We start from the raw sequence: 144,179 nt of genomic DNA on the forward strand, positions 1-144,179 counted from the left end.
AGACCAAAAAGTTCGAAGTACAGAAAAAAAGTTAAAGAAAAAACATAAGATTAAGGAACAAGAAGGTGATGTTCATATAAGTGATGACCATGAAAACTGTTTATCTAAGTCAAAAAAGAAAAAGAAAAGAAAACATTTTGATTTAGAAAAGACTGAAAGCAGTGATGAACCAAAACACAAAAAGGTCAAGGAAACAAGTGATGATGGAAAGAAGTCAAAGAAAGAAAGTAAACTTGAGGTAGTACACTCAGATCATTCTGATTCAACAAACTGTAAAAAGCATAAGAAAAAGAAACATAAAGAATACTCAGAAGAAGACAATCATTTGACTTCAGGAAACTCTGATGATGAAATAGTTGCAAAAAAGAAGAAAAAGGACAAAAAGAATAAAAATAAAGATAAACCATTTGAATGTAATTATGAAGAGACAGAAATTCTTGATGATGTAACAAATGATAAGAAATCCAAGAAAAAAAAGAAAATTGAAATGAAGGAAAACAAAAATGACAAAAAAATGAAAGAAGAGAGTAGTCAAAAGTTAAACAGTGAGGAAGTCAGAAGGAAATCAAAGAAAAAGAAGAAAAAGAATAAAGATTATTCCAATTCTGATTCAGATAGCAGCCAAAACAGTATCAAAGCTGATTTAAATAAAAAAGCCAAGAAAAAATTAAAACATAAAGACAATGAACTATCAGATCATATTAGACAAAAGGAAGAAAACAGTAGAAAGAATGATACCAAAGTAGAGACACATCAGACAGGAGTCACAGGACAGTGGGGAACTGCATTCAATGAAAACAAAGACAAACAAAGCAAATTTCTTCGACTGTTAGGAGGTTTTAAAAAGGGTGGAGAGGATCAGGATACAAAAACACAAAAATTTACATCAAAATTTGCTAATCATGCTATGGACAAATCTTCTGAGGAAAATTATCAGAAAAAGTTAGAACATCAGTATGAGAAGGCAATAACCTCAAACTTCCAGAGAGGTATAGGGCTGGGATTCCAACCTCCTCCAGAGGCTGGCAAAAAGTTTTATATTGACAAAGGAAGCTCAAAATCAATAAAATTTGATAACTAGTATACTACAGTATATATCATCATTTGAAATTTTAGATTACCTCTCTGAAAGGACTACTGTTCTGATAGCAATTGTAATAGCTTGGTTTGTTTGTTTAGTCCCATGTTGAGTTTTGTTTTTATGTATGCCCATGTATTATGCCCATTTATGTGTATTATGTTTTCAGGTCTGTGTGTTCTTTCATTCATCTGTCCTGCTTCAGGTTAAAGTTTTTGGTTGAGGAAGTTTTTGATGAAGTTGAAGTCCAATCAACTTGAAACTTAGTACACATGTTCCCTATGACATGATCTTTCTAATTTTAATGCCACATTAGAGATTTTACCCCAATTTCACGGTCCACTGGACATAGAAAATGATAGTGTGGATGGGGCATTCATGTACTATGGACACATTCATGTCTGTCATGTTGTTGTTAGTTGTCTTTGGTATTTATGTTTCATCCCTGTTTTGTAACTGTCAGTCATAGGTGATACTTTTAACAGCCATGTTTATTTACTTGAAGATGTAAGTAATATTAACTTATACTTATATAAGTAAATTTGTCTGATTTGAATTTTATTTTCAAGGTTTGAATAGTCTCCCCTTGATCTTCTCCAAAATTTACAGTAACTATAAATACAAATATTTTTGTTTACAACCCCTCAAATTCTCAAGTTTTGGGAAGTCAAAATATGCCCAATCAAATTTAAACTGGTTTGCTAATTATTTCTCACTTAAGAGTTCAACTTTTTATTAGCTCACCTGGCCCAAAGGGCCAAGTGAGCTTTATCATCACTTTGCGTCCTGCGTCGTCCTGCGTTAACTTTTACAAAAATCTTCTCCTCTGAAACTACTGGGCCAAATTAAACCAAACTTGGCCACAATCATCATTGGGGTATCTAGTTTAAAAAATGTGTCCGGTGACCTGGCCAACTAACCAAGATGGCCGCCATGGCTAAAAATAGAACGTAGGGGTAAAATGCAGTTTTTGGCTTACAACTCAAAAACCAAAGCATTTAGAGCAATCTGACATTAGGTAAAATTGGTTATCAGGTCAAGATCTATCTTCCCTGAAATTTTCAGATGAATTGGACAACCCCTTGTTGGGTTGCTGCCCCGAAATTGGTAATTTTAAGGAAATTTTACTGTTTTTGGTTATTATCTTGAATATTATTATAGATAGAGATAAACTGTAAACAGCAATAATGTTTAGCAAAGTTTATATTAACAAATAAGTCAACATGACCCAAATGGTCAGTTGACCCCTTTAGGAGTTATTGCCCTTTATAGTAAATTTTTAACCATTTTTCGTAAATCTTAGTAATCTTTTACAAAAATCTTCTCCTCTGAAACTGCTGGGCCAAATTAATCCAAACTTGGTCACAATCATCTTTGGGGTATCTAGTTTCAAAAATGTGTCCGGTGACCCGGCCATCCAACCAAGATGGCCGCCAAGGCTAAAAATAGAACATAGGGGTAAAATGCAGTTTTTGGCTTATAACTCAAAAACCAAAGCATTTAGAGTAATCTGACATGGGATAAAATTGTTTATCAGGTCAAGATCTATCTGCTCTGAAATTATCAGATGAATCGGACAACCCTTTGTTAGTTTGCTGCCCCTGAATTGGTAATTTTAAGGAAATTTTGCCGTTTTTGGTTATTATCTTGAATATTATTATAGATAAAGATAAACTGTAAACAGCAATAATGTTCAGAAAAGTAAGATTTACAAATAAGTCAACATGACAGAAATGGTCAATTGACTCCCTAAGGAGTTATTGCCCTTTATAGTCAATTTTTAACAATGTTCATAAAATTTGTAAATTTTCACTAACATTTTCCACTGAAACTACCAGGCCAAGTTTATTATAGATAGAGATAATTGTAAGCAGCAAGAATGCTTAGTAAAGTAAGATCTACAAACACATCACCATCACCAAAACACAATTTTGTCATGAATCCATCTTTTGCTTTGTTTAATATTCACATAGACCAAGGTGAGCGACACTGCAGGCTCTTTAGAGCCTCTAGTTTGAAAATTAGACCGAGAATCTAAGGCTCACAGATGTTTAGTAACTGTGCAAGGCCTTCAAAATCTGTCTCTGGAGGTTTGTAAATGATCAGTATTTTGAAGATAACAGCAAGGTGCTTTTCATTGTCAATGAAATTATAGTTTATGAATAGTAAAGAAACTGTTAATGACAGACAATAGACCACTCTTTTATGTCAAAGTACATGTTGTCAAGAGAAATTCGAGAAAAGAAGAGGAAAGGACGTTTTTACCCATTAAAGTTGAAACAAAAAACAAAAAAAAACTGAATGTTTAAAGGATGAGACTGTACCTTTTTTTGCAGCTCACCTGGCCCGAAGGGCCAAGTGAGCTTTTCTCATCACTTGGCGTCTGTCATCCGTCGTCGTCGTTAACATTTTACATTTTGAACTTCTTCTAGAGAACCACTGAATGGAATGAAACCAAACATGACATGAATGTTCCTTATGAGGTGCTGACCAAGTGTTGTTACTTTGTAGCCGATCCATCATCCAAGATGGCCGCCAGCGGGGGGACTTAGTTTAACATAGGACCCTATGGGAAATGCATACAAATGACTTCTTTTAGAGAACCACTGAATGGAATGAAACCAAACATAGCATGAATGTTCCTTATGAGGTGCTGACCGAGTGTTGTTACTTGGTAGTCGATCCATCATCCAAGATGGCCGTCAGGGGGGGACTTAGTTTAACATAGGACCTTATGGGAAATGCATACAAATGACTTCTTTTAGAGAACAACTGAATGGAATGAAACCAAACATAGCATGAATGTTCCTTATGAAGTGCTGACCAAGTGTTGTTACTTTGTAGCCGATCCATCATCCAAGATGGCCGCCAACGGGGGACTTAGTTTAACATAGGACCCTATGGGAAATGCATACAAATGACTTCTTTTAGAGAACCACTGAATGGAATACAGCCAAACATAGCATGAATGTTCCTTATGAGGATCTGACCAAGTGTTGTTACTTTGTAACCGATTCATCATCCAAGATGGCAGCCAGCGGGGGACTTAGTTTAACATAGGACCCTATGGGAAATGCATACAAAAGTCTTCTTCTAGAGAACCACTGAATTGAATGAAACCAAACATAGCATGAATGTTCCTTTCCTTTATGAGTTGCTGGCCAAGTGTTGTTACTTTGTAGCCAAATTTGATCTTTTTTTTTATATGATTTCAAAAACACAAATAGAGTCAGGTGAGCGATACAGGCTCTTGAGAGCCTCTAGTTTTCTGTACTCCTAAATATAAAAAAAACACTTGCATAAGTGTTACCTATAACTGACTGTATGTTCCCCCGATCCATTCCTTAATCATTTCTCTGGTACCAGTGTGACAAATAATACCAGAGAGTTCCCATTGAAACACTAAGGGGAAGGGAGATTTTTTATCTCCAAGTCTGAAATTACATGGCTAATTTTGACCAAACATGGCAGAGATGATAATTGGATGATCCACGTTTCTTGCAATATATATCTAGAACCTGTGCTAATGAAGCCATGTCATATGTGTCTGCGAGCACCTGTTCGAAAATATCTTCCTCCTCGTCATCCAACATTGAAAAATGCTAAATGATTTTCAACTGGCAGAAAAATTTGACCTGTAATAGAAGGATTTAATAGGCTATTATTTTAGCTTTCTTTTGATCTTGTAGCTCTTCGCGTATTTTGTTACATATACATCTTTGACTTTTTTATATTTGGCTTTGATTGTTCCTGATGATGGTAAATCAACACGCTAGTAATGTTTTCTTTAATTTGTTATTTCCGTGGAACAACTAATGAGTCATGTGATTTTCCCAAGAAGTGCCATGAAATTTTAACAAGCAGGACAGTTTCCTAACTCATTGACAACCACCAAATTCAAACTTTGCTATCTATATTGTACAAGCATTTTGCAATTCTGCAGTATTTACAGTTTCAATAATTGAAGAGGGGCGACAGATACCAGAGGCACAATCAAACTCATAGATCGAAAATAAACTGACAACGCAATGGCTTAAAAAAAGGACAAACAGACAAATAATAGTACACAAGACACAACATAGAAAACAAAAGACTATATGCAACAATTATTCAACTAAAATTGGGGGTGATCTCAGTTGCTCCAGAAGGGTAAGCAGATTCTGCTCCACATGTGACACCCGTCGTGTTGCTCATGTTATTACAAATCCTGTAAAAAATCTAATTCATTAGGTCACATTCGTGAAAAGGAAAGGGTTTTGTAGTTATGATATAAGGAACATATTCGATATCATCTGTGAAACAGTTGTCTCATATATAACGGTCAACCAACTTCTGATAGCGTCCGTAAAATTTACGAAGGGATGATTTCAACTTCACCATTTGGAACTTTAGGTTTAATAGCTTCCTAGTGAGCAGCAACCTTCTATCAAGGAAATCATGATGGCAGACTTAAATATATCTGTTGGAGCTTTACCGGACATTATGGAACAATTATCGTATTCTGGTTCTATTGCCTCAAATCGAACCGAACCCTCAATGACGAAGATTTGCCAACAAACTGTTCCAAATTGTTTTTGCATCTGATCGCACAAGACCAACGAATCTACAGACATCTGCTGTTGCTTATTAAATTTTCTGAACTTCTCTTTCTGAAAATAAATCGAACATAAACATAAAGCTGATATTATGTACTATAGTAAAACAATCGGCCATAACATTGAAAAATTTTAATTTTTTATTTGACCTCCTTCTCACAACAAAATAGAAAATCATTCTGTGATGTACCGTAGGTGATTCGTGTTTCATTAAAAATATGCCTTTCTATCTAACGTCAAACGTTGTTTTCCATTTTACATAATAAGTAAAAAATACAATTACCGAACTCCAAGTTATCGTCATCTGCTTAGGCTTCTTTGGTCCAGTTACCTTGAATGCAGAGTTTCTTTTAGAAACAGTTATGCTAATATATCAATTATAAAGAATCCGAAAGCAAGCGTTCTGAATATACACCGTGAATATACGGCCCTCTTATGTCATTCCAATCTAATTAAGGTAGTGATTTCTGATTTCGTTATACTCATATGACTCAGAAATCAATATTTTGATTAGATTGATGTCATTCAACCTTCTTTTCATTTGCTTAACTCATACTTTGACGTAAAGACGTTTTGTTCAAATTCAAAATCGATAGAAATTTTCTCTCGTTGGTAAGACCTTTAGATGTTTCTCATTTTGAGCATGGATTTCCAATTGCTCTTTGACAAATGAAGATTTCTGCTTCCCGTCGGATCAAATTTAATTCCTGAAAAGCAATACAATACCACAGCACATTATGCTATATATGTGTTCCGGACCATATGAGTATTTGGACCATATAGGTATATTTTTCAATAATATGCATGAGAAAACTTTATAAATAACAATGATTGCTACATGCAATTGTATTATTTACAATTCAAATAACATTAAATACTGATGCCAAAGTTAGTTTTCATCGCTAATTGTATTCTTGTATGGATGCGTAGGGTGACATTTACGCCCACACGGTACCATAGCTTTTCTTGGGTCCTGGGTCATTCCGATGTGTCTACGGTGAAAAAGTTCTAGATCTCCAATATCGTAACATGACTGAAGTACATCATATCACCAGAGAATTTTAAAAAATAAACTAGTGTCCTTTGCCGGTGACGTCATTCATTTTTTTTTAAAAACAAAACACGTATAAGTATAAAACATTATGAATATTGCACTGCTAATGCTAATTATATTAAGTTTCAAAAGTAAGCGATTAGACTCTTTACTCCTGTCGAGTTTTACGTCAGGTTATATATAGTAAAACGGTTGACTTCTTGTGTAACAGTTCACTAAGATAAGTTATCTTCCCAGGTCGACATTTTGCCATTCACTCGTAATAACATATCCTTTACAGTAGCCCAGGATGAATTGTATAAAAAGGCTCTAAAAGCCTATTTTAAGTTATCTAAAGATTTTTTATCCTTGCATCCTTCAGTCAAAACAAGCATGCATGTTTTTGATCATACCATCAAACCCATCTTGCTATACAGCTGTGAGATATGGGGTGCCTTTAATCCTATGTCGTCTAAATATAGAAATGGAATTTTTTCATTTGACCATATTTATTCTAAATTACCTGCTGAAAAACTTCATACTAAATTCTGTAAATTTATTCTTGGAGCTCCAAAAAAAAGCACCAATTTTGCAGTATTAACTGAGTTGGGAAGACTACCAATATATTTTAACATGATTAAAGCAATGACTAAATACTATTACAGATTAGAAAAGTCAGACACTAACTTTCCATTGTTATATAATGCATTTATAGAATCAAAGAAATTGTATGAGTCAAAGAAACCATCATGGTATATGTCATCTGAAAAACTTCTTTCACTGATTAATAATTATCAAATATCCTCAGACATGGCTAAACCAATTGACAACAGAAAACTAAGAATTGCCATGTTAAAAAATTGGGAAAAGAATCTCAAAACTCACTCAGAAGGAAAACTTTGCACATATGTTACGTTTAAAGCAAATTTTGGTTGTGAAAAATATCTTGATATTGTTAAAAAATTTGAAGATAGACGGAGTCTAACAAGATTTCGCATATCTGCTCACCATTTACTTATAGAGAGAGGTAGATATAGTAATACTCCCCGACACAATAGAGTATGTAAGAGATGTTGTAGTAATGAGGTCGAAGATGAAACACATTTTCTTTTTAACTGTGATAGTTTATCAGATCAAAGGAAAGACATGATAACAATGATAAATAATTGCTGCAAGAATTTTCAATATCTTGACCCTAAACAAAAACTGATATGGTTAATGAATAATGAAGATGAGAATTTATTATCAGAATTATGCATGTTCATTAAGAAATATGAAAAGTTTTAATGGGATTTATTTCCCTCTACTACTTGTAATTTGAACTTTATATTTTCTCCATAGTGAGTTCTAGAGCACCGTCCCTTGATGAATATTGTCCAGTAGCAATGTTAACCCTTGCTATTGTGCATTAGTCATGAGGAGAATCACTATTGGAGTAATCTCATGTATCTGTAGCTAGTTCTGAAGGATCCCCCCTTGATGACCTTTGCATTGTTGTGATGAAGTCCCTCACTACTGTGCACTGGTCATGAGGAGAACTACTGCAGATTGAGATACTATATTCCCGGTTCTATTTTTGCTATTTTTTAGTTTCCGTATTTTAAAATAAACTTAATATCATATCCTTTTAATATTAAATCGGCCTCATTGCACTCAATGTCTCTTACTATAATTATATCCTACATTACTCATATTATCAATTTATTATTTGTGTATTACTTAGTGTTTCACTAATGTTTATATAATCATTGTATTATGATGTTTTTGTATCTTGCCTGACAAGGGCCCATGATTGGAAAAATAAAATAATGTCTAGAGAAAAAAATGTCTAGGTAATGAAAAAAAAATGTGTGTTTATTATAGTTTTGACTAGTGATGAAATTTACTGTTTATTTTATTTTGTTAATCTTGTTATTACTAATTTTTAATGAAAAAAAAAATGACCTTTGGTAACTGTCTTTTTAATGACGTGACAACTAGACGGTTTATATAAAGAGGTAAGCATAAATGTACCTCTTAATAACCCCGACCATACGCGTACGGTCCGACCATACGCGTATGGTCGGACCATATGAGTATATACCCATATGGTCATGACCATACGCGTATGGTCCAAATACTCATATGGTCCGGAACATATACATGATAAGTTTCTGTCTCTGAGAACTTAGCTAAGATTTCAATACTTCATTGTACACTCTGACAGTTTAAACTGTTACAAGAGGCAGATATACATAGTATACAGCTTGACAGAAGTGATATAATTACAGAACAAAATTGAAATAAACATATATACAGGTCAATTTGATATAAGCCATCAAACACACCGTCACATACGGAAATGTATCTCCCAATGACCTTTTTAATCAACTCTCTAGCATGTTATCATTGCTTAGGGATTTCTTTGGTGTTTTTTTTTTTATGACATTAAGCAAAAATGGTACTTTCCGATATGGTTGATGAAAAGATTTTTGTATCTTCTTGGGTATGAAATTTCAATCTCCGGCGCAGAGATCACATATCCGTTCCGTTCAATACTACGTAACACTACACTGCCTGGTATTGCGGAGCATGAATGGAACGGATATGATCTCTGCGCCGGAGATTGATGAAATTTCACATATATAGTATTTACCTGATAAGAAAACTTTAATCTGCCAACCCCTTTAAACTCATGTTGTCAATTTCAATTTTTTTTTATCGTAGAACCCGGTGTCAAAAGTCGGTAATATGAAAAAAAGTGTATTATTTGTTAGGTCTCTGTAACTGTTCGCTAGGTCGGAAAACGTGATTGCCTATGTGAAATTTTTATAGCGGATAACCGTGAGGGCATTCCGGTGTATTGCTATCGCATAGATTACCATTACGTAATATTCATTTTGGGTTTTTAACCGATCTATAAACATAATGAATACGTAGATAGCATCAAGTGTAAACTAACATTCCTTATCGCTTGTTCATAAAATCTATTTCTTCAATGAATACTCATCAAATACTTTGTAAAGAAGATAAATAAATAATATTAAAATGTTTTTTTATTTATATATCCATATTTAATAGCGCAGTTCCACTACGCCACGATAGCAATACGATCTGTGAAAAAATGCAAAAAAATTTGATGATCATGTAGATCGCAGTAAGGTCGTATCACGGTCGTGGTAAGGTCTTCAAGATCGTGATGAGCGTGGCCAACTTTGAACATGTTCAAACGAACATGTTCAAAACAATCGTGGTGCGGTCATGGTGAAATCAGGTCGTAGTAGAAGCGTAGTGAAAGCGCACTAAGATCGTAGTAAGATCGCAAAGGTCGCTGTATCATCGTAGCAAGAGCGTAGCGAAAGCGTGATTCTATTCGGAGAGACTGCGCTACGATCTCACAACCAGGGGCGGATCCAGAAATTTTGAAAAGGGGGGGGGGGGCGAAGTTTTTAAAGATCGACGAGCGCTGCGAGGCCAAAAAAGTTTAAGACTTTTTTTTTGGACTAAAAAACATAAAATAAGTGTAAAATGCACTTTTTAAACGGTTCCTGGCCAGTGGCGTAGCTGGGTCATTTTTACGTGTACGCCCGAACCTTGGCGAGGGATATGAGGGGTGCCAACCGCTCAATGTCAAAGCACCTGTTGGTAGTGGGTTCGAAAGGGACGAAGCCCCCGAAAGCTATCGAGAATGAGATACCATAATGATTCCTGTCAGTAAAAAATCATTGATAACAACATACTTTTGAATCTAAATGGTTTATTTTTTTTTTTGGTTAAATTTTGTAATATGTTAACTTATTCATCGTGTTAAACTGGAAGCTAGCCTTATGGTCATTGGTTTTAGAGAAAACGTCCAAACCAATATTACTTTTAAATAAGTTTAAATGGTGCCGTGAGTGAGCATATAATCAACAAAAGCACCTTTTAATGAACACGAAAAAAAAATATTTCTAAGCGGTGCAATATAAAAAAATTCTGGAACACCTAGGATTTCTTCCACAAAAAGTGAATCAATGTATCATTCCTTTACAGGGATTTAAAAAAAAATCAAAATTTTCTTTTGATATTTTTTTCTTGATCTGGAATTTTTCACGACAATCTATGAAGGTTTATAAATTGATCATGTAATTGCGTAAAGAAGAGTCCAGCTATCTGTCTATCAGAAAAGAACCGAAAAATGAACGAAAACAAATGCTTTTAAAATTTTAGCTTTAGACATTAGTCATAGAAAAAGCTTCTTCGACATTTTCATAAATTTCGATGAAGGTTCGACAAGTAGAAGAAATAACAAAATGTAAGCCCAAACTGCGACTCCTTATTAATTCTGAGACACATGTTTATAGTAGTCTCAGATTAATTGCAGAAAGAAATACATTTTATCCTTAAAATGCGGGAAAATTGAAGATATAATTGCATTATTATATTGCTCTGAATACTCTTTTGATCACAAACAGTTTCTGTACAACTTTCGTAAAATTTCACGGTCGGAGAGTCATTTAAAAGAATTTATTCACATTCGGAAACCTAAATATTGACACCACTTTGTCTCGCTTTTGGGACATAAAATACAGGCTCGACAAAAATACAAACAGCATATCGAATCTGAGCAGATAGTGAATTGCTTTAAATATAAGAAAAGAAGGTAGAATTTAAAGTGGATTCAGACTTTTACAAAAGATTCGAACAAATATATTAAATGATCTATTTGAGTAAATTTAGTCCCAATTTTTATTCAAAATTACAATCCATTAAAAAAAGAAGCACAAGATGTGCTTTTGACCAAATTTTCTTATTCTATGTCGATTATTTGTTCTATTTTCAAAATTCAAGTGTACGCCCGGGCGTTTTGACGTAAACGTAGCTACGCGCATGCTGGCGTGGGGCATGTATATTCTATAGTTGCTGTAAAGTGTAAGGGTTGGACATTTGTTATGCTGTATTTTCCCTATGGATTGTCTATCATAAAATGAAAGTATGGATCACAAGCTACAAATGTATGTACTGATATATTTGATGTGGGACTTGTCAGTAAAAAACAGACATGAAAAATTCTCGTTTGTTAAGTAAGCATAACCTCACATATTTCTTGTTGTAAACGCCGGGCTATTCGATGATTTACAATACGACCGATACGAGTTAAAAAAAGTCAAACAAGCAATTTTTATCCAAATGTTTGGTTGGTATGTTTCACCCAACAAAATTAAGAGAGGTGAGGGGTTCCAAATGAACCAAAGGCTACGAATGAGTCTGAAATGACAACGAATTTGTGAATGACGGTCGACAAATGGAGACATAAAGGCCACACTCAGCAGTCAGGTTGCAGTCTTGTCTTGATAAAAGTATTCAATATATCAGCTCGGCGAAAGAGACATTCCGGTCAGACATGCAAACCCCGGCCTCAAAATAATACGCCCGTTTTTTATTCATCATGTTCATTTAATGCTTAATAATTTTGTTGGAAATTTTCGTTTCTAATAGCAAAAAAAGTGGACAAGATTATTGTTTTCAAACCAGATACGGCCAGAATTTTTATTTAATGCAAAAATCAGAGTCAGATTTTAGTCTCTCAAATACCTTAGACTGCCTCCTCAAATCAAATGGTTCGTACCTTATAGACTTCAAATCTAATCTAGAGCTTATACTGACTGGGGATTATTATTCAGCTATCATTTTATTTTAAAATGGGCTAGGGCGTTTGGGGTTCAACCCGTTTTTGGAGGTAAATAATATTGCTGTGGATTTCTTTTCATGATAGTAATAGAGTATTACTTTCTGTTTGGTTGAATTGTGAAAAGAAGTCACTTCGTTCTTGCTCAATCCTATTTCGCTTTGAAGGTATCATAGTTGACATCCTCAGCCTAAGCAATGTGTTACTGTAATTTGAATTTTCAAAATGACTGAGTGACGTTTTTCTAACGCACTGGTCAACTCCACCATATCACCAAAATCACATGACTTTGGCATAATCAGTAAATATCTTTAAAAGTAAAGAATTGTCGCATAAAATTAAATACACGGGAAATGGCAAAGTTCACGAAGTCTAGTCTGATTAGTTATTTTACAAAAAAAAAAAAAAAAAAAAAGTCCAAGCAAAGGGGGGCGTACGCCCTCTACGCCCCCTCTGAATCCGCCACTGACAACGACGTTATTACGACTTTAAGCCCCAGTCCCACTAGACCACGATTGCACCACGCTCATCGCGATCTAAAATAAATTTAGATCGTGGTGAGGTCGCGGTATGAGCGGCATGAAAATGTAAATTTTCGTTGCTTTCACGATTCTTCTACGTCCTCTCTACGCTTCTACAAAGATCCCGCTACGATTATACCACGTTCTCACCGCGCTTATTCTGCGACCTCACTACGCTCATCAAGATCTTTCTACGCTCTTCACGTTCTCACTACAACCATGCCACGAGTTATCCGATTGCAACACGATCTTACTGCGATAATAACACGTTCTTACCACGATTATACTACGTTCATACCGCGATCTTACTACGTTCTCAGCAATAACGTCAACATCGTGTTCCATATCAATACAGTTCAATTCCTTCTATTTCTGATTAAATCGTAGATTTCTCGGAAACAATACAGTCATGCCACCAAATTCTACCAGAACACGTGGGCATGGTGGTAGGAGTTGATGTAGAGGCAGAGGGAGCAAAGTAACGAATCCTGATCAAGCAGAGATGTCGGACCGACCAATCCAACCTAAATTACAACCTATTGCTGGTCCATAAAGCTCAATGACGATATTTTAGTGAACGATAGCAGAGATTACATAGATGTATCAATATATATAGGAAGATGTGGTATGAGTGCCAATGAGACAACTCTCCATCCAAGTAACAATTTATAAAAGTAAACCATTATAGGCCAAGGTACGGCCTTCAACACGGAGCCTTGGCTCACATCAATCAGCACGATATAAAGGACCCAAAATATTACTAGTGTTAAACCATTTAAACGGGAAAACCAACGGTCTAATCTATATAAAAACGAGAAGCATGGCTGAGCCGTTAGAGCAAATGGATAATTACATTCAAACAAACAAAATCTAGGGAGCTTTTTTATATATTTTATGTGAAAATGACAATGAGAATGATGGTCGTAGTGTGAACGTAGTCAGGTCGTAAGAAGAGCGGGATGAGGACGGCAAGGGCGTGCTAGAATCGTACTATGGTCGTGAACAGCGTGGTATAGTCGTAGTGGAAGCGTAGTTGGGTCGCAGTGAGAACGTGATGGTCGTAGTGAGGTCGTGAAAACGTCGCTGTGCGATCGTAAAGCAGTCTCTCCGAATAGAATCACGCTTTCGCTACGCTCTCGTTACGATTGTGCAGCGACCTTTGCGTCCTTACTACGATTTTAGTGCGCTCTCACTACGCTTCTACTACGACCTGATTTCGCCACGACCGCACCACGATTGTTTTGAACATGTTCAAAGTTGGCCACGCTCTTCACGATCTTGAAGACCTCACCACGACCGTGATACGACCTTACTGCGATCTACACGATCGCATTACGATCATCAAAATTTGCATTTTTTTTCACAGATCGTAGTGCGATCGTGGCCTAGTGGGACTGGGGTATTACTACGACCATCACGTTCTCCACTACGCTTCCACTACGACTATACCACGCTGTTCACAACCATAGTACGATTCTAGCACGCCCTTGCCGTCCTCATCACGCTCTTCTTACGACCTGACTACGTTCATACTACGACCATCATTCTCATGGTGATTTTCACATAATATATATTAAATCTCTCCAGGTTTTGTTTGTCTGTATGTAATTAGGACTTCTTGTCCATTTTCTCTAACGGCTCAACCATGCTTCTCGTTTTTATATAGATTAGACCGTTGGTTTTACCGTTTGAATGGTTTAACACTAGTACTTTTTGGACCTTTATAGCGTGCAATTCGTTGGGAGCCAAGGCTCCGTATTGAAGGCCATACCTTGGCCTATAATTGTTTACTTTTATCATAGTAAATTGTTACATGGATGGAGAGTTGTCTCATTGGTACTTATACTACATCTTCCTATATTTATTGACACATATGTGTCATCCCTGCTATCGTTCACTAAATATCGGGCTACTTATTATTTTTCCACTAGCTTTTCATAATTTCTCCAATATCTTATTTTTCCTCTTTTTATAGTAGTGATGCAATTAATTGCTAAGCTAATTACAAGTGGAGAATTGACATTAAGATTTGTTATAGTATCGTTAGACTCTGACATGTGCATATATGCCTCTGAGTAGTCGCAAGTAATCTCTGAAAAACTTCTCTGTTTAATCAATCTTTATTTATCAGAGAGTTGGAAAAGGAAACCGCATGTTCCATCTGAATGTAATATACGGTTATAAATTAACTTTTTTTTTAAATGAATTAGATCTTCATAAAATTTTATTCTTTAGCTCGGATTCTTTACACTTTCATTCCGTCATTGTCCTAGCAAAAATTCCAAGGACATGCGCACTTCAGCCTGCGCCATAGATTGATAGTCGAAACTTCTTTTTTCTGCACATTTACCATGCTGCGACTGTCTGTTTAATATTTTCAACACAAAGATTTAATTTTTAAATGTATTGGGATGTGCTTTCACTTTGACATTCAGAATGGCATGCCTAACCAAACTTAAACAAGACATAAAACTTCTCGAAAGAGCCTTCCCCAAAGAAAGTGACAGATCTTTTAGAATTTTGTCAGCTTCAGTAGACGAAATAAATTGTGTATTTATTGATGAAAGTGGAGGCAAACATCGAATAAATGCTAATATAACGGTACGAAACTATTTTAAATTGAAAGTAAACTCAAAATGTATTGATTTTTGTTATAATGAAAATGTAAACAAAGGATGTTTTGTTTTGATTTTGATGCTGACCAATAACTTCCTGGTTTTAATTTCCTTAGTGTCAGAAAATATTTCATGATGCCATTATTGATTACTTTAGATCATTATATATGTTTAGCGGCATGGTAATGAAACGTGTGGCAAGTTACAAACCTTGTCAATGATGATGATGATGATGGTGGTTTATTTTTATATCTTTACTGCTTGTTGTTCATTTAGGAATTTTTCTGTAACAAAAAAAATCAATTAAGAATAGGACATTTGGTTTCAACACTTGTCTATAATTTAATGATCATGTTGTAAATATTACATTCGAATTCACGACAGGTTACAATACAGGACAGAATGGACGTAATTACACCTGTATGTAAATTTGTCTGCCAATACGTAAGATCACACAAGTTCCCTTAAACTTTGACAGCACAATTTAAAAAATTGACATCACAAATTATAAGTTATTGTTGCTTGACAGCAAAAATTTATTTGGAGCAAATCTAAGGTCATTCAGCATTGTTCAGAGACAAAATTCATCTAAATACCAAAAGTATAATTTATAGGTTTATCATGTTAATGTGATATGAAAATGTACCCTCAAATGTATTAGACATAAATTTTTATTGTGCTTGTTAACAGGATTACCATGATTACAGTCCAAACCCTACTTGGACACACTATTCTTACACTGAGCCAAACTTTGTTCTTATTCCTTAGTGACTAATATAACATGTATAATGATGCTTGCTTAACGGAGAAGCAGCAAATACCAATTTTCAAGTCTTTTGGTTTGAACATTGCCTTTTATACATTGATAAGGACACATGTAGTACATTGTACTACTTCAAAAAATGATAAAAGTAGTACATGTATAATGCATGCCTTATGTATTGTCATCTGATTTTGGTCTGTTTAGTTTATACAGACAGGTTTTTATGTAGGTACATGCAAGTAATAAAGTAGTGGTATTGTCAATGAAGATAAAACTTGAAGAGTGAGTTTTGATGGTAACCCTACAACTCGGGTCTATTGAGAAGAACCATCTTTGTTTCAGCATGTATGCTTCCTGCAAATTTCATGTGTATGTTGATCAAATTGAATGAAGTATTGTCTGTCCAGTGGCAAATATTATATTAAGTTTTGAATTCATAACAGGACAGAATAGACGTAATTACACTTGTATGCATATTTGTCTGCCATTAGGTAAGATCACACTAGTTCCCTTAAACTTTGACAGCACAAAAAATCTCAAATTGTACAATGTAGAAAAACTGACAACTTTTACTGTAGTCAGAATTTTAGGTTATATTTTGATAATGTATTTCATATGCAGTATTTTTTTAGGAGACTTATCCACAATCACCTCCAATATGGTTCAGTGAAGATGAAGATCAGAATATCAGCTCAACGATTGAAAGCATAAGTGAAACAACATCCAATAACTATGGAGTAAGTATAAAGGTTTCAAGTACCTAAGGACATTATTACAAAGGTACAGTAGACCTAAACAAAATCGATTATTGAAAAAGTCTTATATTTCAGAACATTAGAATCTTATTAATTTTTATTACATCCATGTAAGTAAAAAAAGTAATAGATTATTATTGAGAAAGTTTATGGTTTCAGTTACGATACATAAAAACTTAATTACATCACATTAATATTAATCATCAACTAACATACATGACATACCCATCATGCTCATATGAGTTATATATGTCAACAGCACAACACAAGAAAAGTGATAAAACAGAAAAGTCTTTTTTTGTGTTTTTTTCTTAAAAGAAACGATATGTCAAAATAACTTTTATACTGCAGTCAGGTGAAGAGGACTATTTACTCCATGAGAAAATTATTCATTTAGCAGTTTTATACATACAAAAATGTAGTTTTTGCAAATAATACCAATATATTTTTTGTTACAAAAATCACTTATTATGCACTAAAATACTTGTAAATTGCAAACTTTTTGTAAGAGCACTAAATTCAACACGTTCACTCTAAGTCACGTGTATTTACCTCCACTGTTTCACTAAAAATATATTAAGATCATTACAGGTATTCAATTGTTTTTTTGTAGTTTCATAGTATATAATATACATACCTTGTAGAGAATATACGTTATACATGTATGACAAAAGTCATAGTATTTTAAGACCCAGTTTACACTGGCAACGAAATTGAATCGATCTTTAAAAGACCAGTTCGCGTTTACATTGCACAAGCAAGATTGATCTTATTTAATCCAGTGCGATTACACTACGACATAAAAAGAACCGTCTGACCTTTATTTTCCTATCTGAATATAATAAACACATGAAAAAAGATTGATCTAAGCATCTAACCAAAAAAAAGATCGATTCAAATAAGATTGATCTTTTTAAAACCACCTCAACATGCTCTAGAGGTAGACTTTTTGAATCCAATTGAAGATCGATCTTACCCGTTTACACTGGACCAAAGATAGATTTTTTTGTCAGTGTAAACGGGGTCTTACTCCTAATAGAATGAAATTAAAATTTAATGCAGGCAGTTGCTTAATAATGTCAATCATTTCAGATAATTAATCAGGTAAAGATATTGATACAGGAACTATGTACAGTCCATCATATTCCATTGCCCGATTCTCTTGGCATGCTTGGTGGACCAGTCTTAGAAAAGGTTTGTCATTATCACTTAGCAATGATATGTCTTTTGCAGATCGTAACAGATTTACTTTTAAACATGTACTACACATGCTGAAGAAATAGGGAAATTATCTTAAATTAAAATACATTTTTTGGGGCATTTTATTTATTGTCGAGCCTGTGACTTATGTAGCAGAAAGCTTGACATAGGGATAGTGATCCGACGGCTACGGCGAAGGCAGCGTCAGCTAACTTCTTAAAAGCTTTATATTTTAGAAGGTGGCAGACCTGGATGCTAAATTGCTTTATACTTTGTATATGGATGCCTCATGTTACGAAGTTTCCGTCAGTCACATGTCCAATGTCCTTGACCTCATTTTCATGGTTCAGTGCATGACGTGACAACTTGAAAAAAAGTTAAGATTTTTTGTAATGTTAAATTCTCCCTTATTATAAGTAATAGGATAACTACATTGTGTACCTTGCAAGGTCCTCATGCCCTGTCATACAGTTTTCACTTGACCTCAACCATATTTCATGGATCAGTGAACAAGGTTAAGTTTTGGTGGTCAAGTCCATATCTCAGATACTATAAGCAATAGGTTTACTATATTCAGTGTATGGAAGGACTGTAAGGTGTACATGTCCAACTGGCAGGTGTCATTTGACCTTGACCTCATTTTCATGGTTCAGTGGTTATAGTTTAGTTTTTGTGTTTTAGTCTGTTTTTCTTAAACTATAATGAATAGGTCAACTATATTTTTTATGGTAATATTCTTTATAAAGCACAAAGGTGTCAGTATTCACCTCAGAAACTTACAAAACCTTTGAATAGACTTATTAAGAAGGGATATAATTACGATACTGTTGTCAAGTCATTAAAGATTGCATATTTTGGCGTTAATATTGAGTCACTGATAAGGTCTTTGCATCGGAACTAAACACATTATTTTTTTTAAAAACAGTTGTCATGGTTGTTGGCATGACACGGGTTATGTTCTTCTCATATATGTTATGATGGTATGATACTAAACCCCTAACGGGAAGGATTGTGCCTGATGTTCATATGATGAAATCATAATCTTTCAGTCAGTTTAATTGAAGTCTGGAGCTGGCATGTCAGTTAACTGCTAGTAGTCTGTTGTTATTTATGTATTATTGTCATTTTGTTTATTTTCTTTGGTTACATCTTCTGACATCAGACTCGGATTTCTCTTGAACTGAATTTTAATGTGCTTATTGTTATGCATTTACTTTACTACATTGGTTAGAGGTATAGGGGGAGGGTTGAAATCTCACAAACATGTTTAACCCCGCCGCATTTTTGCGCCTGTCCCAAGTCAGGAGCCTCTGGCCTTTGTTGGTCTTGTATTATTTTAATTTTAGTTTCTTGTGTACAATTTGGAAATTAGTATGGCGTTCATTATCACTGGACTAGTATATATTTGTTTAGGGGCCAGCTGAAGGACGCCTCCGGGTGCGGGAATTTCTCGCTACATTGAAGACCTGTTGGTGACCCTCTGCTGTTGTTTTTTATTTGGTCGGGTTGTTGTCTCTTTGACACATTCCCCATTTCCATTCTCAATTTTATATTTATTGTATGGAAGAATTGTTAGCTGTACATGCCTGCCTTGTATGGTTCATCTGACCTTGGCCTCATTTTCATGGTTCATTGGTCAATGTTTAGCTTTCTTGGTTAATGTTGATTTTATGTGACAGTTGTAATAAAGCTTTATGTTTAGGACTACCAACATAATATCAATAATTAGTAAAGAAGGTGAGACATATCAGCGTGTGCACTTTCGTAAGATTTTTATGGGTTCTGTATTTTGAAATGTTAAAAAAGAAATACTTTATGGAAAATGAATTTCTTTAAAAGTTCTTTCTCTTTATATAACACTGGAAATGAGGTAAATTTACATGTATAATCTAATTGTATTTTGCAGGAACCTGTTGGTGTTAAGCCTCACGAAAGTTCTGATGAAGATGACGATGAGGATTTTATGGCCATGGAAGATGACACACATCAGTAAGAATTATTACAGAAGTCTTTGATAGATGGACAGACACTTTAAACAGCTTGCTTGATCGGCAACACACAGATTTACAAATTAGTCATATTGTTCTTTAATTAAGATTTTGTTACCTGATATCTTGGTAACTGAAAAAGATAGACAGAAACTGTATACAGCAAAAATTATCAACACTATAAGATTATGAGGGTCGGTTGAAAACAAAACTTTACGACAAAAGAGATGATTTCAGCTTTCCAATTGTGAACTTTCCATTTCTAAGTAGCAACATTCCAGCAGCACCTGCATACGGGGTATATATCTCCCAATTGATACGATATTCCCGTGCTTGCATTTCCTATCATGATTTTCTTGATAGAGGGTTGCTGCTCACAAGGAAGCTATTAAACCAAGAGTTCCAAATGGTGAAGTTGAAATCATCCCTTCGTAAATTTTACGGACGCCATCATGAGTTGGTTGACCGTTATGGAATAACCGTTTCACAAATGATATCGGATATGTTCCTTACGTCGTAACTACAATCCCCTTCCCTTTCATGAATGTGACCTACCGATTTAGACCATTTACCGGATTTGTTCTCACATAAGCAACACGACGGGTGCCGCATGTGGAGCAGGATCAGCTTACCCTTCCGGAGCACCTGAGATCACCCCTAGTTTTTTGGTGGGGTTCGTGTTGTTTATTCTTTAGTTTTCTATGTTGTGTCGTGTGTGCTGTTGTTTGTTTGTCTTTTTCATTTTTTAGCCATGGCGTTGTCAGTTTGTTTTAGATTTATGAGTTTGACTGTCCCTTTGGTATCTTTCGTCCCTCTTTTACAAATAGGTCAAATGAATGAGATCCTCAATTGACACCTTATATGAGTAATTAATAAATTACCCTTAGATTACATATTTTAGCCTTTTTATGTCTGTATTATCAAATGTGTATTGACTACTGATAAAAGTTATTGCCCTTTAATGACAAATTTTTTACTAATTTCAGCAAATTTATTTAAAAATATAATATATAGTCAGAAACTTAAAACATCAACAATTATTAGCAATTGAAGATCTAAAAAATGTATGTAACAGAAATCTTCAATGGATTATATATTGTGGTTGTATGTATAAACAAATCTTCAATGGATTATATATTGTGGTTGTTTTGCTTTCAGGTTTTGGCTATTATCTTGAAAATTAAAATTTAACTTTAAATTCTGTAAATTCTCAGGTGTGCAGATTAGGGTTCCTTTATTATAAGCCTCTAGCTACATATTGGTTCAATCCACATAGGAAAAAAATAGACAAATAAGAATACATATGTATTCACTCGAAAAAAACCATTTACATCTAATAATTGTTATTCATGTCTTCATAACATAAGGTATTCATACATTTTATTTGTTGGTAAACAATCATGGTATATTTCTGATGTTTGAATTTCCATAATCTTTAAACACATAAGGCAAGCAAACATTAATCAATCAATCATCTTCACTGTCATTGTTGTATTTTTTCAAGTGAGAGCAAATTTAAAGAAAATGTTGATGGTATAGATACAGAGAACATTGTCATCCTAGAGAAGTTAAAGCAGAATCAACGAAAAGATTATTTACAGGTAATCAACGGTTCAAACAAAGTTTATATAAAAAAGGAGATGTGGTATGATTGCCAATAAGACAACTATACTCTGTCACAAGAAACCATATGACAGAAATAAAAACTATAGGTCACCAAACAGCCTTTAACAATGAGCAAAGCTTCTACGGCATAGTTAGCTATCAGTGGCCTGGAAATGACAGTGTTAAACAATATAAACAACAAAACTAAAGGCCTTATTTATGTTTAAAATAATAAACGAAAAATAAACAAATATTTAACATATTTATTTTTCTTTCTTTAACTTATTTTGGTTGCTGTTCTGTTTTACCAACAGATGGCTTACTATTTTGACCATAAAGTAGTACTAACATGTGTCATGTGACATTCACGTGGTATACACTATTACATAATTAAAAGATTACGGTCACAAAGATCTTTAACAATAAAGAACTTTAAAGAAGTTTAGCTAGAAAAAAAAAACTTATAGCCAGCAAATATTTCTGTACAAAGAAATACAAAAATATTCTGAACTGTGAGCTGGGAACATAATTGCACAGACAAGTTAAACATTTAATTGATCCAAGATTCCAAGTCTGCAACTGTTTGAAACAAAGGAACTGCCATTAATTTGATTCCATTCTTCATCTTAAGAATAAAATTGTGAGTCATTGAAACAATTGAGATGACAGAAACTGCACCAGCACTGAGTATACAAATGTATAGAGAAGCCTGAAGTTTCAAAGTCGGTCAAACATTGTAATAAACACAAAGCCTGCAAAAGTATAGATAGAAAGCCAATTTTACGCAGTTCATGATTAAGTAAAAGTTGATACATACAATGGGCATAATGTACATACCAAATTGTTTCCTCAAGTCAAAATAGTGTTAAAATCTTATTTTAGCGTTTTGGTAAAAATTATAAATTCTGAGATTCATATTTTTTGTTCTAATTTCTATTATGTAATAATTCTCTGCATTAAAATCACTGCTTGCTCACCATTTGCGAAAATGTCTACCTTAATACATATACGGCTTGGATTTTAACAAAACATACATTAATCATATTAATCAAGATGACTTCATTAATTTCTGTTGTCAAAATTTATGAAAATTTACAAATTATGATATTTTACTTTAAATTCATCAGTCTCTTTGCTTCACATAAAATGTGTAAGCACCTTGCCCTTGCTGGCATGTCAGTTTTCTAGTTTCTTTTATTTTTTTTGTTGTTGTTGTTGTTGTTTTACCAACAGTTGCGTTTATATTTTCAGGGATCAGTGAGTGGTTCAGTTTTAGCTACAGACAGACTTATGAAAGAACTAAGAGATATATATAGGTCTGATAGTTATAAAAAAGGTAACATATCAATGCAAAATAGAAGATGTACACATGTCAATGTCTTGATAATTATTAGAAAGGTCTTTTTATCAACTCGGAATTATGAGTCAATATTGTAATAGTGAACTACAGTAGATCCCATCATATGCACCCTCTCACCAACAAATCTAACAATTTGGTTTATAAGGGAGCAAATGACTAATGGCAATGGAAACATTGAAAATTTTAATTTTAAAATATGACCTTGTTTTAACTGGAATAAAATAACCAAATATTAATACACAATCCATGCTTAAATGCAAACAATCTAGCAAGAAGCAAATACAAATACAAATGTCTAACCTATGGTTAAATGAAAACAAATCTATGATTGTCATAAATTATTTCTGAAATAATATTCTATCACATATTTCTCCAGTACTTCATATCTGGTCTGCAGCATCACTGTGATATGTTGTATGGTGTCTTTTTCTTATGTTTTTATTTGAACAATTTAGAACATAAAAATTTAATTCTTCCAACAGGTATTTATTCCGTAGATCTAGTCAACGACAGCCTCTATGAATGGAGTATTAAACTAAGAAAGTAAGTAAAATGTTGATAATTTGACATTTATTAAGATTATTTTTTTTGTTGTTTTTTTTCTGTTCATAAATCTATTTTCATTCATCAATTTTATTAAGGAAGGAATTTGTAACCATATTATTTTTATATGACTGTCTTAAAAAGTCAACACACATGTTGTAATACAACCGCAAAAATTAAAAAAAATTTGGTCGTATATTGGTATCATGTCGTCTTCGTCAGCGTTGTCCAAAGACAGATTGTTTCCGAATACTAACTTTTGAATAAGTCAAAAGAAATCAATAAAATTTTAACTCAATGTTAATAACCACAAAAGGAAGCTTGGGATTGATTTTGGGGGTTATGGTCCCAAAGGTTTAGGAATTAGGGGCCCAAAACAGCATTTATCTAGTTTCCGGACAATAAGTTGTGTATTTGTATTTCAATTGTTCTGAAATTGTACCACAATGTTTAATACCATAAGTAGAAGGTTGGGATTTATTTTAAGGGGATATTGGGCAAACAGTCTAGGAATATTAAAAGGGCCAAAAACAAGCATTTTTTTAATTTCCGGACAATAACTTGTGTGTAACTGTATGGATCTCTCTGACATTGTAACACAAGGTTCCATATAACATTGGGAAGGCTGTGATTCTGTTTGGGGTTTTCTTAAATATGTAGGAATAAGGGGCAAAAAAGAAGCATTTTCTAGTTTACAGACAATAACTTGTGTTTAAGTGTATGGATCTCTATAAATTTTTGCCAGAAGATTCAATACCACTAAAGAAAGGTTGGGATTGATTTTGGGGGTTATGTAGTTTTCAAACAATAACATGAATAACTTGTGTTTTAGTGTATGAATCTCTCTGAATTTAAACCACAAGTTTCCATACCATGAAGGGACAGTTAGAATTGACTTGGGGGGGGGGGGGGTTTAAATGCTAAATGGCTCAAAATATTTCGGAATTAGGTGCAAAAAAGGGGAGAAACTAGGTATTTCTGGTCAATGGACAATTAAGAAAATTTAAAAGCAGTGAAAAGGAGATAATTCTAAAACATTTAACAGACAATGTTGAGTATGTTCAGATTTACCCCCTTTACACTACTTGTATATTATGTATAAAGAATTGTCAGGTTTCGGACAAATTGCCAAAAAAAAAGAAGGGGGGTGGTAGTAGTTTCAATTTTTTTTTTCTTTAAATTTCTCATATTTTTAAAAAGTTAAAAGAAGAAATCTTTAATTGCACAATATTGTGCAATAGATATGTAAGATCTTGACATTTGTTTTGTGTCAGAAACTCATATTATGTCAAAAATTTGATTGCAATCCAAATTCAGAGCTGTATCAAGCTTGAATGTTGTTTTTATACTTGCCCAAAATGTGCAGGGTTAGACTTCTGCGGTCGTATAAAGCTGCGCCCTGCAGAGCACATGTTATTTTTAATAATTATAAAAGATTTTAAAAAAGTAGCTCTGTAAATAGTTCATTCTATTAAATTAACATTTTGTTTTGAAAGTTTTATAAATCGATGAAAACAATAGCCATTGAATATAACCATTTTGATAAATAAATCTTTGATTTTGCCATATTAAAAGTTTTATATATTTACAACAGGGTTGATCCTGATAGCACACTTCATGGAGATCTTGAAAGTTATAAAGAAAAGATGGGAAGAGATCATATATTATTGAACTTTACATATAAAGTAAGTATTGAAACTGAGTAGCAGATTATGGAAACCATATTCAGTGCATATTTAGATATGAAAAAAACCCTGCATAGTGTATTTTTAATAATCATGCTACTTTAATTTTGATACAGTACATGTATTTACAAAACTTACCCAAAATAATTGGAAATAAATTATTATCTTTTATAGATAGTCCCGTACAGTATATTTGATATGGGTACCAATGCACAAACAAACAGATGGAAACCAACTTAATGTCGAGAGCCGTTGTGTAGTGGTTAGTTTCTGGTTTGATCCCCATTCTGTGGGGGAAATTTCAGGGACTGAATTTTCGACTCTCTTTTGGCACCATTTGCGAGTATGGTCTTAAGAAACAATGAGTCCGTCAGAAGGGTTGATAAATGACTGACCTGTGTTAAGAAAAAGCCATATCTCTTGCATGTAAAAGACACCCTTGTAGATTTCGAAAAAGAACAGGCTAATGAAGCTACAAGGCAGCACTCCCACCCACAAAGTGGAAAGGGATTAATATAATATGCAATAACTTGATTAAATAAATATGTTTAACTAAACCAACTTAGAAACATTGGTTTCTATTTATAACTCCACAAGCCTTAACCAAGTATCAAAGAATATGTTATGAAAAGAATGTATATTTAAGTTTTGATTCATTGATTATTACTTGCTAAGCTTCAAATGGTAATTTATGTTTTAATCAATTTTTCCTTCTTTTCAGGATAATTTCCCCTGTGAGCCACCCTTTGTAAGGGTTGTCACCCCTGTTTTACAAGGTGGTTATGTCCTTGGTGGTGGAGCTATATGTATGGAGCTTCTCACTAGACAGGTATGATGATTATTCTTGTGAACCACTCTTTATAAGAGTGTATTATAAGGTTGTTGTATCCTTTTTTTTTCTTTTTTTTTGATTTATTTTTCAATAGTCAGGATTTTACAATACCCTTACAATCACCACCTGACTATGGTTTTTTGGGTAAACATTGAAAGTTATATACAAGACTATCCATTTTTAAAAAAAAATTATATTCATAATACAAGAATATAGTTATTAAAGAAAAAAAAAGAATAAAGCTGCTCACACTCATGCTTTCTCTCACTACTAACACATAGTCACTGCAATCCTACCATTAGTATGCATGCATGTCTATATATAAAGTAAAAATCAAAAATACCACTGCTCACTATAGTATAATTTTAAGTATAAAAGATAATGAATCATGAAAAAATTGTATTTAGTGGAGACCGGAATATTTCATAAGATGCTGCTCTATTATTTTTCTTTGCAATATAAAATTCATTTGATTGGTATTGTTTTATTCTGGATTTAAGTCCTATAACACTAGGAGCTATATTTCTTAGCTTACATCTAAAGATGTAGTTTTTTGCTATAATAATTAACAGATTTATAAACAAACTCTGAGTAATAAATCCCAGTAAAATTTTTGTCTTACTGATGCTGAATTGCTCATCAAATAATTTAATTTTCTGTAAAAATGACAACCAAAAATTGTATGTAACATTACAATCATAAAATAAATGTTCTATTGTTTCCTCTTCCTCATTACAGAAGGTACATAGACTTGTTTCCTTTTGCTTAATTCTATATAAAAATGTATTAGTAGGTATAATTCTATGTAATATTTTATATTGAAAATTCTTTCAATATGTATCTCTACAACATCTTTTCAAAAGAGAAAAATACTTAAACCATTCTGAGATTTCAGAATTTGTTACATCCTACCATTTCAAAAATTTCTCATATGGGAGTATGCATATTTTATCTACAAGATCTCTGTATACAAATTTTAACTTCTAATTTTCCAAGATCCTTTTAGAAAATGCATCAAAAAGAACAAAATTTTCTAAGTTCAAATCACAATAATCTTTGATGTATTTTTATAGGACTGCAAAAATTGAAAATTTTTTGGTCGTATATTGGTATCACGTCGTTGTCGTCCGAATACTTTTAGTTTTCGCACTCTAACTTTAGTAAAAGTGAATGGAAATCTATGAAATTTTAACACAAGGTTTATGACCACAAAAGGAAGGTTGGGATTGATTTTGGGAGTTTTGGTCCTAACATTTTAGGAATAAGGGGCCAAAAAGGGCCCAAATAAGCATTTTCTTGGTTTTCGCACTATAACTTTAGTTTAAGTAAATAGAAATCTATGAAAATTTGACACAAGCTTTATAACCACAAAAGGAAGGTTGGGATTGATTTTGGGAGTATTGGTTCCAACAGTTTAGGAATTAGGGGCCAAAAAAGGGCCCAAATAAGCATAATTCTTGTTTTTTCACACAATAACTTTAGTATAAGTAAATAGAAATCAATGAAATTTAAACACAAGGTTTATGACCACAAAAGGAAGGTTGGGATTGATTTTGGGAGTTGAGGTCGGAACAGTTTAGGAATTAGGGGCCAAAAAGGGGCCCAAATAAGCATTTTTCTTGGTTTTCGCACCATAACTTTAGTATAAGTAAATAGAAATCTATGAAATTTAAACACAAGGTTTATGACCGCAAAAGGAAGGTTGGGATTGATTTTGGGAGTTTTGGTCCCAACAGTTTAGGAATAAGGGGCCCAAAGGGTCCAAAATTAAACTTTGTTTGATTTCATCATAAGTTGAATAATTGGGGTTCTTTAATATGCCGAATTTAAAAATGTACTTAATTTTTTGATTTTTGGCCCAGTTTTCAAGTTGGTCCAAATCGGGGTCCAAAATTAAACTTTGTTTGATTTCATCAAAAATTGAATAAATGGGGTTCTTTGATATGCCAAATCTAACTGTGTATGTAGATTCTTAATTTTTGGTCCCGTTTTCAAATTGGTCTACATTAAGGTCCAAAGGGTCCAAAATTAAACTTAGTTCGATTTTAACAAAAATTGAATCTTTGGGGTTCATTGATATGCTGAATCTAAAAATGAACTTAGATTTTTGATTATTGGCCCAGTTTTCAAGTTGGTCCAAATCGGGGTCCAAAATTAAACTTTGTTTGATTTCATCAAAAATTGAATAAATTATGTCAAATCTAACTGAGTATGTAGATTCTTAATTTTTGGTCCCGTTTTCAAATTGGTCTACATTAGAGTCCAAAGGGTCCAAAATTAAACTAAGTTTGATTTTAACAAAAATTGAATTCTTGGGCTTCTTTGATATGCTGAATTTAAACATGTACTTAGATTTTTGATTATTGGCCCAGTTTTCAATTTGGTCCAAATCAGGATCCAAAATTATTATATTAAGTATTGTGCAATAGCAAGAAATTTTCAATTGCACAGTATTCAGCAATAGCAAGAAATCTTCAATTGCACAGTTATGTGCAATAGCAAGAAATCTTCAATTGCAAAGTATTGTGCAATAGCAAGTATTTTCAATTGCACAGTATTGCGCAATAGCAAGAAATATCTAATTGCACAATATTGTGCAATAACAAGAAATTTTCAATTGGAGTTATCTTTCTTTGTCCAGAATAGTAGTTGAATCAACTTAAATCATTGTTTTATACAATATACAATGTATATTCACTTTTACTACCAACTGATAAATTAAAACAATCTTTACCATTCAGTGATAACAAGCACTTTTTTTACATTTTAATATTTTATGATGTATTTAAATGAGTAGTTATTGTAGCAAACTCCATTAGAAATTTGAATTGAGATCAGTTTGGAATAAGGGAAAGGGGGATGTGAAAAAAAAAAATTGGGGGGGGGGGAGTAAATTTTTCTCATTTCAGATTTCATAAATAAAAAGAAAATTTCTTAACATTTTTTTGAGAGGATTAATATTCAACAGCATAGTGAATTGCTCAAAGGCAAAACAAAAATTTTAAGTTCATTAGACTAAATTCATTCTGTGTCAGAATCCTATGCTGTGTCAACTATTTAATCACAATCCAAATTTAAAGCTGAATCCAGCTTGAATGTTGTGTCCATACTTGTCCCAACCCGTCAGGGTTCAACCTCTGTGGTCGTATTAAGCTGTGCCCTGCGGAGCATCTGGTTTGATATATTTTGGAATGTTAGATAATAAACTATAGTATCTCAAAAAAATTTCCAATTTAAGTTTTTGTCTTACTTGTTGGAATGTTAATAGTGATTTACTTTGACAATCTACAATGTCCCTTATAAACTGTATACCATATAACTTCCATTTCATATAAACAGGGTATTCAGATATTGGGACAAAATTTCTGGAACACATAACTTTGTATAAGGCTTTGCCATGTGTAGACATTTTTAAAATATGTCTTTCCAAAATGGATTTTTTACGCAAGTAAAAATTTCTGTAATCTTATCCTTTTGAAATGTAAAGACTCTGTCACCACCTAACTGTTTTAGTTCTGCTAGTAATAAATTCTGCCAAGTACCCTCTGAAACCCTCTCAGGTTGTTATATCCTTGGTTGAGTCCAGCATGTGACTTGCACTCTTCACTTCTATTTTGATTGACAAGTTTGTCAGTATTCCTACGCATGGTTGGTGATTCTGTAAGAGCATTGGGCTTCCACTACCAATAAAAATTGAAAGCCACAAAATAGCATAATAATGCTCAAAGTGGCTTCAAACACCAATCAATCAAAGTCCTTAGGGTAGAGCAATATCTATAGATGTCTCACTTGACAGGTATAGGATGCATAGACACTTACACTACCAATAAAACACTTTTCTGTTGATTTATCAGTCATGTAAAAAAAAAATCAATATGTGAAATGATATTCCCATTCAAATAAAAAAGATATTTATTGGATTTAAGAATCTGAATTCACAAGAACTCCCAAATTTACAGTAGTCTAAACCAATAAACCTTGCTTTTCTAATTATCTCCCCAGTATTTGCCAGCTATATGCTTTGCCTGCAGTATCAAACAAGCAAAAGGAGATATTAGGTTTGTGTAAAAATCATGTACAAAAACAATGTATTATGCACTGTTTGAAGAAAGATATTATTATGAAATGTTTATTACAGGGTTGGAGTAGTGCCTATAATATGGAATCTGTTATTCTACAGATAGCGGCCACACTTGTCAAAGGGAAAGCTCGAATTCAGTTTGGAGCACCCAAGGTTAGAAATGTTATAATCATGTTTTTTAAAAATTATTATATAGACATATTTATTTAAATTCTATACATGGAACAGTTTCACAAGGATCAGTTTTTATACGCCTGTCAAAATTTTGACTGGACGTATTATGGTATACAAATGTCTGGTGTCCGTCTGTCTGTCCGGTGTAAACATGTCGCACCGTAACTTGAGAACGAATTATCCAAATTTCATGAAATTTAATATAGTTGTTTGTTATGATGGTCAAATGATCTGTATACTTTTTGGTGAAAATAAGATGAATACTTTTTGAGTTACGGCACTTTGTAACTAAAACAAGGGGGTTGTTTTTTTCACATGTCGCACCGAATCTCAAAATCGATTCTTGATTATGGCTTAAAACTTTAAACACTTCTTAGTTATATTAATCTTAATATCTGTATACTTTTTAGTGATGATTCAAAGTTTCATGTTTGAGTTATTGAGTATTTTGTAAAAAAGGGGGAGGGGTATTTTACATGTCGCGCCATATCTCAAAAACGATTTATGATTATTGCTTAAAACTTTACACATGTCTTTGTTATATTAATCTAAAGATCTGTATACTTTTTGGTGATGATTCAAAATTTCATTTTTGAGTTATTATTTTGTAAAAAAGAGGGAGGGGTTTTTTACATGTTGTGCCGTATCTCAAAAACAATTTATGATTATTGCTTAAAACTTTACACACTTCTTTGTTATATTAATCTTAAGAACTGTATACTCTTTGGTTTTGATTCAGGCCAAATAAAAATATATGTGTGGTTCCAGTAACCCGACCGACCCTAGTTAAAACCCCCCGACCCTAGAACTTTTTTTTTCATTTCTGAAAAATAAATTTTCAAACGATCAAATTTGAGGATTGTGAATTAAAATAATTAAATTCATAGATTTCTGTCATCTGAATTTCCATCACAAGTATCTGTTATGGCTAAAATGCAACAATTCATAACAGAATGCAACAAAATTAACTAAAAACGTATCATGACTGTTTATTTTACAACCAAACACATGTAAAAATGGTGGACTTCCGGTTGGGGCGTGTATAATACCGGAAACAATTTCGGTAAACACACGATTTTTATCCGGATTTTGACATTCAAAAATTAAAAAAAAAAAAAAAAAAAAAAAATTTGCCTACCTACCGACCCTATTTTTTAAAAGTATGTAACTGGAACCACACATATATTTTTATTTGGCCTCAGAAATTTATTTAAGTGATATTTAGGTTTTTGTAAAAAAAAATACAGGGTGGGGGGTTTCACATGTCCCGCAATGTCTCAAAAAGATTATATGGTTATTGCTTAAAACTTTCTCAGAAACTATTTATGATTATTGCATAAAACTTCCACACAAGACATCGGGCGTATCATGCACTCATGGCGCAGCTGTTTATTAATTTGTAATGTAAATGCTGATTGTTTGGTAAAACACTGTGAACTATGATAAGTAATGGGCAAACTAAGTCTCAAGTAGATAGGCTGCACCTTGGTTTTCTAAAAAGTAAGATTTAAATGTAATTGTTGCATCCCAAGACCTGGAAAGGGTCATATTTGCCAGTCATTTGCTTATGGGAAATATGTCCTTTAATTAAGGAAGAAAACACTGCATGTTATAATTTGTAAACGATCTATAGTGTGCCCAAGTATACAAGTGTCACATGACAAAGTCTTTACTTTATAATGTAAGATATGAGTGACTTTCCTGCATTGTTTTTACACAGTATTTACAACAATAGGCATGTGTGCAATTTCACACATTTGACATGTTTAATCATAAAACAAAATAGTTAAGTAAAGTGATTTTCAGCCATGTTAAAACTTTTATCAGTTTGAAATTGAAAATAAAATAAATATTTGGTACTTGTGAACAGGAATAGATTAACATGATCAAGATAATACTTTATAACACCAATTCATAGGAATAAAACAGTAATGTAAAATGATCAATAGAATACTATATAACACCAATTCATAGGAATAAAACAGTAATGTAAAATGATCAATAGAATACTATATAGCACCAATTCATAGGAATAAAACAGTAATGTAAAATGATCAATAGAATACTATTAGTGATCGTAAATAGACATTTTAATTTCCTTTTCTTTCAGAACCAATACAGTCTTGCAAGAGCCCAACAGTCTTTCAAATCTTTAGTTCAGATACATGAAAAAAATGGTAAGACAGCTTTTAAGAATAACCAAATCAATAAAAAACTCCAAGTTATATCGGACTTATAATAGTTAAGGTGAATGGAAGGAACAAACTTGTTCATGATGGCAGTTTTACTTCTGTTTGTCTATAGGTATTTGTAATTTTCAGTTCCCTTATTTTCAACTTGATGGCAACTTCTTCAACATCATGTTTTGTTCATGTACCAACTTGGATTCAAGATCATCATCCATGTAAAGTTTGTATAGTAAGAATGTTTCATGTAAATCTATATCAGAAGATGATCTGTTTGTACCATCTTTATTTTTATCAGGCAGCGAGTCCTACTGCAGAGAAGACTTTCTCCTGTATATTCAGCCATATCAAAGCAGACTGTTCGAGAACTATTGTTGAATAACATATAATGAAAAAACGTTGATTTACTGTTACTTTTCTAACTGAATGCTTGCTTTAACTTGTGAAATATTTAATTACCAGTTACTGAGCAGATTTAAGTCATATAATAAATGTCCAAACAAATACAATACACATGTTTATAATTTAAATTTATAGATACAAATACAAGTTGGTAAAAAGATTTCTAATACTAATATGAGTTTTTGAATTATTTTTTTTTAGGCTGGTTTACGCCTCCAAAAGAAGATGGATAGCACACAATATCATACGTTTTCTCAGTTTATCGATAGTCATTGTTATAGCTTGCATGAGATGAGTAGAATGATACAGACTTAAAACATTCACAAGATCATGAGCAGATTAAATCATTATCCATGTTGATTGGAAGCTTGAATGATATTGAAAATAGATGGACAACTGCTTTCTATTTTATGATAAATTAAAATTAGATTTGTATGTTATAAAAAATATTCGGAAGTACAAATAGTGTTAAAATGTAATGAAATGAGAACTTCTGTGATATTTCTATATGGACTTAAAGCAGACATAGATCATTGATTATAAAGATAGGTTTCTTATGAATATTGATATTCAATTCAGCTAAGTACACAATTGGGTTTCTAACAGAGATTTACCTCATTTTTTGTCTTAGCTAATTTAATATTTAATTGAGAAGAATAATATGGTAGAAGGTATCAAAGTTTTTTTGTGATAGAGAGAGAGAGAAACAGAGAGAAAGATTTGTACAGAATGAGAATGGATGTGTAACTTTGGTATCTGGTTATATTTTTTGCTAGGTGCTACAGGAGTGACATATAATACTGTACTGTACTGGACATGTACATGAAGACTCCATTCTTTTAAAACCCTTGCTTTGTGTAAACATTTTCTATCACTAGATAAATTTTACATAACACAGCCTTGATTGAATTATTTGAATTACTGAAACTTATTAAAGACTTGTAACATATTTTTGTTTTGTTTGATTGTATGTCAGTTTAGATGTTTTCATCAAGATATAATCACATTTGTTAAATGATTTTTTGCCACTGTTAAACAGTATGTAAATGACCTCATTTTCAATTAGTAATTTCAAATTGTTTTGTAAATACAAAACCAGATATTGCAATTGCTCATGCCTTTATAACCATCTTCTTTATTTGTCATTTTTTTTCCCATCAAATGTTGGCTTCAGTTTTACATTTTCAAATTTTTGCATTCAGTAATAAATGTGCAATTCAGATTTTTTTTATTGTAAACAACACATTTTGAGACAGTAGTTTTTTCAAGTAGCTGGCACATGTCATTTATTGATGTGACATTTTCCGTTTTATTTTTATGCATTGTTTTGAATTATTTTGTATCATATTTACTAATAGGTTGGCATATCCAAATGTGAAAATTCCGTTTCTGTTAAGGTTTTAGTACTATCATCTGTAGGTAATTAGTGGTTTGTTTATTTAATGTAGGTAGATATGCTTTAGTTTTGTTAAGCAGCAATAATCTATTTAAACTTGTTTTTGTGCATCAGGGATGTGTTATGTTTATTTCTTCTTATCCTCTATAGTTTAGACAAAAAACTGTACAATGCACTAATAAATGATATGTATCCTCAATCATTAGTAAGATTGCCTTATCTTACAACTTATAAACTAAAATTCTCTTAGATACTATTTAATACACACTAATATTAAAGTAAGGTCAGTAGGTAGAGAGTTTAATTCCTAGTTTTAGCATTTATCTGATTTGCAATGTAAATAAATACAAATTTTAGAACAGATAGGATCTAACAGAAGTTATTATATTCCTAAAGAAATAAAGTTATTTTAAACAAGCATATGAAATAAAGGTAAGTTTTTAGACTCAAGTCTCTCAGATGCTATGAGAGTTATTCAAATTGAAAAAAAAAAGTAATGATTATGAAATATGATCCTGCTTGATTTTTATAGTTATGCTGAAGGCATGGTTTATCCACACCCCCTTTTTTCAAAATTATGTGCCAATGCTGAGGTTATTTTTGGGGAAAGACAGCTTCAAGCCGTCAATCCGCTATGGGGTTGGCCAGATTGACATCCCCTCACGTCATTCATTTTGTCCTCATAGTTTGGAAAACCCCCCAAAAATCTTACTGAGATTGATGAGAAGGAGACACAAAAACTCGGGGGGGCCACTTCCTATGTAATGACTGGTAGGGATGAGCCGCTGGAATAGGTCATTATTTCATGCTTCATGATATATGAAAAGGGTGAGAAATTTAGATTAAATATATCAATAGGTTGATATTATCACTTGCTGAATTATATCATAAGTATCTGAAACTAATCAAATGTTTGTATTTATTTTTGATGCGGTTAAACCACAGTCGTAAATGCATCAGCTATTTGCCAAACCAATTAAACTCTATATATTCAATGTGGTATTTCCACTAAGGTTAGTTATAGATGCAATAAATCCAATCATTTTGACATTTCCACCTAATTAACATTGAAAGGTTTGTATACATGAAACATTTAAAGAAATTCCATAGCATAGTGTCAGCGTCCTTCAAGAGGGAACGGCAAATCTGACTTTTTATCAGTTTATAATTAATGTTAAACTCAGTAAAAGTGATACTATCTGAAGTGTTACTACATTTATCTGACAAAACATATTTTATTGTCTTTTGAGATTGAAATTTCTTCATAATTAAAGATATAAAAGGGGCAAATAGAGGAAAGTGTTTAAGATGTAACGAATTTATTGGAAAAGCAAGGTGTGATTATTGCGACTGCATTGCCTCTAACAAGAACGTGAAATGAGCGGGACCTCAAAATTTATGCATATACTAATGTCCAAGAAGATGAAAAATATCAAAATATATCTATAGGTCTGTTTTTTGTTCATTAATATATGACAAGGTATATATTTTTGATAAACAAAATATATGAAAAGGGTGGGGTACTTGATGTCTCAGCTGCTCACCCCTACCAAAAAAAGTTTGAAGTGGCCCCCCCGAGCACAAAAATGAATACTTTGAATTTATTCACTTTCTCACACATTTCCTTTGTGCATCTTGTGAAATTGTTGTATTTTGCACTCTCCCTTACACTATTTACGTTTTGTTTACAATCCTGAAAAATCTATATTTCGAAATATTTTAAATATATCCAACCTACATTGTAATGACGTCCGTGTTGGAATGCCACACTACACAGAAGCAGGGATATCCTTTACTAATGATTAAAATCATTCTCAGGATTCGTGCACTAATTTAAAATCAGTATTTATTTACTATTAACCTAATTTTGTTTGCTGTAGATGATTCTAACATCAATAAGATGCAATGCTTTAATTTCTAGGTCAAGTTGCAGCTTATATAATTACTGGGGATACATGAGATTGGGGAGAGAAACGTCAGTTTTTATTCTTTCTGTAAAAGTGTTTTGAGAATCTTCCTCCAATACAGAAGCACCTCAATTGAAGAGTAAATTATCCACTAAAATAAAAGTTAATGTAAAATGTATCTGAACACTAAAATGTGACATTTAGTATATGATAAGTAGTCTTTCATTTAAGGAAAATTTTGTGTACCAACTTAATCATTGTAATGGTGAAAAATATAAGAAATTAAAAATGTTTCATTTTGTAGTTTAAACCTATTTATTCATTAAATTTACAAATATATCAGAATGTAGGATCAGGAAACAAGCTTCACACAGCTTATATCAATCATATTGGTTTTTATAAGGACATGTATCCCGGTGATGAGAGTTGTAATTGGGAACTTTATCAATGGAAATTTAAAACTGAATAGATTTTTCAGTCCTCACTTTCTTGAGAAAAAAAATAAAAATCTTAAAGAGTACAGTCACACAAAATGGAGAATGACCCTAGCCTGCAGTTCAGTGGTACACAATTAAAACTTCAAAAAATATTGTAATAGTTGTTAAATGATAGGATTCAGTTGAATTTTAGATAATTAACTTTCAACTTTAATCAAATGTTTTGATTGAGAAGGTGCAATTCTCTTCCATTGGTCCAAATTGACTCCATGATGAATTCTTAACTAAGGAAACGAAATTACATTAAACAACAATATTGTCAAACTTTATACATGTTCTAGCTGTTCTTTTGTTCATTCATTGTATGTAGAGTATCAAAGCAAACCCCCCCCCCCTTTTCCAAAAAAAAAAAAAGAAACAATGGCTGTCTTTCCCCTCCGAGCTCTTCAGCTTATGAATTATGAATTATTTTTACACTGCTGTATTTAATATTAAAAGAGGTTCCAATAACTATTAATTACATTAGGTTGAAATATAAACACTGCATAGATGTTCTGTCTAAAGACATGGTCTGGGTAAAAATGCTATGTTATATAAGTAATGTGAAACACAGACTATATATCAGGATAAATGATGGACGTTATATATGATGCTGTAAAGCACAATCATTATTTCATATGAAATAGAAAATAAAATATTTCTGTATAAAACTTATTTTGTGTTGTTATATCAATCCACAATGACTCCTTAAATTCACAAGATTAATATCTCATCTTAATTCAGGTCTTCAGAATATTGGTCTTTGCTTTTGCATAAAGCCAGATATTACTAGAATATGAATTAAAAGATATGGGGTAAATGTTAATGAAACATTGAAAAGCCCAGATCAAGGAGAGGTTAACATAAGATATGGGGTAAATGTTAATGAAAAGTCCAGATCAAGGAGAGGTTAACATAAGATCTGTGTTAATACATGTTGAAGGCCGTACTTTAACCTATAATGGTTTACTTTTTAAATTGTTATTTGTATGGAGAGTTGTCTCATTGGCACTCACACCACATCTTCCTATATCTGTGTAGTGTGAACATATTTAAATAAGGATAATGTGGTATGATTGCAAATGAGACAACTCTCCACTAAAGTTCAAATGAAGTGGATGTAAGCAATTATCTACAACAATGAGAAAAACCCATATCATATAGTCTGCTATAAAAGGTGTTAACATGAGATAATGAAACAATTCAATAGAGAAAACAACAGGCCTCATTTATATAATGTGATTTATGTCATTTCTTGATCTGCTGTATCTAACAAAGATGTGAATGATTGTGACCAACATAACTGATTGATTGTTTTTTGCTTGCTTTTATGTAAGAGTGTGTATATGAACAGATCTACAATTTTCCAAGTTATAAAGGGGCACAACTCTAGAAAGTTAAGGGAAGCAGTTCCTGAATTTGAAATCTGTCTGTGATTCGGGTATTGAACATTGTGTATGAGTGTCTTAAAATTTATTTTAGTTAAACTTAAGAAAGATTGCAGAAACAAAAATTGGAAGAATGAGCAAGGGTAGCACTTAATTGACTAGATGTAGAGAACAGCATAAAAAAAAATGTTGTCCTCAGCATGCCGCAATCATAATTCAAAGTATCTGAAATTAACTTACTCATCACAACTAATCCTTGCCAAGCTGCTTACTACTGTTCAAATACTTCATGAGAAAATTGTTAAAATCTTAAGTTCATTCAACATGTAGCAATATTCAAGGGATTGCCAAACAAGAAGAGGTGTCCTCCATATCAGAAAAGATCTAAAAAGTTTCACCTCTTTCAACATCAAAAATAAGCACCCAAATGTCAATACTTACAGGATCCTAGTTTAAGCTGATGACTAAATATGAAGTCATATTGTTTAGTGGTACCTGACCAATGTGTTACAGAAATAATTGTTGGACACTCAGATAGACAAGGTGAATGCAAGTTAACCCTAATTGTTGGAGAGTAGGGGTATAAAATAGTATGATTTACAAGGTCATATCTTTAAAAGCATAAAAGAATATAGTTAGGTATTAGGGCAATAAAAAAAATCTAGTGCCCATGCCGGAGTAGAGAGGGCATTCAGTTATACCTCATCAGTTTGTACGTGCCCATGCCGGAGTAGAGAGGGCATTCAGTTATACCTCATCAGTTTGTACGTGCCCATGCCGGAGTAGAGAGGGCATTCAGTTATACCTCATCAGTTTGTACGTGCCCATGCCGGAGTAGAGAGGGCATTCAGTTATACCTCATCAGTTTGTACGTGCCCATGCCGGAGTAGAGAGGGCATTCAGTTATACCTCATCAGTTTGTACATCAAAATTGGTTTCTTTCTCTTCAGCTACCTCAACCATGTGTAATCTAATACACAATGTGTATTACAAAAATACACAATGTGTATTACAAAATAAAACAGATAAAGTTTGAATTTTGGTGGCATCACTTTAACCATCTTTTGATAGTCTTCATATAAAGAATGAAAAAAAAAACAACAGCTAGAACATGTGGAAGGTTGACACTATTGGAATCAATTGTTGTTTCATGTAATTTCGTTTCTTTAGTTTAGGATTCAATTTAGACCAATGGAAGAGATCTGCATCTTCTAAATCTAAACATTCAATTAATTAAAAGTTGATAGTTAATTATCTAAAATTCAACTAGTTGAATTCTGTCATTTAACAACAACTACAATTATTTTTGAAATCTTAATAGTGTATGACTGAACTGCAGGCTAGGGCCATTTTCCTTTTTTTGTGACAGTACAGATTTGTAATTTATTTCTTAAGAAAGTTAGGACTGAAAAATCTATTCAGTTTTAAATTTCCATTGATAAAGTTCCCAGTTACATCTCTCAATTGATTGCCGAGTTTATGAGCTTCGGTCCTTGCTTGGAAGTTGCCTGTTTACTTTGAAAGTTGTTGACCTACAAATTAAAGTATTGCATGTTGATGTTTGAATCATCTACAGCAAACATCATTATGTTTAAATTTAACAAATACTATTTTTTAATAAGTGCACAATCTTTGAGAATGATTTAAATAACCAGTGAAGGATATCCCTGCTTATGCGTAGTGTGGCATTCCAACAATGACGTCACTATAAAATATAATGTAGGTTGGATATATTTAGAATATCTCGTTATACTGATTTTTCCGGATTGTAAAAGAAACGTAAATAGTGTAAATGAGAGCTCAATATACGATAATTTTGAGAGAAACAGAAGGGAAATGTGTAAAAAGTGTTTAAAGTCAATTTATTCATTTGTGCCTCCCCATCTCATCATTCTCAGTAAGATTTGTTGGGGGGTTTTTCACACTATAAAACAAAATGAATGATGTGAGGGAATGTCACTCTGGTCAACCCCATTGGGGATTGACGGCTTCAAGCCGTCTTCCCCAAAAACTTAATATGATCCAAGTACCGGTAAATGAGGTCAAGGTCAGATAAACCAAACATTGAAATACATGTACACCTTTGACCATTCAATACACCAAATATAGTTGACTTATTGCTTAAAGTTCCTAGGATACAGATTTTATTAAGAAAACTAAACATTGACCAATGAATCATGAAAATGAGGTCAAGGTCAGACCATGCAGATATTGCTTAAAGTTTCAAATCAACAAACTTTAACCATGAAAATTGAACATTGACAAATGAACCATGAAAATGAGGTCAAAGACACACGATACCTGCCAGACAATCCTTCCATACATCAAACATGGTTGACCCTTTTGCTTATAGTTTAAGAAAAATAGACCAAAACACAAAAATGTAACACTGAGCAATGAACTGTGAAAATGAGGTCATGGTAAAATAAAACCTGTGAGACTGACATCTACATCATTAAATATTTCTATACACCAAATAGTTAACCTATTGCCCATAATGTAAGAAAAAAAGATTAAAACACAAAAACTTAACTTTGACCACTAAATCATGAAAATGAAGTCAAGGTCAGTTAACACCTTAAAGTATCTGATTTATGGACCTAACACAAAAACTCAACCTGTTCACTGATCCATGAAATGAAGTCAAGGTCAAATGAAAACTGTCAGACAGGCATGAGGACCTTGCAAGGTATGCACATACTGAATATAGTTTTCCTATTACTTATAAGAAATTAACATTAAAAAATGTCATTTTTTTTCCAAATAGTCACTGAACCATGAAAATAATGGCAATGGATATCTGACAGACAGAAACTTTGAAACATAAGGCATCTACATACAAAGTACGAAGCATCCAGGTCATCCATCTTTCAAAATATAAAGCTTTTAAGAAGTTAGCTAACGCTACCGCCCCTGCATCACTATCTCGAGCTTTCTGCAATAAAAGTTGCAGGCTCAACAAAAACACTGCTAGCAGAAATTGTAAAAGGCGTTTCATTTGACAAAATGATTGATTGTTGCTGCTTTACACCAATTTCAGCATATTTGACTTAAAAGTGGCAGTCAGTTTTAATTTGTTGAAGAAGTTTGAACCAACCACCAACCTTCAGCAGGAAAACTGATAATATGGGCATGGAAAATAAAATACATTTGTTTATTTACTTTATATGAGGTATATCAACAAAGAACAATAGCTTAAACTTCATCTCATTACCCTCAAGGCAAATAATGTGTTTTACAAAATTAACATATTAAAATTAAATCACAATCTGTGTGCAAAAATAACAATGAAATCTTTGTGCTCCTCATTCTATAATAATCAATGTCTGAATAAATAAAGAATTTAAATCTTCATTTCAGATAAAATATTATTATGGTGATCATCATAGGTGACCTCAAATCTAAACTACAAAATTAAGTAGTAAACTGGAAAATAAACATTAATCATCAATGGCAATAAGTGAGGGACTGCAATGTCAGCCTTTCACATCAAGTGAGGGACTGCAATGTCAGCCTTTCACATCATGTGAGGGACTGCAATGTCAGCCTTTCACATCATGTGAGGGACTGCAATGTCAGCCTTTCACATCATGTGAGGGACTGCAATGTCAGCCTTTCACATCAAGTGAGGGACTACAATGTCAGCCTTTCACATCATGGACCAAGAAAGTGTTCTATCACCATTAGCTCTAAACTAACAGCCTTTTATCAAACAAAGCATCAATATATGGCACTTTCAAAACTAATTTAATTACCACTACTAAATTTTTCAGTTAATTTAGTCAGAATGAAAGAAAATGATAATTGTCTTGTAAGGTTAATACAACATATTGGTATAAGTTAATTGGCTGTCCTAGGATCAGTGGATTTAGATTAGAATCAAATAAATTTATAACTATGTGCTATAGGGTAACAGCCAGTTCGTTTTCCAAATATTAAAGGAAAAGTCACATTTGTCTATGACATTTCAATCCTAATTGAGAAATATAAAGTTGTATTACAATGTTTTTGGAAATATTTTCGTTTTAAAGTATTCATGTCATCTTTGAAAATAATGTTCTTTCTTCCCCATTATCAAGTAATGCTGAATCAGTTATTTGATGTTAGCATTTGGTTATGTTTTCCAGTTAATCAGTTCCATATATTTAGTTAAATAGCTTGATCTCTGCGGTAAAATAACTTTCAGAGGGCAACCTGTATTTATCAATCAAGTACAAATACCATACTAATATGAACATATTATTTCATTTGTTCTCCTACCCGGAGCACTCATCCATAATTGAGAAAAAAAACACAATATCCTGATCACAAGATCTGATATGAAATATAAAAACTGTGTACATAACAGCACCATTATCATTAGATGGTAAATAATATTATTATATTTACTATACTATAATCAAAATAAATACAATGCTGACAATAAACGGCTTACATATAAACCTTCATAACAGTTCATAGATATAGGAAGATGTGGTATGAGTGCCAATTAGACAACTCTTCATCCAAGTAACAATTTATAAAAGTAAAACATGAATACATATGTTTATGCTGACTGACACATCTGTTGTCCATTCACACAATATGGTATAAGAATGTTTACATGCATTTTTTTTGTATAGTATCCAAGATACATTGAAGTCTTAATATAATAATCTACTAATATTTATATATATTATGCAGATGACATAACAGATGAGTTTCATACAGATAAAATATATAAGATATAAATTAATTTGATTTGCTCAATTAAATAGTTTAAATTTTCAGGATATAATATTGCATAATTCATAATTTTCCATTCAATTGTTTAAGGTACTGAAGTTTTCAACATCAATTTCAACTTTTAAAGTGATAGAAAATAATTTACCATGTCTGCATTTTATGTACAAGGGAAATGTTTTATATTTATCAAGTTGACATCAAAGTATGATAAAGGAAAATTAACTTGTTTCTGAATCCTATGTTCGTTTCAAGTCAACATATAAATGTATATATATATCCTTTCATGTCTAATTTTCTATGGAAATAGTGTTGATATCAAATTCAATAAATAAACAGTTAATATTTTAATTATTTAATAAGTTATCTAAAATGAGCATAGTACTTTCGAAAGCATCAAATTATACAAAGACATAGGTATGAATGAACACAAAAAACTGGTATAACTGAACACAAAAAAGCATGAGGAAAAAAAATCAGCCTTTTTTTTAAAATCAAAAACTATGATATGTGTGAATATGCATTTGTATTAATTTTTAAAAGGGTGTGAACATACATTGGTATTAGTTTTAAAAAGCTTGTATTGAACACTCAAAAAATTATAGAATAATACCGTTTTTAAAATGTAGCTGAAAACATCAATCAATCAATTAATCACACTTACATTTGGTTAAATTCATAGAAAAATTAAAACAATCTTCACACCAACCTCGTTACACTGCAAAACCCACTCTGTCTACAAACTCCAGTAACAAAATCAGATCTTATTATTTGGTCCAAAATATTACATTTTTAAGCATAAATCTAAAAAAATTATGCAAAGTACATGTAGTATCAATGTGAAGTAAGTTAACCTTATATAAATGTATGTAAAATGATAGTTACAAAAAAAATATAGTTTGAGATCATTTCTCAACCAATTCATGAAACATTTTCACCTTGAATGTCAGAATTACATATCTGTCAGATTTTTTTTAGGAATGCATGAAACTAGATTATTTCACAAATATCCAGCCCTTTCCTGTTATAAATAATATATCTGTTGATCCAGTTAGATTGTTGGTAACAGTTATATATAAACTCCTGTTTAAATTAACACATTTGTATAATTTGTTAGAAAAAAATGTTTTATATTAAAAGTGATATATAAACACTTAAGAACTTTATTAACAACCTGGTTTAACCTTATCTAAAATTTCAGATCTATAATTTACGAATAAAAGTTTTTCAGAAATACAATTTTTCAGATCTTGTTTCTTGATACAAATAACAATTTGAAAACAAACAGATAAAACATATAAAAGTTAAGTATGATATGTATTATTATTGTACAATCTCTTTACAAATATAAAATTTGCATAAACCGCAACAATAAACGTAATACAGCATAACAGCAATAAAATATAGCACAAATATTAGCATAATAGTAAGCACAATGATAATTTCATTTATTTCATACTAAAAAAGTCCATCAGTGTAAAAAATAGGTCTAACAAAAATCATTTACAATGTTCGTCTCCAAATAATGAGCAAATTGATTGATAAGTGCAGAACAAATCATTTATTTTCTCTACTTCTTCATACTGAATAAATTTCTCCAAAAGCTCCTTGATCTTCATTTGTTTTAGGCATGTTAGAACAAATATAAAAATGATGAGTCAAAAACAAATAAAGATCTGCTTTATTACTAATTGATGGAAATCAATCAAAAAATTGAACGAAAAAAACCACTTCACACAATTTTATGGCAAACTTTCCTTTGATTCATGATCCTTACAAAATCATAGACAAAATAATTTATGCATAATCATATTTGAACAAAGGCACATGCATCACAATCATCAGTGATTTTTTAATCTTTTTTACTGAATACTAACATCCCACTGGACTACATTTTGTAATTGAGAGTTCAGATAATGGACCCAATATCTACTTGAAAGAATATGGTGTAATATAAAAATGATACATATTCAAATAATGTTGTGTTAGGAAATGAATTTGTATTTGAAATGTTCTATCAGATCTTAAAGATTGCCCCTTTTAATTTGTTTCCATAGTTGGGCAAAAAAGTTACTTCTCTTAGTGAAAAGAATAATTATTAACTTGCAAGACTTTATCCCCATAAATTCAAAGATAAGATTCCATGTTTTCATATGTTTTTCATATCAACATCAAGAAATAGCTTTTTATTGGTCTGTATTTAAATATTTGAAACTTGAAAAATTTACTCAGAATATCAAAACTGGCTTTGGGATGTGAAATTAATAAAGAAAAGTCTGTTCATATTCCTTTCATACTATTTTTTTAAAGGTACTTTATAAGAAATTTTCTTTGCAAAAAAGGCATAAAGATACATGACAACTGCTTCACAATCGAATGGCAATAATCGCTGAGATAAATTTACTATTATATACAGTTTTCTAATCTATTTCAAGCTCTTAGTCTAAGAAAGGCTTACTGAATGGCAATTTAATGAAAACAGTGAAATTTCAACATACAACAATTGATGATGAATTATTTTGAAGAAAAATCAGAAAACATTCCTGGAAACTTCTCAAAATTTTGTATATCTTACTTGTACTTAAAACTTCATCTATTAATTTGTAGTGCCATTTCTATAAACATTATACTGCAACTTTCCTTTTTTTAAAAAGTCAAAATGCACAAACTATAAAAAGTGCTGCATTTTATTTTCAAAAAGTATTTATGTATGACATCTTTTAAAAAAAGTGGATTATTTATGTTGTGCCCTTCAAATCTAAATTCATTAATTTCTACACAAAATATTTTATTTGGAACATTACTAGTTTAAAAAAATGCAGAAAAGAGAAAAAAATAAAATTTGTCCCAAAACACCAATTTATTGGACCTCATCTCAAAATAGGATACAAATACTTTGCATAACATTACATTCTACTGTTTCTAATCCATGTACAATTAAAATTGATGTTTTGAGAAAATGTATCATTATTTATATGTCTGAAGTAAACAATTAGTTGGTTTGTATTTCAACACTCATATTGCAATGTTTGTTCATGCCAAACAGTATTTTTGTGAAAGACAGTTTATAACAATAACAAATTTGTTTATGTTGCAATTTCTAAGTTGCAAAGTTCAACCACAATGTAATATAATAATAACAATATCACAGTAAACATGGTAACAAAAATGGTTTTACATCCAATTTCTTCAGTCTTGCACGTATAAAATCAATTCTATATCAAAATCCCCTTACTTACTTATTATCTATACATATGTGGACTTATTGTGTTATCAGATTTAATTTATTTAATTTGAAAATTGACCTACCTAAAGTTACACAATTAAGTTACAAAAAATCTTTGAAAAAAAAAGTTAAAGGAACAATGAAGATATTTTAAATGATCAAGTATTTTACATTATTCCAAAAATACAAATTAATAACAGGCTCAACTATTTGTATGAAAACACAATTTTGTGCAAAAATCAGTCTAAATCCGCATGCTGATCATTATACATGTTATAAGACAAAAATGCTTCACAATTATTCAGTATTGAGATTTACTAGACTGGGTTTTCTTGACTGTAATTTGAATTTCCAGATCTTTGTGTAGACAAATGCAGGATCACAGACCATTTTTCCTTGGATAAGATTCTGTAACTCAAACTTTGATTTGAATTCCATATGATCATCACATGGTAGCTAAAGCTTCAGGACAATGTGTAATGACTTTAGCTACAAGTTTGTCAATGTATACCTTCATATCTTTCTTGTCATTCTTTAATGCTAAAAATAGAGAAATTAATGTACATTAGCTTAAATCAAGATTTGTATGTGTGTGTACGTTCCACTATTTTTAAGATGTTTATTTTTCAATTTTTGCTAAAATCCTAGTAGTTCAATTATCACCGTACTATTTCAATAACATACATTTTTTTAATCTAGAAAAAGACTCAAAAGTCAGACCACTAAAAATATATTGAACAGAATTATGCATAGATATTTCTATTTACACTTCAGAAAGGAACATTTAATAGTGGGTATATATAGAATAATGAGGTAATAAAAAGTTCATTTATATATGTAATTTGCATAACCAATTTTACCGTTACAATTCTAATTTCAACAACCATTGACAACAGTAAGTTTTCTTATATTCTAAAACCAATGAAGCATAACAAATCCATTTCGTAAAGTAAATCATAACATTCAAGTTAAATCAGATAGAGCATTGTAATTTATTGATTAATATGTTCTATTTTGTGTGACATTTTTATTATTTTTCACATATGTTACCTATACATCACTTTGATAGTTTGACAAAATGACATATATATAGAAATAAGCTTGAATGTAAAATAAAAAAAATATTCTTAACAGCTGTAAATTCTGAGAGTTCAATTACAATATGCTCAAGTAATTGTCACAGATATAGTCTTCTTTAATGTCTTAAAATCATTTTTACAAAAAAGACAGTTTTGTAATATGTAGTTTTGTACTTCTCCATTTCTTTGTAACTTTTTATAGATAGACATTTCTTTTACTTCATAAAAAATTATTATAAAACATAATCATTTTTATTCTATACAGCTAAGTGGTAACTCCTTCAGACAATACTGACCTAAGAAAAATTCGGCTCCTCTGCTTAGGCCACTAACAATTATGTATTTATTGGTTTTTGAAACTACTGGTCTCTTCATATATGTACCAAAAGAAAATGATTCCAGAATCGGGTGCTCTCAAATATCTTATATTAGCCAATATTTTTTTCTGCTAGATATCTATGAAAAGGATGTTTGAAAAGTAAAATGTAATTATATATATGTAAAGGTGATAAAGACACTTCTATATATTTTATCCTTACTTTCAATTTCTTCTTTTAGTACATCAATCTGTTCATTCTCTTTTTTTAAGCGAGCAATTTCTGCTTTCAGGGACTCCATATTTACTTGTGGAACTACCGCCTGAACTAAAAACATATAAGAAACCATTTAACTAAAAGAATTTTAAACTCAAAAGTATGATGATGTGTTTCAAAGTTTAATTCCCACTCTACAGGTTGTAAAGAGTTCTCCATGCATCCATTTCATCAGATACTTCTAACCCTTTAGGAGTGTTTTACAGTTTGCATAGTTGGTCAAATTTATTATTTCACAGTGATAACTTTATTTTGAAGTTAAAAGTTTCTTCTATATAAATGGGATATATATATATGCAGGCCTCAAATTTGTACAACTACTATAAAAAAAAAAATTCACATTTTCACCTTATATTTTAGGCAAAATAAATTGTTCAAATTACAGAGTTTCCCTATAAACAATGATAAATCTTTGTTTCAAATATCTCAACTATAAATCTGTAAACTCTTAAATTGCCTACCTGGACCTTTTGACTGGAACAATGCATGACCTTCACTTGCCCTTCTGATATGTTTGAGAAATGTTTTCTTTGACTTGCCATCTGAATCATTATTGCCATCACCATCTGGTAATGTGACCTGAAATAGTTTATAAACAGTCAAAGACTATGAAGAAAACCTATCAAAAATAAGATGTATTGCTCATGTTGCTAGCAGGAAAAATCTCTATTATAGAGATGCAATCAGTGTTAAAATTTTGAGATCAGAATCTTTTTGCCATTTTTGAAGGCCTTACCGAGACATATAGTTGCTATCATATAAGCTATTAATTCTATGGTAATTGTGACTTAAAACAAAGTTCCCTTGATGTGTGAATAATTCTTTAAAAACAATGTCAATTAAAAATGGAATTGGAAATGCGGAATGTGTTTGATTTGTTCATAATGACGACATGGAATTAATCAAGGGAATTGATAGACCCTTCTGTAAAAATACATGTGTCTAGTACCTAAAACATAAAAACATTAAAATGTATATAATAAACTAAGTTATTTATCAAACTACATTTTTTATTATACATTGTAAATGATTTTAAACTCAAAACATAGAATATTCTTTCTTCAAACAACATGAACAAGTGTATGGAAATGGACATGAACAGCCTTGAGGAATTTTTGGTCATAAGTGACTATTGTAAAAATTTCTAACTTTTTTGACATTCAGAGTACATGTAGTTAAATCATGTAGTCACAGGCTTGAAATGAGGAGAATCAGTTAGTAAAGCATTCAAAGTCAGGTGCATGTAATAAAACTGACATTTCAGGTGTATCTTGAAATTCAAATTGATGGTCAAACAGTCTGCTTATTTACACCATCATTCTCATTAGTAAAATATTTCTCTTGTGGACAGTTGTTCGCCATACATTTGGTGTGTTTGAGCTTTTGATTTTGCCATTTGATTAGGGACTTTCCATTTAGAATTTTCCTCAGAGTTCTGTATTTTTGTGATTTTATTTTTTGTTAAACTACATATACATGTATCAGTTTCACAGAATTTTAATATTACAGATATTTAATTTATGGAACAAATCAATGTTCACCATGTTCACCTGAAAGGTCTTTTTGAATTTCATATTTTATTTTTTTACCTCCCAGACCTGGTGTACTTGAATACTCAACATGCTTAACCTGAATGTGACAAATGTTTATATGGACATGACCTGAAAGTCTGATACATGTTAACTAGCATGACAATCTGTATTGTATTTATTTAAATTAGGATATCCATAAAATTAGGTTACTTACACTCATTTTCTGTTTGGGTGATCTTGGTACTTTAGGTGAGGGTGGAACAATTACATTATTACTAAGTTCTTCATCACCTATAGAAAATCTTGTGTTAGAACTACACGAACCACTTTCCGTCAATGAGGGTGTCGAGGGAGCATTTGGATCCACATACGTAAAACCATTTTTCAATGTTCCTATCCCTCCTGACTCAGTCTCTAGAATAATATCACCTCTTCCTGCTGTGGAAGGTTTAATCTTTAAGAAGATTCTTGAAGAAGATTCAAACTCTACATAGTCAGCATGATCCACCTCACAGATTAATAATTCCATTATATCAGCCTTGGATAAACCTAGATTCTTCCCTTCAATTGTCACTCTTGTTCCTCCATCAATTAATGCTTCTGTCGGGGTGACACTATGAATTATGGGTAGCTTACCTGCATTATTTAATCCTGATCCAATACTACTGGCACGACCATTACTTAAATTTGAAACATTTTTATCCTCATCGTCCTGTGTTGGACTTCTTGCGAATGAAAACAAGTCATGTATAGACTTAGAAAACTTTTTGTTTAATGTCTGTAAAGCCGTACTACCCCTTCGTTTTTCATGTTTATGTCTCATAATCGGAGATGATGTCATACCATTTCTATGTTTATCATATACATTTGGAGTACTCGTACGTTTGGGTGTACTTGAATTCGGAAAGAATGAAGGTCTATACTTTGACACAAAGCACTGGTAAATAAGTTCTCCTTTGGGACTAGGACATTTTTTATGGGACTGTAATGGCTGCTTCATCACTCTGCCTGGTGGTCCTAACAACGTTGCTACGGGAATATTGATTTGACCTAGGATATCTTCTTTTTCTGTCACTATAAGGAATACTTGGTCTGCAACATTGTTCACTTGTCTACAAAAAATAATCATAATATGACATCTTTTTATATTCATGCAATATTTGACGTTAACATGTTATTGATGAATGTTTTCTTCTATCGGAGGTTGCTATCTTTTTATAGTCATGCCACATAATTTAAAACTCTTAAAGTCATAAGAAACCTCAAATCAAAAAAAATAATGTATATGTTTTTTTATAACTCAATGGATAGTTTTCATTATAAAACTTATGTACATATAAATTTTTTCTGAAGAAAATTCTTTAATTTATTCATATTTAGAAGAAGTTTAATTTATTTTAATTGCTTCCTTCCATGCAAAGTGACCTCAGTGTGACCTATCTCGTAAAAATCCAGTGATCACAATACGCATGGATGTCCTTAAAATAAACTATTAACTGAATTTACATGTTAAACATGTGCTCAATTTCCGTGTTTTTTTGTTGATTTTTTGTTGATTTTTTGTCGATTGTTGACAAACAGGTGACAATCGTTAATCTTCAGCTTCAAAACACGAACTTTACGTGCCATATTTTCACAACAACACTGACCGATTGAAAAAAAAATTGATGATTATACGAAATTTACACGAAAAAAATGATAAATTCGTGCACAGAAGACTTAGTTTATGATGTTTGTATGCATTGTTTCAAGAATTGGAAGAATATTATTTTTCACCGGTCACTCGTTTCTTATGACTTAAAGTTTCGATCTGTCTATAACTTTTTTCCCAGAGAAATAGAAAAAAAAATGCAAAAATTTTGTGAAATTTGTCATTTAATGGCAATAACTCCCAGATGCCAAGAGAGAAGATATAAAACTCATACTAGGCCTTTGAGCCAAGTGAGCTAAAAAGAGCTCATGAATACAATTCATTTAATCTAATGTGAAAATGAGCAAATTGAGTTTCACTAGTACTGGCAAGTTAATCAAACAAATTAATCCTGACGCTGAAATACGGTTATTTAAAAAAAAAATCCTTGTAAGCTAAATAGTTTAAATTATTCCCTAAGCCATAACACACCAGACATTGTAAATCATACAAATATCTAATCAGATAGAAAACATGCATTAATATAGGACTGAATCTGTCACGATATAAATAAGATATTTTGATGTTGGTCTTGAGGGTATGTTTCAATACACATTCATTGATACCTATATCCTGATAGTATCAATGGAGTCCAATCATCTGTACATATACCCCTGAAGGTACTAGGAACTTATCCTATATCATGTACAGTATGTCACATGATGACATGACCAGCAAATATGTGCTTACATGAAAAATTGTCAAAGACTATTAAGATTTAATCTGTAATTAACTGGGTTAGAATTTCAAACAATTTCACGGAAGTGTACTTAAATTATTCTTGGCCTTAGGCTGTTGTCTGCTCTTAAATCAGGTTATTGTCTCTGTGACACATTCCCTGTTTCCATTCTCAATCATATTAAATTATTGTTTTACATGAAGATATTATTCAGTAATATCATAAAGTTAAACCTATTCCAAAAATTGAGGAAATAGCAGTAAAACCTACATTGAGATTTCCTGTTTCTAGTCTCAATTTTATCAAATTATTGCTTTTAAATGAAGATGTTATTCAGTATAAAGTTAAACCTTCTAATACATGTTTTACAGGAGTAAACCTACATGACAGATTCCTCGTTCCATTCTGGACATCCCCCAGGATCCTTTACAACACATGTTCTATACTTTCTATTTCCTACACCAAATATTACAGAAAACTTATGACGCCCTGAAAATAAAATACAACATGTAAAATGTAGTTACAGTTTTATACAGTATAATTTTTTTTTTTACATATTCATAAAATATTTTTTTAATATTTCTAGTAGTGATTTTTATAACTTTTTACCTTTTTTTCTTTAGACAACTAATTATGTAAGAAATATTTTTTTTCATATATATATCTATAAAGTTTATAGAAATTTTAAATTAATATTACTAATATGATGTATTAAATACCTTGCTTCTTTCCTTGAAGCCCTTTTCCAGCAACCACTGTAAAATATAAAACAAAATTCAATACAAACTTTTTTTCTTACTTAATATATAAAATTAAACTTTGAAATTTAGTGTACCTTTCAGTATTCATGGTATTAGTCATAATATTTTAGGGAAACAAAAAAAAAAAGAATGCACAAAAAAACGTTAAAATAAAACCAAAATATCCATCATACATTTGTTATACATGAATTTGAACAAGGTGAACCAACACCTGAAGTGGTTATCGTGAGGTTGGGTAATAGTGGGTGGATACCTTAAGGTATTCACAGTTTGTTATACATGTAAAACTGTACATGAGACATTAAATTTCTGAATTATCATATATTTTTTAAGTCTCAGTAGTTCTGTAACTATGTGAAACATAAAATCAAAATGTAAAGGAAGCTAATTTTCTTTAACTTATGTATTTTCTTTCTTTGAAAATCAATAATGGTGGCTCTTCAGGCATACGTACAGCCATATATATGTTTGTAGATTGTCAGAATGAAAAACAACCTTACCAATAATAGTAATTTCATCTGGTTCTGTGGCAGACATTTTACCACTGTTTCCATCTATTGTACCTTCATTTTTAACCTGAAATGTATAAATCTAACGATGATAACAATATACATGTACTATGGAATTTTTCTGGATAGAATTTATATTATATTTTTAACTACAACAACAACAACAACAATACTTTATTTTAAGAGGGTTACACAGTTAGCTATATAACTAATCTTCCCTGAGGCCCTCGACATAAGAAATCAAACAAAATGCAAACATATACATTGCATACATTAGTATAAAAAGTCAAGTATGATAATAATGTTCAATACAACTTGATAAAATGTGATGAAAAAAATAAACATGATGACATGATCAGTTTTTTATATTATTGATACAGCTAGGTTGATTTCTATAAATGATCTGTTATTTTGTATTTGAAAGAATTAACATTTGTAATATTTCTTAACGGTATTGGCAAATTATTCCACAAGAATGGTCCAGAATACATAAAAGATTTTTTGAACAATTCTGTTTTTGGTTTAGGGAGTATGAGGTTTCCTTGAACAGCATTTCTCAAGGGGTATGGATTTCTGTCTGAAACATAATGAAACTTGTTAGTAAGATATGATGGGGCATCACATTTAATGCACTTAAATGTCATCACTAACTTATGATATTTTATTCTCTGTTCAACTGTCATCCAGTTTAAGTGTTTGAATAAGGGTGCAGAAGGAGCGAATGGGTCTGTTTCTAGTATTAATCTAGCAGCCCTCTTTAAACTGATGATGAATCTTCCTCAAAATTTAGTTTTATTCATAATACATGTACCTATAGTTTATATCTAGACTTTGGTAATCAAGATATATATAAATAACATGTTGGCAGCAGTAATATATTCAAACAACAAGGAAATCACTTTAATTCTTACCATGTACATGCGGTATATGTACATATACATGTATTGTCTTTTGTCTGTGATTGTGTCAGTTACAGATAATTTTCTTCTAAGTTCTAATTATATACTGAAGTAACAATGTAAAATATATTTTTTTGATAAAAATTACTTCTTCCTGTATAAGTTGTGAATATTAGCTACTTATATCATTTCTAAGTAATACTGCCTGATAAGGTAAGTACTACAGATTATAAACTGACAATAACATTGACTGGTTGATAAATAAACTTCCTTCACCATGTTCATTGATGTATCAAGTTCAAATTTATCACATATATACATTTCTGTGTTGTGATTCAGCATCACATTAAAATAGAAAGACTAAATTGATCTAAAGTGATAACATTACTTAAATTTAATAAGTTAATGTGAGGTAAATAAGATTTTTAGTTAGGAAGCTGTTAAATTATTTCAGTGTCTGATATACTAACTATACATTTGTCAAATAGAAATTTTAACACCTAAGATAACCAGTGCAAGGCTCAGACATAAAAGTGTTTACCTTTAAATTTTTACAGTTATGGTGTATTCAATCTTAGAATTTCAATAAGTGTTTATTTAATTGTTTTGGTACAAGGCTACTTCTGTATTTCAGAATTTGTTTACTACAGGAAATCCCAAAACTGCTTTAATCAATGAAAAGAGATACATTTTGCAGGAAATTGAAACAATCCATCTTTGTCATGTTTGTTTGTAAAATAAAATAAATTAAGAAACAAAATTCAACTGATTTTTTAACTGACAAAAAACTAAATGATGTGAAACTACTTTAACCATAGAAAGAAATTTTTATTTCACTCATTTAGGGATGAGGTAGGCAGTTGCCCAGGGCCTTAAATCAATTGAACTTAAACTAAAATGATCTGCAGGGCGCAGCTTGATACGACCGCAGATGTCTAACTATGAACAACTGGAGCCAGTATGGACACAACATTCAAACTCAAAAAAAAAAATCAAAAATCTAAATACATGGTTAAATTTAGCATATCAAAGAACCCCACATATTCAATTCTTGTTGAAATCATACAAAATTAAAATTTAGGACCCTTTCAACCTTTATGAAGACCAATTTGGAAATGGGACCAAACATTTAAAATTTAAACACACAGTTAGATTCAGCATATCAAAGAACCCTAATATTTCGATTTTTGATGAAATCAAACAAAGTTCAATTTTGGACCATCTTGACCTCAATGTGGACCAATTTGATAACAGGGCCCAAAAATCAAATACATGGTTAGATTTAGCATATAATCAAAGAACCCCATATATTCAAATTTTGTTGAAATCAAACACTTTTAATTTTGGACCCTAATTTGTACCAACATGAAAGTTAGACCCATAATCATGATAATCTAAAATCTTAATACAAATGTACATGTTTAGATTCAGCATATCAATGATCCCAGAGAAAACCTCCATTTTGTACCACTAACTATTGGTAGTACATGTTTATATATATATTGTTGTGTAATTTACATTTTCATCATTTAGAAACTATTAAGTATGCACATTAGTATCACAACTAATAATTTTTGTGGGAAATAAATCTTATTGTCTTTAATTTGAAGGAAATGAATATTAACTCTTTAATTTGAAGGAAGTGATTCATCATCAGATTTTTTAATATCATACAGTCATCACTTTAGCATTATGGCAAACACTTTTCTAGCAACTCATCCTGCTGTGAAAAATTTCCAAGAACAATTACATCCTTTTTGTACATGCATTTAATGTACCTCATGTACTGTGATAGAGGATCAAATTTAACTAAGACTTAGAGTATCACACATTAAGTGAACATTATTAATGATCAGCTTAAATTTATAGGTCAAGGTCAGATGAACCCAGCCAGAGGCAGTCAGACAAACATGTAAACCTTTCATCATGTTAAAAAATATACAATGTAGTTCACTATACATTTTATAAAAATACAACAGTGTAAACAGCTGAATATGTTCCTGCTAAATACGTAAACAGGTGGTATTTTCATAGTAATTAACTGTTCATTGTCAAAAATGTCGACAGGAATTACCTGCTTTATTTGAATGTGGTCAAATCATTTCATAATTCAATGCCAGTACTATTCTCTGCTGTAGATGTTCTCTTTTGATGTCCAAATTGGATTTGTTTAACACTTGGTAACATTATACTTTTAGATTTACAGACATTGTTAGGAGGATACATATCTAGCTGTCCAGATAAATGTAAATTGAGGATGATTATTAGACACACCAATTTTTATTTACAAAGAAATGGTAGTATAAGAAATGAAAAAGTGAAATATTCTGAACAGCTAGGGGATTCCACTGTACATGTACTTCATAAAAATAACAAGATATGGTATGATTGCCAATTTTTGTCTTTGATTACATGTACAATTTTTCACACTTTTTTATGTATGTATAACCTGATTACAATAGAGCAAATGGCTATAATACGGACTTTGTCCGTTTTCATACATGTACAATGTACAATATTGCAGATGTACAAAATGTAGGTACACCTGCAAAATACTTGGTGAGAGTACATGGCTCAGTGGTTGAGACTGTCTGCTACAGTAATGAAGGTCCTGGATTCAATCCTGACTCAATGTGATAGAAATGTTTGTACATTTATTTAGAGGGAGTTAAAACTAGAATGGGTACTTCAGGGACGTTGGTGATCAATTTGCGGGTATCTCTTTGGTTTGTCTGTTTCCAGACATTTCATTGGTGTTAGGTACAATGTAGCTAGTGATTGTCTGTGGTGTAATAAGATAGTGAAACTTCTTCTTCTTTTTCCGAATACGGGAGTAGACTCCTAGGTAGAGTGTAAAACTTCCGGGAACTTGTGTGCTATGTATATATGGACTTAATTTAAAATAATATGACAAAGAAAAATCGTTAACAATAACATATATACATTATGTACAGTGGCTTTGAAGTTTAATTAGTTGTTGTGGATCCTTCAAATGTTAGAGTGGATATGCCACTTTTGAAGGATTCCAGGGTGTCAGACATACCTATTGCTTTAGGTAGTGAGTTCCAGCCCGCAATAGTGCGAGGATAAAATGAAAATTTATAGAAATCTTTGTTTGTTGATATTTGCCTAAATTTATGTTTCCCCCTAATCATTTGCTAATATGTCTATCAGATATTGTTAAATTGTCTTAGGAACTTCAACTAACCCTTAATTTATTTTATATACAATGTAGCATAGTTAATCTAGCTTTTTTCCTTCTTATTTCTAAATTTTCCCATTCTAATGATTTAATTAAATTTGAAACATCTCAGTCCATTAATCCCAAAAGGGAGTGTACATGAATTCCACTTTACTCTCAGAGCTCTGGAGAGATGGCTTGAATATTTGAGTAATTTAGGTACATAGAGTGGGGGGCTCATTTTCGCCACATCTTTCCATGTTTTCTACAGTTTATGTTCAGGTCTAAATGTTTTTGAAGTATACTGATATTTCTATATGAAGATAACTTCAAATGCAAAATATACTTAAGCTTGAAAACCGGTTTGTTTTAAGAAAATCATCTGAAAAGTTAGATTAAAGGGTGTTTGAAATTTCCGGATGTTTTGTCAATGGAGGACACATATTCGCCGTTTTTACACATCTATTTAAAACCAAATAACCGCAGCTTTTAACAATTTTTATCAAATCAATTGCATTATAGATGAATAGCAGACATGTCAAAGGTATAAAGAATTCAAAATTAGGGCATTCAGTCAAATATTTACTTAGAAATACTTCTTTGAAATCGTGTTTTTTATTCAGGAAATTGTCCGAAAATCGTTGTCCGTTTTTCGGTCATTTTCGATAGGAGCCGCAATTTTGTCTCAGTTTAAAAAAATATTATATCTGGTATAAAAATATAATTTACGGGTACATTTCTTCCATTTCAGCCATCCTTTGAAGTTTTTACACCTCAAAATCCTTAAACGGCGAAATTGTGTCCGCGGCGAAAATGAGCACCCCACTCTACATGCATACAGGACTAACAAATTTGTAGATCTTCAAACCCCTTTGTCAGTACCAACTTATAGTTCCTTGATATACAAAGGGGTCTGACGGCCCAATACACAGGCACTTGAATGTGGCTAAATTTATCATCACATGAGACTAGTGCCTGTGGCCCAAATAGTATTGGAATAAATGCTCAATATGATTAAAGATTTACTTTTTTATATTACATTTATTGCATAACGTTTATGTTCACATTCCGTAAATATATTCATCAATCACCTGTGTTTTATGACATTTTTGACGTTAAAAATCATAATAAGTTTTAACTGACTTAAATTGATGCACTCTTATTGAGATGGCAAGAGAATACACAAACATTAAATGTTGTTTCTTTGATAGAAATTGAGTAAAAAAATGAATTATATTTACTTTACTTTGTCTGTCGTTACCTTTCAGTTCCTTTTTCGTCACACCTGTCAGAATTGACACGACCTCTTGTAAAACAGAATTATATTGGATAAAATGAAAATATCGGCCAATCAAATTCTATGTTATATTTGTTGTTTGGAGTCCGATTTTGTATATTATTGTTTTGACGTCAGAGGTTATAGGGTCAATTAGCCAAGAGAGAAAAGAGGGGAGGGAAAGAGGGAGAGAGAGAGAGTGTGAATAGTCGTGGGGAGGGGTAGAGAAGTGGTGATGTATTCACCAATGGAATAATAATAATTATTGTATAATATAACACAAAGAAGGTGATTCTTTTGAGAATTTTTTGTAATTTGTTGAAAACTAATTAGCTACGAGATATATACTGAAAAATCTAAAATATTATTTTTTTGGCTCAATCATCAATGAAATGCAACCGAAATAATAATCCTCTTTTAGCAGCTAGTAGCTAGGTGCAATTTTGTCAAAAAAGCAATATAACATTGATTATGAATTATTCACTTGCAAGTAAATAATTCGACCTCATTGAATCCGTATTCATGTGAACTTTCAATGTTAACTCCCAAAAGGGGCACTAGCTACGAGATATATCAAAAATCTAATATATTATTTTTTGGCTCAATCATCAATGAAATGCAAATAGTGAAATAATAATTCGCTTTTAGCAGCCAGTAGCTAGGTTCACTTGAATTGTCAAAATAAGCAAAGTAACATTGATTATGAATTATTCACTTGCATGTGAATAATTCGACCTCATTGAATCCGTATTCATGTGAACTTCAATTTAACCCCTTAACTTGAATTGGATAACACGTGAATTGTATGTGTATAATTATTTAAAGGAAAAGAATGTCGACATTGAAAGTGAAACAAGGGTAAATCATTTGATTGACTGATTCGATCCACAAAAAATCATTCTTAATCAGGTAAAAACTATTATAAACACTTATTTTTCATCTATAATATGAAATAAATAAGCCTAAAATAATCGAACAGCACGAGTTGCTAAATCTATTTATATCTATTTTTATGTTTACATCGCTTATATGGTCATCGGATGACTATAGAGGTCAACTCGATAATTAATTAGATGGCGCCTAGACTAAAATACACACGAAACGAAGCTACGTATTTTCATTCCCGCGACCTGTTTATTGCTTATTTTAGACTTTTAATAGTTTGGATAAATGTTTTACAGTGTGAAAAATAAGCATTCTTAAAGGCCGAAAATTAAGTCCATAAAACGGAAAAAAGTCTAATTTGATAAAACACGCATTCGGGTCACGCACTTGTCCAACCCATTGCCTCGACAGTTCTGTATGGCTAAGGATCATAGACTCTGCTCTAATAAGTAGCTATTGGACAGTACAACAGTGGGAGGGTAAAGAAATTTTGGGGTAAGCATTTTGAAAGGCCGAAAATGTCGTCCAATCAGGGAAATAAAGCCAAATTCGGTAAAACATGCATTGGGGACACCCACTTTCCAACCCATTGTCTCTGTATAGTTCTTTGAAGCTAGGGATTATTAACGCTGTCCTAACTTATAGCTATTAGGTAGCACTACAACGTGAGGATAAAGAATTTCTGGGGAAAGCCGAAAATTACGTCCGTAACACGGGAAAAAAAGTCAAATTTGACAAAATACGCATTCGGGTCACCCACTTGTCCAACCCATTGTCTCGACAGCTCTGTATGGCTAGGGATCATAGACTCTGCTCTAATAAATACCTATTGGATACTGGTAGTACTACAGCAAGAGGGTACCTAATTTCTGGGGTAAGCTTTCTTAAAGGCCGAAAATTTCGTCCGAAACATGGACGTAAAGCAAAATTCGTTAAAATACGCATTGGGTTACACCCACTTTCCGACCCATTGTCTCTGTACTTCTTTATAGATAGGGATTATAAACGCTGTCCTCACGCGTAGCTATTGGGTAGTACTACAAAATGAGGATTAAGAGTTTCTGGGGAAAGCATTCTTTAAGTCCGAAAATTACGTCCGTAACACAGATTTTTTTTTATAAAATACGCATTCGGGTCACCCACTTGTTCAACCTATTGCCTCGACAGTTTTGTACGACTAGGGATCATAGACTCTCTCTAATAAACAGCTATTGGATGGTACTACAGCGATCGTGCTATAATATGGAATTAAGAAACATTGACATTACACTAAACTTGGAAGTACGTGCAAACAGTTTCAATGCATGCACTAGTATTCCATTTAATGAATATTTCAATGTATGACTGGTTCTGTAGACATGGGTGTTGTTATAAGAACTGGATATATAGTGTTGACGAGGGCATCGGTGAAAATTTGACAGTCATAATAGGATAACCTCTCAACTAACTTTTTTAATTCTCATTACTTTGTATTAATTTTAATATAAAGAATCCAAATGAACAATAAAATGAACTCACCAGATAAATTAATGGTCAAGAAGACGACGAACAACTTTATCTTTATCAAATGTCATACTAGTGTCAAAATTATGTCAACAATCATAATTCAAGCTTTTCAAACAATTAAACTATTTTTTTTAAATAAACATGTTTTGTTCCAGGCTAGGAGATGTTTAATCTTTACAAACAAGTGTATACGGGAAACATTGTTTATGTGTTGGTCCCAAGTCAGGAGCTTGTTACTCAGCGTGTTTCCTTCATTTTGTTTGCTGTATACAATAACCTCTATCATTTTGTTTGCTGTATACAATAACCTCTATCATTTTTGTTTTTGTTTTTATCATACGTAAAGTTGTTGGTTTCTTATTATTTTGTCATGATGGGGCTTTTTCTCAAATATTTGTTCTTTACAAGTATTTTACCATATACTACTTTACTTCCTTTTCTTCTTTTTTTTTGAAGGACCGATCAGCAATTAACTGGACCACATCTAGCCTGGAATTCACACCAGATCTCAGATCTGATAAGTTGTAATTCGATGCATTGAATAAGTTAACATACATTTTTTTACCTATCTATGTCTTCTCACTGACTTATACCGTTACGTAGATACCATATAAAAACCAGAGGAGATCTACCTTGACATATCATATGGATTCGAAATGTGCGTTATAATTAACAGACTATTTTGCAGTATTTTTTGCATACTCTAATCAAAAGTATCATGAAATCTAATTTACTAACCTCTTCCTGGATCGGGAAATTCCACAGTTCACTTTTCATCCCTCTCCTCTTACGAACACGTAATTTTAATCTACACCACATTGTTCCGGGAGTATACACCATTTAACTTTGACATATAGTCTTGTACCAAATTATTCTATTACTTGTCGACATGTCTCCTTCATCATGTTTATATTTACATCAAAACATTTATATACGATTTACATAAAAACATTTATATACGATTTACCTCTATAGATACATGTTTGTCATTTTATGCAACATTTCAAACAACACATTATCTATCATTATGACGAAGAAGTGAGTTAGGAGTGCGTGTTTTCGTTAGATTTCATTTATTTTTATTTTTCATTTAAATTTAAATGTCATGATTATATTGTTGTTATTAAATGTAATTGTCATGCATTAGGCCCTCTTATGGGTGTAATTTGTGCTTTAATAATGTTTAAAAAAAACCCAGGATCTTTGTTTCCTTCATCATTCAATTTTTGAGGTATTCCTTTAAGTGAATTTCATCCGAAACTACACACATCGATATTAATATGTCAGTTGGTGCAAGATCGGGTTTCAGTAGATGCGATTCTGCCCTAAACAACCCTCAAATTTTATCAACATCAAAGAGATAGGTAGTTACAAGCATTAGCCTTTCAAAAAGGGCTAGTCGACTCTTAGCTGAGGAAAATGGAAAGTGCTCTCGCTTTGTAGATTAATTCATTTACTAGAATAGCCACGTGCATCAATCAACAAATTTTACCACACACGTGAGGTCACAAGTTATGAAGTAGTATATATCATTTAACGTTGTTGTTTACGAAACTCCAGAAGATTCGACTATTTTAGATAGAGTTACCTGTGTACCAATATCATGAATATGCATGATTAATGACCAGGCAAAATCTAATTGCTAAAATAGAGTGGACAAATCCGATACTCTACGGGATTGAAGGACATTTAGTAGGTTTGGATTGTCCTAACCAATCAAAAAACTTTGATTATTCACGTCTCGTAATATCTTCCTATCAGATAGCAAGAAAAATTCACGCACTAACTGTCCATCGTTCAATTCTTAATATCGACGCCGACCGATAACTAGGAGCCGATAATAAATATATAGATACCTGAACTTCTCTCTGTCCTTTCGGATTTTTGGGCTTCAATGCTCTTTATCATTGCACCTTTGGCCATTTAACTTGTTTAGTTTGAAAGTCACGTATGAGAAACAGGGGCGGATCCAGCCATTTTAAAAAGGGGGGGTTCCTAACCCAGGACAAAAAGGGGGAGGGGGTGTTCCAACTACATGTCCCCATTCAAATGAATTGATCGTCCAAAACAAAAGGGGGGGGTTACCCCCCCCCCTTTCTGGATCCGCCTGAGAAATAACTTTGTAGATGAAAATCGCGTCTGGCGACTATATAATAGTATATCTTATGAAATAATTTTAGCTTTGCAGGATGTATAAATACGCAAACATGTGTCTATGGAATGGGGACTTTTCCCCATGTTGAGAGAATACCACGCTGTCTGCTAGTCAAAATTTGACCACTTGCCTTCTATCTCGATCGATAAACTTTGCAGAACCAAGCTTTTCAATGAATTTATATATTTTTCTCGTTCTTAAAGTGACAAGCGTGAAATATGTAATTCTTGTCGTTAAGCAAAAAAAAAAAAACAAGCAAAAACAAAAACGACGAGCAGCATATTCAAATTCACATTCCCCATTTGCACTCTCAATTTTAATGTTATCATTTTCGATTGACAGATTACCGAGGCACTTGAGTCGAGCTCGATAGCACATGTACCAATTCATTACAGATGCAAGAGATCAATACAAACAGGTCAAGCACACGGTCACACTAATATATATGCAATCAGATAAAAAAAAAAAACAACATTTATTAGTATATTAAAAAATAGAATATAACACTGTGGTGTTTTTTTTGTTGTTAGTCTTTCTTTGTGCATATGAACTTATTTTTTATTCGAAGTAGTTGTTGAGTTATGTTGTTTCTCGTAGTTTTTTTTTTTGCTGATTCCGGTTATTCTTTGTATGCATTATTTTTCGTAGTCAGCACTGTGACAAAGTAAGAATTAACACTGCTTTTAATAATTATTTGATGTCTCGATGTGCTGTTGAAGAGATTTGAAAGAAGAGGTTATTAGTGTTCTGTGGGTTAAAATTACACATGCAACTTTACAAAATAACCATGAATAGTAAGTACGACCTTCACTCGTGTCTGCCAATATATCTACAAACAATTTTGAACCAGATTCAAATTCATTATAATACGGTATTATTATGACGCCTATCAGACAAATCGATCTTATATTTATATGTTTGCAGTCAATTAAAACCTGAGCAGAAAAGGTATCAATTACATGTTCTGTATTTTGTCACTTGCGTAATAGTAACCAATATTTGGTGTTGAAGTACATTATTAAGTCACTGAATTAATGAAGAAAGTTTCAATATGCCGGTAAGTTATAAGTTATCTCCCGTTGTTCACGTTACAATAATATCTAATTCTCTAATTTTAAAATTTCAATTTAATATCTATGCGATTATACAAATATTATTAACTTTTTTCTATTTATTTCACAGATTCGTTTTTATTTGTTGGCAAAGATTCACTAGCTTTTGATATATATTTAAAGAAATTTAACAATAAGCTTGTGAAATTTCAGATTACGTGGATAACATGCATGATGCATGCAAAGAACCAACACTGAAAATCTTTTCTTTCTATTCGGGAGAAAGCATATCACCATGTCACGAACCGATCATAAACCGAGCAAGGTACCTTGCTAAATGACGATTTTCATTAATCAGAGAACAAATTAAAACAGGCAAAATTCACATAGTAATCACAGCACATAAATTATGTGTTTTTTTTAAATTTTGAAACAGTTCGAAGGATATAAAAAAGAACCTATACAAACATATATATCAATAGAACTGAATACGTAAAAACAAATCCACTGAAAGGACATAAAATTTGTATAACTTGAAGTGCAATACTGTTTTTCAAAAGTAAACAATTCCCACATAACCAAATCTAAAATAGAGTCTTTAATGTAGTTGTACATATGAGACAAACATAAGCAGGACATACAAAATAACAACGGAACAGCCATTTTAATGTCATGCTTACGTGAGAATTGTGACAATTTGGCAGAGTGCTTATTCAATACAACTATTCAAATTTCGACCGTTTTACTTACTGGTACATATCAAAATGTGTCAACTACGGTTTTATTCTTATTTTATACACTGAAAAAAATTAGTATTTAATAATTCTATAATACTTGTCCATTGTTGAATTAACAACGAGGCATACAAAGGAATTTAATTAGATTGAACCAGAATGCCTTTACAACGCACCAAGTACTTCAACACATTTATTATACATGTACATGTATTAAAAAGTTATGACTTATAAAAAAAATACTTCTCAATTAAATATGATTATACTCGGTACAAAGCGCTTTAATTGAAAACCAAGAACCATGAATTCCCCTTTCTAGACCTCTAAAATGAGTTTATTAGTGTATATTGATATCCTAAGTGAAATATTTAATACTAATTATGACTACATAAGGAAAGTTTAAACATTTACTATTATATCTAAGGATTACACGATGGATATGCAGGTTTGTCCACCTTGTTAAATCATACATATTATTAAGATTTATATATTTTGTTGAATATTTTTTTTATTGAAAAATTGAATATTTAGTTGTCAACGTCCACTCTAATTTTGTGAAATACACCACGGTACATAATGAGAGAGATGCTTTAGTTATATTTTAAATTCCAGTCATTTTCTGAAACATTGATCTCAAATGTCTGCATTTATAATTGTGTGTACTGATGGAACTGTCTATCTTACTTTCATTTTTTTACGTATGTTTATCCCCAAAGATACCGTCTACATAGTAGGCTACACATGTTAGAATCTGAGTGTTTGTGATAGTCAAAAATTTTCAATTATAAAGTAAACTATATATACCACTTTGACTAGCAAATAGGCAGTTCCCGAGGGAAACATGTACTGCCAATCCCCCGAAATGAACAAATGCCTTATTTTCAGCAAGTGCTAGTAGCCGTGAAAATACATAATAACCAACATCGATCAGTCCCCGAGTTTAATATCTTCTTGTTGTCAACAACAGTGTGTCCCTGAATACAGCTAAACTACTCAGAAATCTACAATTGTCAGTCCGGGACGATACCATCTTCTAAGTAACCAACACTAGTCAACAACTGTCAAACGCCGAGGGTACCATATTCCATGTATAGTCAACAATTATCACAAGTGTACCCTTTACTCAGTGATCAACAATTATCAGAACTTATGTGAACCATTTACCCAAAGATAAACAATTGTCAGTAGCCGTGTGTACCATTTACCAAGTGATCAACAATGGTCGTTGCCCGAGTGTACCATTTAACCAATGATTAACAATTGCCAGTCCTCAAGTGTTCAACTTACCCAATAGTCAACAATTGTCAGTTCCTAAGTGTTCCATTTCCCCAGTAACCAACAATTGTCAGTCCCCAAGTGTTACATTTCCCCTTGTTGTCAACAATAGTCAGTCCCCAAGAGTTCCATTTCCCCAGTAACCAATAATTGTCAGTCCCCAAGAGTTCCATTTCCCCTTGTTGTCAACAATAGTCAGTCCCCAAGAGTTCCATTTCCCCTTGTTGTCAACAATTGTCAGTCCCCAAGAGTTCCATTTCCCCTTGTTGTCAACAATAGTCAGTCCCCAAGAGTTCCATTTCCCCTTGTTGTCAACAATTGTCAGTCCCCAAGAGTTCCATTTCCCCTTGTTGTCAACAATAGTCAGTCCCCAAGAGTTCCATTTCCCCTTGTTGTCAACAATTGTCAGTCCCCAAGAGTTCCATTTCCCCTTGTTGTCAACAATAGTCAGTCCCCAAGAGTTCCATTTCCCCTTGTTGTCAACAATTGTCAGTCCCCAAGAGTTCCATTTCCCCTTGTTGTCAACAATTGTCAGTCCCCAAGAGTTCCATTTCCCCTTGTTGTCAACAATTGTCAGTCCCCAAGTGTTCCATTTCCCCTTGTTGTCAACAATTGTCAGTCCCCAAGAGTTCCATTTCCCCCAGTTGTCAACAATTGTCAGTCCCCAAGAGTTCCATTTCCCCTTGTTGTCAACAATAGTCAGTCCCCAAGTGTTCCATTTCCCCTTGTTGTCAACAATTGTCAGTCCCCAAGAGTTCCATTTCCCCCAGTTGTCAACAATAGTCAGTCCCCAAGAGTTCCATTTCCCCTTGTTGTCAACAATAGTCAGTCCCCAAGAGTTCCATTTCCCCTTGTTGTCAATAATTGACAGTCCCCAAGAGTTCCATTTCCCCTTGTTGTCAACAATAGTCTGTCCCCAAGAGTTCCATTTCCCCTTGTTGTCAACAATAGTCAGTCCCCAAGAGTTCCATTTCCCCCAGTTGTCAACAATAGTCAGTCCCCAAGTGTTCCATTTCCCCAGTAACCAATAATTGTCAGTCCCCAAGAGTTCCATTTCCCCTTGTTGTCAACAATAGTCAGTCCCCAAGAGTTCCATTTCCCCTTGTTGTCAACAATTGTCAGTCCCCAAGTGTTCCATTTCCCCAGTAACCAACAATAGTCAGTCCCCAAGAGTTCCATTTCCCCCAGTTGTCAACAATAGTCAGTCCCCAAGAGTTCCATTTCCCCTTGTTGTCAATAATTGACAGTCCCCAAGAGTTCCATTTCCCCAGTAACCAACAATAGTCAGTCCCCAAGAGTTCCATTTCCCCAGTAACCAACAATAGTCAGTCCCCAAGAGTTCCATTTCCCCTTGTTGTCAATAATTGTCAGTCCCCAAGTGTTCCATTTCCCCAGTAACCAACAATAGTCAGTCCCCAAGAGTTCCATTTCCCCAGTAACCAACAATAGTCAGTCCCCAAGAGTTCCATTTCCCCAGTAACCAACAATAGTCAGTCCCCAAGAGTTCCATTTCCCCTTGTTGTCAATAATTGTCAGTCCCCAAGTGTTCCATTTCCCCAGTAACCAACAATAGTCAGTCCCCAAGAGTTCCATTTCCCCAGTAACCAGCAATAGTCAGTCCCCAAGAGTTCCATTTCCCCAGTAACCAACAATTGTCAGTCCCCAAGAGTTCCATTTCCCCAGTAACCAACAATAGTCAGTCCCCAAGAGTTCCATTTCCCCAGTTACCAACAATAGTCAGTCCCCAAGAGTTCCATTTCCCCCAGTTGTCAATAATTGACAGTCCCCAAGAGTTCCATTTCCCCAGTAACCAACAATAGTCAGTCCCCAAGAGTTCCATTTCCCCTTGTTGTCAACAATAGTCAGTCCCCAAGTGTTCCATTTCCCCTTGTTGTCAACAATAGTCAGTCCCCAAGAGTTCCATTTCCCCTTGTTGTCAACAATTGTCAGTCCCCAAGAGTTCCATTTCCCCTTGTTGTCAACAATAGTCAGTCCCCAAGAGTTCCATTTCCCCTTGTTGTCAACAATTGTCAGTCCCCAAGAGTTCCATTTCCCCCAGTTGTCAACAATAGTCAGTCCCCAAGTGTTCCATTTCCCCTTGTTGTCAACAATAGTCAGTCCCCAAGAGTTCCATTTCCCCTTGTTGTCAACAATTGTCAGTCCCCAAGAGTTCCATTTCCCCCAGTTGTCAACAATAGTCAGTCCCCAAGTGTTCCATTTCCCCAGTAACCAACAATAGTCAGTCCCCAAGAGTTCCATTTCCCCAGTTACCAACAATAGTCAGTCCCCAAGAGTTCCATTTCCCCCAGTTGTCAATAATTGACAGTCCCCAAGAGTTCCATTTCCCCAGTAACCAACAATAGTCAGTCCCCAAGAGTTCCATTTCCCCTTGTTGTCAACAATAGTCAGTCCCCAAGTGTTCCATTTCCCCTTGTTGTCAACAATAGTCAGTCCCCAAGAGTTCCATTTCCCCAGTAACCAATAATAGTCAGTCCCCAAGAGTTCCATTTCCCCCAGTTGTCAACAATAGTCAGTCCCCAAGAGTTCCATTTCCCCAGTAACCAACAATAGTCAGTCCCCAAGTGTTCCATTTCCCCAGTAACCAACAATAGTCAGTCCCCAAGAGTTCCATTTCCCCTTGTTGTCAACAATAGTCAGTCCCCAAGAGTTCCATTTCCCCTTGTTGTCAACAATTGTCAGTCCCCAAGAGTTCCATTTCCCCCAGTTGTCAACAATAGTCAGTCCCCAAGAGTTCCATTTCCCCAGTAACCAATAATTGTCAGTCCCCAAGAGTTCTATTTCCCCTTGTTGTCAACAATAGTCAGTCCCCAAGAGTTCCATTTCCCCATTTACCAACAATAGTCAGTCCCCAAGAGTTCCATTTCCCCTTGTTGTCAACAATAGTCAGTCCCCAAGAGTTCCATTTCCCCTTGTTGTCAACAATAGTCAGTCCCCAAGAGTTCCATTTCCCCTTGTTGTCAACAATAGTCAGTCCCCAAGAGTTCCATTTCCCCCAGTTGTCAACAATAGTCAGTCCCCAAGTGTTCCATTTCCCCAGTAACCAATAATTGTCAGTCCCCAAGAGTTCCATTTCCCCTTGTTGTCAACAATAGTCAGTCCCCAAGAGTTCCATTTCCCCTTGTTGTCAACAATTGTCAGTCCCCAAGTGTTCCATTTCCCCAGTAACCAACAATAGTCAGTCCCCAAGAGTTCCATTCCCCCTTGTTGTCAACAATAGTCAGTCCCCAAGAGTTCCATTTCCCCAGTAACCAACAATAGTCAGTCCCCAAGAGTTCCATTTCCCCAGTAACCAACAATAGTCAGTCCCCAAGAGTTCCATTTCCCCTTGTTGTCAATAATTGTCAGTCCCCAAGTGTTCCATTTCCCCAGTAACCAACAATAGTCAGTCCCCAAGAGTTCCATTTCCCCAGTAACCAACAATAGTCAGTCCCCAAGAGTTCCATTTCCCCAGTAACCAACAATAGTCAGTCCCCAAGAGTTCCATTTCCCCTTGTTGTCAATAATTGTCAGTCCCCAAGTGTTCCATTTCCCCAGTAACCAACAATAGTCAGTCCCCAAGAGTTCCATTTCCCCAGTAACCAACAATAGTCAGTCCCCAAGAGTTCCATTTCCCCAGTAACCAACAATAGTCAGTCCCCAAGAGTTCCATTTCCCCTTGTTGTCAATAATTGTCAGTCCCCAAGTGTTCCATTTCCCCAGTAACCAACAATAGTCAGTCCCCAAGAGTTCCATTTCCCCAGTAACCAACAATAGTCAGTCCCCAAGAGTTCCATTTCCCCCAGTTGTCAACAATAGTCAGTCCCCAAGAGTTCCATTTCCCCTTGTTGTCAACAATAGTCAGTCCCCAAGAGTTCCATTTCCCCCAGTTGTCAATAATTGACAGTCCCCAAGTGTTCCATTTCCCCTTGTTGTCAACAATAGTCAGTCCCCAAGAGTTCCATTTCCCCTTGTTGTCAACAATAGTCAGTCCCCAAGAGTTCCATTTCCCCCAGTTGTCAACAATAGTCAGTCCCCAAGTGTTCCATTTCCCCTTGTTGTCAACAATAGTCAGTCCCCAAGAGTTCCATTTCCCCTTGTTGTCAACAATAGTCAGTCCCCAAGAGTTCCATTTCCCCTTGTTGTCAACAATAGTCAGTCCCCAAGAGTTCCATTTCCCCTTGTTGTCAACAATAGTCAGTCCCCAAGAGTTCCATTTCCCCTTGTTGTCAACAATAGTCAGTCCCCAAGTGTTCCATTTCCCCCAGTTGTCAACAATAGTCAGTCCCCAAGAGTTCCATTTCCCCCAGTTGTCAACAATAGTCAGTCCCCAAGTGTTCCATTTCCCCAGTAACCAATAATTGTCAGTCCCCAAGAGTTCCATTTCCCCTTGTTGTCAACAATAGTCAGTCCCCAAGAGTTCCATTTCCCCTTGTTGTCAACAATTGTCAGTCCCCAAGTGTTCCATTTCCCCAGTAACCAACAATAGTCAGTCCCCAAGAGTTCCATTTCCCCTTGTTGTCAATAATTGACAGTCCCCAAGAGTTCCATTTCCCCAGTAACCAACAATAGTCAGTCCCCAAGAGTTCCATTTCCCCAGTAACCAACAATAGTCAGTCCCCAAGAGTTCCATTTCCCCTTGTTGTCAATAATTGTCAGTCCCCAAGTGTTCCATTTCCCCAGTAACCAACAATAGTCAGTCCCCAAGAGTTCCATTTCCCCAGTAACCAACAATAGTCAGTCCCCAAGAGTTCCATTTCCCCAGTAACCAACAATAGTCAGTCCCTAAGTGTTCCATTTCCCCTTGTTGTCAACAATAGTCAGTCCCCAAGAGTTCCATTTCCCCTTGTTGTCAACAATAGTCAGTCCCCAAGAGTTCCATTTCCCCTTGTTGTCAATAATTGTCAGTCCCCAAGTGTTCCATTTCCCCAGTAACCAACAATAGTCAGTCCCCAAGAGTTCCATTTCCCCAGTAACCAACAATAGTCAGTCCCCAAGAGTTCCATTTCCCCCAGTTGTCAACAATAGTCAGTCCCCAAGAGTTCCATTTCCCCTTGTTGTCAACAATAGTCAGTCCCCAAGAGTTCCATTTCCCCAGTAACCAACAATAGTCAGTCCCCAAGAGTTCCATTTCCCCTTGTTGTCAACAATAGTCAGTCCCCAAGAGTTCCATTTCCCCAGTAACCAACAATAGTCAGTCCCCAAGAGTTCGATTTCCCCTTGTTGTCAACAATAGTCAGTCCCCAAGTGTTCCATTTCCCCTTGTTGTCAACAATAGTCAGTCCCCAAGAGTTCCATTTCCCCTTGTTGTCAACAATAGTCAGTCCCCAAGAGTTCCATTTCCCCTTGTTGTCAACAATAGTCAGTCCCCAAGAGTTCCATTTCCCCTTGTTGTCAACAATAGTCAGTCCCCAAGTGTTCCATTTCCCCCAGTTGTCAACAATAGTCAGTCCCCAAGTGTTCCATTTCCCCTTGTTGTCAACAATAGTCAGTCCCCAAGAGTTCCATTTCCCCTTGTTGTCAACAATAGTCAGTCCCCAAGTGTTCCATTTCCCCCAGTTGTCAACAATTGTCAGTCCCCAAGAGTTCCATTTCCCCAGTAACCAACAATAGTCAGTCCCCAAGAGTTCCATTTCCCCTTGTTGTCAATAATTGACAGTCCCCAAGAGTTCCATTTCCCCAGTAACCAACAATAGTCAGTCCCCAAGAGTTCCATTTCCCCAGTAACCAACAATAGTCAGTCCCCAAGAGTTCCATTTCCCCTTGTTGTCAATAATTGTCAGTCCCCAAGAGTTCCATTTCCCCAGTAACCAACAATAGTCAGTCCCCAAGAGTTCCATTTCCCCAGTAACCAACAATAGTCAGTCCCCAAGAGTTCCATTTCCCCTTGTTGTCAATAATTGACAGTCCCCAAGAGTTCCATTTCCCCAGTAACCAACAATAGTCAGTCCCCAAGAGTTCCATTTCCCCTTGTTGTCAACAATAGTCAGTCCCCAAGTGTTCCATTTCCCCTTGTTGTCAACAATAGTCAGTCCCCAAGAGTTCCATTTCCCCTTGTTGTCAACAATTGTCAGTCCCCAAGAGTTCCATTTCCCCTTGTTGTCAACAATAGTCAGTCCCCAAGAGTTCCATTTCCCCTTGTTGTCAACAATTGTCAGTCCCCAAGAGTTCCATTTCCCCCAGTTGTCAACAATAGTCAGTCCCCAAGTGTTCCATTTCCCCTTGTTGTCAACAATAGTCAGTCCCCAAGAGTTCCATTTCCCCTTGTTGTCAACAATTGTCAGTCCCCAAGAGTTCCATTTCCCCAGTAACCAACAATAGTCAGTCCCCAAGAGTTCCATTTCCCCTTGTTGTCAATAATTGACAGTCCCCAAGAGTTCCATTTCCCCAGTAACCAACAATAGTCAGTCCCCAAGAGTTCCATTTCCCCAGTAACCAACAATAGTCAGTCCCCAAGAGTTCCATTTCCCCTTGTTGTCAATAATTGACAGTCCCCAAGAGTTCCATTTCCCCAGTAACCAACAATAGTCAGTCCCCAAGAGTTCCATTTCCCCAGTAACCAACAATAGTCAGTCCCCAAGAGTTCCATTTCCCCTTGTTGTCAATAATTGTCAGTCCCCAAGTGTTCCATTTCCCCAGTAACCAACAATAGTCAGTCCCCAAGAGTTCCATTTCCCCAGTAACCAACAATAGTCAGTCCCCAAGAGTTCCATTTCCCCAGTAACCAACAATAGTCAGTCCCCAAGAGTTCCATTTCCCCTTGTTGTCAATAATTGTCAGTCCCCAAGTGTTCCATTTCCCCAGTAACCAACAATAGTCAGTCCCCAAGAGTTCCATTTCCCCAGTAACCAACAATAGTCAGTCCCCAAGAGTTCCATTTCCCCAGTAACCAACAATAGTCAGTCCCCAAGAGTTCCATTTCCCCTTGTTGTCAATAATTGTCAGTCCCCAAGAGTTCCATTTCCCCAGTAACCAACAATAGTCAGTCCCCAAGAGTTCCATTTCCCCAGTAACCAGCAATAGTCAGTCCCCAAGAGTTCCATTTCCCCTTGTTGTCAACAATAGTCAGTCCCCAAGTGTTACATTTCCCCTTGTTGTCAACAATAGTCAGTCCCCAAGTGTTCCATTTCCCCAGTAACCAACAATTGTCAGTCCCCAAGAGTTCCATTTCCCCCAGTTGTCAACAATAGTCAGTCCCCAAGAGTTCCATTTCCCCAGTAACCAACAATTATCAGTCCCCAAGTGTTCCATTTCTCCCCAGTTGTCAACAATTGTCAGTCCCCAAGAGTTCCATTTCCCCAGTAACCAACAATTGTCAGTCCCCAAGTGTTCCATTTACCTTGGTAATCTAAATTTGCCAGTCTCCCTGGATAACTTTTTAGATTCAGTAATCAACAATTGTCAGGGTATTGTAGATCGATTGATATGTAGTTACTTGGTTGAAGTCATGAGTTACAAATACAACTTCAAGGCGAGAATGAAATCAAGGATATATGGTAGAGTTATTGCAATGTGACATGGGCGAGTTGAAGTAGTTGATTTCTACAAAAGGTTGTTATTCCCACTGAAGGTTTGTTGTGTCTTTGTTCGTTAATGTAAAGATCTAATCAATAAAAGTCATTTGGGGATGTTTGAAATTAAAAGCCTTGCTGTGATTTAACGATGGATTTTGTATTTAACAATTTCATAATCAATTTCTATCCCGTAACGCCCAGCTAAGTACATATAATATCTCTTCTCATCACAAAAATAACCATAAATTAGATCAACAGAATAATATCTATACACTGCAGTAAAATATGACATAGAAATTATATTTTGTTACGTTCTCAAATTTTTATACAGGTATAATTTCAAACTGGTTATACAAGGTGTTTCAGAGAAAACCTTCATCAGTAAAAAACATGGTGCCAAAAGTTCTGAAATCGTTTGAAGTTGATAGAAATTAGTAAAATTTTGTATGGTTGATGTAAAAGTTAAAATGATATCAACTTCATCACGGATGCTATCTTTTTGAAAAAAAATGACTGATGCTATTTTGTTGTTAATGATACAGTGGTAATCAATGTAGGTGGAATTTTCGTCCTCTAGGAATATAACTCCCCAATGTTTTGTATCACAGCACTGCATTTATACACTATTATTGATTACTGTTTTATAAAACTATATTTTTTTTACTAAATCAATACTTCCTTAGATGACATAGACTGTTCATATCATAGAAGACCTTTTAAGTTGTTGCATTTTTGTTTTCCTGGAAGTTCCAGGTAAAGGTTAATCCGGCGTACGGTTTTAAAGTTACCGCTTTATAATTTAATCATCAGCATGTTTTTTTTGTTTTGAGACATATGACAATTCCGGCTATCCTTTAGTTAGATTACTATTTTAGTTGGGAAATAGTAAATCTTATATACAAAATGACCAGCTTTCAACCCTGCCCCCCCCCCCCCCAATTTAATTACAGACGTCAAATAAAGAATCAGTACATATTTGTTATTTTTCTACAGTTACTTGGATTACTATCTTGGATAGTTTTTTGCCAATGCCTAAGAAAAGGTTGCAGTTGTACGGTTTTAGCATATTGAAATCCCCATAAGTAAACTTCATTTTCAAATTGTCCATAACTTATTTCTAGAGGATGGCCGAACATCATAAGAAGTATGAAGTTTGTTATGTTTGAAGTTTTCTATAACATGTCAATATCAGTTAAACACCATTAATCATACAATTAAAGAGAAGGTACATTTTGAGGTGAATTATTCCTGTTTAAACATAAAAAACTAAAGATTGGTTAAAGATCTTATAAAAATAAATATAAGCTGTGGCGTAATGACACGATTGATGTCTTAATATGAAGTAAATAAGTTGGATTAAATAATTTAAAAAAAAACTAAGTCTGGGCAAAATTATAACAGAGTACATGGCTGCGTCGCCGATTATATAGTTTCTTTATCTTTTGACCAGCATATAAATACATAATCATTATCTGTATAATATATTTATATTAGCACGCGTCATTTAGGTGTAAGAGTAGAGACTGCTACGATCAGAATAATGTGTGTTGGTAGACATGTCGTCCTGTTTACTATATTACTGTTTTATTTGTACCTTTTAATTTTCAGGGGTTGTAAATATTCAAATACCTCCGGACAAAACATGGACTTTTAAATCCAATGTACCACACAAGCAGAGTGCCATGCTCTTTGTATGTTATAGTATCTCCACAACAGTTATCTAAGGGGACATAAATGACCTGTTACAAGACAAAATTAAAGCCCTCTTTTCCAATTGACAATCTTTATTTTCCACCCATCATCTTGGTCTACCAACTAAACAAAACCTAGGTTTTGAATTATTGTTCATTTACTCTGGTCTTGAATATCCGCGACTTATTTGCATTCGGTTTCTGATGCATATACTAAATACACAACCCACTGTCATGATTACGAATAAGTGCACTTTCAATGTCTTTGGTCAGGTGCTTGGATGTTTTGAAAGAACAAATACGTACAGACATGTTAGGTGTAATAATAAAATTGTGTATCAACCAATTACTTTAATAAATATACAGGCACTTGATCGTAAAATAGAATGAAATTCAAAACAGTGTGGCTGTGGCCATTGATTGACACATTAAATTCATCCATTGACTGGGACAATTTACGTGAACGTTTGTCTGTAACGACCACTGTTCACGACGTACCAACTATAGACATTTAAACTGTGGGGTCACCAAAGGTTTCTTAACGCCTTTAATTATAAAATAATTCGAAAAATTAATTAGGAATAACCTTTATGTTTTGATTTATATAATTGATATAAATCAAAACATCGTGTTTTTTCTGATTAATTTTTCGAATTACTTTATTAAGGTGTTGAGAACCTTTAGTGACCCCATAGTTTAAGTTTCTTTAAAAAGTACATAGTGAGCAGTGCATGGTCGTTACATACAAACGTTCACCTAAATTGTCCCAGTTCAATGGATGCATTTAATGTGTCAATCAATGGCCACAGCCACACTGTTTTGAATTTCATTCTAGCGTAAAGTACGAAACCACTCCCAGTAAGATTTTTACGATTCCCAATTTAACAATGTAATATTTTGTTCAAATGCTATTCACTTGGCTTAATCGTGTTCTTGCACAATGATAATCATAATGCCCGCGTCACACTGTCCCGATTTTTATATACGATGGACACCCGAATGCGAAAATTGTAAGTTCGTACGAAGTTGGTCCCGATCTCGTTAAAATATCAAAAAGTGACCGAAGCAAGTACGATGAATAACGAAGTCTATACGATGGTGCCGAAATTATATACGATAGCAAAAGATGGACATACGAAAGTTAACCGAAGACGGGTATTTAAGCTTCATATCTCAGCCGAAGCCTACACGATGGATCACGAAGGCTGCACGATGGATTACGAAGGCTACACGATGGATTACGATGATGGCGCGATGGCCATACGATGTCTAAAAGATACGAACAGAATTTCGACAACATATCGTTTCTGTACAAGTCTGCCATGCATGGCGGGAAATCGATCTTTTTGTCTTATTCTTATAAAACTTAGTTTATTATCCCTTCGCCTACTATATGTAAGTTGCGTGTAGATAAAATGGTTATGGACACTCTAGAACCAAAATGCTCAAAACCTGGTATGGTGTTACTCGTTAAGAATATCTTAAGCGCTATTGACTTTAAAGTTCAAAGGTCAAGGTCACAGTGACAGTTGTAATACAAGGCAATATCACCCTTGTGGACACTCTAAAACCAATATGCTTCAAAAGATTTTAACCACATTTGGTATATTGTTCCTCCTTGTAATGATCTGACATTTTTTACGTTCAAGGCCAAAGGTCAAGGTCATGCAGATGGACTTGTTTTTTCTCCTTGAAATAGCATAATACACAGGAAATTGGTTGTTCATTTTTTTACCTGCTGGTTCTAAAGACAATATTAAAGGTATTTCCAGTTACTGAATGTTTTGGTTGATTTCTAAAAATATAGTTTATGTATCAAATATGCATATTCAATTTACCATTTTCTGCATGTGTCATATACAAATATAGTGTCCATATTTGTCCCCAATATGTTACATACGAGGGGATGCCACGCTCGGCATTGCCTTGTTTGAACTGTAAAATGTGTGCACTAGTCTGAATAATCATCCATAATTATGCCCATGTTTACTGATCTATCTTAAAGGTAAGGTAATGGGTTCGTTGATCCCTTTTATTCAAAAAGAGCTCTTTCCAGGAGAATATCATAATAATATAGACAAAAGGAAGGATGTGGGGAAAGCAACAAATGCGGCATAATATGACATATAGAAAACAAAATGGTTATGGAGTAAACATTCGTGTGACAACAACTCAGACGATACATAAAAAATCAGAATAATGAAGAAAAAGTTGGTTTCCCTATATACGTGTACCTGCAGTGTTGGTGTACGAGGCGCGTTTATGATTTTCATTATGTTACTTGATAAGAAAAATTGACAAAAAATAACCTGAGCCTGTAATAGCTGCTCTTCTTGCTCCATTTGAATTAATAGAAACAACGCTGTCGCCTTTCTTGTTCTCATAAAATCATATGATATGAGCTCCATGTTTTGTGAACGTCTTTCTTAACTGTCGTATTAGACTGACCAGTGCATATCGCGCATGGCACTTTAAATGTATTTTAGCTCGAAAATTAACTTACATTTAGCTGGATTTATTGCCGTCGTAGTTCCATCTTGTCGCCTTCGTACTTTTATTCGATGGCAACACGACGGGATTACGAGGTCTTCTTGAAGTCGTGTTGCCATCGTAAGACCTTCGGGTATCTTCGTGATTCATTTGTGTAGACATCGTAATGTCAAAACTGCCCGATGGAAACGATGGAAACACGAATGCAATACAATGTGCAAAGATGCATTCCCGGTGACATTACGATGGTGAGGATGGTGATACGAACTCAATACGAACCCTCAACATCGGACGCACCTCGGGGATTTTTTAACATGTTAAAAAATTTAGAACCCTTCCCGAAGTTGTCCCCGAAGGCTAGAAAAAGTGGCCGATGGTTCTACGATGGTTAAAGATGGCACTACGAATAGCCCGATCTGGATACGATCAGCCCCGATTTTGAAAATTTCCATTATCGTGTTGCCATCGGCGTAAAATTCGGGACAGTGTGACGCGGGCATAATGAACAGCAATATTTAAATATGTCATAAAATATTTTTTCATTTTTTTTTGCATTTTTTGCATTTTTTTCAGACACCACTGAGGAGTCCTTGCTCATCAGAAGTTTTACCGAGGTCGCCATCCAAAATTCATCCTGACTTATTATATTTAGAACACCGACGAAGAGGTAAGATGCTGAATGTATTCATTTCCTATTTTGTAACTTATCATGTGTTACTGATTAATCACGCGATTATAATATTAACACTCACACTAGTCCAAGGTTCCTTTTCATTGAGGGAGGGACAATCTTAGTTTTTGACGTTTTAAATAAGTTACAAATTAATCAATCATGATTATGTGTGCTACAAATGACGTACTTTTTTCTGTCAGTTTATATCGTTACAAATTTTGTTATGTTGCTGCATTCAATGTACGATATAATTATCGAACCGAAGTACTTGATATTTTCCCGAATTTATTGCGAATTCGTATTTTAATGCTTGTTTGTTCGTGCACCTGCAGGCTTGGCAACTAAGTTTTGATCGTCTAGTTTTCTAGATCTCTGTTTTTATTCACATTGTTTAACACTGATGGTTAGGCACTTTCTAGTTATATGGTACAGTGAAGTGTTGTTAACACTGTTGGTTAGGCACTTTCTAGTTATATGGTACAGTGAAGTGTTGTTAACACTGTTGGTTAGACACTTTCTAGTTATATGGTACAGTGAAGTGTTGTTAACACTGTTGGTTAGGCACTTTCTAGTTATATGGTACAGTGAAGTGTTGTTAACACTGTTGGTTAGGCACTTTCTAGTTATATGGTACAGTGAAGTGTTGTTAACACTGTTGGTTAGGCACTTTCTAGTTATATGGTACAGTGAAGTGTTGTTAACACTGTTGGTTAGCAATTTCTAGTTATATGCTAAAGTGAAGTGTTGTTAACACTGTTGGTTAGGCACTTTCTAGTTATATGGTACAGTGAAGTGTTGTTAACACTGTTGGTTAGGCACTTTCTAGTTATATGGTACAGTGAAGTGTTGTTAACACTGTTGGTTAGCAATTTCTAGTTATATGCTAAAGTGAAGTGTTGTTAACACTGTTGGTTAGGCACTTTCTAGTTATATGGTACAGTGAAGTGTTGTTAACACTATTGGTTAGGCACTTTCTAGTTATATGCTAAAGTGAAGTGTTGTTAACATAGCAGAAAGAAGTTCATCACGTATACTTTCATTGGACTTTTTCTTGGGTTGTTGTTGAATATGTCGGAAGCATTTCAATTCAATTTTCAATTCAATATTTTATTAACGTCTAAACTTTGTACAAATATATAATATATAATATATAAAACAGTTTTTATCCATAAACTGGTGATTTGCTTCTTCATTAGTTACCTGAAATTAATTTTTAAAATAATTTTAAAACTTTAAAAAAACGAACATTAACATTACAATTTAACGTTTTTACCTGAATGAAGTTTTAGGTAAATACTATTAATTTCAAACAGCTAATTTATGTAATAGTAATATTTCTTCAAAGGACAAGATGAAATAATAAGCGAATGGAAGAGAGGACGAATGCCATCGTTTTCCAGATCAAGAACATTGCCCGTTATAACACAATCAGAACCATCCTTCCATTCACCGCTATCAGACAGATCAAGAAGTGGAAGATATCAGTTACTTAAAAGGAGATCCAAAAGTCCTGTGGATATTAAACCTTACCAGGCAAGATTATCAGACAGATTAAAGACGCCAGACTTCAACGCACTTGTATTGAAAAATAGACCAATACCACAACTCTTTGACCGTGTTGACGAAAATGAAGAATTCAAAACTAGAAGCATTCAAGAATGGAAAAATCAAGTGGTCAAGTAAGTATATAAATTGACAATATTAATGAGATTGATTCAAAATTAAATACATCAATAAAAATAACATGAATGGCAGAAAACCTCTCATTGAATTATGGTCTTCTACAAGTTCTAAAAGATTTATGGAAATTATAGATTAAAGAATGATTTGTGGTGTAATTGTCAGTGAGACAACTATACACAGCGACCAAAGGACGATGGTGTTACCTTTAGGTTAAAGAAGGACCTAAAACAATAGTTTAAAATCAATTTAATGATTCCATGGTAAACCCCATACCGTGAAGTGAGCCATAAAAGGCTACAGCATGACAAAATGTGAAACGTTCAACTTAAAACAGAAAATCAACGGCCAATTTAGCCTAAAAAAAAACGTTGAATTGTAGGCTCAGGACTGGGGACATGCACATGTATGTGAACCCTCGAGTCTTTCCTTACCCTGGACGATGGTGTAACAGCACACCAAAAGATCGACGTAAGCAACTTGACTCATCACATTGATACGAAACAAAAGAAGAAAAAAAAAAGGATGTCAGTGTGCTTTAGAGAATTTTGTGTTGATCTTTTATAATGTCTGTTTAATCAATTACAACTTGTGTACATATTTAAGCTTCACAGATGTTGTAGACACATTAATTGTTGAGGAGGTTGCCCTCCGGATATCTAATCTTAATGAGCAATATGTTGGTGATATACCCATGTCAGTTCGAATATTTTAAGTCCAGCTTTAAACTCATTTTACGGCCTAGCCACAATCAGATGTGCATTTTGTGTTTCACATGAAGTCAAAAATGAGTATCACCTCAGGGAAAAACTCTTTTGATATTTTGGTTCAAAAATGGTTTAAATTATGAAAAATTGCCATCGTTAGGCTAACACTGGAAGCATTTATATAATTCTATGCAGTTTTTGAAGGAAATGTTTAATATTTTTATTAAATAAATGGTGTTTAAAAACTGTATAATTTTCTTTAATGGTTGCCTTCAAGACATGGTCACCAGTGACAGATTTTTGGTCAATGACAAAGACAACAAAATATGTTTAGAACTATTGAATATCAAATATTTTAATTGAAAAAAAAATAACAAGAACATGTTTGACTCACAGTTATTTCAAACAACAGTAGCTTTCTTTGATCATTAATCTTATCTGATAAAACTGTATCTAAAATTATCTATAAATATCAAAACTTCCAAAAGAACCCTTTCTTTTGGTGTATAGAACATTAAAATAACTTGATGCATATTCTTACAATAAACAATCAAACTTAGCAATACAATTTATATGTTTTGTCTACGGACAAGACATTGTATTCATATTTAATAAAATGCATTATTAAAACCTAATTTTGATATAGCTGAAAGTGTTATCTTGAAAGAAAAAACATACATTTTATCAGGTTTATCTATCAAATGATGCTTAACTTCGAGGAAAATGGAAACAAATACATTTTGATAATGTCTACGGACAAGACATTTTATTGATATTCAATTAAATGCTTTCAAAGATGATTGTTAAAGTTGAGATTAAAAGTTACTTATTAAGTTTTAAGCGGTGTTTTTTAATTTTGGAAAATATAAAAATGTACCCATAATTCTTTACATATCTCAATAATTTATTGATTAAGCCAAAATGAAGACACATTCTTTTAACTGAAATCCATATATCTGACTGTTTAAAACAATCAAACTATTATTAAAACTCAATTTTGACATAGTGGAATGTGTTCTCTTGAAAAAATAACATACATTTTACCTATCAAATTAGGCTGAACTCAAGGAAATTGGATACGAATATATTGTGGTAATGTCTACGGACAAGACAATTTCAGTTAAAAAAAAAAATCTGTTAGAATTAATTGTGACTATATTTATGTTGAAAATACTGAGTTTTAATTTGAATAGATAACTTATAAATAAGATTTAAGTTCCATAGCAGACAAATAATTGAATTTAATACTTGTTATGTACAAGTGTCTTGTCCGTAGACACTTCCTCATCTGCTGTTAATACTGAAATGCAAAAGATAAAGTTAGAGAGAGAGAAATACTTTTTCTTCATTTGATTTAGTTAATCTTTTAAGGTATGCAGCAACTGGAATAAACAATATTGAAGTAAAATAAGGTATGCTTTTTATGACTGATAATCTGACACTTTTTAAAATCCACTCCTGTAAAGTAATTTTACAAAAATTGAGAACACTTAAATTACCATTTATTTATTTAAAATAAGATATTTCTAAGTTTAAACAACACATAGGACTAATTAAGACCCATAAAGCCAAGCAATATTGATAAAAAGACATGTCTACGGACAAGACATGTGTCTACGGACAAGACATTCTGACATATTTTTGAATTTTTTCCTCTATTAATAGATGGTAGAAAAAATTTTTATTAGTGTTTTCATATCTACTAAAGAACCGGAACTTAGCAATGCAACATTAATGTAATTATGCTTCCAGTTTACTAGGGAATGCATGTCTACGGACAAGACATTTTTTTACTTTATTTGTATATCCAACTTTGATGGCATATTTCTCCAGCTAGGGTACTTCAATTTTGATAAATGAGGTAGTTTTTGATAATGTATATACTAGAAGAGAAAACAAAACACATAATAGCATAAATTTGATTTATTTTTTTCTTTTATCATTACACTGAGCAAGCTAAAAACAAAAGTACAAAATTGCATAACAAGCGCATAGCATTCAACTTTTTATCATAACTTTGTAACCACTGAAGATTTTTTGTTGCAACAAACAGTAAAAGAAAGATGAATAAATTGTCTATAGCAATGAACCAATAATGTAGTTCAAATTAAGTTCACTTATTAACTATCAATTGATAAAAACAGCGAAATTTTAAATGAAACAACATAACGTGAAATTTTGCCCATTTTCAGCGTGTATTTTAGTGTTTTTTTTCAAAACGGTAACACCTATACATGATATTTGATATTCATTGTGAAGCCCTACATTCTCTTCTTCAGTTCAAAGATGTATTACTTATGTACAGTTTATCTTCTTGTCTTTACAAGCCTATAACATAGACCCAATATGAAATGCACATCTGATCTTGGCTAGGCCGTTAAGCGTGAAAATATCCGCAGTTAAAATGGAAATACCGGCATATATATAATGAGGCATGGGTCGAAAGGGTAAATGAGCTATGCATCACAGGTCATGCGATCCCAAATTTGTTATATAAGTAATAGTGTCAGAGGGAGTTTTGCGTACATGTCTGACAGAGTACCACAGCACATCTCTTTATTCTATACATGAATATCAGTCTGTAGTCTGTAGTTAATTCAGACATTGAATTAATTAATTTTATAGTTCATAAAAGCAGTCGCAAAACTTGTGAAGTGCCGTCATATTAACACTGAGAAATCACTTTATCAATGTAATGCATCCAGAATTATACCTTAACCAAGAACGATTAAAGCCGAATATTTGAAAGCCAATAGAATGAAATTCAAAACAGTGTGGCTGTGGCCATTGATTGACACATTAAATTCATCCATTGACTGGGACAATTTAGGTGAACGTTTGTATGTAACGACCACTGCTCACTATGTACTTTTTAAAGAAACTTAAACTATGGGGTCACTAAAGGTTCTCAACACCTTAATAAAGTAATTCGAAAAATTAATCAGAAATAATACGATGTTTTGATTTATATCAATTATATAAATCAAAACATAAAGGTTATTCCTAATTAATTTTTCGAATTATTTTATAATTAAAGGCGTTAAGAAACCTTTGGTGACCCCACAGTTTAAATGTCTATAGTTGGTACGTCGTGAACAGTGGTCGTTACAGACAAACGTTCACGTAAATTGTCCCAGTCAATGGACGAATTTAATGTGTCAATCAATGGCCACAGCCACACTGTTTTGAATTTCATTCTATTGTATAAGAACCGGAACAGTTTAAGAACAATAAGAGCTAAATCCACCATAGGTCCACATTGTCTGAACATATAGAATGAAATTCAAAACAGTGTAGCTGTGGCCATTGATTGACACATTAAAATCATCCATTGACTGGGACAATTTAGGTGAACGTTTGTATGTAACGACCAATGCTCACTATGTACTTTTTAAAGACACTTAAACTATGGGGTCACCAAAGGTTCTCAACAACTAAATAAAGTAATTCGAAAAATTAATCAGAAATAACACGATATTTTGATTTATATCAATTATATAAATCAAAACACAAAGGTTATCCCTGATTAATTTTTCGAATTATTTTATAATTAAAGGCGTTAAGAAACCTTTGGTGACCCCACAGTTTAAATGTCTATCGTAGGTACGTCGTGAACAGTGGTCGTTACAGACAAACGTTCACGTAAATTGTCCCAGTCAATGGATGATTTTAATGTGTAAATCAATGGCCACAGCTACACTGTTTTGAATTTCATTCTAATACCAATACCAACTTGAACATGTCTGGACTGAAGGCTTCTTTTTGTAATTAATGTGTAAATCAAATTATTTGTTTGATTTCATAAGCATAATAAAATTATTAATTCTGACGTTGTTATGGAAAGCACATGTATTTTTATCGAGGAATGAGATCGAATTCATTGGAATGACTTGTAATTGTTGTCAGCCAATCAAAAGTAAGAATTCTTATTAAATATACATGTAATGTAATTCTTCTCGTGAAAATTTTGCTAACACAGGTACATAGTTTTATCGCTATTTTGTGCATTTTTCCTTTGATCTTTTTTTGTGATAATTTTTCATATCATGCTATTCGCTTGAGATGGAAAATTATCGCTAGAAATTAAGGAGGCAAGTGGCGTTGCTAACGAAATTGACATGAAATTGACATGAAATTGACAACGTCGTCATAGGTATAATAGCGATAAACATATTATCATTGGTCATCTCGTTGAGATGATCAAGATAAACTATAATTATCCTGCAATTGGGTGTTCTACTATACAGATACAGCCCTACATATATCCCTATGCCGTATCTGTATACTATACAGATATATCGCTTTTAAAGCTCCACCCACTGCCGGACTGAGTATTGTATGAACCTGCGTGACCTCAGAATGTGTATTGCAGTAGTCGCATTCCAATGACGTATTAATTGCGAATTAACTATTTCTTGTATACGTTCTGTTTGTTTTCAAACATTTCTTTAGAGCAATAAGAATCACACAAATTTTCTGATAACATCACACATGAACAGTAGTCTTTTCTACGATGACAACTATCAATTTCAAAACTTGTGTTACAAAAACAACCATGTCAATTTCAGCATGCATGTTTAGTAAATGTCGAATCTGAAGCGTAGAACAACTCGTACACTCCTGTTTCAAATTGGACAAAGTTTTGTTATTTGTTTTTACTGTTGAAATAAGTTGTTATGTTAAAATAGATAATTATTCACCTTGAGCGATGTATTATTGCTGACCATTCGAGAATCTTTTTTTGCGAACCCGTCTTCAGCTGAATGTGTGATTACTGTGTGGTATTACTACACGGGCCTCGAGGGATTTCAAATCGAAAATAAATGCAAAAAATGTGTTTTTGTGTCTTTCAAATCACAAATAATATACAGAATTAATTGCAGGATAAAGACAATAACTGTTTAGTGTCTTTAAATATCAGTTGTATTTATACTCGGCTCAAAACAGGTGTAGTAGCTCGCTAAAAGCTCGCATACATTTAGTCCAAAATAAGGGACAACATCAAAAGTTCAATGTAGGATAAAAAAACTTAATTCACATAGTTTTTTCACTGATCCCCCCACCCCCTCTTAATTTAATTTTGAAAAAATTGATTTACCTGTACGGATATAGGTAAAATCGAATTTGGATTAACAAAACTTGCAGCAATGTTGACCCCCCCCCCCTATTTGATTTAAGTTTTTTTTTGTCCTATGTTTCGATCTTTTGATGTCGTCCCTAATTATGACGTCTGGCAAGGCTATTTTAACTTTTTTTCTGGGACGCCTTCCGTAGCGTCCCTACGAAGGCGTCCCAGAAAAAAATTAAAAAAGTGTCCCTACGGAAAGCGTCCCAGAAAAAAATTAAAATAGCCTTGCCAGACGTCATAATTATTTGGACTAGCATACACCTTGTTTCCTAGCCTCGTACAAATACAGCTGATATTTTTAAAAGACACTAGACAGTTATTGTCTATAACTCTAAATTTACTCCAGTGAGGTCAGCAGTAAGAACGACTAAAATCACGACATAAGTGCTTCCTCATCTTGGCTGAAGGGTTCTCAATTAACTGTGTATATTTTTACCCTGTCCCTGATCCACATGCCCAACAATATCGATTTGATTTTTATGAATACAAAACAATCCTTATTAGGGATATAAGCATGCAATTAATATAATAAAAAATGATAAGTAATAAGATATAAACAACACAATATTTAAACAATGCATTGGTATTGATTTCTGCAAGTATTGAGAATTGGAAAAATGTGTTTTTAAATCTGGCGAAAGAGAGGTTATAATTACTTTATGATATAATCTAACATCCGTTGTTTGTTGTTGCAGAATTGTGCCCAAAAGACCGTCGTTTGCAATAGCAATGGACTGGAAAGCTCCCCCCGCTGAATGGGATGACAGGGACCCATTTTTATATTCTCCGAAACCAATGTTCTACAAGAACAAAAAGTTTGTGTCTGAACGAGACTTTGTTGTGAATCCAGAGTGGGGATCAGAGAAAAAGAAAGTTTCTGTGAATTCACCAGCTTATAGTACATGTGCGCTGAGATATGGTTGGTGTTGCTGATATTTCACGTTCTTTTACGACTGGATATATAAAGAATTCTTCCAAATAAAAGTCTTTTTATTGGGATATTTGACTTGATTTTGATTTTCATTGTTATTGCAGATCAAAATTGCTTTTAATATCCAAACAGGACCAAAATTTCCTAAACAATTTTGAGAAAATATATAAGCATTATTTTAATGAATATAATGAAAATAGATTTGTTACTTTTTGAATTATACTGTAAGTATATATCAAGCAACAGTGTACAATGCATATTTATATAAGTGGAAGTTTGTAATGTTTTCTTATTTGCAGGTGGTTAATTGAGTATGACATTTAAAAAAAAAAAAAAAAAAAAAAATGAAACCAATTTTATGATAAATATATTTGTACAGAAAAAGAAAAAAAGATTAAATATATTGTTTACACTTGACTACAAATGTAAGAAAAAAAAGAACTAGTTACATTTAGTTGTCTTTCTTTGGACATTTAACCTTATGTCCTATTTTTTCTCCTTTTTAGTAAGGTAGCAATCATAATTCCGAAAATAGCAACAAATTGTCGCAAACACGCCCCTGATAATTTAGTTCCCCTGCAAAGAAGCACGTACAATGGGAGAAACCTTATATTTGTTTACTTTTCAAGGACATACAAACTTAAAGGTTAAATCAATACTTTAACAAACTATTTAGGGAAGTACTCATAGTATACACACAAAAAAATCAAAGCTTAAAGTCCAAATACTTAACTGACTAACCTTTAAAAACGTGTGTGTTTAAAAACAGTTAATATTTACTGCAGACTGAAATAAGTACATCTAAAAGCTATCTTCTAGACAAAAAGATTCGAATAAAAAATAGGAACAACTTTTTACAGATTGATGTTTTAAAACTTATCAAAAAGAATCCATTAAAGACCGTTTTAGCTCACATAAACTATCGGGCCATGTAAGCTTTTGTGTTATCTTGCGTCTTATTGTCTGTCGATAGACTTTAAAATAGAGAATGGAAATGGGAATGTGTAAAAAGTAAAATCACTAAAAATACTGAACTCCGAGGAAAATTTAAAACGGAAAGTCCCTAAAGTTGTAAAAGACACAACAACCCGATCAAAGAGTAAAAAACAATAGCCGAAGTCTACCAATGGGTCTTCAACACAGTGAGAAAATTCCGCACCCGGAGGAGAACTTCAGGGAAAATAGTTCTATTACATTTTCCCAGCATTAGGTTGGCCTTTTGTGTACCAAAGGCAGACGAAGGAAGTCAACTAAGGAGCGCTGTAATTGGATGCAAGGGTACAATATATATTTTTTTATTTATCTGTGACACAACGATGTGTACTGGTTCAATGAGAATGGACGTCATACTAAACATGTTAGCATATTCAGACGGACACATTATTTTCCTATGATGCCATTTATTTGTACTTTCCAGCTGCCGTCACTCGAAATATTTAATCCAAGGTGTTTGAGTGAATTGATAGTGTTTATTATGCTACTATCAATAATTAATGATGAATGATGTTCAGTGTCTTTTTTCAAGATATTATCTTTGATTCAGTTTATTTTCGGGTTAAATTTCATTAACCATTGATCTGCCCAGTTTATGGAGGAGAGCATAAGAAAACATCAACAAAAAGTTTAATATGATAATCTCGTGTAAAATATCATTAACAAAAACTAAAAACAGCAATGGACCCATAATATATCTTATTAGAACACCAGAGTAAATATCTGCCAAGGAGGACAGTTGCTCATTTTCTTTGCAATCAGCCAAATATTTTTTTGCACAAATGAAAAGATTCCAAGCTTTACCTATTATTCGGTTTAAATATAACTCATATATGCCAAACGCGATCAAATGCTTTACTTAAATAAAAGAAGTCAATTCTGATATATTTTCCATCATCTAACACCTTGATAAAAACAAGTACTGGCAATTATTCACCAACATCATATATACACAACGTGTCAATGATCCATCAACTTCTGATAAAAAACGTCAGTAATCAACCAGCTTCTGATTCACTACGTATCGGTGATCAATCAAATTCTGATTCACTACGTGTCAGTGATCAACCAACTTCTGATTCACAACGTGTCAGCGAATCACCAACCTCTGATCCAAAACATGTCAGTTATTCACCAACTTCTGATCCAAAACGTGTCAGTGATTCACCAACTTCTGATACACAACGTGTCAGTGATTCACCAAATTATGATACATGTAACGTGTCATTTATCTACCAACTTCTGATACACGACGTGTCAATTGTACACCAACTGCTGATACACAACGTGTCAGTCATACACCAATTTCTGATTCACTACGTGTCAGTGATCCACCAAGTTCTGATACACAACGTGTCAGTGGTCCACCAATTTCTAATTCACTACGTGTCAGTAATCCACCAACTGTTGATAAAAACGTGTAAGTGATCCACCAACTTCTAATCCAAAACGTGTCAGTGATCCACCAACTTCTGATCCAAAACGTGTCAGTGATCCACCAACTTCTAATCCAAAATGTGTTATTTATCCACAATTTTCCGGTACACTGTCAAAACGTTATTTTCCAGAAAGACCGTCGATAAAGTCTTGTTTTTGATTTCCGGTCGAACTTTGACCAGTGCTCTGAAAGATAAAATTTCTCCGCCCTTTTATCCATCTTATTTTGCGTTCTGATTGCGAGACTAATAGTAATGTGGGTCTGGATGGGGGTCTGTTATTCTGTAAACATTTAATTTCAACAATTTTTTCCTCTAATCTTTAAAAAAATTAACCCCTTTTTTTTAACTAATCTTCAAAAAATTAACCCCTTTTTTCTCTAATCTTCATTTTTTTGCCCGTTATTCTCTAATCTTCATTTTTTAAGGGCATTATTCTTTAATCATTTAAACCCTCAGTAATGTTGATCAACGCGGATATGTCTTTCTTATTGTTATAATTTTATTAGGAATCGATTCAGTTTGGTGTATAACGGTTCGCACTAATGCATAAGTTTATATACACCTATGCAGAAAGTTACTAAAGTATAGGACGTCGACAGTAAACCTACGTGTCGCTGTCCTTTAGGGATCATTTACGGTGTGTAACTCATATAAAACTTAAAAATAAAACATTTTCTGTAATAAAAAAAATGTCACGTTTTATAGTAAAATTTTCATACTTCTTTGAACATTTATTTATAATTTAAGCGTGAAATTAAGTTTTAATCTATTGGATTCCAGCAGGTATAATTATGATAGATTTACGACGGAAATTATAAAAATTAATAAGAAATAAACACCAGTTTTTCACTTTAACTGTTAAAGTATGGCGCATCAGAGAAATCTAACGGGGCCAACATAGGCATTTCTTGTAACAATTTGCCATGTTTATTTAATTTGGGGGCTATAACGATTAATAGAAAGATGAAAAAAGAGGACCAATAATTTTCATGACTTAAATAAAATATGACAATGAGAATTGCAAAGTGTTATGTTGAAGACAGGGGACATATAAAATTATGTAACTTTAAAGTTGACTCAATACAATGAAATATTAATAATGATATCTTTTACTAGAGATCGTTTTCTTAATTGTTACTAAATAATTTAAGTAACGATGACCATCAATACTACATTTTTGCAGATATTTCAATTGATACAAGAAGATGGGATATGAGTGCCAATGAGACAACTATCCAAAGTACAGTTATATACCATTGACCATTTTTTTTAAAAATAAGTATATTTAGTCTATTAGTATGAGAAACTCGCTATATCGCATGTATAATTGTATAAGGCCAAAAATATAGTTCTGTTTTCTGAGTCGTTATCTTCCCCAAATTTCGTGTCTCCCCTCCCCTAACATATTTTATGGACATTTTTGGGTAAGCACAGTACACCCAGACTATTTACTCACCAGGGGATTTTCCTACAGTGTTTTATATAAGATAATAAAAAAAATAGTTATGAAGTAAGATGATACTGAGTCCAATATAAATGAATTTTACTTTTGGATATTCACATATAAAGAATGTGTCCGGGTTAAATATTATGAGCGCTGGACGCTTTCCTTCATATTGTACAGTTGTGTAGCAATACAACCAGTTACATATATACATCCATATTAATCCATATAAACTGTAGGAAGCACAGACAGCTACGTAACTCTCATTACTAGAAACTAGTTTAATTCCCGATTTGAACTTATAAATATGATATTTTTCCCTAAAAACAGGCTCTCTGCAGTAGTATGATAACGAGGATATAAAGTTTAGTGCATCATTTCTCACAAAGATCTTATTATGAAAGCTTAAAACAAAGTCTGAAACTTTTGAAGAGCCAAAAGTTTTTTATATACTTGGAGGGGCTGCTGAAAAGGAAAGAGACTGAAGTAAAATTGCCTTCATTGTTTCTATAATCATTGAACAATCATCAACATGGAGAATCAAACAAAACGTATGTGTATGATAAAGTATGTTAGTGCGAAGTACTTATATCTGGGTGTATGATATTAGTCGCTCATAAGTGGTATACCTTATCCTGAGTAGACTGACGAGTGATGTCCCCTGGCTTGTTGACTACCTCGATTTCTATCAGATTTGAGACAGATTTATCAGTCTAATATCCAGACATAGTGGTGTTGTATTAAGATGTTATGTTTATAAACAGACAGGTTTAATTAGTATTGTTTCTGATATGTACACCACCTACGGAAAGAATAATTATTGTTTGTATGTTTAAAGGTCCTATACATATCGACTATTTCAATGAATTAAAGCCACATATAAGTGAGACAGAACAGTAAGTCCTCGGTAGTATCGTCCGTACAGAAGTAAAAGTTCTGGCTTCATATGTTCCTAACGTGGATGTTAATGAATGTTCTTTTTCAGCTAATTTACTTTGTAAGTGTAACAAAAATACAAAGGTTGCAGCTTCCGGAAGGAAAGTTGGTTGTTGAAAGGTCCTGATCCAGTTATATAGACCAATCCTGATGCAATCAATTAAAAGTTGGCCCGAACATTGGCTCTGAGCGTTTCACATTAATATCATTTCCAAACTGTAAATCTGACGCATCAAAAAGTATAGTTTTTTTTCATGGAATATAGATAAAGTCTCAAATTAACAAATTTTACAACGAAATACTAATAAAATTGTACTAACAATTCTAAAATATGATGTAACCATACTATATTGATGACATTTAATGTACGGAATAAATAATCAATATATTATAGACACACCTGTCATTTTGTAGGACGTAAGGACATATTGATGTGCATGTTTTACACATTGACAAACTCTCCATATCAATTATGTCTCCAAATGTGATTGTACTAGTAATAGTATTCGAACCGGATATATGTGATAATCCAAAACCGTTACAGGACTATTTTTTGTGTGATCAGGTCTACGGTATAGCTTACTTATATCCCAGGAAACAATAGCTGTATTTAGCAATAGTTTTCGGCATTTGAAGTACTCAATGTATTAAGCTCGCAGTCAGCAGAGAAAAGTTAGGAATTCATTTTTCAGAAACTATTTATCATTTGCCATCAACACCAAATTCTCTTAATGACATACACCATTTAGACATTTGACAAAGTACTAGTAAACCGTAAATGTTTTGTAAACATTACAAATTGAAAAAATAAAACCAAACAAAACAATAAGTGAAGATACGGAAGCCTTTTAGGGTTATGCTTGTCTACTTTTTACAGTTCGATATAACAAATTATTAGTTTGATATAAAAAATTATGATTTAAACCAGGATGCACCCAAAAAAAATTATAAAAAGAAAGGTTGTATTAGTAAACGTGGGTGATGTTGACCAGACGAAGGACCCCCCTATCACAAGCTTAAACGATTCGGAAACTGCTGGAGATGATTCTGCTGATAATGTTGTCACTTTGACGGGGGACGAAGAGGAGTCTACGGACATTCCCGCTGAATTGTATGTTCCTAAATAAAACGAAAATATGTTGCACGACGAACGTGCCACTGTCGTACGACATACAGTCAATGTTGTGCGAGCATCGTACGAAATTTTGTAATCTTGAGACAATCGTGCGACTGTATCACGAGTGTCTTGCGACAGTTTTTTTTTTAAATGGTTTATTTTGGTACCCGAGACAATGTGTTTATAGCACGACAATCCCACGACTGTGGTAAGACACTCTCACGACAGCCACAAGACAGTGACATGACAACAAATCGTAGAGCGAAAAAGGTGCATGTTCAATTTTCGTCCCACGACACGCGGTAGCGCCACGATGCTGAAAATATCGTGCGACCGTCGTGCAACTGTCGTACGACGATCACAGATGACCCGCGATTTGATCAAATTTCTTGTCGTGGCGCTGCATGGATGTGTCGTTGGTTCGTTGTGACGAGGGCTTTACAGAAGCCCCCCTACACAGCTACTTTTGCATAGGTACTATTTTTGTACTAAAAATCTGTAGTACTGGAAATCTACTTTTAATATTCAGTACTATTTTGTTACTTTAAAATTATTGTAATATTTAGGTACCTTTATTTTACAGTACTTAATATGTACTTGAAATTTAGGTACTACAGATTTTTGGTTACTACCGTTACATTTTCAGCATTTTGAGAGTTTTTCTATTTCAAATCTCTTAAAATTATGATTTTCAAACATGGAATGTTGTATAATTTATGTACCAAAACATTTAGTACAAATCAAGTACTGTAAAATACAAGTACCTAAATATTACAACAATTTTAAGGTAAAGAGATAGTATTAAATATTAAAAGTAAATTTCCAGTACTAAATATTTTAGTACAGAAATAGTACCTATGCAAAAGTAGCTGTATAAAAACTTTGTTATAAATAATAATATAATGAGTGTTCTATATTCTATACATTTTATTCCATTAGGAACGCATACTGTTATATTTGTTCCATTGGAAATAATATTACGAATATAGGAATTTCTATTGCTTGACAATGTTGCATCTTTAGTTTAATACAATTTATAATATATTTTATGAACTGATCTTCAGAATCAAAATATATTTATGAAATGAAAAAATCGATGTTGACAACAAAATATGATGTAAGAATTAAAAATACATGGATACATTCATCTCCTTTTGAAGTGCCGGGACATCGAACATAATAAATGACCTACAAGAAAATTGGACTGAAATGTATAACTTAAGCTTCATTAAAAGTATTTTCCAGTAAGTCTTGTATAGTAATTGATTTAAATTATATCCGTGTGGTGCAACGTGGCGTGAACGATTTCCCTATTAGTATTTTATGTCTGAAATCAATAATTCTTGTCAGTTACATAACCAGTGGTGAATATTCTAGATCATTAAACCATAACCACGCTCTATTAATAAAAGGTTGAAATATGGAACACCAGTTCACCTTGCTGTTACCTTTAATCAATAAATAATTACTTTGTTTATTTGTATATGAATCACTAGACCAGACATATATGGAAAAGATAGTTGTTTTTGTGTTTACTCGTCGTTTCTTTTTGTATGAAATGTGTGGGATTCCTTCTTTTTTTTTTAATACCGATGAAGGATTGACCTGAGACCATCGCGACGAAATTGTAAACATATTTTGACTGTGCAAGTGAATGTGTCAAATATAAATTCAGGGAATTCATTTCAATCGTTGACAGTGTTAGTTGGAAGACAGTTAAACAAATGCACTTGTCTCTGAAAAATTATATTCATTGTTTTATTTAGTCAGTGTCGGTGTACTGAAACTATCAAGTGCAATGAATAATAATACACCCAGGCAATGGCGTTTCTGTTGACTGTTTACTGGTTTCATAAATAATTCTCTTGCAAAGTGCAATGAATATGACATGTGCTTGGTTTAAAAAAATTAGCTGTACGTTGAAATCAATATTATTTTATGTATTCATCTATTATGTCACGAATTGTAATATTAATGATGAGGCGCAAATAAACTATTTAGTAGTTGTTTTGTATAGTATTGGTTTAATATAAGCGGGAGGTTTGGCTACCCAGGTTCAACTGACCAATCTTTCCTGAAATAATGTCCTGTAACAAATCAGGAATATGGCAGCTGTTATCAAATACTTTTTTTGTTTCTATTTATATTGGAGTTTGTTTTTTGTTGCACTTTAATGTTCCTGTTCCTATACTACTGTTGCCTTATTTAATACTTTAGTCTAGAACAACGTTCTGATAAGGCAAAGTAGTATTTTTATTAACGGTCTCATAAATGATAATCATAATGAGCATCAACTATTTTTCTTTCTGCCATGGTCATATTTATGGCTTCCAATCAGTTACCGAAAAAGAATAACACATTCTTTACATATATTAATACAAATTAAGCAAAGAAATATCAACGAAAGATGTTTCAATAAAAAGAATAGCAAAAACAACCCAAATACGATTCGCACATTGCATATCTTCATTACTGTAAACAGATATAGGAAGATTTTCTGGGACAACAAACCTTTCCATAAAATAAAATAAATGTGTTACAAAGTTTTCTAATCCGAAAACATGATGCCAACAAAAACTATAGCTATATTGGGAAGTCGCCATCTTACTTGAATGAAATATGTTTGGTTTACATGCAAAACTAATAATAATTTTAAGACCTAATAAAGTAAAATATATCCGTGTCAAGGAAATAGAAGAACATAAAAAACTATGTGAAGCACTTGTTGAAACAGTACAAAATAAACAGCATTATATTCTAAAATTGTTGCAATTATAAGTAGTGCATACTTTTCTCTTTAAACATGCTGTTTTTTTTTTTTTGCATTATCCTGTCCATGTTAACGCTGGATAAATAACGGGAATTCCCCAATAACTGCCAACATGTAATTTATTTAATAATAATTAATCTATTTCTATTTATTCAGTGATGTCACTTTAACTAACTACAATTTGCATGTGTGGTTCACGTGTATTTATTTAAGATATTACTTTCAAAATGACATTTATTGCATTTCAAACCTGAGACCGATCCTATTCAATGTTTTACTGCAAAAACCCTTTTGTGTTAAATTGATATGTTATACGCGTGGATTTTAACATAATGCCCATTTCATTAACAGTGAGTTACTCTTACATGGCAACTGCAATTGACGGGTTTTTAACATTGATAGACTACTGTTGTCTCTAATATTTCGTATGAATTTCAGCAACAACTTTTTGATATCCGCTATGCTTTATACAACGTTATCTAAGAACAAAAAACTCTAATTTCCCTGCTATCTTTTGATACATTATCTGCAGTTTAAGACTTTGACAATTAACAATCAGTTGCCCCTTCTTCATTTGAAGTATATTGTCAATGGTTCATACTTATATCTTATAAGTGTTTATTGTCATTGAGTCTTGGTAATCTAAATGTTTGGTGGATTCCTTAACGTAACTTTTACACGCCTTTTATTTATAACACAGATAAGAATTTTCCGTTTTAAGAAGGGACATATTATTATTTGTCAAATTAACTAGTAACTGACGTCATCGAAATGCTATTGTTTAAATGGGCAATATATGTATTTATCAAGATAAGGGAACACACTGGCATTATCATTTTGATAAATATTTCCGCTTCACAAATGTATAAAGTAAAATAACAAAAATTATGAGCTCCGAGGAAAATTCAAAACGGAATGTCCTTAATCAAATGGCAAAATCAAAAGCTCAAACACATCAAACAAATATACAACAACTGCCATATTGCCGTATTGGTATCTGCATTTTCTTAAGTAAATAATATGGATTAAAACTGGTTTTATAGCAAGCTAACACTCTCACTTGTTTGACAGTCCCATAAAATTTGATTATATTGACAACGACGTGTGAACAGATCAAATACAATGTATATTGCTGAAGTCATTTCACTGAATAATTTAAATTTTGATGATTAATCCCAATAAACTCGAAATAATCGTCTGATGAAAAGAAAGGCGAAAGATACCAATGGTACATTCAAACTCGTAATTCGAAAATAACCCCTGACAACACCGCTACAACCCCCCCCCCCCCCCCCCCCCCAACAAATAGACAAATGCAACAGATACAATTAAAGCTGCCTCACATATTTTTTCATAAATTATCCATTGCCAATTACATTTAGAAATTTCCAATGGAGGTCGGTTGATAACTTGTCTGCTACCAAAATTAATGATTTTGTTTTACAATAGTGAACTTTCAATAACTACTTCTGTGTTGACCTTAGCTGTATTTGGCAAAACCTTTTTCGAAATTTTGAGTCATCAATGCTCTTCAACTGCGTACTTTATTTGGTGTTAGATAAATGTTTTGATTCGATCACCACTAATAAGTGTTTTTAGACGAAACGCGCGTCTGGCATACAAATTTACTTATTGTAGATACCAGGATTGAATTTTGTACAACAGACCATTCATCCTTGTATCTAGTAAGAATTTATTTCCATCTCTGTGTAGCGACTTTAAAATGGCGCCTGCATATGGAGTTTATTTATTCTAGTTGAGACACGACATTCCAGAGATTCTATCATAATTTCTTGAAAAAAGGTAACTGTTTACAAGATAGTGATTTTGTTAAGGGTTCCAAGTGGTAAAGTGAAATGCCATCTCTTCGAAAGTTTTTCCGACGCTCTCATGATTTGGTGGCCTATAAGGAAATATATGTGTCAAAGTTATCCACGAATAATGTCATAAACACATTATCCGACCTATTTTCTGCGATTGTGACATTCAGAATGGTCAACGGATTCATACTTGCATTAACAAACGACAGGTGCCACACGAAAAACAGCCACTGCTTATCCTGTTTGAATACCTAATTTAATCCCGGTTTTGGTAGAATTATCAATCTTAATGTTTTTGTGTTGTACCCTGTAATTTTTTGTCTTTTATTTGTTTCGAATTTAGGTGTAAGAAATTCCATTTTCGATTTCCCCATGCTATTCTTTTCTTCATTTCCGTTGTTTTAAAGGATAATGTAGTAAAACCTATATAACAACATTTTCTTCAGTATCTTTTTCTTTCTTTGAACATAACCTAAGCTCCTGCTTGTCACTTATGTTTTACAGCATAAAAAAACTTAGACCAAATTGATCTACATATAAATTAAAATAATAAAAACTATGTAATGCGTGTGTGTGGTATCCTGTACTTTAAAAACTTTCTTGACTGATTACAAAATCGATTTTAGGGTAGAATAAAGCTGTTTTTATTTGGCTTGCTTTTTTATTACTTTTTATCACACCATAAAACAATCATAAAATTCTTGCATGGATGCACAGTATTATAGCTGCAAGTTAGTGCAGTTTTTATTGTATCCTCTTTACTTTCATGCACTTTAGTGAAACTACTATTTTTGGTAAATTATGCACACAACACACGCACGTATTATATTACAGAGTCGAATGTTTGTCGGATGATTAGAGGTCGTCGGATACGTTATAACATTTTTATAATTAAAGAAACTTTAAAATGCACACCGAGGTAACATAAATGATTATTAATCATATTTAAACATGAAATTAAAATGAACAAGTCAGGAACGGGTTCATAAAATGCTTTATAAATACAGTCATTGGTTTTTGAACACACAATTTTACATCATCCGTTCCAAGTTTCCATCTCCGTCAGGCAAAGTTGACCCTAGATGGATTTTGCTAAAAAGTATAGGTCCCGTTTGGTCATTTGTAAAACTCTCCACTTAATTGTTTGAATAAATATGCTTTCTTTGCTCTCAAGTATTTGGCGTTGAGGTGTAATACCACCAAATCATGGTACGTCACATCCGGTTGTATACGAAAATAGATCGAAAAGAAATATTCCATTGAATTTGACAGTTGTAGGTAATTAATCTTACAATTTATCGGAGTAAAAGATTTCTGTGTCATAAACATATGTCTTGAGTATTTCAAAGCACCAATATTTTTTTATTTGGGATTTCTATAGAATATTTTGTAATCTTAAGGTTACATGGTGACTAAACCTTGTACACAGATAAAATAAGGGGAGAAATTTAATTGGTTAATTTCCAGTTATGGTTATTTTCTTATATGCAATGAAATGTTATTTGATTTTTTTTTATAGTACTGGACAGGATAAAACTTTACTCATGCGAAGTATTGCTTTACAACAAAGATAAATTCTATAGATATTTTTGAAAAGTGCAAATTTAACAAAGACTAATAGGGGAAAATCAATGGTGGTATTACACCTCTTAAGCGTCGCTAATGAAACCAAATATAAAATTGCGGTTCGGACGCTTAAAAAAAAAAACGCAACAGTAGTATACCACTTTTTAAAAGTCATAAATCGATTGACAAAAAACAAATCCGGGCTACAAACCCAGGGAAACCCATCAACAATAAGTGGATAATACACAAACAACAGAACACTGAAGTGCAACAAAAACAAACGATAATGAAACATACATGGAAACGAACTACATGTATAAGATAATAACTGCCATATTCTTGACTTGGTACAGGACATTTTAAGAAACTGGAGGAAAGCAATAGCGGGGCATTTCAAATTCAAATTGTATTTCTAAATATAATTCAAATTTTATGACTGCATGTGCTTCCCATTATTATGTCACTACAATGCATAGGAAAACAAACAATTCGTATTTCTCGGTTGCAGCATATTAGAAATGCTTCTTTAAAAAAAATCATATCGGGTTGTGAAAGTGTTCATCGTGCACTTATTTTTTTTTTATGAGGCACTTGCACGTTCATACGAAATTCTTAAAAACGAAATAAAAAATGATTGTTGAAAGTCTAACAATCATCTTTTGTATTGTATGAAAAAGCCCATCAGGAGTATCAGAGAAAAGAATTATAAAATAGATCTATCAGAATCAAAGTTGACCTCAACAAAATACCTGGTCATAAAGAACATTGTAAGCTATATCGTTATCTAGTTTCTTAAAAAACATAGTCTAGTTATTAGAATAGATGACGAAAAATAAGATGAGGGAAAACAATTGATGCTGTACACCAAGTCATTCCAACTAGCTTACAATAGAAATGAATTTTCTGAATTGTTAAAGCTTCCATATCTGGTAATGTTTTATCACTACCAATTTGTCGATAGTTCACTTTATGGTTGTAATTTCATGTCATTACAGTTTAGTTGATATCATTGCTGTGTCACTTTATGCTAGTTATGTAAAATTTAATTGAAAAAACTGACGGCTATGTTATAGATTTGTTTCATATCTTGTTGCTGATGCTCTTTTAAAGCAAAGTCCTCCTGTATAATGTATGATATCGCATTTTATTTTGTACCTTTTGCACATTTTGAAATAAAGTCTCTTTTCAATAAAATAGTCAGTGAGTTATTTGATCGTGTTAACAAATAACATACATGGTACCATTAGTTTTGCTTGTACCCGATAGTTCAGTAATAGAACATTTATTTCATTAAAACAAAACAAAAAATAACTCCTTAATTGAAGAAGGGGGCTTCAAACCGAAAAATAATTTTAACCATTTATCATTTTAATTATTCCGGTACACGGTTGATGGTACCATTGGAGAATGACAGCTGCACGGACCCAGTAGCAGTCATTTACACATTTGATACCGATTAAAATGTTTTCTGAGTCATTTTATTATGCTATGTGTTGAAGTGTAAACTGTTTTAAATGAATAAAATTGTTTAATGAAATTCATCAGTTTACATTATTTGTAAAAAAAAGTCTGTTGTTCGTTTCTGTAGAAACTGAAACGTTTTATGAAATATTTAATTTTAAAATCGAAATCACATGTAAAATGTTTTAAATCTCAATTTATATTTCAGCCTACTTTGAAATCACTTTCAAAAATCGTTCAGTTAATATCAAATGATTGGTTAAAATCCATGATTGAACTATAAACTTTGGGCACATGTGTTTAGAATCAGGACATCAGATCAAAATAGAACAGTATGAGTACAAAAGAAAGATTACTGGTAGTCGCAGTGCATACATTTATAGTGGTAAATACATGTACAATACGATCTACCTATGTACCGACGAGTGCTAGATTACTGGATATTTTTAGCAGAAACCACTTCTAAAGATTGACGAGTCCAAAGTCCACCACTTTATCAGCTGAAAATGAAAAGATGACTAAACTTTTTTGTTTGATCAAAGATAATTTGCATAAAACGCATTTAAGATAAATGTGTAATATATGTAAGAGGTTGCATGTCTCCGAAGGTTTACTGATAAAATTGATTTTGAAACATCAAACTTAATGGGGTACTTTAATGATCGAGGTTACGAGCATTAACAGTAACATTGAAAATATCTCCAGGAAAACATTTGAAGAAAACAACATCACGACATTTATATTCTTTAGACAACAGTTTGTGTTTACAAAGATGCAACGGAGAGTTTATACACGGGTCGTATTTGCAAATATCACTGGGGTAAAGCTGATGACCGTAACTGCATTCACGGTCATCCCAAGATGTCGGATGAAAAATTAGGTCAGTTTCTGTATTGTCTGTTAAAGTGTTTCTATATCATTTTCTTTACAAATCATACATTGAAACGATGTAAATTTACAAAAGAATCACTCGGAAATCACTAATTACTTCTGAGAAATGTGCATGAAACGGGAAATTCGATTTGAAAAAATCGCCAAGATGACCGTAAATCACAATCGAGATGACCGTAACAGAATCAGCGATTCATAACAAGGCTGACCGTAACTGCTTTTAAGATGACCGTAATTTGTAAATGATGACCGTAACTTTTAAAGGATGACCCTCAATTCTAAGAAATATCCGTAATTATACAACTATCTTTTTTGTATGAAATGATTGCCAAAAGACATGCAAATGAACAGGAAGGGAAAACATGCCACAAAAGCGCGATAAAATGACACCTTACAAGCATAATAAAAAAAAAATGGGGTGCACAGCCTTCAATTGCTCGACAAAAGATTTTTGTTTGTTTCTGGGATTCCTTTTAATGACATATAATAAATACACATTTTTAAAAAATGCCAACAAATTGCATGTACACCCATTGATATTATATCGTCTTTCATTTTGTCGTGCAAATAAAATAACAGAAACATTTTGAAAATATCATTCGAATAAACTAGTGAAGGTGAGCTCCAGCAAAGTAGATCCTTAAAATAGTATTGTACGAAAAGCGTATCACAAGGCGGAACGTTGCCAATTTGTGTATATACAGAAATGTTATTCATACAGTCAGGATTCTACTTCTTCAAAATTATCTCCCCATTACGCCAGTTCATGCCCACAATCGTAGAAATGGAAGCCATTGTAGGGATGACGCTCTGCCAATTTTGCTCTTGAAAACTGATAAATTTATGCACATAGCACCATTACGATCGATCGTTATATGTCAGTTATATTTTAAAAGACAAATGTATCTACTAGCTAATGAGCATTAGTAAATGATCTTGTCTGCATTGATTAAACTTAAAAATATTGTCTGTTCGGATGTCAGATGGAATTTTTGAAAATTCTTAAGTATTTAAAAAAATTCTAATTAAATATTTCGTGGAAGGGCAGACTAAACATTTTCAGTGGTTGAAGATTATAAACCCTAGGTATCACACACAAGAAAATCATATTTTTTCGAAGATATCCATTTTCATCATCCAAATTAAAAGACTGTCGTCAAGTACTTTTAGAAAAAAATAGCTATTCGAACACACCTAATCTGTTTTTGTGATTCATTAGATAGGTATCTTACTTAACCCATATATTTCATCTTTTCGTACTGTCATTTTTTTACGTTATAAAGTCAACCTGTAGCTTTGATATATAATAATGATAGAATCTGAAGCGAGATGCTATATAAAATACTCTTGCTTTGTACGTTTTAAAGACAAAATATACACCCCAAACATGCCCTAACATAAAAAAGGTGCACTCGATTTTTCTCTTTTCGATACAATCGTTACCTGTTTTGGGGAATTTTTCTTGATTCACATAATGGAAGGGCAGACAAGAAAATTTCTGAACTAAAAGATTGATATGTTCTCCGTCCGTGATAAAAAAAAATCGGAGGTTCTGCATTTTCTACATCCAACTTTAGATACTATATATAAAAAAGAAGATGTGGTATTATTGCCAATGAGACAGCTATCCAGAAAAGACCAAAATGACACAAACATTAACAACTATAGGTAACCGTAAGGCCTTCAACAATGAGCAAAGCCCATACCGCATAGTCAGCTATAAAAGGCCCCGATAAGAACCATGTCGTCGACTTTATATCTTATTGTTTTGCATTACTATGTAATAGATACATTGAAAACTTATGCAAATGGTGTTTTTAAAATAAGAAAATTGTCGTTTTATTTGTTTCTATTAACTTTTTAAAATTTTGTTACTATATCAAACATTACAGTTAACATTTATCGCTTTCTTGATAAACACAGAGCTTCGATTCTTTTGTTCTATTTCAAAAGTGTTTCCGCCTGCATATATCAAGACAAATTAAGATTTTAATCTGCTTCATCTAGAACCATACACATGGGCTCGATTACCAAATATTCGTATGTATTATTAATGTTTTTAATGCTCCGGATCTATTTATTGGCATTATGTTTTTCTGGTCTGTGCGTACGTTTGTCCGTTCGTCTGTTTGTTTGTCCGTTTGTCCAGCTTCAAGTTAAATAAAATTGAAACTTAGTACACATTTTCCCTATGGTATGATCTTTTTAATTCTAAAGCCAAATTACAGTTTTATCCCATTTTCATAGTCCACTAAACATAGAAAATGATAGTGTAGATGAGGCATCCGTGTACTAGGGACACATTCATGTTTCTTCAAATTTTCGTCGTATCGCTGTCAATTTGTGTTAAAATTTTAACGTCGATATCAATAAATATTTCATTGTTTACGAAATATGCAATTTACTATCATTGTTATAAATCCTAAATATGTCTAATTATATTATAGTTCAAAACAAGAGGCTGTCACAACGACAGCAAACCGGATTTATTAATATTTATTTGTGTCCTGGCAATATCACAAGAACCATTACTGATGAATGGTGAAAGTGAAAATCGTCAATATCAAATTTGACCTCCATTTTGTCATCAGTATCAACATCTTAAAATTTGAAAAGCTTAGATTGAATGGTTCATGAGTAAATGCAACAACGTGAATGGAAACGCCATTTCACAATCTTTCAAGAACCATAACTCCTGAACTGTAAAAGTCAAAATCGTCATTATTGAACTTGACCTCTAATTTGCCATCAGTAACAATATATAAAAATTTCAAAAGCTTTGGTTGAATGGTTCATGAGAAAATGCACGGACACGACTGGAAACTCCATTTTTCAATCTTTCAAGAACCGTAACTCCTGAGCGGTAAAAGTCAAAATCGCCACTATTGAACTTGACCTCCATCTTGTCGTCAGTAACAACATATTAAAATTTGGGAAGCTTAGGTAGAACAGTGCATGAGTAAATGCACGGACACGACTGGAAACTCCATTTTTCAATCTTTCAAGAACCATAACTCCTGAACGGTAAAAGTCAAAATCGCCATTATTGCACTTGACCTTCATTTAGTTGTTAGTAACAACATATTAAAATTTGAAAAGCTTTGGTTGAACGGTTCATGAGTTAATGCACGGACAACATTCGATTGCCGCCCATCATCCCGCCCGCCCGCCCGCCCGCCCGCCGTACATCCTCAAATCAATAACCGACATTTTTGTCACAAAAATCCGGTTAAAAAGAAATTTATGAAACATATTTATATCCGCTAACCGAGCCCTTATTGAGATCGACAAACTCAACAAAAAAGCTTTGAATACAATACGGATATTTCTTAGAATTGATGGTCATCCTATAAAAGTTACGGTCGTCCAATATAAATTACAGTCAGTCTTTACAAATTACGGTCATCCTTTACAAGTTACGGTCATCTTTTTACCAATCACGGTCATCCTTGTTTTATGTTACGGTCATCTTGAAAATATTTTGATTATGATTTACGGTCATCTTAACGATTTTTTCAAATCGAATTTCCCGTTTCATGCACATTTCTCGGAAGTAATTAGTGATTTTCGAGTGATTCTTTTATAAATTTACATTGTTTCAATGTATGATTTGTAAAGAAAATGATATAGAAACACTTTAACAGACAATACAGAAACTGACCTAATTTTTCATCCGACATCTTGGGATGACCGTGAATGCAGTTACGGTCATCAGCTTTACCCCAGTGAAATATCAAATCGCTTTGTACTGAAATAAATGTATATTTATAAATGGATATTAGTAATGGAAACAATAATCCATCTTTAAACATTTCAGTTTTGGAATTCGTTAACAGTCAAATGTCTGTTATATGATTGTTCATTCATCTTATTTAATCACTTCCAGTGATGATTGTGTTATTAAATTTGATACTTTATCATTCATATATACATATATTGCAGATTATTCTGTTTACTGCAATTGAGTCGATTTTTCTAGTTGTGGAGAATCATACCCGAAGGCATTATTTGCCCTGTAGGTGTGGTACTGATATGATTAGACATAATCAAGTTTCAACTTTGCAAGAAAGCTTCATCTTATGACGAATTTGGGGAATCATTTTAGACCCTTATAGCTTTGTGATCCATAAGAACTTTCAAAACGCAACTAAATATGTGTTAAACAGCTGCTTCAGTAGATGTGCCACTTTTCGTTTTGGTTTGGTATTGAATATGGATTTTAGACTTAATTATTAAAATCTAACTGAGACGATTTATTTTAAGTCATTTGTACCTGTAATACTAAAACTACTGACAATGTACTCTCATTGTATATTACCTTGATTAGTATGCGCTGTTTTATTACGTACGATTAGAGTGGTTTAGTGCCACATGTGGATCAGGCTATGCTTACTCTTCCAGAGAACATATGAACAGCTCAAGATATTGGGGGAATTCGTATTGTTATCTATGTTGTTTTTTGCATACTGTTGTTTGTCTTATAAAAGAGGGACGAAAGATACCAAAGGGACAGTCAAACTCATAAATCTAAAACAAACTGACAACGCAATGGCTAAAAATGAAAAAGCCCAACAAACAACAGCACACATGACACAACATAGAAAACTAAAGAATAAACAACACGAACCCCACCAAAAAACTAGAGGTGATAATCCCTTTCTCTTTTTTGCCTTGACGTTGTCAGTTTACTTTCGAGTTATGCGCTTGCATATCACTGTAATATATTTCGCATATCTTTTACCTTGGTAGTATACAAAAAAAAAAAAAACGTTTAAACTAATTTCGAAAATAAATACAACATGATCATACATTTCAGTCAAAAAAATATTCAAATTTTTATTTTATGATTTTGTTTGTTACTTAATATTATATTGTATAACATAAATTATATAAGATCCAGTGCAAGGTTGATCGAATCAATAAATAGCCAGGTGTCATGATATGTATTAGCAATGACTGTTATAAGGACATCTCTAAAACCGTATATCCTTACTGTGACGAAATATGGACTTGATTAAATGTTTTATACCATTCATATCATATTTCGAGAACTTTTACTAATTAAAACTGATCGATAAAATTGAGAATGGAAATGGGGAATGTGTCAAAGAGACAACAACCCGACCATAGAGAAGAAAACAGCAGAAGATCACCAACAGGTCTTCAATGCAGCGAGAAATTCCCGCACCTGGAGGCGTCCTTCAGCTGGCCCCTAAACAAATATGTATACTAGTTTTATATTAAAAAAACAATGTTTATATAAGATGGTATTATATCCGAGTTTCTTCTTTTGGTTCCATACGGCAAAAAGAGCATGAACATGATGTGAAATCGGTTTATTTACAAACTAAATTCTTGTATACAGACCTCTGTCTTTGTCTTACACATTTTTTATCATTTGTCCTCGGTTGAATATTGTCTCCTTCATTTACCTATGAATATACAATGTGTTATATCATTGATAAAATAATGACGACACAAACAAGAGAAAGGTGAAAATAGGAGTCATTGTTTTTTTTTAATACCTGAACCGTTTGTCACCACAAATAACAAGTTATCTGAAGGTCGCTCATAAATCTATATATGACAGACATGATTCACTACTTTGTAATTAATATCAATTTTTAATTAACCAATATCATTAAACAAGAATATAATGTTCGTCTCTAAAAAATCAAATCGTAAATATGCATAGTAACCAATATGCTCACTTATATTATGTGCCTTCTCTGATGATAACCGCATTAATTATTCATTTAAAAAAAAAATTAAATGTAAAGTATATAAAGTTCACTAGAAAGGTCAATACAGATAAAAAGTACAAATATTTAATGCAGAGATATATCTAAATTTGACAATTGTACAATGCTTATCAAACGAATAGAACCCATTTTATATTTCCGTTGTAGATTAATGAATTTGCTGCATCTGTTTAAGGTAATTCTTGAAAATATTAAACATTTACAATGAACATAAGAGTCATCATCATCAACAAAGTCCAAACAAACAATTTTAGTTTCAGTTTTAGTTTGACATATCTCACAAAATAGCTTTCTTATTTTTAAAGATTAAATGTTAATCAAGTGTTTTTCACTTTTCACAATTATACATTATAAATGTTTTACTTTAATTCCATACCGAATCCTGTTATTGCGAAATAGTTTGCCTCGAACTAGCAAATATTTTTTAGCTTGAAAAAGTTTACACCCCAAGTGAATATTTCTTAATTGTCTTCCTTTCTACACCTCTGCCTTCATTAATAATATTTCTGTTGTGAAATCCGCTTATTGGATGTAAAGTACAGCGCGCTGACCATTTGTAACGTCACTGTCGTTGACGTGCTTCCATTTGCTTTGTTTGATACATTACCAAAGAAGCAATACGTTTGTTATATATACCATTGTACGAAATCTTAGCCACTACACGTATCAATGTCTATAAACTCGCCCTCACTTTGATTGTTTAATAGTAATTAACAAACTGAATTTGAACGACGATAACATAATTGCGTCTTTATTATCGCTCATCAGCTCATTGACTGACCATAGATCCATAACATAACCCACCATTTTTTTCTTTAAAAATGTCCTGTACCAAGTCAGGAAAATGACCATTGTTATAGAATAGTTCGTTTCTGTGTGTGTAACATTTTTACGTTGTGTTTCCGTACGTTGTGTCGTTTGTTTTCTCCTATATTTGAGTGTGAATTCACATTACTATAAGACGTGTCACGGTACTTTTCTATCCCAAATTCATGTATTTGGTTTTGATGTTATATTGGTTATTCTCATCGGATTTTGTCTAATGCTTAGTCCGTTGCTATGTGTGTTACATCTGAATGTTGTGTCGTTGTTCTCCTCTTATATTTAATGCGTTTCCCTCAGTTTTAGTTTGTTTTCCCCGATTTTGTTTTTTGTCCATAGATTTACGATTTTTGAACAGCGGTATACTACTGTTGCCTTTATTGAGGACTATCGGAATGACAAAGGACGTAAATATATATGAATCGAAATGTTATCACATCATCCCCTTCCAATGATAAATTGAATTCGACATGCATTACACACACAGATATAGTGGATATATCCGAAAGATTATCGAACGATATTGATAGACAATAAAAATCACATGGACAATACACACAAAACCAAAAAGACTACACATAAATTCAAAGGAGAGCCGTGGTGTAGTGGATAGCGCATCGGACTATTAACACAAAGGTTCCTGGTTCGATCACCGTTCCGGGGACTGAATTTTCTCCTATCCCTTGACACCATTTGCGAATATATTATCTTGAGAAACAATGAAAGTCCGTCGGAAGGGGACGATAAATGACTGACCCGTAGCAATTTCTCTTGCACGTAAAAGACACCCTGGTAAATTTAAAAAAAAGAGCAGACTAATGCCGTTACATGGTAGCACTAGCACCCGGAAAGTGGAAAGGGATTAATATAATTTGTAATAAATTGTTTCCCAATCCACTATATAAGAAAATACAACCGATCTATGATTGCAAACAATTTCTTTTACAGTAAGAATCGTTGAGGTATATATTGGACTTAAAAAATCCCTGCCTAATTGTACATGTACAAGTTCCTAATCAAAAGATAAATTAACCTGCTTGTCATATTAATGCTGGTGACCATTACATTTCTACCAACGTTTTTTTAAGGAATACGTTAGACAGGAAGCCGAATTACTTCATTCCTTAAACTATAACCAAAATAATTCTGATCATTCATAGGACTGTTTAGTTTAATGTTTAATGTTCCTCTTTCCAGATAAAACATGGGCGTTAGAGTTACTAAGAAACTACATGTCCTAATTTCCGTCTGAAGTAAGAGCTACAGTAGTTTAGAGATGTTCAAATCTCGTCATTTCATTGAAAACAAGCAAATCAAGGTAAACAAACACTGAGCGTATTATATAAACTCATAAGAAAGGAGAAAGTAGAGTCAAAATGGAATTATATGGAATAAGTCAAAACTGGTAATTTACAGACCTGAGGACTATTCTAGCATCTAATGATATAAGACAACGAAAACATATTGTAAGTAAGACCAGGACGAAACGTCTACCAACAGAATAAGCAACCATGTTATCAAACGTTTACAATATAACATACTTTATTATTTAGTAGTTCATACGCTCGTATCAACGACAAAAACTTTTTTGTTGGCGTTGGTTGTATAAATTAACCATACACATAAAGAATATTGCGGATTAAACATTTTTGAGAACGCTTAACCCTAGGTCATGATTATGGTAGTTATTTTTCACTTGTTCGTCTGATATGTCTTACAAGTTATTATGAACTTTGCTAATCTGAATTTGCCTTGGAGTACGGTAATTTTGTTACATTTTTCATCTATACCAGACTCACCAGTGGTGAATGATGAAAAATTAATTAAATCAATTGCGAAGCTGATGCAAAAGCTTCAAAATTCCAAAAAGTCCATACAATTTTGACTCATCTTCTCGTTTACTTTTCTTCCTTTTGCATCATGAAATTACTGAAACATGGAACGAATATGACAGTTGTTTCCATTCGTTTGATGTGTTTGAGCGTTTGCTTTTCCCATTTATTAAGGTACTTTCTACTTGAAAATTTTCATTGAGTTCGGTATTTTTGTTACCTTATTTTTTTTTTATTTCTTACAATGAATTTGTAGACAGATGTTAAAACAATATACCTTATCTGATTCATTAAATAAAATGGTCAACGTAAAAGCATTGTATAAATATATTTGAGGCAAGGAAATACCATACTGTGTGCAAAACCATTTTGATTATAACAAAAAAAAATATTGTCTTTTACTTTTTGTCACGATACTGCATGTCTTTCTTTGGATTATGAGTTCCGATTTCCTCCATAGTATCCACTCTTCCATTAATTACACTTATGAATCAATCTTGAATATTCCTTCAAATTAAGATGATCATATCTGTTGAAAATTCCTCAAAGTATTTTAATCCACCTTTTACCCATGTCAACCACAAAAATAAGGTGAAAGTGAGTTCATAATCAAATTTCGATAGGGTATGATAATATACTCGAACTATAAAAAGAGCTGATTGGTATTTCTGACAATAAGAAGCTGCTGATCACCTGTTTGATGAAATTCAATAATGTGTTGCTATGCAGTACAAACAAACATACGATGTTTTAAAGCATCAATTTGAGGATAAATTACAGAGACATGTTTTACAGAAAAAAAGGCTGATTTTCAAAGAACTAGAAACCGCAGACAATAACAATATCTTTGAAAAATCAGTACCCTTCGAAAAAGAGATATCGATCCGAAACGAGAGTCAATCGGCAATTACTGTTTGACATACTTATTTAACACATCTATCGTCGAATATTACAGGTGAACGTCATTATTGAAAGCGGCCAGGTAAACACCAGGTAAATGTATTTACCTGTACATTTGATGTGTATGTAGAAATGATATAAGAGTGAAAAACCACCGGACATTTAAAAAGTAGAACATTATTTGTCAAAAGAATGAATAGAATACACGTTTGTAAGGTATAGTGAAAGATTTAGTAGGATTGGATACTTGTGAAACGATTTCTAAACGTTTGTATGTATACGTAGTAAAAGTTTTGTCGATAAACAAATATATAACCATGAATCTCAGAAAAACCAAATTATACAAAACAGTAGTTTCAGGCAGTCCTGATGCCGTTATGAAATCCCTATGGGAATATCTAAAAAGCGGAAAAGATGTCAATCTTCGAGACGAAGAAACATCAGGAACCTTACTTCATTTACTTGTTGAATATGGTGAAAGATTCTGTGAACCAGATACAATCCAAGCTATTTATATGATGGTTTGTAAGGATATAGAGATAGATGCTCTTGACAACAAAGGAGAAACTGCTCTTCACAAAGTCATGAGAAAAAAGGGTACCTACAGGATCATGATGGCTATTATCAGGTTTGTATATCAAAGCTTTTAATTTCACGACATTTAAATGGTATCCCAATTGAACAATAAGCCCTTGTTATTTATTTTAATGTTTGTACACAACTGTATATCTTTATTCGTAATGCCATTTATTATTGACATATACATTTTAGGAAGATACTTTTCGGAGTCTAAACGGAGAAATTTCTTAACCATCATCAACGAAAATAATCGTAGGACATGTGATACGAACATTTTAATGACATGAACTTCCGCAATAATGAGTAAGAATTCATTAAAGATCTTATTCGAGAACTATGTTGAAGATATTAGTAACTGTTTAAATCTATAAATATAGTCCCTTTCAAATCTATTGAAATGGACAAACCAAATCTCCTGATTTTTATACTGGCAATAGTATTTTTCTTAACTTGGATATCAGATGAAAAATGAATAGATTACACATTATTAAAGTTTGAAGGATACAATCTATGGATGAAACATACCACATCACTCTTGTAACCTGATCGAAACCTGTTATAGTTGAAAGAGGCAATTCATGTCTACTTAAAATTCGTAAATCCATAACAGAATAAACAATCAAGTATCTTTAACAATAGTTCAATTGTTCTACCTTATAGCAATTTAAAAGTTATAAGAGAAAAAAGTTTACAATAGTTTACTTTATCCAGAGGAAACACTTAGGACACAGAGGACCCCATAGTTTGAATCACCTATTCCAGGGATAAATGACAAATTATAGGTTTTCAGAGTATTTAATTCATTGACGGCCAACTCATCAAATTAGAGGCAATATCAGTACACCTGTGTTAAAGCGTCATTCATCTAAAATGCATCTTTTGCTGCATATACTAATTAAACAATGATAAATAACAGAAATTGTACAAAGAATCTTTCCAAAACTGGGACATGTCTAAAGTAACATTAAATGAATCAAAGAATTTTTAGAAATTCTGATTGTTGATTGCCGCTCTCTTCAGTTTTAATCCAGTTATGTATTAGTTCTAAATTAATGGTAGAACCCAGATTTAGTGTCAAGCACAGTAAAAATAAAAGTAAAAGATGATAAAAAGCACATGATTGACAGATTATTCGGAACCCATATCGCATCCTGAATATTTCATAACGTGTTTACTTGCTAATACTTTAACCTGAAGCAATGAGCATTTTGTAAAAGTTCCAGGGGTTATGATGCTTTCTACTTTAACTGAAAGAAATTAGTTGTGATAAAGACCATGTATAATATATATATATATATATATATATAAAATTGCGGTTTTTATCCAACGCAATCATAGGTTTGAACGTAGTTTTCAATTTAGACTCGTTTATATATATATATGTTGAAGGGAATTAAAAAAGGATTAATTCTACATTAAGAAAAAATGGTTGATTTGAATGTAAAAATCTCATCAGATGGCTAAATTTAATTTATTTTAGAAAATGCTGATGAAAATAAAACAATGTATGTAAATCTTTTTTTTTCTATTATTCTCTCTGAGGTACAAGGAGCATTGAAATACTTTTGAACACAAAATGGAAGCTCAAACTGATTACAAGGCTTATAAAACTAGAATTGCTGATACAGGCTACAACAAATTAGTAGGGACAAACATATAAAAGCCGTTTTCATGCAAGTTTTTTGGTAATTCAGTTTCTCAAAGTAATATAATCTCATTAAAAAGACCTGATCCTCGTGAAGTTTACAATAATCGAGAAGTCCTTAAAACAGTTATTATCTATTCGTTTGATGTGTTTGAGTTTGGTTTTGCCATCTAAATATTTCTCCGAGTTCAGTACTTTTGTGATTTTACTTTTTGAATAATTTTTTCCAAAATTTCAACATCATTTTCAGTAGGTAAAAGAAATATATAATCATCAACACTCTTTTTCCTTTTATACATCCAAAACCACAAACATTATTCACCCAATGCAAAAACATATATAAAAGTAAAGCAGATTTTGCAACTTTAACTAGATTCTTTCAGTTATAATCACAATGTTACTCTAGTAATCATCGTAGCTGCAGTTTGCGAGTTGTATTGTGTGTTCTATAAAGAACAAAGGGTTAATGTTATTCTAAACCTTGTTCAACATCACCACGGTGTATGCCTGTACCAGTCGGGGCTCTCTTGACCATATGTTGTTCATTGTTGTTTTTCTTTGTTTGTTCATTTACTTTTTGTGAGGACTCTGGTGTTAGTGGATAGTGTGGTTTGTTGTATTTCCAATAAATTCGGTATTTCAGTTCATTTTGTTTTTTTTTGTATTTTGAATTTTGTTACATTTAAAATTTAATATTAATAGGCGTTGTTAGTTTCGTGTTGAGTAAAATATGAAAATTATGTGTTTAATTCTGAATGCATAATTTACAGATTTATCGATAAGTTTCATATGCTTTATATGCATTACTTTATATGAGAAGCAAAAGGAAAACAAATTTTTCATTAAGCTATTTGCATAGTGAACTTTGTTTCTTTTTCAAATAAAAGTGTTTGTCGAATGTAGGAGAAATTAACACTTATTCGAACAGAAAATATCGATGTGGAGATAAATGAAAAATGTATGTCTATTGACCAATCAAAGTTTGTGTTTTCCCATCAGAATGCCAATATATTTAGAATACTAATGAGCCGATAAATGTTCACAGTTGTTTTAGGTAATTAATTCAAAATGTTATCCTTCTATCTGTTAAATGAACTTCAAACTCGACGACATTCGCAATGTTTAAAATACAAAGAACTATAACTTAGCCAGAATTGTGATAAGAATAAACACACGAATGGAGATAATTTAACTATTGAGTATTCGACGGGTGCTTTACTGAAAGGTCACGTATTGTCTTTTCATTTTTATGGGTTTGGTTTCACTGAAGTTCATACAGTGTAACTTAGTCATTGGATTACAGAACATGTTAAGAGAATAATTTGGTCGATCTGTCTGCTTGTACTAAAAACTGAAATTTATTTGTAATTATTAACAAAACAATATATCATAGAAACTTTCCCAAATTATACGTGAATATTTTCATAATTTGTGGAAATAGGTTTACATTATACGATGAGAAACTCGCCATAAAATTGTTTATATGTCGTAGAATCACTGGCCTGTGACGCCTCGGATCGATATACTATGAACAAAGTGTTATTATCTACTGTCGTCTGCACTGCGGGTCACTTGATAATCGGGTAGATTGTGAGAAATCTTAATGACATGATTGCTTATTGATGGATTAAAGGTTTATTAGTTCCGAACCCTTTCCTTCGTGTTATGTATTGTTCATTCGAGCCAAAATAGAACAAATATTTTCATCGATGTCAACAGCTCTTATTTTCTGTTCGGATGAATACAATCCATTGAAAATAGATCCTACCTTGCGGGGCTTCCAGCGGTATAAACCTCGATAAAATCTATCAAGTAAATACAAGGAATATTTAAAGTAAACATCAAGTGAAGTTAAATACACAAATGTTTCATGACACATTTAAAGATGTGAATAGGTTATTTTTTGGAACATCACCGAGACAATTAAATTGTCAGACACACAGTATTAATCAGCTTATAAAAAGTGTGGACAACATTCTCAGATGATAAATACATATTTGGTAATATGAATTTGTCAATAAATGCGACTAAATTGATAAATAATATAAATATAAGTATTGTGTTTATATATATGGAAATGACAATAATACCGTGAATAATTCATACTATGTATGAGTATCCCCTTTGTATCTTCCTCATCTTTATTTTCCACAAATTCACAATTGAGATTTGTAATCTGACAATGTCAATAAACATTGCTGGACAGAAGTCAAGGAAAAGACTAAAAAATTAACTTTTTTGAATACCTTCTCAGATTTCAGGGTCTGACTTCCTATTGATCTACTACCACCCCATGATGTACATCATCTTAATTCAAATTACTAAATTTATTTTCGTTTTATATTACCAAATTATTTTAAATAAGATTTCTTTAGGAATATTCATGCTATTTATTCAGACTAACTTCCTCTGTCCAATCTAAGATGAAAGATATTTTTTTTCCCGCAATATTAATAAACCAATTCCATTTAAGACAACATTTCATATCAGGCAGAAATGAAAAAAAATGTCCAATTACAAATAAATAAACCACTCAGGGCCAAAAATGAGAATCAAAATGCTCTACTCTTCGAAAGTTTGGCAAAGTATCTTGAAAGTTTAAAGCATAAGTTGCAAGTATCAATACCCATTTATGTTTCATTTCACAAAGTCAGTATATGATTTCATTTGTTTTTAAAGTGTAGTTAAGTTTGCTGTTGCATTAATGTATTCTTAAATATTTTTTATGTTAACATACATCGTGGTTTGATAACACAACTGTTTGATAAAATACATTTATCTCATACAAAGACGGAAAGAACATATGACAACATTAAATGCGTCTGCTCCAACGAAAGATGGCCATAAAATTCCATTAAACCTTGAATGCAATAGTCCGTAGTAAAAAGGAACACTGAATGCAAAACGACCAAACTTGTTTAAATGCAAATATTCAAAGACGTCTAAGGCATTTTCAAATAAATACTCGAGTTATCAACAAAGGCAACAGTTATATATTGCTGTTCAAAAGTGATCGACTGAGAGAAAATAAAATCGGGTTGCAATGCTCAACAAAACAAATATTCAAATGTAACTGCTAAAGCAAAAAAGAAGGTACAACTACAATAGACAAAACAGAATATTTGATAACAGATGGACAGACTATAAAACCAATCAAGGCATTTAAATGTGTCTGCCTGTAAAACAGAACTAGCATTATAAAGTCTTCCAGATATTTAAAGACTCATTTTCAAACCAAAGAGAGACACATGATTATCTGAAACAAAATAAACAGCTCAAGAAACAAACAACTCATAAGACATGTGACACAAGAAATATCAGACAATAGCCGTTACCCTAAAGTCATAAATTCTACACAAACGCTTACTTCAAACGAAAAACTGTGATCACCGATAACAGTCTAATAAGAAGGAATGGTCAAAGTAAGTTCAAAATGGCACTTTCTAATACACGAAAATGTCCCTTCTGAAAATCAGCCCTGATCGTAACGCAAATATAAACACTACAGTTCTGTATAGAGATTAAGTTTGGAGATTCTGAGAAAAAGTCTAAATAAAGGCACCAGTAGTATACCGCTGTTCAAAACTCGTAAATTGATGGACAAAAATCAAAATCGGGGTAATAAACTGAAACTGAGGGAAACGCATTAAATATAAGAGGAGAACAACGACACAACATTAAAATGTAACACACACACAAACGGACTTAGCATTAGACAAAATCCGATGAGAATAACAAATATAACATTAAAACCAAATACATGAATTTGGGATAGAAAAGTACCGTGACACTCAAATATAAGAGAAAACAAACGACACAACGTTAAAATGTAACACACACAGAAACGAACTATAATATAACAATGGCCATATTTTTAAAAGCAATGATATATCACTGAGCTAGAATTATTTTGACGTTAAGCATTTATTCATAAGATCAAGAGAAAATCAATGTCGAAAATCGTAATGGAGTAACTAAATAAAAGGAAAAACTTTGATTCTTGTTTTGTTGAAAAACATCAGTTACAGTATATCAAATAGATTATAATTTGTATGTTCAATGGGAACAAACTATGCCCCTCTACTTGCCGACTTGTTTCTTTATTATTATGAGGCTGACTTCATGCAGGAACTTCTTAGGAAGATAGATAAGAAGTTAGCAATATCCTTTAACTCTACTTTACGCTATATAGATGATGTTCTTTCACTAAATAATTCAAAATTTGGTGCATATGTGGAACGCATCTATTCCATCGAGCTAGAGATAAAGGATACTACAGATACAGTTAAGTCGGTCTCATATCTTGACTTACAGCTAGAAATTGACAATGAGGGTCGGTTGAAAACAAAACTTTATGAAAAAAAAAGATGATTTCAGCTTTCCAATTGTGAACTTTCCATTTCTAAGTAGCAACATTCCAGCAGCACATGCATACGGGGTATATATCTCCCAATTGATACGATATCCCCGTGCTTGCATTTCCTATCATGATTTTCTTGATAGAGGGTTGCTGCTCACAAGGAAGCTATTAAACCAAGAGTTCCAAATGGTGAAGTTGAAATCATCCCTTCGTAAAATTTACGGACGCCATCACGAGTTGGTTGACCGTTATGGAATAACCGTTTCACAAATGATATCAGATATGTTCATTACGTCGTAACTACAAACCCCTTCCCTTTCATGAATGTGATCTACCGAATTAGACTATTTACCGGATTTGTTATCACATAAGCAACACGACGGGTGCCACATGTGGAGCAGGATCTGCTTATCCTTCCGGAGCACCTGAGATCACCCCTCGTTTTTTTGGTGGGGTTCGTGTTGTTTATTCTTTAGTTTTCTATATTGTGTCATGTGTGCTGTTGTTTGTTTGTCTTTTTCATTTTTAGCCATGGCGTTGTCAGTTTGCTTTAGATTTATGAGTTTGACTGTCCCTTTGGTATCTTTCGTCCCTCTTTTGTACCATATTTGTTACTTTTTGTAGACGTATTTTTCCTTAATATTCCAAAGTATAGTGAGGAAAAATATATTGAAGAAAAGAAAACCATATCCTCCAGTCTGATGTTTATAGACTATCTTTACGTTTATTGGTTTTCCTGTTTGAATGGTTTTACACTAGTCAGTTTATGGGGCCCTTTATAGCCTGCTGTTCGGTGTCAGACAAGGCGCCATGTTAAAAATCATACTTTGACCTATAATTGTTTACTTTTACAAATTGTGACTGAATGAGAGAGTTGTCTCATCGGCACTCTTACCACATCTTCTCATATTTATCATTTTTATGTTTGATTGTCTTTATGTTTATTTATAAACTGTTTGTCTATTCTTTGTTGTTGTTATTCTAATTTGGCATATTACTTTAAAATCAATGCTGTACTATTTCTGTATACTCGAAGATAATTTACCTATGTAACTACCTTCAGTTTATATGATAGTGTGTAAATAATTTCATTATGAAGCTATTGATTCACGAGGCTCCATTAAATTGTTTGTCCCTTCAGATGTGTAAGATGCTACCTAATGGAGATTTCCTGTCAAGCCCAAAAGCATTAAATCGTACATAAATCAAAATGGAAATCGGAATTTTTAAAGGAAATATAATAAAACTGATTATTCATTGTTATTTATCTTTACTAGAAGGTCTATTTCACTCCTTAAAGGGATACTAGTAATGTATCGTCTCTGTTATTGAATCTATCGTTTAAAAATATACTTTTATACAGCTTCTCTTTTTGAAATTTGCATTTCATGCATCTCGATTTTTATGAATGTGAATGCTTATTTTGTTGGCTTGTTCATCACTGAGACACAACCCAAAGCAACATAACAAAATAAAGCTAGAGAACAAAACGCTTCAACAATAATCACGTGTATACAAATGGATGTCCAAACTCATAAAATCGAGAGAAAAAAAAACGACAATGTCATGCAAAAAAAAAATAGAAAAAATATTATCAAGTATGACTTAGAATTATAAACACCAATCTATCTTCATATATATTCTTAATAGAATAATAAGTATAAAACATATTTTCCACTGGGCATTAAGCTAATATCTATCATGTGTTATAATAAAAGTAAATATATTTGCAAACTCTTAATAGTTATCAAAGGTACCAGGATTATAATTTAGTACGCCAGACGCGCGTTTCGTCTACATAAGACTCAGTGACGTTCATATCAAAATATTTATAAAGCCAAATAAGAATGAAGTTGAAGAGAATTGAGGGTCCAAAATTCCAAAAAGTTGTGCCAAATACGGGTAAGGTAATCTATTCCTGGAATAAGAAAATCCTTAGTTTTTCAATAAATTCAAAGTTTTGTTAACAGGAAATTTATAAAAATTACCACACAATTGATATTCATGTCAACACCGAAGTGCCGACTACTGGGCTGGTGATACCCTCGGGGACGAAACGTTCACCAGCAGTGGCATCGACCCAGTGGTGTAAATAGTCATCAAAGGTACCAGGATTATAATTTAGTACGTCAGACGCGCGTTTCGTCTACATAAGACTCATCAGTGATGCTCTTATCAAAATATTTATAAAGCCAAATAAGTACGAAGTTGAAAAGCATTGAGGGTCCAACATTCCAAAAAGTTGTGCCAAATACGGGTAAGGTAATCTATTCCTGGGATAAGAAAATCCTTAATTTTTCAATAAATTCTAAGTTTTGTAAACAGGAAATTTATAAAAATGACCACATAATTGATATTCATGTGAACACCGAAGTGCTGACTACTGGGCTGGTGATACCCTCGGGGACGAAACGTCCACCAGCAGTGGCATCGACCCAGTGATGTAAATAGTTATCAAAGGTACCAGGATTATAATTTAGTACGCTAGACGCGCGTTTCGTCAAACTAAGACTCATCAGTGACGCTCATATCAAAATATTTATAAATGTTAGGCGAAAGATACCAGAGGGACATTCAAACTCGAAAATAAACTGACAACGCCATAGCTAAAACATAAAATAAAAAGACAAACAGACAAACAGTAGTACACAAAATCATAGAAAACTAAAGACAAAAACTGGGGATGATCTCATGTGCTCTGAAAGGGTACGCCGATCCTGCTCCAGATGTGACATCCTTCGTGTTGCTCATGTAAGTATACATCAGCTGATAAGTAGTTATGTAGGTCACATTCAGGAAAAGGGAAATTAAAGGAAATAGTCAATGCAAAATGTAATTCAATTCCTAGATCAAAAGTCAAACTGTTGCACAAAAGAGCACCTCCATAACAATACTTCATGCTCTATTATTTATGATTTATTGTTTTGATATAAATCTCGTTCGAATTGTTTCATAGTTTTTGTTATATGGCAGGCATTTATATTTGTCATAGGGGCATCGGTGGCCGAGTACCTGTTGCCTTCGACTCCAATCATACTTGATTAAGTTTTTCCTGTCGAAAGTTGGTGGTTCTTTCCGGGTATTCCGACTTCCTCCATCAATAAAACTTACCGCAACGTACTAGCCAAAAGTGCACAAAGTGGCGTTAAAACAATATCAACCAATCAATCAATAAACCAATCAGTCAATATATATTTATTGAAAGCTGACCTTCAGTTGTTTACATCCCTGTCTTTAGGTCTTTAGATCTTTTGGTGGACAATAATACCACATCTTATCTTTTTTAATTTTTATTGAAAAACCTACATCATGATGAACATGCACATATCAAAGTAATCGTTACTACCTTGTTTATGTACATGTATTATCTTTAAAAAATCTGATATCTATTTTACTTACATGGGTATATAAGTAACACATAAATCTTATAACACATAGTGATTATTTGAAAATGGAGTGAGACTGTTAACAGAGTCAGTGGTATAAAGTAAGATTGCATGAAAATTGGATAGAAGGGATGGGGTATTAGAAAAAAAAAAAAAAACTAAAATCACAAAAATACTGAACTCCGAGGAAAAATCAAAACGGAAAGTCCCTAATCGAATGGCAAAATCGAAAGCTCAAACACATGAAACGAATGGATAACGTGGTCAGAGGTAACAATAGGTGTATTTGAAAGTAAATTAAGATGCCTCTAAAATGTTACCTCTTCATTTATTAGATATAGGAAGATGTCGTGTGAGTGCCAATGAGACAACTCTCCATCCAAATAACAACTTAAAAAAGTAAACCATTATATGTCAATGTACGGCCTTCAACACGGAGCCTTGGCTCACACCAAAATTATGTATGAAAGCAAAAACTGCATAGATCAGTATGCACATTTATTGCAAATTTGTATAGGAAAAGTCTTTCAAAATAGTATATAAGAGCATCCTTAACCTAGTTTTATACCATTTAAAATAATTATTTGACATAAAGAAAATAAACAAAACTATTGAATGTGGATAAAGTGCTTTATCATTGATAACATTCTGACGTAAATCAAAGTCATAGAGAATGTAAATATACATACCTCTGTAAACCTTGTACTGAAAAGTTTTTTTTAATAATCAATATTGTGTGATCTTTAAGACTAGCATGTTATTTTCATTTAGTATTAGACCATATAAATATCAGCATGTTTTACTGTGAAACCAACATTTATTTGTTTTTGACAATTATCGTACAATTAAAAATCTTTTTGGTGTTCAAATCAACATTTTACATCTTTTCTCTTATAATTATATAACGCGCACTTTTACATTTCCTCATTCGGTGAAACAAATGTCTGGTCCATTTTTGAGCTTATTGTATCTGCTATGAAGAGCTAAAACCATTACTCATATAGAACGTTATATTTACAGTAAAATACGAAACCAACAATTGAATGCTTTACAAAACATCTGTATTTATAATACCTGGAACAATCAACCACATTATATGCCTGTAACTTGTCAGGTTATCTGGAACATGTGTTCATTGTTTTTGTTTGTACATGCGTATCATAAGGTTGAGGTGTTTTGTGGTCCGTGTCTTTTGTTTTGTTCTGAAACTCTAATTTGATTTTTATGTTCTATTCTTATTTCCAATTTGTTTATATGCACGCAACACTTTTAAAATGCATGCGTCCGAAGCGCTTTTCTGCAAGTACCTTCATCAGGAACTCTCAAAGACGAATATTTGAAAGCCATGAATGTAAAATAACATAAAAAGTTGAAGAGCTATATGACAAAAAAGACAAAAACAAATAGCCAAATGTTTTCTATAAAGTTAATTATGCCATAAAGGAGTTGAAACCTTATTTTTTTTTATAATTTCAAAATTTATTGACGGACAATTTTTTTTTAAGTACTGACTACTGAGCTGACGATACCGCCAAAGATACCGTCAGGGACTGACAAGGGAATGGTCAGCTCAGTATAACCTTTTAAAAAATAACAAATGGTGCAATTTTACTACCGCATGCTTTTGCACCTCAAGATCTAGCCAGAAAGCCTTTGTGGAAAATGCATAAAACCTTACTCTAGAGTTCTATTACGAATGCTTCACTATCTACTAATTTTTTCGACCCTTTCTAAGCAGCCTAAATGAGGTAAAAAAAAATTGCCTGGAGACAGAAAATAATGCATGCTTTATAAAATAAATTTTTTGAGAAAAATATAATCAAGGAAATGAAATCCTAAGCGAAAATAGATTGTCGAAATAACTTTGTTTACCAAAAACAAATCAGATCCAATAATGCCTTCTAAATTGCCTGTTTTTCAATTAAAAGCAATCTTTCTACACATGAAACTCAAGACGTACGTCTGTAGAGTTTTACTGATTATTAAATCAACAGTTATGGCGTATATGGATTCGTGTTATAGTTACTTAACCTAAATCAATTCAAATTGTAGTTATTTGATACTTTTATCAGTATAACTGTTTCTAAAGTTCTATTTTTCTATGAATAATATTAACCGAACGGAGCCAACCATATAGTATATCCTCACACATAATTAACATCCTCACCTTGAAAGGAAGGTATTACTTGTAGATCATAAAATAAATATTGATTGATTACTGTTTGCTTAACCTCAAGGGTAAATATTTCATGCATACTCAGACGAGATAAGCCCAAGAAGTACTCTCTTTTGGTATGTCAGTAAGTCTAGATATGTTTAAATACAATTATTAAGACTCATAAATATATATGGTGTATAAATCTATGTCTGACCCACGTTTTATCCTTTTGGTCAATATCTCATGGCAAAATATGGTTCAGGGAAAGTATGATGTTATAATGTTTAGCAGTGCACATGTATCAATTACTGTATATGATCTACGCAATCAAGTTAAGCTAGTTGTTGTAAGACAGAAGATATTCTTAGAAAAAGATAAAAAGGAAGAGGGGCCAGGAATCCGATCCCTCTTATGGAGCTATACATTTATGGTAAATGCATAGATGTTTTACCCATAACATTTCCTAGTTTGAGGGCCCTTTTTCGAAATTGTGGATCTGCATATAATGCGTTATTCTTATAGAATGGCAATTATTTCCAAAAAAAAATGCTGAATTTCAAAAAGCAGCAAGATAAAAGTACAGTACTACGGTTCTTATGGATAGACACACAAAGTTCTCTTATACGTGCATTTTTTTTTCTCCGAATCTTTCACAATCATCAATAATGCAATAGATCAATCCAGACGATTATTGTCATGTTAGTGGAGAATATAACAAGCAAAGCAAAAAAATGTCATTATCTTATATATGACTCAGGCTGGCCTTAGTCTGATGTTTCAAATTCATCATAAATGAAATACATTTGACGTTTACATGCTAAATAAAAAATAACATAATGATACTACCAGGAGACAACGTTAAATTGTCTTATAATGTAGTATCAAAACCGACAGGTCGCAGCTGCTGACTTAAAATCAAAACCAAGCGTCGATTTGCTTCCATTTCTGCAACGTAAAAAGTATAAAATAAATCAATATATATAAAACAAAACAGTTCATGAAACATAAAAAAAAACGATCTATTTAAATATATATATATATATATATATAAAAAAAAAGTTGTACGCTTTAACCAGTTATTCATAAGCCAAGTAAGTGCAATTTCAACATGTTCTAACCACACTACCTTACACCAAGCAACTTATATATACGGCGACTTTTAATGAGTTTTGTTTTTGTTTAACTTAAAATGTGAGACAAGTGCTATTAAATGTAGAAAGATATCAAATCGGCAGTTACATTTCCTATTTTAAGGATCCAATTTCAGTCGAACCATTATGTCTACTGTACATTTGAAATTCAAGCTTAATTTTATTTACGTCCTAATCTTGCCATCTAGACTGTAAAGATCTCTGTTTTTCTAACATCAAGTTGTTATTCCAGCTTTTGTTGAAAACGGCAACCGTATATTTGAAACAAATCAAAAAAAAAAAAAAAAAAAATCACATTAATTGATGATAAATTCGTATAAAGCTACTTTTCGCTTTGAACCTGTTCTATTTACAGTCAGTGTTTTACAATATATATTTTCATTATTTTTTATTATGAAATTCACAGAATATGATTCTGAGCTTCTTATTATAAAAAGGAAATCAAATGGGGCCGGTCAAAAACAATAAATCGAAAACAAAAATATAGACAAAACCATACCCCCTTTTTCCCGGATTAAAAAAAAAATAAATAAGAAAGACAAACACAAAAAAAAGTCGAGAAACTATTTGCCAGTTTGTGTTCATCAATAATGTATAACTCTTCTTAACATCTTTTCCGATCGATCTGCGCCAAAAATGTTATACCATGTGGTGCATTTTGAGACTTTTTCGCACCAACTTCCTGTTTATTGAATACTTATATATGCTTACACATAATAGCTATGAACTAATTGCCATCATAATTTTCTACGGAACTACAAATAAAAGCTTCCTGAAATTGCCATCAGGCTACATGTGGACACGCTTTACTGTGGGATGCATTTTGATATCCATTACTCTTTCAACTTCCTGTTTACGGAATACTTAAAGTTCTGGTATCGTCCATGGACATTAGCTCATAGTTCTATTTGTTTTCCATTTTGGAACATGTTCCAGTATCAAAATATAAAAGTATTAAATTTGAGATTCAACAGATGTTTATTTTTTGGTTTTGAATATTTCGTAAAAACAAGTATAACGATCATATTTATTAATATTTCCTGTTGACTAATAATTCATCTTGTCGATGTACATGTTAGAGAGATCGGTAAAAAGGAGTTCGTATGCCTTCAGGGTTAGCTGATAGATTTTACAACGATACTACATGCGAACATTGTGGCTTATGTGGTCTGGTATGAGGAAATCACATCCATAAACTGTTCATGTATTTAATCATAGTATTAATAAATGTGACTAAGAATCTTTCTCTAAAAAGTCCATGTGTCCTTAGTTAAACCCGTGATTATTGTCTAACCATGAGTTGTGATGACGAACAAGCAACACATATATCGGGCCATTAGTTTTCTCGTTTGAATTGCTTTTCATTAGTCAGTTCTGAGCCTTTTATAGCTAACTATCCATTATAGGGTCAGCCATTGTCACACACCTTACGGTGACTTAAAGTTGTTAATTTCTACTTTATTTGGCCTCTGGTTAACTGTCAATTTTAATTTGTCTACACATATTGACCATCGAATATCAATTAAGGACTCTAAAACGTTGCTAAAAATGTTTTTCTAGTAAGTGTCATGTGTACATAGTAAAACCAATTGTTGTCGATTCTTTAGTCACATGTAATTATAATACAATGTATTTCATTTCCGTTTTATTAACATTACCTTTATTAAGATTATACCCAAAAACACCAAATTTTACTTTAATCGTTAGAGACTTCCTTATAAATTTGGGAAAACCCTTACTTCTCAAATTGAAAATTTTAATTTAGTCTTCATAACTTGACCATCAAATACTAATTTAGGACTCAAGAAAATAGTCATGCTGTCGTTAATACCCGTAATGCAACATTTTATAATTTTGAACTTAGCTACTCTCTTCAACCGCTATTATTAAAAGTATACAAAGACAGATACTCGTATAATTACGTTTAATTCAATTTGTAACTTGAGCTGGTTAAGATCCTAATCGCTGTTAAAAATAACAGGTCTTGTAAGTGATATACATGACCTTCCATTTTTATTTGGTCCAGTAAATCTGGGCGTTAACCCCACTCTGCATGCCATAGATCAACCATCCGACATGAAAGGTTACAGTCATAGTTTGGGTACCAGTCTCGGAATAAACTTCTTGTTAGAAAGAATCTATTTCAAAGGATACATGTAAGAACCCGCATAAATCACAGTTAGGCATACAAAAATGTTTACACTTTAAAAAAGTATAAGATCTATGATTTATCCGCTTATCACACTGGTATTATCAACTTATTTTCAATTTTTACACTGATGTAGGTCTAATGTTTAAAAACATAAATATAAATATAAACAAAACAAAAAAACTTGACGTAAAACTGCTTAAAGCATATGTCCTAATTGAAGAGCATTCCAAATTTTTGACAATATGCTTAACAGACGGGTATATATATAATAACCAGCAGTAAAGCTTAAGTATGGGAAAAAATATAATCCTGTTCATTTGTTAACATCAAACAAAATATTTTCCATTGGCAAAATATTTACAAATCTTTTTTTATTTAAATGACCAGTATGTTTTTAAAGTATAAATTGTGTACTGGTTTTAGGTTTTGATTATCTCCTGTTATCTATTTTGTTCTTTTACTGCTTTTGTTTTTCTTTTTGGCCAAAGTGTTGTCTGTTCTTATAGGAATACAAAATGTATTTCTTCTCTCCTTTGATAAAAAAAAATCGAAAGAAAAAAATAAAAGATTTAGACAAGAAGTATACATGGTACTATTTTTCATGAATGAGTATGACTAATTAAAGAATATATTTAAGGTATTTTAGTTTTTGATCTGGTTCGAAGAATTTTTGCCTTTCATACAGAAACATAAATTACCTCTTAAATAATTGTTTTTTTTTTCTCTTTCTCAAGATTTAATCATTTTTCTGAGATACCAGGAAACCCAAAATTTATTTCCGTTACATAACTAATGATTTGATCATAAGAATAAAAACGTGGGTTAAAAATATTACAATAGGGACCTGGTAAAATGCTAATATCAATATGCTAACAACATTAAAATTGCATTGAATCGTTTGATTTGAAATACTGCAATTCAACTTTGACCAATATACTATGCTTGACTTTATAAACTCTTTGATTCTAATCAAAAGAAGTTTATTTGAGTATAAAGATTCATATAACCACAAGAAACTCTTTAATATTACCGGATTTCATTATTTACCCAGTGGCTAAGTGCTAATGTATCTCTTCTTTTCATATGTAAAATAATGTTTTAAGAATAATGTATTCATACAATTTGAAATCACAAATTTAACATTTCAGGTGTGGCGACATCTTACGAATTGAAATGAAAAACTTAAACTGTCAAAACAAATTCGATGCTATCTCGGGTCGTCTCGAAAAGATACAAAGCTTACCGAACGTCCTTCATTTTACAATATACAATGTGTTCCCTTAACTGATCAAATGCATATTAAACGATACTGGTTCATTCAGGAGAAAACTATTTCACTTGACTAGGTCATTTCGATATTTACAAATAATCTTGTTCGTGATCTGGTCATGAAAGGGTGTATTGTTTAAAAATAGTTTATGAAAGACACAGAAGTACGTCTTACCTTACCATATATGGACGATATAAGGTTGTTTGTTTTTATTAAGTTGAAAGAGAAGAAAGTGTTTTTCATTTCTTATATAGATTAGACCATTGGTTTTTCTGTTTGAACAGTTTTACACCAGTCCTTTTAGTGTCCTTTATAGCGTGCTGTTCGGTTTGAGCCAAGGCTTCATGTTGAAGACCGTACTTTGACCTATAATGGTTTACTAAATCTACAAGTTCGTCAGGTGTTTGTACTCCATCCCATCTAAACCGAACCCAAATCAAAAACTACAAAACGCCCTCTTTTTTTTTTAGAAACGGCACATGGTCATCTGATTGCATTTCATGTACTTCATATTTAATCATTCCATTTTATTTAAAAACATTTTAATAAGTACAACCCATTTATGTTCGAATGATTTCATATATTACAGATGTGGAGCTGATACAAGAATCTTAAATCTTGATGGCAAGACAGCCGAAGATGTTCTACTTCAAGAAAAACCCGAAGGTTGGCAGGAAATGCAGCACTGGTATAACAAATATAAGCCAGGTAAAACTCAAGGAATCTATCTTAAATTGACTAGTTGTTGAAAAAGCCAAATCCAACAATATTTATCTGATCAACAGAGTTAGTTACAATATTTGAGTTTTCAATCTTTTGATAGCATAATAACCATGATTCTGCTGTTAAACTTTTACCTTGAATACTAACAGTTCATTTAAATAATTCCATAATAGTGGCTTCTAAGAAAGTAAGTTGATCTAGAGATACAATTTCTAGTCTCCTGACTTTGGCTAAATTGCATATCTTTATGTTTCAATAACTCAAATTCTGTTTCACATGTCTGTGGAACTACTGCTTTAGGAAATTCTGGGTAATTCGTAATTTGTTAATTTGCTTTAAGATACGAAGGTTTTCATCATATTTGAAGAATTGATTTGAAAGGTAACAATCTAGATCTACCTTTATTCATACCTTTTATGGTTTTAAACTGGTTAGTGTTCTGTGTTCAGCGTGTATGCATAATGGATATCTTATGTATATTTCCTATTTTTAAATGTATCAAGTATTACTTAGTTTGTACACTTTTGTGCAGCATTATAAAAAAATAATGAATTTTAAAGATTTAAGCTCAACTCTGTGCATACGCCTATGGGCAATACCTAAAATGTAGACATCGACTTGAAACATGACCAAAACGTTTGTTTTATCTAAAAGAATGAAGAATATGTGGTAGGAACGGCAATGAGACAAGTATCCCCAGATACCGATTTGTTTTTATATAATATTAAGTTTAAAAAATCGCATGCATCCATGTCTCACTCACTTCTCACCGATTCCAAAATGTTGTCTTTCAAATGTTTGTTATTGAACTGCTATTGGATTAACGCCGTCGTCAACCTCCAAATATCTGTACACATACCCTTATACTAGTCATCAACAATACATCACTTCCAACTCTCATACTAGTCAGTCACGATACATCGTTACCTTACCATTTAAATAATCAGTTACCATACATCTTAACCATATCGTCATTTAAATAAGCCACCATACATTGCTATCCTATTGTCTTTGTAATCAGTCACAATGAGTTGTGAAACAACCATCATACTTACCATCTCTATACATGTGAAATATCGCTACTCTACCACCATTTTAATGAACCAACATACATCGCTGCCTTACAATCATACTTATAATCCAATGCATCGCTTCAAAACAATCACTATACATATCATACCCTACTATGCAAATATTCAGTCACCATACATCGTTACCGTATCGTCATTTTGATAATGCATGCATTGCTACCCTACTGTCATTGTAATTAGTCACAATGAATTGCCATCGTACCATATTAACCATCCACCATACATGTCATACATCGCTACCCCATCACCGGTTTAACGAACCTATCATCCACCATACATGTCATACATCGTTACCCCATCACCGGTTTAACGAACCTAATAATTGTCACCCAAAACATTGCTTCAATACCATCTCTATACATGTCATACATTGTCACCCAATCATCATTTTAATGAACCACCATAAATCGCTACCCTACCTTGATACCATCTCTATACATGTCATACATTGTCACCCAATCATCATTATAATGAACCACCATAAATCGCTACCCTACCATGATACCATCTCTATACATGTCATACATTGTCACCCAATCATCATTTTAATGAACCACCATACATCGCTACTCTACCATGATACCATCTCTATACATGCCATACATTGTCACCCAATCATCATTTTAATGAACCACCATACATCGCTACTCTACCATGATACCATCTCTATACATGTCATACATTGTCACCCAATCATCATTTTAATGAACCACCATACATCGCTACCCTACCATGATACTTATCATCCAAGTCATTGCATCACTACCATCAGTATAAATGTCATGCATCGCTACCATCAGTATAAATGTCATGCATCGCTACCATCAGTATAAATGTCATGCATCGCTACCCTACCCTCTTACTAATTAGTCACCATACAGCTTTACCCTACCCTCTTACTAATCAGTCACCATACATCTTTACCCTACCGTCATACTAAAGAAACGTCATTTTAAAATTGTAATGATTTGCAGCAAATATAAGGTATTTAATAAACCCTTGAAAAATATGACAAAATGAAACTTATCAGTCATGGCGACTGATCGTAGTATTCTTTTCCGTGTACATATACTTATATTCATTTTCCTATTTAAACCAATATATGTGGTAATCATTATCCAACGATTGGGGAAAGCAAACATATCTTAATTAAAACAACTTTTGAAAATTTATTTCATTTTTTTCTGTCACAAAGTGGCAAAGAATTATCATAAAATAAAGAAAATTCCAATGGGGCAAGTCAATGTTCAATACTTTTCCCTCACCAGTAAAACATCTGCTAAAATCTTAAGTTTTGTTTTACTATTGATTGGAGACCGTTTAAACACAGGTAAATGTATAATTAATTGTTTTTACTATTTATGAATATGCACATCTTTTATTATTATAATAACCCATCAATAATACCAGTATTGATTTTTATTACTGTGAATAAAACAAGGTCAAGGATGTTCACTGGTGTGGAACGTAGTCCACGATTACACATTTTTATTGGCCATTATAAATTGTTGATTAATATAACAACAATGTCGCCCATAGAAGATCTATTAAATGGAATATATGTATCTTGGATTTGTTTTATGTCCGTCGTGCGTTAAAACAGGACTAAACATTTCACATTAACAGATACTAAAATGATTCGGAGATATCTAGCTTAAAATGGAAGGCTACTATGACAACAAATTAAAACTATTTTTCTGATTCAGTGTTACAGTATTTAATCAAACCATAGACAGAAAGTTTCAGTTTCACTTTTCAGAAACAGATATCATCAGCAACCTTATCTTATATCTTGTATTATTTTCCTGCTCCTTTTCATACATAACGAAGCTTGCTTAAAATAGTGACAAATTCCAGCGGCTCTTCCCTACCAATCAATATACACATTCAGTGACCCGGACCATACTGCTGGAACATTTTATTATGGAGACCTCGTTTTAGTTTCATGATTTTTACATAGTTTTTACTATTTCATGCCCATTACTTACTTTAACAACACGTGACATCTATTGTTAGACGTTACGTAACTTAATTATGGTTCATATTTATGGTTAAGATGACGTCAGATAACAAGGTCGTGATTTCAACAGACGTATCATGTTGCTGACAAATATGTTGTTTTGTAAACAATTTGAAAATGAATATACCCCACAAAGAGAAATATTTAAACCTGTAATAAATGTTGTCATAAATATTATGCTGTTTTAGATTTTAAACCATCAGCGTCTTATTTATTATATTTTATAGGTTTATGGGCAGCCTTAGATCAATCAAATCCAGACAGACATGTAGTAGAACGTCTTCTGAAGAACTGGTGTAGACTCACATGTGTGAAGAATGGCAATATAGTCAGCATCAAGTCACTGGTTCGGGATGACATTCATAAACGTGACCTGTTGGAAATGATAGAAAGATATGAAAATCCCAATGAAATGGCTTTAGCTTTGTCGGCAGGGTTCGGATTTATTGTTAAAGGATGGGTGAAGGCAGGTAAGTCATTCCTAAATTAAACCAATAAACATTATATATGTTCATTTTGTTTAGAATACATTGATTACATTAAACAAATTAAAACCATAAACACAAAAGAATAATAAACAAATCGCCGAAAAGCAAACAAATGAATAAAACCCAACAAAAACGTCTTCGCCAGTAGAACATGTTCCTAATGTAAGCGATCAGAACAATTTCTATTTCGTGCTCGCATTTCTGTAAAACATCTTCAATCTATAAACATTGCATATATCTCTAAATCATTTTTGCCCATTATAATTTGTTTAAGAACGTATAGATAAAGGCTTTATAATACTTGATAATCTGATCCTATTCTGATTCTAATTGTACACAGATTAAGTCTGCTGACATATTGATACTTTTGACATATTTTAACAGAACATGTACTTTCGATTGGTCGCTATTCGGTTAAAAAAAAACCATAATGCTTTGGTATGGATTTACCTTTGATAACTATTTTACATGACACAATATTTAAAATGTTTATTTTCAAATCCTGGAGAGTGTAGAACATATAAGGCTTTCATCTTGTTAAAACGAACGGTTGTATTTATTTATATAGATGCAGAACTGTTAAAGAGTGTAGATGTCAACACCAGAGATTTTTCATATCAATATGCCTACCCTGAATACCCAGAGACTCCACGACCCTTACTGGCTTCAGCTTGGGAATCAAACAATTTTGATGCAGTGGATGTTCTCATGAATATGAAACCTGATACTCGTGTATTGTGGACTTATGAAGCATCGTCAAAGAATCCACCAAAGCCTGTTTTCTTTCAGGTATTTTTCTAATATAAGTAATAAGAAAGTGGTATGTTTGCAAATTAGACAACTGTTAATCAGAGTTCAAATTACGAACAGTTCATCGTACGGCCTCAAACAATGGTAAAAAAGGGCAACATTAGTATACAGTATATCGCTGCTCAAAGGCAAAACACGATTGAGAGAAAACAAATTCAGGTTACAATCTAAAATAGCCATACCTTATTGTCAAATTTACACAACTTATTATGAAATCAAATCAACTTTAAGTGTTGATGATTTCAATACATTTATCTGACCACTAAGATATACTAGTATAGAAATTGACGTTTTATTCTTATAAATATTGTCTTCTCAGCTATAAGTTTCTGTAATGTAATGTGTTATTGGTAACACTCTGATCGTCTCTGGTCTAAAAGAAGTTTTCAAAAATAAGTCGATTAATATTCTCGAAGAGATTGTTGTCTTCAATCCTATATTTGAATTTGGTTTTATTTTCAATGAGTAGATTTCAATATTTTGTGTTCCCCATTGGTATGTCATAGATCCGTTACACCCCTTTCCATTATCTTTTCAGCTATTATGTGGAAATACTGTTCCTAAAGATGAGAAGGTTGTTATGCGAGTCCTCCAAGGATCAGATCTTTCTGCTCGGGATTATGATGGAAATACAATTTTACACACTGCAGTAATTTATGATGCATCTGAAAATATCTTCAAGAATCTCATGTCACTAGGTGCCGATATCGCTGCACGTGACAGCAAAGGAAGAACACCACGTGACGTGGCTGTGAAATTGAACAAATCAGTGTATGTGGTTGCAATTGACGAATTTATTGTTAAACTAGTCAAGGATAAAAAATTCAATGAAGTGGAAAAACTAATATTACATAATTATGATCATTTATCCGATATTACGGACAGTTCTAAACGGACAATAGTTGATATTGCCAAACGGTCCAGTAGTCGTCAGATATATGAAGTAATTAATCTCACAACTGCAATTCATGTAAGTAAAAAAGCAAAGTTTTCAATACACTAAGGTCATGATATAAATAAAGGCAATAGTAGTATACCGCAGTTCGAAATTCATAAATCGATTGAGAAAAAAACAAATCCGGGTTTCAAACTAAAACTGAGGGAAACACATCAAATATAAGAGGAGAACTACGACACAACAGAAACACAACATTAAAATGTAACACACACAGAAACGAACTATCATATAAAAATGGCCATATAACAATGACCATATATAACATCGCGTTTGTTATTCTGCTACATGTTCTCCAGCCAGACTTCAAAAGATTATGACCAAAATTATATTGTCTTCCATTGTGATACAATAGCTGACAATAAAATAAACAACGAAAAGATAAAACAACAAAGATTGGGCAACACGACACCATCCTTTCCAACCAAGACAAAAGTTGAATTCAGCTGCTCCAGGAGGTTATTTTGGGTCAATAATCTTAATTGTTTTACACTTAATGAGTTTGACTGTCCCTCAGGTATCTTTCGTACATCTTTTGTTCGATCATTGTTCTCTATAAAACTGATCATTTAATTGGCACAAGTTTATAAAAATGTTGCCTATCGTTCTTCTACATTTAATTTACAGGAATATAGAAACGCATTTATTGTTGATATATATATATATTGAGACATATTAAAATGCTAGCTCACATTGAAAAAAGTAAAATCACAAAAATACTGAACTTAGAGGAAAATCAATTCGGAAAGTCCATAATCACATGGCAAAATCAAATAACAAAACTCATCAAAAACGAATGGACAAGAACTGTCATATTCCTGACTTGGTACAGGCATTTTCAAATGTAGAAAATGGTGGATTAAACCTGGTTCTATAGCGCTAACCCTGATATCTTATCTTGAGTATTCAATTTACTCCAGCAGGCTATGCCATGTTTCATAGTGGTACTAAAGACATTTACCAAACTTCTATCTAAGCTGCGATACTCTGTGCATTATCGTTGTTGATCTAAAGATATGAAAGTGCAAACATTGGTATTTCATTATAAAAAACACAAACATAGTTTAAGTGGTTTCGTCAACTGAAAACAATCAACATAATCAGGCATTAAAGCATTAATTTAATATACTGGCATGTTATTGTTGAATGGCAGTCTGTAGGTAATTAGTTGAATTTTCTTGCAGACGAATAGTTAAGGAATATGACGAATGAACATCACTACACATATTGAGTTTAATGGGAATGAAGCAAACACCGAACATAAGAAAATAGACAGATGATACCAAAGGCAAAATCAAACAATTATAAGATGACGAAAAACAAACGATACCATAACCCAAATGAAAAATGAGACATTTACACACACACACAAATGACGACTACGAATACTGCATAAAAAACTAAGACTGAGCGACACCCCCCCCAAAAAAACTAGTTTTGATTCTAATAATTTCTTTCATGAACACATTTGCTTCAACATATATATATTTCAATAGTGAGTATTTTTTGTTTATGTAAAATCTTTCACTTTAGGCATACATTAAAAGAATCTTCACAGCAGTAGACGATGGATTAATAGACGATGCCAAGAAATTACTGTCATGCAAAAAGTATTCAAATGTCCGAGACAAATGTGGACGAACGTTGTTACATCGATGTATAATGAAGGAAAGAACTGAAATGCTGATGTATTTATTGGAAGTCTGTTCTCTGCATATAAACATAGGCGATAATGTATGTATAATAAATAAAAAGAAACGATAAAAAACATGGTCATATAGAATTTTTGAATGTTTCAAAACACTTATGTTTCGTCCTTGTTAAGTGTAAGGGAGACAACTGGCAGTTTCTCTGAATATTTTCAATACAAGAATTATTTATTTCTTATAACTGACCAGAAAAGCATGATAAATGCAGGGTGTCTAATTTTATGTAACGACATTATGGTGTGAATAGAACAATATTTCCGTATAGTCTTCTCAATATTTAAATTTGCTGTTGTGATTACTTATAATCGTGGCTGTCATATTTAAATCAATTTGTGAAAATGTCTTTTTTTGTAAATTATTTTGACTGCTGCAAAACATTTTTGATCATCACCAATAAAAAGAGCAGAACAAAAGTAAAAATGCAAACTTCAAATTTGAATGTGGAAGTTTTGGTGTTGATATGATAAAATGTAAAGAAAATATTAAATTTCTAAAAAAAAAGATATTTTAAAAATGAAATCAGATTTTAGATTTGAAACCAGAAGTGTCTCTCGTAGATGTTCTGCTCATTTGGTTTTCTGAAATGTAGGCCTAGTAACTTTGAAGATTTATTTAATATATGATATTTTCAATATCCAGCTGGACAGAACCCCACTTCACTACGCATACCTTTTTATGCCACAGAAAGATGTTATTGAAAAGTTAGTAAAGGCTGGTGCGATGAAGGATAGACATGATCCGGTATGTGTAAACTCAGATGTAAAATAGTATATTGAAGCCGTCTTTTATCTCATATGCCCTAATAACGAAAAGGAAACATGAGAAGGCAAAATGAAAAATAATGAATGTTTACTTGGATGGAGAATTGTCTCATTTGCACTCAAACCACATCTGCTTATATCTAATTACTGCATTTTAAAATGAAACAAGAAAAATAAGTCTTCTAGTCATGCAACACCCATCATACTGTTTTAAACAGCATCCCATGAACATATCAAATCGTACAACATATTCAGATGAATTTATCTTAACATGAACGATTTATGCCTGGATATAAATATGCCATAATCTAGAGCCTTTCAACCAGATCGCTACGGCAAAACACATATGTTAATTTCATTATATATTATGGTGCCAAATTTAACAATTTGTATATTCCTCCTGGATTTCGACGAGCTGTGTCGATGTCTGACAAATGGTTTTATGGAAGGAAATTTTAACTAGTAAAATAAAACGATACCATATAGCAACCAAGTGAAAACAACAGCACAAAATACTAGTACATAAAAACGTCTGAATATAGTTGGGTATCAAAGCAGTTAATCTGATACACTATCTGCGAATTGATAAAAAATGAATTTCTACTCAAAGATGACGAGAACAAGTATAAGAAATTCAAAGTTTCGATCATTAAAGAGTGATCAATCAATATTATGAAAAGATAATGACAAAACAAGTTAATGCAAATCTATATATACGAAAGTTCGTGTTTGAAATGAACATACCTTTTATCATTTTATTATTTGATAATTGTTCAATACTATAATGAAATAACCTTTCGAGTATGATAAAAACAAATGTGGCTACCGGGCTTCTGATACCAACGTTGACGGTCAGTTTAAAAGTGACCGTATATTGAAGAAGAAATAAACAATAACAAGATAACAAAGTTTATATATGAGACACCATATGAAAATAAGGAGATGTAGTGTAATTTTCAATAAGACAACTTTCCATCAAAATTCAAATGAATATTTCGAAATCAGATTTCCTGTCGGTGATGCTAGAAGGTAAACAGAAAAATCATGATATTATCACATATTAAAGAGGTTCAAATAAAAAAAAAACTGCTGCAAAATAAAGTTTGGCCAAGGAGGATAACCTTAGAATTAACTAAATGCATCTACCAATAAACTAACATATCATCATATTAGATAATGAACGAATAGTTCATTATGAACTCAAATTATTTCGTTTGCAATAGTTAATAACACTGCACAAAGGTATTAAATCTTCAAAAAATAAGAAAAGAGTATAACAAAAATCAAAATTTTCTGTTAGATGTTAAAACAAAGTACCCATGGTATAAGTAAATGTAACAAGAGTGTAACGCTGTTCAAAAGTCATAAACCGATTTGGAAAAAAACATATCCAGGTTACAAACTAAAACACAACGCAACAAACGATGTAAAAAGAAACGAACTATTAGATAACACTTGCCATATTCCTGACTTGGCACAGAATTTTAAGAAACTATGATGGGTTGAACCTGGCTAGCCAACCATCGCGCTTTAAGGCAATATTAAATATACTGCTAAAATGATTACATTACACGACGGAAGTACAGTACAAATAAATGCAAGATCACCCAAGACAGAGAAATATATAAATAATATAATAGTACAATTCGACATGTTAACCACAGAAAAACAAAGAATAACTTAAATTAATTTAGGACAAAACACAAAAACAGCTAGATAGAATTATGAACTATACTTTCATTGTTATATAACATTATATACGGTATGGTTTGTAGAAAGGAAGAAAAGCTGCAGACTACGCATTAGATGCAATTGGAACCCAAACCCATTCTGCATTGAAAAAAGATGTCCGAGATTTTGACCTGAATATATACCTGGCAGAACGTGATTTTGATGAAACAGTGAAAGACGCAATTAAGGTAATTGTGATACATCAACCTCGCTCGTTGTTATCAAGATCTATCAATATGACGACATCAAAATTAATAATGCACATTAATTGACCTTCAGTAGACGATCGCGTACACCTACACATATTCGGCATCCAACTTGATTATATATTGAAAAACTCGAAGATATTTCAGTTTAGATTAATACTTTAATCAAATTTTATAGAAGTGTATGCATGTTTTGTATTTATTTTTTTTATTCGAAAAATAAAAATTATTTTTACTTTGAATAATGTTGCAGCTTGCATATTATAAAAATTTATCTTAAAACATAAACTCGTTTAAATGAATAAAATTTATGTTGTTGTCTTATAGGGTTATGAAAAACATATCTATAAATCTGCTCGGATTTTTTTTTATTTCAGAAAGGAGACCTAAAATCAGTCAAATGTTTGATATCCGGTGTTCAAAGTTACAATACAGATCTGTCCAGGTTTAGTTATCTCTTGTTTGACTGTATAGACAACAAAGACACAGATATTGCTAAATACCTTATAGGAATAGGATTCAAATCAGAAATCTGGAAAGAGGTATATTTACAAACATAATTGCTCTTTACACTATCAAATAAAACACAAACAAACACACTGTTAAGTAGCAATTGTATAGTAAACAATTTTTAATTGCATTTGTTCAATAAAACTACAATATAAAGAAACTTATCATATATGATTGACAGGTAGTATCAGCAAGACTGTTAGGTAAACAGATACATCCGTATTTACACACTTCTCGTACTAAAGTATGATACATATATTGTGTGAAATAAAAAGTAAAATAAAAAAAATACTGAACTTCGAGGAAAATTCAAAGCGGAAAGTCCCTAATTAAATGGCAAAATGAAATGACAAAACACATCAAATGAATAGACAACAACTGTCATATTCCTGATATGGTACAAGCATTTTCAAATTTAGAAAATGGTGGAATGAACCTCGGTTTATAGCGCTAAACCTCTCGCTTGTGTGTCTTAAAGAACAGATACATCCATATTTACACGCTACTCGTACTAATGTATGACACATATATTATATGAACTAAATCATATATAACATCTAAGTTTTAAAAGCAAAGACATGTTATTTGCTAAACTCCACATTAAGCAAAAATGTCATGTTTGTATTTTATATTATAGTATACTAAATGTGATCCTAACGATGATATGTGTGCAATGATGGAGTGTGGACATGGTCCGACCTCTTTGAAAGAAAGGGCAATGGAAATGAAATGTGAAGATTTCGTTAGTTTTTTAGAAAGGAGACAAATGAATGGAACAGTAAGTGATTTGTTATTTAGTTATCTCCCTTACATCATAGCATGTACAAAAACAGACATAAAATGTCAATTAAATTTGTTTTAGTCGTAATAAAAAAAGTATTAGGTTTTCAGAACGTAGTATACCTTGTGTAAAATAATGAGATGCGACTACAAATAAAACAGCTATACATAGACAAAAGAACATATGTGTGAACAATAACATGTCAACGTTTAACAACCAAAGCCGTAAAGTATGCTTTAAAAGGCCACGGTTTTGGCGAAATTTGAAACAAAATACAAAATAGAGTACTTATGGCAAAAATTTATCTTACAACAATTAACAACCATAAAACAAATATGACAGACAATAGCGAACAATAACCACTTTATCACATTATAATATATATATTGTGTTTTCTACCAGAGAAATATTAGCTGTATGTGGCACATCATTTCGGAATGTAGGTCAATAATGCGTTTCTTTTTATCACTTTATTTGGCATTTTAAACCACCTTTTATTCGAGCTTTGTGGAAGAAGCGCACGTAAGGCGTACACAATTTTAATACTTGTATCTATCATGTGTTCATTTACTTCCTGTAATGTTTAATATTTATATTTGCTATTTATCATTTTCCCCTATATAATCAAGGTATAATTTACACTGCTGATTTTTCAAACAAAACGAAATCAAAAATTGTTTGAGGGATAAACCATATGTCACCATAAACGTGTGAATCATTACTTAATTTCAGGTAAAATCGGAAATTCAAAATGGTGATGTGAATATATTGTCCTGTGGATATTGATGTTTATAAACTTTGATGCCAAAATTAATGAAAGGGTACACAAAGAGATTTGGCGGGAAAGCTTGCATGGTGTATCACAGCATGTTTGTTATTTGACATACATACTGCTTACCGGCTTGTTACTTCAGAGTAGTTAAGCCTCAAAAGCTTAGATTTAATGTAAACTGTGAAATAGACTATTTGTAAGATACAAGTAAACTCTGTAATATATGCACATTGTCATTCAATAAGTCTCCTTAAAGTATCATAGGAGTCTATCTCTAAAAAAGTCCGCATATAATGGATTTAAAGTATCTATTTTAATGTCTTTGTCTTACACTTATAAATGAGTTCTTATAAACAAATGGAAGTTTGAAATTGACATAGTTATAGGAATGATTTATTTATCACATCTCGTGATTTATTTAAACGTATGATGTTTAATTAATTCTAAAATTGATGCCATTATTTAGTGAAACTATGGATAATGGTTCATGACGATAGAATGCAAAAAAACTGTTATGTTCGATTCAAAATGAAATATTGAAAAAATAAACCTACGGTCTGATTAGGTTATTTCGTTTGTAAACTATGAATATAGAATAAGAACAATAGCTGTACCTGATCATGAATATGACAGTTGTTTTTTTCAGTCGAATTGTTTGCAAAGTTTGCTATATTTTAAAGTTTGATTTTGTCAGGTGTGATGGACTTCCCTCCTTTTGAATTTACCTTGGAGTTCGTTATTTTCGTGTTATTTTCAACTTATGGTGTCAGCTACTTAAATACATATATCTTCTTCCGTTGCTACATGGGAAAACCAGAAAAAAATGTCAGCACTGATATTGTGTTGGAAAAAACCTTTAATATTTTGTTTTCATTTTCAATCATTATTGTCATTCTCATTACATGTATATAATCAACAACCAACATGAGATTCACGCATGTATTATGTTACGTCTCAATTTAGCATTTTAAATTGCATTAAACTGCCAGGTTAGAAGTATGTACATGTTTTATGTTAACATATTATATATTTTGTTTTTTAATTATTTGTATTACTCAGTGTGATGGGGAGAAGTGACAACGATAATTGCTTATGTACAGATAGGAATGTCCTCAAAACTGTCGATTGAAAACAAATGTGTTATTTTGTTTATTTTTACCTATCAATTATGTGTTGAATTGTATAATTGGTGTAGTTGAAATAAGTTTAATGTTATTTGTATTGAACAACATTGTTTTCTAAACATCATCTTCTACCGATTTCCGTTCATTTTATTCTGTCTTTTTTTTAAATACTTTTTCCAGTTAATATATGTAATAATTAGTGTATGCGTACATAAGACATGTTTTGTTATTTCAGTTTACATTAGATTGCTCTTCACATTAAATCTCGCACTATTTATGCTATATCAAACATTTAAATTTCAAATTAAAATAAATGTCTATGTCGGTCTGCTTCTGATGTTAGACTGAAACAGAAGCTCCTTCCGTTTAACAATAAATCCCTTTATGCATTGCATATAGATGGAGTAAACTTTTTAAGTTTTGGGAGATAACTCTCTGTTAGTCAAAATAACATGTTTAACCAGCATTACGAAATAAAAACATTTTATTAACGTTTTGGCTGAGGATATATATATGTTTTAATCAAGAGGGTAAATGAATAACAATAAAATAATATTTTTGTACAATTATAATGTTTTTATTAGTACCGATCAGTCCTCAACAAGCAAGTTCTTGTCAAAGATTCTCCATCAACAATCAAGTTCTCGTCATAAAGACATGTCTGAAAATTATATTAGTATTTGTATAGATCGAAATATTGTGTATAAAAGTTGAAAACCAAAAACATAAATGTCATTTTTATGCCCCACCTACGATAGTAGAGGGGCATTATGTTTTCTGGTCTGTGCGTCCGTTCGTTCGTCCGTCTGTTCGTTCGTTCGTTCGTTCGTCCGTCTGTCCCGCTTCAGGTTAAAGTTTTTGGTCAAGGTAGTTTTTGATGAAGTTGAAGTCCAATCAACTTGAAACTTAGTATACATGTGCCCTATGATATGATCTTTCTAATTTAAATGCCAAATTATAGTTTTGACACCAATTTTACGGTTCACTGAACATAGAAAATGATAGTGCAAATTTCAGGTTAAAGTTTTTGGTCAGGGTAGTTTTTGATGAAGTTGAAGTTCAATCAACTTGAAACTTAGTATACATGTGCCCTATGATATGATCTTTCTAATTTAAATGCCAAATTATAGTTTTGACCCCAATTTTACGGTTCACTGAACATAGAAGATGATAGTGCAAATTTCAGGTTAAAGTTTTTGGTCAAGGTAGTTTTTGATAAAGTAGAAGTCCAATCAACTTGAAACTTAGTATACATGTTCCCTTTGATAAGATCATTCTAATTTTAATACCAAATTAGAGAATTTATTCCAATTTCACGGTCCACTAAACATAGAAAATGATAGTGCGAGTGGGGCATCCGTGTACTGTGGACACATTCTTGTTAAAACCTTTTTTGTTTCCTTTTCCTTTTTTTGTTTTAACAAAATCATTGAAGGATTAACATGTTCGTAATTACAGAAAACTCTAATGTTTATCAAATATAGGATTTAGTACTTATTATTTGTTGGGTCAATATATGTTGAAATATTATGTTGCATAATGTAGTTAAAATTGTCACCAAATACATATAGCATACATATGATGTTTTTGTTGCAATCTAAATAAAATATTGTCAATCGATATATTTGTTTTTTATTTTGTTTTTAAAATTTAAACGGCAAAATGAAGAACATCATGTTTCTATGTTGTTTCACAGATGACAACGGATATATTCCAAGTGTTGTAACTATAATCCCGTCCCCTTTCCCTCGAATGTTACCTACCGAATAAGACTTATCACCGAGTTTTTACTTATATGTGCAACACAATGGTGACACACGTGACCAGGAACTGATTACACTTCCGGAGAACCTGAAATCACCCCCACCCCCTTTTTTAGCTATTCGTGTTGCTCAGTCTTTTGTTTTGTATGTTGTGTATTGTGTAATGTGTTTTTTTCTTCTTTTTTCAGCGATGGCATTTTCAGTTCATTTTGATATTGTTAATTTGACTGTCCGTTTGTTATATTATTATCCCAGGTATGGGTAAATGGCTCCACAGTCTTGTGGGTAACTGTGGAAAGTCAAAGGCTATGGGAGACAACCCAGAAAGAAATCCGGACACAGAAGCACTATTTACGATTTATTTACTATGGATTTGACAGAAAACTGTAGCCTATGAAACAAGTGACGAATTATTGCATTAAAATTTATTATGCTGTTTTATTTAACAAACATCGCAATATTTACGGAGAGAACCTATATAAAATAAGAAATTGGTAGGCAACACACAGAGCTAGAAATAAGAGGCCATTGTAGTTACTGATGTTCGAAAATCAATTCAGAATATACAAATTGAAAAATAATGTGAGGGAAACGCATGCAATATAGTTAGAGCGAAAAGTATCCTGCCATGTATGCATTGCCCACCATGCTAAACTCACACTAAGATCAGACGAATGTTTAGAACTCATATTTATGGTTTTAATGTTTCTGCCCAGTGATATTCGATGCCTTCAAATTTGAAAAAAGAAGAAAAAAAACCCAAACGTTGGAGAACTGATAAAACAAAAAAGAAACAAATGTTTAGCCAAATTCTATTAAGGTGATTGAGAGCTATAGATTAGAAACATTGCTATATTGTAAATGATTTCCAAAAATGTATTTACCCAATTTCCATACTTTGCCAGTACTTAAGTATTGGCAACAAGGCTTATGATACCATCGGGGATGAGCAATACACTAGTAGATATATCTACCAGCTATTTGTAAAAACATTAGCGGTATCAATTGCACTACACGAGATGTGCATTTCAACAATCAATGTAGCTTCAGGGATTAGCTAGGCTTTGTTTTTGAAAATTTCAGACTCAAATAAATGGTCAAATGATTCACAAAATTTATAAAGACACATTTCGTTTAATTAATATCCAAATCATCATGCCTGTTCCATTATATTTACAAAATACAGACCTGGAGATAGTATAAGGGACTTGAAGTCCAACTGGATATGTATCAATTCAATAGTCGGTATCAATATCTTTACCAAATCTACTGCACCAGATGTTCATTTAAATAGCTTATGTCTCTTAATTTATATTTGATGCCAAAACATGTTAAAATAAAAAACCTGACAATATTGAAGAGCTGATAAAAAAAAAAAATACAACTTTAGCTCAGAAATTAGCCGAATTATATGCTAGATGTTGAATACGAAACTTCTGTGTATTCAAAAACAATACCGGTTAAAGAAGTTGAACAAATATTGCCA

General features: G+C 32.7%; 5 protein-coding genes across 9 annotated transcripts in view; 4 read left to right on the top strand and 1 right to left on the bottom strand.

Annotated features, from left to right (window-relative positions):
- The window catches only part of LOC143073556 (uncharacterized), a 2,817-nt gene extending 1,734 nt beyond the window's left edge, over window positions 1-1,083 (top strand). The window contains exon 2 of the mRNA XM_076249189.1: window positions 1-1,083. This exon is cut by the window's left edge and continues 75 nt beyond it. Within this exon, the coding sequence (XP_076105304.1) occupies window positions 1-1,081 (1,081 nt within the window). The 3' untranslated portion in view covers window positions 1,082-1,083.
- A 14,081-nt stretch (window positions 1,084-15,164) lies between these two features.
- LOC143073558 (ubiquitin-conjugating enzyme E2 Q2-like) lies at window positions 15,165-34,012 on the top strand. Its single transcript, XM_076249190.1, has 12 exons — window positions 15,165-15,475; window positions 16,885-16,989; window positions 18,100-18,201; window positions 20,114-20,196; window positions 21,700-21,796; window positions 23,052-23,136; window positions 23,643-23,703; window positions 25,298-25,388; window positions 26,110-26,217; window positions 30,359-30,454; window positions 32,586-32,652; window positions 33,265-34,012. Exons 1-12 carry the CDS (start codon window positions 15,311-15,313, stop codon window positions 33,294-33,296), a joined length of 1,092 nt encoding a protein of 363 aa, XP_076105305.1. The 5' UTR covers window positions 15,165-15,310; the 3' UTR covers window positions 33,297-34,012.
- Window positions 34,013-41,378: 7,366 nt separating this feature from the next.
- Window positions 41,379-61,656, bottom strand: LOC143073559 (uncharacterized). Of its 4 annotated transcripts, none has more exons than XM_076249191.1 (8): window positions 61,507-61,656; window positions 53,013-53,088; window positions 52,471-52,506; window positions 52,135-52,240; window positions 49,597-50,494; window positions 48,312-48,429; window positions 47,797-47,901; window positions 41,379-46,718 (listed from the first exon to the last, which is right to left on the bottom strand). In XM_076249191.1, exons 1-8 carry the CDS (start codon window positions 61,606-61,608, stop codon window positions 46,624-46,626), a joined length of 1,536 nt encoding a protein of 511 aa, XP_076105306.1. In that variant the 5' UTR covers window positions 61,609-61,656; the 3' UTR covers window positions 41,379-46,623. The 4 variants fall into 4 exon arrangements, with proteins under 4 accessions (XP_076105306.1, XP_076105308.1, XP_076105310.1 ...); XM_076249193.1 differs by lacking the exon at window positions 61,507-61,656 and adding an exon at window positions 58,363-58,417; XM_076249195.1 differs by lacking the exon at window positions 61,507-61,656 and adding an exon at window positions 58,348-58,406.
- A 2,248-nt stretch (window positions 61,657-63,904) lies between these two features.
- On the top strand, window positions 63,905-86,863 carry LOC143073560 (uncharacterized). 2 transcript variants are annotated; one of them, XM_076249197.1, is made up of 4 exons: window positions 63,905-63,980; window positions 78,250-78,343; window positions 79,695-80,028; window positions 86,560-86,863. In XM_076249197.1, exons 1-4 carry the CDS (start codon window positions 63,975-63,977, stop codon window positions 86,795-86,797), a joined length of 672 nt encoding a protein of 223 aa, XP_076105312.1. In that variant the 5' UTR covers window positions 63,905-63,974; the 3' UTR covers window positions 86,798-86,863. The 2 variants fall into 2 exon arrangements, with proteins under 2 accessions (XP_076105312.1, XP_076105311.1); XM_076249196.1 differs by lacking the exon at window positions 63,905-63,980 and adding an exon at window positions 65,005-65,154.
- A 23,862-nt stretch (window positions 86,864-110,725) lies between these two features.
- Window positions 110,726-139,964, top strand: LOC143073561 (uncharacterized). Its single transcript, XM_076249198.1, has 11 exons — window positions 110,726-111,176; window positions 127,839-127,957; window positions 131,311-131,553; window positions 132,140-132,360; window positions 132,920-133,351; window positions 134,870-135,070; window positions 135,685-135,786; window positions 137,582-137,725; window positions 138,121-138,285; window positions 138,891-139,031; window positions 139,767-139,964. The coding sequence occupies exons 1-11, from the start codon at window positions 110,866-110,868 to the stop codon at window positions 139,818-139,820; spliced, it is 2,133 nt and encodes a 710-aa protein (XP_076105313.1). The 5' UTR covers window positions 110,726-110,865; the 3' UTR covers window positions 139,821-139,964.
- Window positions 139,965-144,179: the final 4,215 nt, after the last annotated feature.

This window comes from Mytilus galloprovincialis, chromosome 4 (genome assembly GCF_965363235.1).
Source record: "Mytilus galloprovincialis chromosome 4, xbMytGall1.hap1.1, whole genome shotgun sequence".
NCBI classification, from domain to species: domain Eukaryota; kingdom Metazoa; phylum Mollusca; class Bivalvia; order Mytilida; family Mytilidae; genus Mytilus; species Mytilus galloprovincialis.

Excerpts from the sequence above, each read along its gene's own strand:
- LOC143073560 (XM_076249196.1), top strand. Across the intron at positions 78,344-79,694 it reads TTTAGAACACCGACGAAGAG|GACAAGATGAAATAATAAGC; the intron begins GTAAGATGCTGA and ends ATTTCTTCAAAG. Across the intron at positions 80,029-86,559 it reads TGGAAAAATCAAGTGGTCAA|AATTGTGCCCAAAAGACCGT; the intron begins GTAAGTATATAA and ends TTGTTGTTGCAG.
- LOC143073559 (XM_076249191.1), bottom strand. The coding sequence starts at position 61,608 with ATGGTGTATACTCCCGGAACAATGTGGTGTAGATTAAAATTACGTGTT. Across the intron at positions 47,902-48,311 it reads GTTCCAGTCAAAAGGTCCAG|TTCAGGCGGTAGTTCCACAA; the intron begins GTAGGCAATTTA and ends ATATGTTTTTAG. Across the intron at positions 46,719-47,796 it reads ACTAAAAGAAGAAATTGAAA|CATTAAAGAATGACAAGAAA; the intron begins GTAAGGATAAAA and ends CTCTATTTTTAG.
- LOC143073558 (XM_076249190.1), top strand. The coding sequence starts at position 15,311 with ATGGCATGCCTAACCAAACTTAAACAAGACATAAAACTTCTCGAAAGA. Across the intron at positions 16,990-18,099 it reads CAACATCCAATAACTATGGA|ATAATTAATCAGGTAAAGAT; the intron begins GTAAGTATAAAG and ends CAATCATTTCAG. Across the intron at positions 25,389-26,109 it reads TATTGAACTTTACATATAAA|GATAATTTCCCCTGTGAGCC; the intron begins GTAAGTATTGAA and ends CCTTCTTTTCAG.
- LOC143073561 (XM_076249198.1), top strand. The coding sequence starts at position 110,866 with ATGAATCTCAGAAAAACCAAATTATACAAAACAGTAGTTTCAGGCAGT. Across the intron at positions 127,958-131,310 it reads GTATAACAAATATAAGCCAG|GTTTATGGGCAGCCTTAGAT; the intron begins GTAAAACTCAAG and ends TATATTTTATAG. Across the intron at positions 135,071-135,684 it reads ATATAAACATAGGCGATAAT|CTGGACAGAACCCCACTTCA; the intron begins GTATGTATAATA and ends TTCAATATCCAG.